General features: G+C 44.0%; 1 protein-coding gene and 1 pseudogene across 3 annotated transcripts; both read right to left on the reverse strand.

Annotated features, from left to right (window-relative positions):
- Positions 1-22,446: 22,446 nt before the first annotated feature.
- Positions 22,447-87,182, reverse strand: LOC139819645 (uncharacterized). Of its 3 annotated transcripts, none has more exons than XM_071789160.1 (9): positions 85,825-87,182; positions 43,491-43,545; positions 40,114-40,335; positions 32,853-33,187; positions 31,959-32,159; positions 31,532-31,678; positions 27,382-27,596; positions 26,704-26,879; positions 22,447-26,256 (listed from the first exon to the last, which is right to left on the reverse strand). In XM_071789160.1, exons 1-9 carry the CDS (start codon positions 85,867-85,869, stop codon positions 26,084-26,086), a joined length of 1,569 nt encoding a protein of 522 aa, XP_071645261.1. In that variant the 5' UTR covers positions 85,870-87,182; the 3' UTR covers positions 22,447-26,083. The 3 variants fall into 3 exon arrangements, with proteins under 3 accessions (XP_071645261.1, XP_071645260.1, XP_071645262.1); XM_071789159.1 differs by having other exon boundaries at positions 26,695-26,879; XM_071789161.1 differs by lacking the exon at positions 85,825-87,182 and adding an exon at positions 67,011-67,029 and having other exon boundaries at positions 26,695-26,879.
- Positions 87,183-90,855: 3,673 nt separating this feature from the next.
- Positions 90,856-92,230, reverse strand: LOC139819160 (uncharacterized; annotated as a pseudogene).
- Between the last annotated feature and the right edge of the window lie 51,590 nt (positions 92,231-143,820).

The following is a 143,820-nucleotide window of genomic DNA, read 5'->3' on the forward strand; positions in this document are numbered from 1 at the left end:
GTATTTGAGACAGTCGTTAGCACCTCGTATATCGCCGGTTCTGCTGTGGAACGATTTGCCAAGATGCGTTGCGTAATTGTCGTAATAAACGATTCTTATTATCATAGTAAGACGCTCAACAGACCGGGCGTGAAAGAAACGGTAATTACGCGCTTCCGCGATACGCGTTAGGCCGAAGCCATCGTTGCATCCGGAAACAACCGGCCGTGAGTCACTTATTCAACTAATAATTTATTTGCTCTCGATTAACCTTTCAAAAGTGGTGCGCGGTCTGTGAGACCGCACCAATAATTTTCATATAGATTACTTCGTGTACAGCAGTCTTTATAGCACATTAAAGCACAGAGTTAGTGCAGTGCATATCTATCTCTGCCGAATTTACTCTGATACAACATCACGCGTGCAAGCTTAATTATGATCAGATCACTCTTTAAAATATTATATGACATACTCGTAGTAATAACTACATTATAAATTTATTAAAAATTATAGTCTACTGAATATTCATCAGTTATGGTTAATAAAATTACATTGATGTACACTGATAAAAATCGATGCGAATTTACAGCCTTGGCCAAAATTATTAACGTCTATGAAGTTGGCCCCCCTTTTTCAAAAAAGTCTTGCGTGTTCTTCAGTTTCACGTCCCAGTCAACATCCCCAAATAGTTTTAAACATCCCGAAATAGGCAGAGACCTGGGATGGGCGCAAACACGTAAGTGGTTTAGTAACTCTTGTAATATCGAAGTGTTGACTCCTTCGTCAATTTCAGTGTCACAATAATTGCATTTGGCGAGTTCATTCCTTGTATCTCTATAATGGCTCCATAAATCGCTTCCATTAGCCGTTACTAAATGTGGTATATAGCCATTAATAAATATATGTATTCTTTTTACTTCTTTCGGAGTTATATATTAGTGGCATTATACTTACTTTCAAATTCTAACTTTTAATCTGTACGGATCGTAAAAGAGACGTTATGTTTCCATCGTAGAACCCGCGTCGCATAACGTCTAATTGTATTCGTCTTGTCTCCGCTCGCCCGAAGAGATGTACGCGTGAAAGACAGGCTCGAGCAGAAAGAGCGAAAGAGGGAAAGGAGGGAAAAAATGAAAGGAAGAACGGGCCGAAGAGGCGTAAATGCAAACTAATCGCGCCGTGATTGGCTCTATTCATGCGGTCGACGTTTGCGGTCCTTTCTTGATCCATTGATCGATGGATCGTGGGTTTGTCCGTCCAATATCTGACCGAACTCAATCCGTCTTTCCTTCTCGAGCCGCGCGCGTGCACGTCCTTGTTGGTACGCATGCACGCGCGCACGTACACGCGGGTCGACGCACCGCATTAGGTATGCGCTTCGGTCAACAAGAGACACGAGGGAGATCGCGCATTATAGGCTGCGGTGCCGTACTCGGTCGAGGCTCTTAAATCTCTGACGACGAGGCTTAAATCAATCACCGTAATTAACGTGCGCTTTGTACCGCTAGAGTATTCTTATTGCACGTGGCAGGATACGCCTATTCGCGCTTGCTCGTCGTGTCGGCTATACGGCGTGTCTATACCGTTCATCGCATTGATGTTAAGTCAAAAATATGGAAGGTGGGGTCCCGTTAATTAGTTCCGCTACCTACTCGTGAGCATTGTGCGAAATCACAAATATTTTTTTGCTCAATTTTTTATTAAAAATGAAAGTTAATCCGCCAACACACAATAATTAAAACCAGGAATCTTTATTGAATCGACGCAATTGGCGAGTAACAATGATGTTTAATCACGACGTTTTGACTCGGGGGTTTTGGGTCTTTCTCAAGTGTCTTGTAACAAAAAATTCGGTGACGCCGGAATTAGTTAGAATTCTAACAAAAATATAACAGAAATAATTAAATGTCCTACCTATAAACTGGCATGGAACTATAGCTCTCGCGTGAACATCTCAGAAATACGAGGATTTTGACCGAAAAAGTCATATGTTAAAAGCTATAAAAACCTCTCCATTAGTGGTTGTTAAAGAGTAAAATTAACAATTAAAAAGTATAGAGCGATGAGTAATTACATGTTCCGTGTCGTAGAGCGCCTTGATGTGAGTTTCATAACGTTAAGATGCGTAATATATAAATTCGGAATAGTTGAACGGAGCCACACCGCTGGAAGATGACGAACGGTCGGGAGCGAGCAAGCAACTGTCAAGATTAATAGATATACATTGTTATAAGGTTAAAAGAGTAAACATTGCGGGTTTATATACAAGGATTTAGGTTTTCGGTATTTTTTTGCAAGTTGATGGTATTTGCTTGATTTTTTATGTAAAACATTTTCGCTATTTCACGCTTCCTGACATTTTTTTCCTTATGCAGTATGTCTACGTTAGACCATTCAAAACCGTGCTGACAAGATACACGGTGTTCGCTAACCACTGAACGGCATCCGTCATCCTTCCTGATGTTGCTCCGGTGTTCCTTAATACGCGTTTGCAGATGTCTTTTCATCTGCCCGATGTATGACGCGTCGCTATTCTTGCAATTTATCCTATACACGATCTCAGTTTCGCGGTCCCTATTAAGTGTATCTTTTTCTTTTTTTATTATTACGTCTAGCTTCTTTGGGATGGTGTACACTGTATCGAGATCAACGCTATTTAATGTGAATCGTATATTTTCGCTGAGGCCCTTGACAAAGGGTATGGCCAAGTATCTTCGAGCGTCGAGATTTTCCGCGGCTTTGGCGGCACTCGTGGCACCTCCGTCAGTCCTATCATCCTTGTTAATTTATATTCGCAATAAGTTTATATATTTGTTACTCATCGCAAGATGAAAAAATTTTTTTTATTTATCCATTTTTTTACTTCCGCAATATCTAAACTGCTTTCTTTTGCAGTATTTTTCACTTCTTCACGGTCAAGAGGGCAAGAAGCGTTGTTTATAAAGTGCCGCCATAAAATCTTTTTTTGCCTTATCGTAATTGCCGCCGGTATTGCCATGGTATGTTTTTCGTGGAGAATATTGTCTCTCTGCCGCACACTTGGATGATTGGGCGGCGATGTCGCGCACAAATTGGTTGAGAATGTATCGATGAGTTTTTTGTCATTGTTGTCACGAGGGTACCGGAGTTGTTTTAATCTCGCATTAATTTGTCTGCAGATTAGATCGTCAGGGAAGGAATTGTTCAGTAGAATAGTTTTTACTGTCTCAATATTATTTCTGTGGAATCGTTTATCGGAAAGCAAGACCGCATGGTCAGTAAGGTAATTTATAGTGTTGATCTTATATTTCAATGGGTGGCTCGAAAAAAAGTTGATGTACCTTCCAGAGAAAGTGGATTTTACTCTAACGGCCGCTAATGGAGAGGTTTTTATAGCTTTTGACATTGTTACTCGCCAATTGCGTCGATTCAATAAAGATTCCTGGTTTTAATTTTTTATCCTTGAACATGGAATATTATTTTTTTATATAAAAATAAGAATCTCAGTTTTATATTGTTATTCTTTATCATATTCAGTTTTCAAGTTAGTCTTACTTATACGCTATTAATCTACGAACTACGTATATTTTGTAAAGATTGAGGCGATAAAGGTAACTTAGAATTATTATGTTATTAATGAATTCCATTGTGTTAAAGTTATTATTAGCTATTTAGAGACAAGTATGATACGCCGACTGGCAAAAATACGCGATTATTTTTTCGCGATATACTTGCAAGTATCTAAAATTTATAGCGTATCTCTCGTGCAGACATGGTGATTAACCTCTCGACCTAAAAGTAATACTGACGCGGCAAATAATTGGTCGCGCTCCGATAATTCCGAGACGCGGGTAACTTTATCGGCGATAAGTCGCTTATCGTAAAAATCCAAATTTCGATCGGCTCAATCGATCGACAACCCTGTTGAACCCATTGTCGGCACAACGCATGGCTTCTTGATTTTATAGCGACTATGCGAACATCAAACTGATTTTTTGCATACGATTTCGCACTTTGCTAGACCATTAGCGACGCTGGCTTACTGTTGCGCAAGCTTCAATTCAATTACAGTTGTACCAATGCACTGCTTACAACCGACATAACGTTTATTGCTTATGCCGGCGGACGATACGTGTAACTAATGGAAGACCGCCGCGGCGGGCAGAAATAATCAAATTTTATGTTCGTAACGGAAGAAAACGCTCGACGTTGGCGTCGTACGACCTGGGCGTCGGCGTAATTATCTCGAAAATTGGCGTGACAACGCTAACGCCGAAAGATTTTAATGAGACCATTATTTCGCCACACTTTCGCTTCTTCGGTACGGGGCACGCATGTACTTGCGTGTTCAAATAATAACTGTTATGCAATCAGGCCAGTTTTTATCGCGTCCTTGTAGCTGACGAGCAAATATACCCCGAGACTCATGGATCTTTAACTTCTTTGTAAATTAAATTGCGCTACGCTCGCTCATTATTTCACGCCGTACCATGGTGTGTTCAAGGTAACGCGAGCCATTATTGTTCGAGCGCTCGCGCTTCGAGTTCCACTTCCCTCCAGCGATCCAGTTCCCTCGCCCCCTCGCGCAGAACGGTTTTTTCAGACGGTCGAGAGAAAGAAAAAAGAAATCCTTCGCAACTCCGCTGATACTCATCATCGTATTTCACACGTGGTGCGGAGGAGGAAAAAAAGACCGTGCTGATTTTTCGCGAGTTAACAGCGGTCTGTCGCCTTTCGGGATAACTGTAATCCCTAGTCCATTCTTCGGGCGCATGAACCGTAACCGACAGTTGACAAGCTTATCAAATTGCACGCCTATTTGAGATTCTCATTACACGCATTACAATGGATGACGCGGTGATATCTATCATTATGCACACACACGATGGTCGAGGAAGGCCGGTCAGTGCTTTCATCGGGTAGCGTGTGCACGCGAAAACTCGGACCGAGAATCGCCAGCCCGTTGAATGATGATGCAATGAGAAGACGTTTGAAAATCGATTTGATAAACTAACATGAATGTAAATCAATGATCAAATCATTGCAAGTTGTTCTTAATCAAGGAAATATACTTTTTTATGTCTTTTTAGATAGATTAAGAAAATACACCTGTAACGAATTAATTATTAATAACTTACACAATGTACCTATAATCTACAAGAATAAATTATACATTTCTCATTCTGATATTACTACTGATGTTTGTGATATTACTATAAAAAGCATCTTTATAAAATTACAAATGGATTTCGTTTGTCTAATATCTGTGGTTTGTAATATCATTTTTCAAATAATTTTCTGCATAAACGATTGAAAAAATTCTGTATATATAAACGTAAAAAATTCGCGACAAATATATGTACAAAATTATGAAGTACACATTTAACGCGTTCAGCGTCTCGCATTGCCCGGTTAACATGGCTTCGCGCAGATCTCGCCGATATCACGCACAAGTATCTACATTTTCATATGCTGATTCTATCAAACGCAGCAGCGTTGGAATCTCATTAATTCCGCCGAGCTGGCCGTAGCACCTAAATAGTCGGAAAGCAGCGACCATGGCTGACAGCTTCGGTTGTTTATCCACCAGCTATTTCTGCCGAGGTATTTCCAAGGCTTGCTGTCTTGCTGATTCCGTTGGAGGTTGCACGGAAAAACTTATCATCGCGTGTCCCAACGTCAGAAAGATGTTCCCCTTTTTGATGTAAGCAGTAGGTACGTCAAGCCTGCTAAATGCAGTCACGTCTGGACTTGAGGCTTGCACCAGTAGATTGCCATCCACTGAAAGAGGCAAATACGAATTGATTTCTCAACAAAGTCAATAAATCTTATGCAAAAGTATGCAGTAGAGGAATTCATTTTGCAGCGGAGAAAGCGAGATAGTTCCAATCCTGAAGTATTTTTGTTCTTAACGCGTGTTTACATCGTCTCTTCTCTTTCAATTTCTCACCCGTTTCTGGACCCGTGTGCAAATAGGCTATCCCGATCGTGCACGTGTGGGTATATTCCGTGTATTCACGTGCATGGCCACGTGTGACGGGACGCTACGCCGGCGCAGATATATACGCGTGTATTTGTCCCGCTCGCGCGGTCTTAAACGGCATACACCACTGCTCTCAACAAAACAAGTGGTCTAGCCAGTCCACGAGCAAATTACCCACACTTATTTCTCGACCACGTACGTAAGCGAGCAGCCGGGACGTCTTCATCCCGACATCGGCGAGCTGCTGTTGCTGCAGCTGCAGCCGATGGAGCGCGCGGACGCACGCGCGCCGGCCTGTCCCGTTGCTCAGCCGGCCATGATTTTTCCGGTCTCACGCACGATCTCACCACACAAACAACGCCTCCATATGTTGTTTTCTCGCTGTTTTCTCCTTTCTCCTCTCATTCCACCGACCCCGCGTTTGAGCGAGGATGCGCACCGTGTCGATGATCACCGGTATATAGCGAAACGATACGGGCTCAACAATTTGTTTTTTTATCCTTTCACTCGAAAGTGCCTCTTCAAGATTATTTATGCGTGTTACTAGTTGTAGCAACGATTGGGTAGCGTACTTCTTTCCACGTTCCGTTCCGTCCCGTGCTAACGACAACAAGACTTTTTATGCCACCTTCGTGGCTCCATCGATAATTATCGACGCCACTTCTATACCCGTGACCTTTCATCGTTGTATCATTGTCGAACGATTGTAGATAATCTTCGTGTTGCTACGGAGAGTTCGAAATATCAACTTTTGTTGCACTTTTTTTTCCAAAAAATAATGGTAATTGATCAAAATTTTTGTAACAAATTTTTTCTTTATCCGCTGGGACGGTGCCTCCTTCGACTCTGACGAGTCGCGTCGTGAATCTGCATGACCCCTCTCAGGACGCTGACACGCGTGTTTTCGTTCACTCGCGAGTTAAACGATGAGTACTTTTTTAGTTACTAGGACGGTCAATCGAGGCAATTTCTCTACGCCGCGAAATTTGTCTTTAGGAAGCAAGTTAGATCTTATCCTCGCGCGGCGAGTGCATTCAGATCGTGGTCGTGTTCACGGATGACGCGTCAAGTCACTCCCACGAGTCCCGGTTTTAGTGATTTATCTACCTGCGATCCTGTTATTCCTTCAGTCGGCGATCTCGATAAATATCGCGATCAGCGCGATAAAGCGGCATCGTTTCGCGGCACAATACCGGCGTTCGCGCTCTCTTTGAACTGTCGCGTCGCCTAAGTGAGGTTCGCGCAACGGTGTCCACGCGAATAGCGTGCGAAACCACGACGGATTAATGGACCATTCCATTTTACTATAACTGAGTAATAACTGGAAACGAGACTTGTATATGCGCGCGTATGCTGATAAATTCCGAGTCGTGCGAATCGTCCACTACAAATTTGTACGACGTTTTAATCTTGAGCTTTACGGTAATACCAAAAGAGATACAAGATAACTGGATATTTACACGTTAAGTACCTAAGCGTTCACCGAGCGAAATTGATGATCGTCTTCTGGTTGTGACCGAGAGTGTTAATGGTGTTTTAGCGGCGAAATTAATTATTACACTTTACTGCGGTACGTGAGAAATTATACCATTTTGCGGGTTATTTTGCGTTTTGCAAACTTGGTGATTATTTGTATTGAACAATTCTGGCATTTTGTTAGAATTCTTTACTTCCTTCTTATACTTAGGCCGTTGTGCCTTGTAGCTCGTTTTAGTCATACGCATTAAGCTAAAATAACTGCGTAATTTTTCGTAACGTCGAACACAAGTCTCAACGTCGCGAAGTTTTTTTTTCGTGGCGGTTGCACGTGAGAACAACTTCTTTCGTTTGAGGGAAAAGAAGCCTTTCGGTGCGGCGCAGAAACGTGACCGTCGCCGAGGAGAATATTATCCCAGCCATGCTAGAAACGAGCCTCCACATTCCTCGCAATCAGTCCAGTGTGTATACCTGTTTCTGATTCTGACCCTCCAGAGGCTCACAATAGGTCTGTTGCCTGGCGTAACGTTGTAGTTGCTAGAGGCTTAGGTGGCTGCACCAACCACTGTTGGCTGGTAGGCCTGGAAGTTGTACGTGCGTACAAAATTGTCTAATTCCGCAACCGCTCCTGTCGCAGGGTTCGCAGCAGAGGCACCGGTCCCACCTGCATCTTCTTTTTCCGGTATACATTCTTCCCGTGACGGTTTCTTGATGACGCCACCTGCATCTTCTTTTTCCGGTATACATTCTTCCCGTGACGGTTTCTTGATGACGCCACCTGCATCTTCTTTTTCTTCTGGTTCTTCCCGTATACTTTCTTTTAACCATCTTTTTGCCATTGTAATATATCGTGATATTATATCGAGTTCCCTCGATGTCCACCGGGCGACTGCGAGTCCACCGTACTACGCGGATAAAACATTCGCCTGGGTTGGACCTGAATGCGTACAGACGACTGTTCGCTGAATCGATCCAATAGGCATCGTGAACATTGCCCATTTAAGGACCGGTCCACCACAAACTTGCCGTCGCGAAAGAACTCGCGGAAACAATGTATTCTGTTATCGTGACGTTTAAGTGTCCATAACTGTCGCGCGTTTGTTGGCCTGACAGTCTCGTCCGAACGAGATTCTTAAATTGTATATCTGGGCAGATTTAATCTTTCCAGTTTCGAAAATTGACTTACTTGAACCGGTATCGATAAAAGAAAATTTACGTATACCTACCTATATTCGTACATTTTCAGTGGAGAGTTATAAATTAGATTGTGAACTATTACGTTTGGCATATTAAATATATAAAAAATTTTCTTCAGACAGTAACTCTGATGCATTGTTGATATCTTCATTATTTATTATCATAGACATTGAAATATTCGTTAAATCTTGACGAAATCGTGAAACATGTGACGCGTTATTTTGATATACTTAGGTAAGATAGATTGAAAATTGTTTGTAGGTACGAAATTATTTTCTAGCGTCTCGCACGATACTTTCTTGGCTTATTTACTTTTGGTATCACTGGCGATAATTCGCATGTGCAACCAAGTATATCAATGCGCCTTTTCATACCGCTCATGAATTTCAATGCGCGTATCACGACTTTGCGATACAGTAAAATTGTAAAAAGGTATTTCATTTTGAAAATTTTTTTATTTAATTGTTTCTCCAATTCTTTTTTTAAACATCGTACCTTGTATGGTACGGAGGTACGTATACGCTTTGTATTTATATTATGGTCTGTTTTTAGCATTCCATTCCATTTTTAGTATCATTGAAGAGTCGTCTGCCTCAATTTCAGTTGTACATTTTTCAATTTTTCGGGAAATAATTGATTGAATCTCAAAGCATTATACATGAAGTAGGGGTAAAATTTCTCGAGGAGTGCTATAAAGTGTACTATTTTTTATTACCGATCTTTTTGGAAACCGGTTCCAAATGACTGAATGTCAAAGAATTGTACATAAAGTAGGGGTTGAATTTCCCGGGGAGTGCTATAAAGTACATAATTTTTTGTTGCTGATCTTTTGGTTATATGAATAACAAATATTTTTATTTAAAAAAATTAATTTATGGTATCGATCTACCTTATCAGCATCAGTACTCGGCGGCGTACTCGCATATGATACAAAATAAAAATCAAAGTGATCCGGTGGTGTAATAATGATTTTAAGATTGGTTGTATCATCGACTATTGTTCCCGTTTTTACGTTGCAATTTCCTTTGTCCAGCTCGGTGTCACTTATAGGAAAGAGACGTACGTGGTTGCTCTTCTGTACGATCAGGCATGTGATTTTAATATCCCCGCCGTCGTGAGTGACTGCAGCAGCCGCTCTTCTCATTGCTTCTATTTCATTATACATAATAGTTGGAAATTCGGTATCGCTAACGCCGTCTCTGAAAATTAATATAAATATGTAATTAATGCGTTAAAATATCTTATGTAATAAGATATAATGGTAGAGATTAAAAAAAAAAAAAGAAATTCAGATTTTACATTATTGAGTATCGTCAATACATACCGATAATAAACGATTCTCTTTGGATAATGTTCATTTTTTTCATGATAGACTTCCAGATGCCTTGATATTATTTTCTCAAGATTTAAAATTATTTCTTGATGGGGTTTTTGCAGTTCAAGTTCAACATTATACCGAAAGAACGATTTATTATTTATAAATATTCACATAAATATTTACATATATATTCACATAAAAAAAGCTGTTTAATATATATATATATATATATATATATATTATATGTAATATATATTAATATTTATGTATATATATATATATATATACAAATTAATTTCTTTTGTCTTTTATGGGTATTCTGATAGTCAGATCTAAATGTTGCCAATCTCAGTGTCATAAAGTTACAATCTTTACAATAATGTACAACTGATGAGCATTTTATCTTTTCGCAATTTGACGACTTAAATTGTTGCATATCATCCGATATATCTACCTGCACGGGTGTTTTTTCAGTATTCTCTAAAAGGGATTCCTGTTCATTTTGTACTGTTATAAGTGATGGCTTTGTGAATGGCATAGACATTCTATTGCAAGCATCAGGAAAATCAATTACAGCCGATACTGATGCTGATGACTGTGTTTTAATTTTGCTAACTTTATGTCCACAATGACAAATAGCGAATCCATCTTCTATATCCTTGTAGTGATATCCCTTTCCTTTCTGTTTTAATCTTATCCATTTTAAATTGCCAATATTCGTGGCGGCTAACATCCACATACGTAAACTCGCCCATGTAATGGGCATGATTGGGTTGGCCTAATATCAGTAAACCGCCGTCAGGGGAGTTCTCGTAATTTTGGTTGAGATAGATGCTAATAATTGGTTTGGACACCACGCCTTGACGAATCATATTTTCAAAGACAGTACGCGTCCCTAAGAGAGATGATTCGGAATAACCCATCCTCAGAACGCCGTCACATTGTGACTTGTCCCAAAATAGCGAATCCATCTTCTATATCCTTGTAGTGGTACCAAAAGTCGTCTGAATTCGCCATTATATCTGAGCGATGGCTAAGACCGGTGCGGTGGAAGGTGCGGTGGCGAGGTATGCCTCCTTCGACGACGTATGCCTCCTTGCCCAGGTTTAAGTCAAGTGATGGAACGGGCGATAATTTCTCGAAAGCTGTTTTTAAAGCTTATTTGACCCTGCATGGTGTTTGTACTCATAAAATCTCTTATTATTCTTGCCGAGATTTATTTACCGACTTCCTTTTCCGAGTATTTTGCACATTTTCTGTGGTTTCTCGATTTTGTGAATTTTGGCTTGTATTTGGCCCTGTATGGTGTCTGTATTACTCACCAAATTTCCTGTTATTCTTATTTTGTCTCGTCATCCTTGCATGGCTCCTTGCTCTTCGTACGGCAGAATCCGGGCATCTTGATGCCGCCGATCAGTATCTTCTCCTTCGGTTTCTGTTCCTTGGATTCGAGATCGGACGCAAGTGCGGCGCCGGTGTGCCTCGTATTCTCGGCGTTCAGCAACTTCTCTTTCTCCTCTTCGGCGATCTCCTTCTTGTCCATGCTTTTGTTCAAGTCAGTTGATATTGATTTTTACTTCACAGCTGATTTTATTTTGTCGTTTCCTGTACGTGTGTATTACGCTTGAGCGCATTTCATGAAACTCAACTGAACGTGACGATTAAAAACATGAAAAATATGGTAAAGGTAATAACTTGAAAGTTAAGGATGAGAGATGAAGAAATTTTGCGTTGTTTTAATCTCAGTAACATCTGTTAAATCATTATGTTATCGTGATCACAGGTCTCATTACATTGTACATTATGGCGGACAGGCTAATATGTATTAGAAATTAAAAATTTTACACGAAAAAATCATTTAATTCTTAAACACTATAAAAATAATTATAAATAATTATAAATGTTATTATTATTTTTAAATGTTGTTCTTGGACGATGAAAAAGGACAAAAAGATATTTTCAAAATTTGATTCTTTGATTGTGCACTTTATTTTTAAACATAATAACCTTTTTCATTCACAGATGCAAGATGCAACATGTTTGAATTTTGGTTGCTTAAATGGCGAGGAGTTGAACTTGATGCTCGAACATGATTACAATATTCCATTGTAATCATGTTCGATAACACTTTTTGTCGAGGACTCTGTTAAAAATTAAAAAATTAATAATAAAAATTAATGTTTGCTTAGATTAATATAAGCATCAATTAACGACTTGAAATTAAATTCCATTGAAAATTGAAAACTCCGGTTTGTTAGAGACAATGATATAGTTGCTCGTCTCGAATTGTCACGCGGTTAGCAACTAACTCTCGATTGCCGAAAGCAGGATGCGACGGTAGTTCTCGGCATCCGCGGGACGTGGGCAGGAGTCCAAGGCAAGTGGCATGCCGTAGCGCGCCGACTTTAAATCGTTGCCTCGATACCGAGTATGGCGCGGCGTATAAGTATATTATCTAGCTGTTCGAACAGGCTACACGCGGAATATGGAGCACTTTGCCCTGGTCATGGTAACGACTGGCCACTTAGCCTGGGTAACGACCGCTCCGACCGCTACGACCCGGAGCATCATCAAGCCGTCCGTCGGCTCGTACACTTCGTCGGTTGGTGACCTTTACGCCATGGGACCACGGTGTTCCATTTGCGCGGAGATTGAAATTCCATTCGCGCGGAGATTGCTGACGGTGACTCGGCGGAGCTTTCGCGAGAGCGCGCATGCAGAAGCCAAAAAGCATTAAACACTGTGACGGCTGACTAACGGTGGGATTTGCAATTCATCGGTTGCCTTAATCACGGATTAAATACATTTGCCTCGTACGCTCGCCGCATAATCCATACTCAGAATGAATTTCGCTCGCCAGGAAATGCAGTTGAATTAAATATCGAGTACTGGCCTAAGAATTTTCTGAGATAACTTTTTCTTGAATCTCTATTTATTGAATGATTTTATTAATGTACTTAATTTAAATATAACATGATACTGTGTCTGTATATCATAAGGTGCTCCATTGACGCATTATACCTTCTATAATTGTTATCTCAGCCATCTCCAAAAGGTTTTTTTTCTGACCTGTGGCTTTTCCATCAGGTCTAGCAAACCATTAATAGCAAAATATGTAATTCTTTTTAAATATAATACTAAATATAATAATTTAAATACTTACTCATTTTTCAAATTAAAATTTCAACATGCTCCGTCAGGGTTGAAGGTCTCTTTGCGTAATTGTTGTTTGCATAAATGCATAATTTGCATTTTGCCATTTCATTTAAAATAGTATAATAGTTTCGTACTTTATATGGCACTTGAGTTTTTACAGAGATCCTATGCTTTAACGTTAAATGTCGTAGCATTATTTCTCTTAATATTTGTGGCTCAGTTAACTCAATATTTGTGCAAAGCTTGCATGTTGCTAATTTATCTCGTATATCATTAAAATAATTCCACACATCGTCGGGGTTTGCCATTATATTATCCGTATTAAGGTTCCTAAAAGACATTGATATAAATATATTTTTTCACTGATAAAACATCACACGTTAATATTATAATTCGCGAGAGCGAGACACACGCGGAAGTGCGCTTGCAACAAAGAATCATTGAAATAATCAGTCCTTTCGTAACGGCGGAAGGATTCAGTAAGTCACTCAGTCAGTAGTCGGCCATTGAGGCGTGGGATTGGATCCCGAGAGGTGCAACGAGAGAGTTAATGAAAGCTCATTGCGCAACGCAACTTGTTAGAGAATGGCCAATTTAACTTTATGGTTCTAAAAGATTTTCGTACGCGCGTCTTTGGCACGAGTCCTTGCGAAGGAAAGTGTGACACTTTCTAGTGACACATCCCTTTATGGATACAATTCGCGTTTTGCAATCACTACTTACGCTCCCTAATTTAGAATTGTCCTCGAAACGAGATTAGTTCGTTCGAAAGGCGTGTCGAAAGCGGACGAATGACAAAAAGTTACCGGTTCGTTATCGTCATTGTTAATTATAAACGCTGAACGATTTCAACAGCGCAGTTGTCAGCTCGCGTACAAAAGCAGCATGTCGTCATAGTATTGACAGAGAGATTCATAAACATAGTGATGAATGCGATATCTCCTGATTAAAACGTCCGTCAAATTTTATTTTATTTGATCAACGTATAACGTAATTTTTTCTTATAGACTTAATCCGTACAGTAAGTTTATCCTATCGATAAATCAATTTTTTGTCGAATCGTTCGTTGGAAATATCTCCCCGGATCATACCGCTATAAATACTCTTCTGCGATAACGAGCGTGGATAACTCGACATTGTGCGGGATAAAAATCATACCAGTCCACTTGCGCGATAACTGACCGGCGTGGAGAAGATACGCGGAGATACACCGAGAAATTCTTTAACGACAAAGTTCTTCGTTCCTCGGGAGAGACTGGTCGTTCCCAGTCTTGCCCCGATCTGTCCAATAATTAATCGACTCAAGTATTGGTCTTGCAGATATAATTAGTGTCTGGTCCCTTCACTAGGTCTCAGAACTGTGTCTTCAGGTTCTTCATTTAAATTCTTTACTAAGTTTTGTATTCAATCGACCTAAAGGGGATCAATTTGATTCTTTTTGGATCATATCATAATATCTAAACTATTTTTACCGTCCCTGGCGCATACGATGTTAATTACCCTTATTAAAATTTTATCATAATAAATTCTGCCTCACGTTTCAACGTGCGGATTTTTATACAGAAACGTATTAATTGGTGTTCCCCTGCGAGGAATTCTTTAGGTAAAACTGGTCCTGTATGCGTGCGTATGATGGTAGAGATAATATCCCCTCGCATGTTTCTCGTTTAATCAACTCCAAACGTGGATTTCCATGTCATCTTGATACACCTTGCTTCGCAAGAGCGGACCCTCTAGTTATCTGTATCGCATAACGAGAATTTCGTCTCAATGCGAATATATGGGCAAGGGTGCAGCCGTGTGCGCAGCGCGGGTCAGGGGGCAGCACGTTTCTCTCATTATGTTCCTCGCCTCTTCGAAATCCTAACTGTACAGCGCGCTCACCCCGCCCAAGGAGTCGCCATCACCACCACCACCGCCGCCGCCGTACATGGAACGCAGGAACGTGGTCGATTATTTCGCCGAGTCCTCGATGAGGGAGCGTGCGAGAAGGTCGAACTCCGCCGCCGATGCGCGCGCTAAGGGTCTCCTCGAGAATCGGTCATCGTAATTTACGACGACGGAAACGGCCAGCGTCGCTTCGATCATTAAGCCCCGCCGATTTTCGTGAAACGTAAATTACGGTTTTTTGCGAAACAAAGGGAGAGAGAGAGAGAGAGGGAGAGGGGGAGGAGGAGATGGAGAGGGAAAGGAAGAGAGAGAGAGAGAGAAATAAATGCGTGTCAGAAATATACGCGAGTATGTATATCGGGGTAGAGGATTTTATTGCATTTGCGAATCGAACGCGTACTTTCGTCAGTGTGAAAAGAACATCTCGGTTTGAGGTTTTATATTTATATTATAATTAAAAATTTTTATTTTATTTGAATGGACTTTATGTATTTTCGTATTAAACTTAACTTACGGCTCCAGCTCATTATCGCATCGCATATGGGAATAACGTATATAGCAGAATGTCGGTTTCGACGCCGTGTTCTCTCGCGAAATAGCTGCGCTGGAACGAAATGGAAATTTGCAAATTGCCGGTCGTGAGGCGGGTTAACATGTATAGTCGGGAGATTCCCGAAGGAAACTCGAAATCACCTCTTTGCGTTCGTGAGTTCCGCAATCGGCTCTACTCTCCTCCCTCTCCCCCTTCTCTCTCTCTCTCTCTCTCTCTCTCTCTCTCTCTCTCTCTCTCTTTCTCTCTTTCTCTCTCTCTCTCTCTCTCTCTCTCTCTCTCTCTCTCTCTCTCTCTCTCTTTCGCGAAAGAGAAAGATGAGCGCACGAGATGTTAAAGACCGAGGCGATTCTTCCTCTCCCTCGTAGCGATGATCCACGAACGCGAGATGCATGTCGAGTAAGTACGTAACCCCGAGGTGCTTTCTTAGAACGTAGGGCTTATTAATCGGCGATAATGCACGGCAAGGTTGCCATGCGATAGCGCCGGAGTCACGCCATCTCGAGAAACGCCATCGCCGCTTGCTGTGCCTTCTAATATACGACATCCACTTTTCTGATATACGACTACGTTACGATGATAGAAAGTATATTTTGATATTTTTCCACGGCGGAACGTTGTGAATAACGCGTTATACCGATGCGTGGGCCGCAAGTTTCCGGCCGACTGGTTGTTTCAGGATAATTATTGAAAGGGAGGAGTATATTAATGTCACTTTTTTGGTTATATTCACGTTTTCTTCGCAATATTATTAGTTAATTACATCATGACAAGAATTTGATTGATTATCTTTTGAATTGAGCCATAAAATACGATGCTGACAGTGAAGTTAGAGCTTGAGCTTGCATAATATTGCCGTGTAATCATCCGGTTTGATCGCTCATGCTGATCTTATCGATATTTATGGATGGAGATTACACGCGATGATGAAAAAGTTAAGTCCGGTGGTCACCAGTTCGAAGGCGGCATTTTAATTGGCACGTACGAGTTGAGAGCTCGCTCGTAAGTTGTTGATCGTGATAATGACATTTGCTCGGGACGCTGGATCGGTTTGCGGAACCGATCCGGCCGTAATCCGTTAACAAAACCAACCTCAATTAAGTCGGAAACCGATAATGAGGTTCGCTGCGCGCCATCGAGACTGGCACTACGTACACGACTAGTTCGCCGCGACTTTATCTACTTTCACATTCCGCTGAGCGCGAAACGATTTGCCTCCGGTGCTTTATTAACGTACTTTAATTGCGAGTGCAACAACCCGCCATATTCGGCGACGATTAATCTCGTTTGTCGGCTCCGCGCGCATTTCCCGATGCCGATGTATCATTCCAAGCGTCAATACAATCTCAGTCGAGAAAAATCTTCTATCTTGACGCCGCTCATGATTGATCTGTAATTAATCTTCGGAGCAAAATTATAGCTTCGGAGTATTCCAATCAGCCAATCTCGCATATTAATTATCATTTATTTGAACAAGATGTTGCATCTAGATTCTATACTATAAGAAAATACAAAAATTGAAAAATCAATTTTTTTTATCTAGGTATACGTCCCCCCTTAATATGTTAATCGTAACAATAATGCGCTCTTTATTAATGACGCAGTTGGCGTAATTTGTTAGAAATTGAACATAAATTGGCTTTGCGACACCTACGATTAGAATGTCTTGCCCGCAAATTTGTATAGGCTACGATAAATAAGTGTCTGCGGCGCACGCTTTTTGTTGTAATCAGAAGCCGACAAATTTATTTTATATGGTGCCGGTTAGGCAGCGCCGTGCAAAGTTACAGTAGCCAGCTCATTAATCGTCCGTCGCAGTCGTAATAAGCCCTTAATCTTCTCGCCAATTCGCTACCTGCGAGTAACTGCTGTTCCAGAGGCGTCGTAAGCAAATCCCCGCGAATCTCAAATACCTATCCTGCGAATTTCTACGTCCTTACGTGAACGAGCGCGCACGAGGAAGAGCACTCGCGTGTCCCATCAGGAAACTAATCGCGGTAATTAATTCGTTTAATAAATAAAATCTATAGCGAACTTGCCGACGTGGCCGAGCTCGGGTGAGCGTGTTTTTAAGATCCTTCCCCGGGAGACAACGTGTTTATACGCAACCCACGAGGAGGACTCTTTCTTTTGCGGTCACTGATGTTTCCTTTTCTCGTGTTCACGAGGTTCTTGACCGCTGGTCCAGCGGCAAACTTCGCCGACGGACTTTTAATGATCTGTTAAAAGGATACGGAAGAGTCCGCAGCATTTCTTTTAATGATCGTTTAAAAAAACATATTAAAACAAATGTGAGTAAATGTCTATAGGAAGCAAATGTATATTATTACTTTAAAAAAATCATGTAATAGATTATAATAAAAAATATTTTAGCAGGGAACGTTATTTCTGATAAAAATTGAAAAGAATTCATTACGTTATTTTCTTAATTTGATACATCATTAATTAATGGTTGAATTATACATATATGTGCATAATTTATGAGGTACTTAACATCTGTCGCTCGGTCTGTCGTGCTAATCTGTCTGGTAATATTGTGCTGGACGCAGTTGTCAAAATTTGTCGTAGAATTGTTTTATACCTTAATTTTTTTATAGTAAAAAAAACGATCGATTTTTAGACGAAGCATATTAAGATAAACATTTTGTAAGATATGCGAATTTTTAAAATCAACAAAGACTAAATTTATTTAAAAGGAAATTTTAAAGAAGAAAAGATGATACCAAAAATATTAAGAAAATTTATTATACATAATCCTTTTATTTCTATAAATTCTTTGGTAATACTCTTCTCTTTTGATTGTATTTTTCAATCGCTTTCTCTTGCATTTCTGGCCAATTGTACACAGATTGAAAAATAGGGTACGCATAATTTGGTGAACACATTTTTACGGCAAATGACAAAGCTTCAATTTTATCGGCCCATCGGATTTTAATACATAATAGTAATAAGAAAAATCTGTAAAATATATAAACTTTACGTTAAGCAATGGTGTATTATTGAATGAAGATATGCATATTTATAATATTTACCGTATTTCCAGCATTGTGTCGTTATCAAAATTGTAAAAATTTATTATTTGTTTTAAATGTATCTTGTTTATAGGAACTGAATCCAAGTATCTTATGAACATCACTTTCTGTATGTCTGCATCCATTTGACTGGGCGGCAATGGATTTGCAGGTTCATATGCACGATAGGCCCAATTTTGTGCTAATCTCCAATAAGTTTGTTCCCATGAGGATTCTAGCGTATAAAATTTTTTTTCAACAAGTTTATCAGACTTTTCAAGTCTGTAATTATCTGTTTAACTTTACACCATCTAACATCTAAAAACAACATGGAAGTCTAATGCAAAATATATCAATAGAGACAAAACTGTATAGTAGTAATATGAAAAGTATGTTAATTACCTTCTTTTTGTCTGGAAAAGATTGATACAAATAAAGTATCAAGTCTGATAATGTTACTACCAATAAAATATTGTTTAAATAATATTTATTACTTTAAATTGAAAACTTATTTAAGAAATAATTAATCTTTTTAAACTAATTTCAATAAAGTTAGGCCCTTTGCATTTTCTTATATTTACATCAAATTTTTTTCAATGAGAAAACTTTAAATTAAATAAAATCTCGTACAAATATAAGACAGTTAGGTGCTTATTTAAAAAAAATAAATATAGAAATCTAAATAAAATTAGTTATGGTTTAGACAAAGTAATATATGTATAATATTTGCAATTTACATGCGTTAAGCTAGAATACATAAAATATACAATACGTTATTTGGATACTTTTTAAATATTATTTAAATACTTACAAACTGTTGGATTTGCATCATATCATTCTCTCAGGAGACGTTTTAAGTTAAATCAACATTTGTTTTATATATCTTATAGAAAACAACCACAGACCAAATCTAGTAGACAAAGCATTCTTTCCATGTTGAACTAGATTTACAAATGTTATTCATTATTACAAGTATTTCTCTTGCTCGATGTTATCTTCATGGAGCTTTCTATATCGACTCTTTATAATAAACTCTTTATAGATGTAAGGAATAAACCTATGATGCATCAACCTAGTGCCAATATAACAAAACTTTTGTGCTATTGATATAATAGACATATTATTGTAGACTACTTGCCAATGCTTTGCTATTGCTTTGATTGTAATACAATTCTTCTAACACTCATTGCAATGCTAGATAATAATTAAGTTTCTGGAAAGATTTAGAGAAACAAAGATTTTAGAAAAATGTAACATTTTATCCTCTCTTCTCTTGACGATCACATCTTCAGGTCTGTTTTTACCAGTGTGTTAAGATTATATCAATCTTATTGCAATTACACCATTAATGACAAACTAACATTTCATGGATAGGTATTGTACGATAATGATAATCTCAAATGCTGCGGAAGATATTTCTAGTTCTTTATTAGATAATTTATAAACTTCTCTGAATCAATTCAGTAATGATATATGAACTTTACATATTTATTATTAATGATGTAATTTTGTTTTTAACGAGTTACACGTACGTCACGAATATTTCGTGTATATTTTGTACCATAAATTTCCTTTTTTAAATATTTATTCTTTACATAGTTACTGTATTCCTTCGCGATCTCGGTTGTATTATCATTTTGCGTTTCGCTTTAAGAATCGGCCAACTTAACGAAATATTTGCAAATAACGAAATGGCATTCCCCCGAGCAGGACCATCCTGCGGGAGAGATGATCTCGGCGAGATATCCCGCTTATCCTACTTCGCTGAAACGCGTGAGAAAGAAATTATTGCTGCAGAGACATCCGTTATGGTCACGCGCACCACACCCGGTCCAACCGAGGACGACGAGTGTGTTACATACTATTTCGCGATTGGTACACGCGTGGAATACGTTAAGTAGATACGCACACATCTATCAGGCACGCGTATATCGGTGTAGGTCTTCTTTTACATTAGCGGCATTTGATAGCCGTAGAAAACACACTGACCCCGGTGCACTTGCACGACGGACCACATCTCTCTTTCTCTCTGTCTCTCTCTTCAGGGTTGAATATGCATAACGAGCAGCGTGTGAATGTTATTACTCGCTGCGACGCAATCATGTGTAAATTTTAAGACACGTCGCGCATGACGTTGCCTGAGAGCGGTTTAATTATACAAACTTGCAGGTTGCCCGTCCTAGTTCGGCAAAGTTACGAGGTCAATGGAGAACAAGGTCGAATTCTAAATAGCTAATTCTCTATTTTATAAAGTAGAGCATGCTTACTTATTATGCTATGTGTGTATTATACTAAAGAATTATGTATCAAGGAATATAACTGTAATATAAGAGAAATATGATGAAAAAATTTGAAGTAGGACAAAAACTTTTCATTTATCTTGGGTGGACTGTTTATAAAATTAAACGATCGGCATAAAAAAGAAAAAATCCTAACGCGTGCGCATACGAAATATGCATTTGTAAAGAAGCTGTACACATACGTATGTAGGTATATACTTGAGCTGCGAGTTCTCCTGAAACCTGCGAACCATTCGAATGCAAAGGCCTTCGTAAAGCCCGTGATGCATTGTCGGCCGATAGATGTTACTCCGGAGAGCCCGGCGGAGGAAGCGGTTTTACGATTCTCGGCGGGGAAACGAGCTCCCGCCGATATTCCTCGTCTCGAAACATTCGGGTCGATTTGCGCGCGTGCACGCACGTGGAAATTTGCGCTGCTCGGTGAGACGAACTTTTGGTCAAATACCATTTCTCGAAGACGATGGTGACCGAACATACGCCCAACGATCCGGTGTGTCCGGTACGAAACCATCGAAACTTGTTCGACGGATCGTGTTTGCGTGATCGCGCAGATTTTCACCCGTTGTTTGCCATGGACTCTGTTATTACGAGGCAAAGGAATAAAAACAAAAAAGTTATACATCAATTTTATTTAAATAGCAATCTCCATTAATAATAATAATTTCTTACTTGCTACTGATATTCGCGATAATCTTAAACATATGTAGATTGCCTCGAGTATCTTTGTCTTGTTGAATTTAAAAGTATTAGTGGAAAAGAGTTTGATCGAGAGATCGTTGAGGCGAGGCGTTTGTAACGACGCCGCGGCCTTCCAGCGTGATCTACGTTGCTCTGTCCGAGTAACCGGTGCCGTTTCGCAATTTTCTTGCATCAAAGATCGCGCTGGCCGTTCGTTTGACTTTCCATTGTGCGCCACATAAGACCACATTGCATTGCCGCTGATAATTTTTTAGATTTACATTACGAAATATGTCGATTAATTAGATGCAATATTTCGCTTATCACTTACTATATACTTTGGCGATATCTTTTACAATTTACATAAAAGAAGAAATTGCTGTTGTAAGGAAAATATATGTCTGGTGATAAAGTATCGTAATTAAGTTGGTTTTAAATGCCGATATTGCACATAACTTCTTTACGTATATTACGTAATTTCCTTATTTGGTGAAGTATGTAATAAAAACCAGCGTCCGCGTAAGATTTCTTGAAAAGGTGAATGAATAGGCGTAATAAGCTTTAAATCTTGCCACATTGTTGCGAGAGGGTAGAGTTTCATAATCCAGAGCCCAAGATCGTGATCTTGCACACCGATGCTCAATTCGACTTTCCATTTCGTCCGGTACGCATACACACATAATACATTATCGAGCCGATTACCCATCGCATTTAAAAACGCCGCGATTATGCATACGCCCCGATATTTATGGTTGTGCGGGCCATAGCTTTACGGGATTTTTTGGTCGACATTAATCATGCAGAAGAGGGACCAACGGTAAAAAAAACGGAGAGAAAGAAAAATACAATTTATCGAGTCGTAAATCTTGTCGGCACGTCGATGCAGGTAGGGCGTTGTGGACGATGAAGGAAAATAAGACTCCGTAGTATAAGTTGAATAATCGATTATATTTGGTAAAACATTTACAAGATAATAAGATTTTTTTTCATTTAACGTATGTTACATTTACAGGCAAGGCATCCTCAAGAACCGTACCAACTCTACAATAATCGTAGTAATGTGTAATGTTACTTATAAGAAAGTATGTACCATCAAATTATCGTTATCATTACTATTAATATTAATATTCTTTTACGGTATACTACTCTTAATATTTCTTTAGGAACAAATACATATTTTTTTTCTTTAATCAATATACATCGATTCGCGGCTATATATGAACAGTAGATCTGCACTTCCGCATAGGCGAATTAAGGTACACGACGGATACTTTTTTATCGAACGTAGGAAAAGAAAGAAGAACAGAGTGGTGTCGCACGTTTCTTCGGTCTCCATAAATTTCTCCTCTGTCTCGTCTCCTTCGTCTTTCCTTTTTACTCCGTATTTCAGATGTACGATAGGTCCAGGTTTTTTTTGGATCAGTCAAGTTGCAAAAAAGAGCAACAACTGTCGGTGACGGGATCAATTCGATTCTTATTTGGATTCGATTCCTATATTTGGTCGAAAATAATATTTACAATGAATCTCTTTCGACTAATTCTCATATGTCACGAATCCATAAATCCTGGGATTCGTCGAGGTATAATCGTATCAATTATTAGCAGAACGCGCAACAAACATTATTGGTCATCGGATTCGAGGGGGAGGGAGAAACATGTGGTACGCAAAACGGAGCTCGGCCCTCGCGATGTGTGTGGCTACAGAGATCTGAGGTGAATTACGTATAAATGTTACGATGCTAGTGGTAAGATATGAACTTGTCGATAACTGCTAATATCCATGAAGAAGTGTGATGATGCCTGCTCGAAACCAAAGGGACAGCGCGGAGAAAGGTGGGCGGGGGAATGGCTGAGCTGAGACTATTTATGTCGTACATGACAGAAGCATGATCGTGTGACGACGATTGACAATACACGGTAGAACAACGGTATCGCTAATAGACTATTGCACTGTGTGTCGATTAAAGAGACGAGTCCGTTTACTACGGGCGAGAAATTGCATACGTGGGGAGGGCGGCGTGTGTGTACCGTCTTGCAAGTATTTGGAGTTTCAAATGATTGAGGCGATAAGAATTAGTTCCAATTGACGAAACGCTTTATTCGGTCCTCTCTTCACTAAAGTGCCGCAAACATTATTATTGATTTCGAACGTTTCACGCGACGACGGGCGCGTTTCGCTGCGGCGACTTGCACGCAAACGGAAAAGGACTATTGTCGGTCAATAAAAGTCGTGATTCCCATGAAATCTTCGATGAGCGCATGTTGAATGATCACGCACACATGTACACATGCACACATTCTCTTTCTCTCTCTCACTCTTTCTCTCCTCCATTTTATCTCTTTAATGAAATTCTTTTCCTAGATTTTTCTTGTTCGCCCTTTTTCTCGTCTACTTTCCAGTTTGCTTTTCTTTCATTGGAATGTTCTGCGCTTGGAGTTCGACGGTGACAGCAATCAGCAATCGTTCGCATAAAGATATTTTGCACATTTGTATATATATTTATATATTTATATACTCTTCTTTGTATCTAATTACTTAAGCAACTTAATTTTCGCAATCTTTATATGCACTCCATTTATAATGCATATAAACTATGTACAAAACAACGACAAAGTAGACTTAACGAGCGGAAACTCCGTGGAAAATAACGTTGGAAAACAGAATAAACTATTCGTACTATCTCGCGTACTACCTTCTCGCGCGATTCTTCGATTCGCAATCAATAATATCAGTGACAGTGATAATCGTGATGGTAATAACGATGGTGATAATGATAATGATAATAATAGAAAATAATAATAATAATAATAATAATATATCGTAGCGATAATAATGTCAGTATTAACAGTAATAAGAAGAATAGTAGATAAACTCATAATCCGAAAACGTGTATATTTATCACGTGATCCACATGTAGTGGAGTTTATATCTATCTTCGTATGATTAATCGATGGAGAAAATGATTTCGCGCTTCCATGAAAGAAGTGTGTCGTTTGAAAGGAATAACGGAAAGAAGAAGAAGGAGAACGCGACCCTTAAGTGGTACTATACGTACATTACCCATAATAATTAGTGTTCTTTGGTAACACAGTGATGCGTCCGGAGACCACGAATACGGTTTTAACGTATTGTCTGATCGTGACAAGATGGTCCCGAAATTATACTCTCGATCACTACGCTCCTCCACTTCCAAAACTCTGGTCTAACTATATTACGACGACGTTGTACAGTTATCGTTAATTGATTAGCTAATTAATCTCCATTGACGAGGCCTCTGACGCGTCGCCAATAAAAAAAAGTCCATCTCGTCTTGCGTCCTACGTTATTATGTACACGTGTATCAATGCGCGAGCGCATTTTCTTTCTATATACACGTATGACCGTTGTAAAATCTTCATCTGTGATCCACCATTTGCCCCAAAAATGGCGAAAAGACTATAATTTTGATAATCTGTCTAAAATTCAAATTTTATCACGTCGTTTTTGTATTTCTTCAAATTGTTTCTTGATGTGTAAACGCCACTCTCGAAGTAAATGGCGCAATTCCGCCGCGCGAATTAATCGCGCTTTCTCACGCACGAGAGTAACTATTCTCATCATATATCATTTACGTCATATGTACATAACGACAACAAACAGATTAGCGAAATTACCGTTTCGTAAGAACACGCGACAAATTTTTTGTCGGTCGTCGGTCGAAACGGTTGAATAAACTTGTAGTAGATTTATGGAGCTCTCACGAACGGTTTTTCGAAGCTTACGAATCTGAGTAGGTAGGAAAAAATGCAAGCGCATCAACCGGCTGTGTAAAGAAGAAGTTCCGGGACGTTTTCATCCTCGTTAGAAAATACTAGCACACGCTTCCGAATGACTTATCGTCCGGAAGCTTCTTCCCTTTTCGACTTTCTTTCACTCGCGCACGCATCCTAGCTCGCCGCATCATCCTTTAAGCTTATCAGTAATTAAGTAAATATCTTTTTATGTACACCCTGTTCGAATAGTTTTCTTAATCCTAGAATTAGAAATATCGCGACGATGCGCATAATGAAATATGTAATTATTCATTATGTATATGGAACTCTTCTGTTTTTAACCGCTTTTAAACAATGTATGACGATAAACCCGCATAAATATCTAATTCAGTATGAATTTTTCGTCGCGACTATAGCCTCTCGACTTTCATCAGAAACAATCTTTTTACGAACATTATAAAGTAGCTCCAATCGATTTATGCCTAGAAATTTTCTCCAATTATTCTCAAACTTTGTTTCGCCAATTTTATAACGTTTCGATACTTAAACCTATAATCTTGCACTCGTCTTGTTGGATCGAATGCATTTAGTTCGCCCAAGCGGAGCGTTTTGCAGCAAAAGATAAGTTCGTGTGTAGAGCGATGGAGTTGCCGACAGAGCAGCGGTATAAACGAAGCCTTGAAGAAAGGAATCTACGCTGACTCTGACATTACTCTCGGTGCTCACACAGGCGCATCAATACTCGCGTTGCTTCCTCGCCGATCGTTGTGACTACGAGCCAAGTTGCCGAACGCTGGCCAAATAAACGTAGCTCTATGGTTGGTGGAGCAACAGTTGCTCCAGCTCGTCGGCGGATCTGAGCAGAAAGGCGGCTGATTCTCGATATCCACCTATCAGTTGTTTCACCGCGGTCAATTCCATCGAGTTCAGCTTGTGACTCAGCAGAGCAGGCTTTGGTGGGTTCTTCATGCTAAGGTCCGTCGGTCCTGTAAGGATAACGTCGATTCAAAATCAATTGCGCGCGACAATTTCGAAACGTTCTGTCAAGCATTATCAAAGCAAGCATGGTATGAAACGTTATGATGTTATGAAATAAAATTTCATGCAAACTCCATCGAAAAAAAGTATCATTAAAAAGTATCAAAGAATCTAATAACCGAAGCAATAACCGAATGACTCAAAAACATTATTACTCGCAAAAAACAGAGTAGGTATTGCAAACAGTTACTAAAACTAATTTATATATAATTATTAAAATGCCAATTAGATGCGAATAAAAATAATTGAAACTTAGATATAAAAATAATTCTAAAAAATTTTCAACTAAAACTGAATGAAGCTTTAATATTATATACATCCATGGCTATGCAAACGATTCAAAGAGTGCAATAAAGTCAACATATTACACCAATAACCAGTATTACTTTGTATACCGTTGCTTAGTAGACTCGACGTAAAACTTTGAGTCGGGTATAGCCCGGCTGAGAGGGTCGGCGGTACCGTTGTGGGCCCGGCACGCTGGAACGCTTGGCTGAAGTTGGGTCTGTACATCGTCGGTGCACCGCCACTGGCGACACCATTCACCGTCGAACTGACTATCGTCGATTGGCTGAAAAACAAAAAGACGCAATGAGAATGAGATGCGCGCTGGCGATAAAGGTCGCCGCCGATTAGCGCTTTACGTTCCGTTAAGGACGCGTAACCCGTTCGTCGAGAGGCGTCCGGTGAATTTTTGTGCCATGACCTGTGACCGAAGGCGAAGCCTTATCTAGAACTCGGTCGATTCGACGACGGGGGATTTTAGCGCCGATAATAATAATCGGTTACGGTAATTCACAGGCAGAAAGTAAGTTAATCGTAATCACGTCAAACGATATAATGGTAGATTTCTTTTGCAAAAAATGAGCAGTTAATAACAAATCGATACCGACGGAAGTCTCGATTGAGAGGAAAATTTATTTTTATGCTTTATATCAAATATCGGTTTGGCTCTGCCCGAGTGGTTAATTAAGAGACGTATAAGAGCGCGGCTCTGTGTGTGTGTGTGTATTACGTCAATTCGAAAAAAGCAGATTTCATCGGTTTTGTCGTAACTAGTTCATCATACTGACCTCATGAGACTCTTGTTGTCTGTTGTGAGCAGCTTTGACGCGGATGCGATCGAAAGCGGCGTGGAGGAAATAGTGTTGTTCGGTAAGTTTGCCAAACTGGTCAGAGGTGCCAGGGACGTTAACGATGCTGGTGGGGTGTCCTCCCTTTTACACGTGAGTGATTTAACCGGTGTGCTTGAGAAGTGCTGCTCCAAACCTGATCGAACGTCCGTTTGCTGCAATCAACATTATCGCGAGATAAAGCAAACTGTTACACCGTAATCGTAAATATTTTGTCTGTCCTGATTTTTAATTTGCGCACGTATTTAACAAACATATATCGGAGAGTACTTTCTTGTAACGCGTATAAGTTTTATTTTAAAGACGCAATTGAGACTTTAATTTCGTTTTTTGACAAATCGTTACATAATCGTTTATTAACGGAACGCCTTTGATTATTGAAACGCCTCTCTTCCTGTAGAAAGTGATAATTTTCATACATGTTTAAGTATTTTTTAATCCAACCCTCGTTAACGTCGGTGGAGAATGAATTTATTATTACGAATTTATTACGATTGTGATGTTACCTCACATCTTAGTATTTTTTAGGGCTAAGAATTTCGCATATTCTTTAGATACTTTTAAATCCGATTGATTTCAGTTATACGCCTATTTTCATATTAATATTCTTTCCTATAAAATCGCACGTTTTTAAACAACGATATAATCGAAAAATAAGATTTAAGAACTCTCAGGTCTATCTACAGAATATCAACAAACAATTGTTTGATGTTGCTACAATTACGTCGAGATATTGAAGAACGATGATAAAATAACACCGCGGCGAGCCCGCTATAATTGTACCTGTTGAATTTGATCGTGATCACGCACCAGCTTGTGAACTACCGGCAGATTTTTTTTCCTCATGGCTGACACGATCGGGAGTAACCAATCTTATGCAAGCACGTGACCTAATCAGCAAACAACACGGACACTATCGATCACCATACGAATTATCGATCATCAGCCGCGAGGATCGCCCCGACACGAGCTAATCGAGCCTCTATTATATCGTCTACCCGCGATCTTGTTATCAACGCGATCCCGATCATCGAGCACGATCGTATTCACCGCTATGAGCAACCGAGCGGAACAAAGTGCGCCGGGAGTTTCTTCACTTCGATTTCCTCTTCTGCTTCTTCTCTCAATCTTCTTCCACTTTTGCGTCCGCGCCCCACCCTGCCTACCAGCGACGTATCGATACGATAACAATAACGTCCGCGTTTACTCGTACGAGGTTCAGAGAAGCGAGGACGCATTCGTTCCCGGGGCCGGCGAGGGAAACGGAGAGAGGGGTGGAGCGAACGAGGAGGATGGGGAAAAAGCGGGTTGACACGAGGGAGGAACGTCAGGAATAAGAAGAGAGAACGTCCGGATGTGCCGGGACGAACGACGAGGCGTGAGTAAGCTCACGGGAGGAAATTAATTCGTGGAAAGAGAGGAAGAGAAGGATGGAAGATCAGGCATCAGAAAAGAAAGAGGAGTAGAGAAGAAGAGGAGGACCACGGTGAGAGCGTCGAGAGGTGGTGATGTGCGTTTCCATCACAGAAACGGATGACTTGCCCAACGAAGACACGTACAGAGGGTTGGCGAAGAGTAATAGTAGTAGTAGTAAGAGGAGGAGGAGGAGAGAATGCGAAGAAGAGCCGAGAGAGAGAGAGATCGTGAGGAGCGCGGGAAGAGGGCCCGGGTACGACGAGAGCACGGAGGAATGAAATCTTCGAGCGGCGTAGAACGGATGTAGGGAGGTGTTTTTATGAAAGGCCAGCAGTGTGCGTTGACGTCAATTATATAGGTGGCCACGAAGAGCAGATAGCCGCCTCTCGTCCGATGCGCACGAACCCCGGCATACGTATATGAGAGAGAGGTCTTCTCCTTAATGGGTTAGGTTTAGGTCGCCGGAGAGGTTATCGGGTCTCTCTCTGTTTCTCCGTCTCCTTCTCGGACAGGGATTTTCAAAGTAGATAAGTCGGAGGGGGGATCGCGAGCGTTTCAGTTTCTCGTTTGCGTGTGAGACGTGGTGAGGTGGAGAGAGGGAGAGCGATGGAGAGCAGCGGCGTGTGTTCGCCAACTGCGAGACCCGCGAAGGAATCAGCTGGGTGAAGAGAGGAAAAGGGGGGCAACGGGGAGAAGGAGGATTAGGTGCGCCAAGCAGCGCGGAATTGGATGGGCTCGGGCTACCGTCTTGCACCTATACGTCTCGTGCGCGAAATACCGAGGCGATCGGTTTACCGTTTACTCGCTTTTTCGCGCTATCTTTGTTAAGGTCAACGAACTCGGCGTGCAGGCTATATAGGTGACGAACATCAAGTTAATCGCGAGAAACGTGGTCGGAGATCGTTTCCATATCGCCGAATCGTTGAATGCTCTCACCCCGAGATTAGACGCGTGACGTCAACACGAGCGATTTGTATATACGCGCAGATTAACGCCGATCGCTTTTCTCGGTTAGGCGCGCCGGTGAATTTTTCAAGAATCAATCCGATCTCTCGAAATCTCTCGGCGGCAATTTTTCGGCGCGGCTCTTCGGAGGATACGAAACTGTCCGTTTCGCGTAGCTGACGTAACGTACCGTGAAATTTACGGATACGCGAGACTAATCGCGCGACGTCGTCGGCGTGTTCTCCTCGGTGCGTGAAAGCGCGCGCGCGTCAGTCGCGACGCGTAAAAGTCCACGGCCTTATTCTTTCTTTCCTTTTTCCGTCTCGCGCCGCTCTTTTACGCTGCTACTACTTCCAAGAATATTTTCAGTGTCTTCCGTCCCGCACGCGCAGCCGTTTTCACGAGGTCGAAGGCTGCTTATGCCGTCGGCCCTCCGTAGTGCGCGATCTGTGTTGTGCGCGAGTTGCATCAGAGTGGGAGAGGTGCGCGACCCGCGGGTTATCACTGACCTCTCTCGCGGTACCTATATCACAATCCTAGCTCTCCACGTATATCTCGTTGCCCGTTGGCGTTGCGCAGGAGCTCGTCAAATTTTCACACACGTTAATGCAGCGCGAGACTACGACGTTTGTTCGCAATCGAAAATCTCGTTTGCCCCCTTTCCGTTCTCATTTTTTTTCTACTTTTCAGATCACTTTTTTATTTTCTGTGACGTTTATCACATTCTATGGTTTCTACTCATTTATAATATTTTCATATTTTATTGTATTGTATTTTATTTTTTTATATCTTATTTTATTGAAATTCGCAGCTGTTAGAATAATAATTAGTAGATAATATTAAATAAATAACAAGTTAGAAAAGTGAAGTTGAGGTGTTTGTTTCAACAATAATGAAAAAGTGAAGACATAAAAAATCAAATGCGTAGAGTGGAATGTATGAACGCGTTAAGGGACAATTAGGTACAATCATAGTCCCTTTCACGCGAAGATGAGGGTCGATCGAAATGTCAACGAGTTGTCGGAGTTCATATTTGTACACGCGTTTGCTGCGTGATACGTATCACCGCCATATGTTTGTAGATAAAACCGATATTAGGCGAGCAAATAATGAAGATGATGCTTTTACGTGACTTAGAATTTTTACTAACTTGTTTATTTATTTAATATTTCGTTAGACTATCTTTTATTATTTGCTGCTTTTTGTATAGAAAATATTTATATAATCTTGAATGTTTTATTTTGACTTTGATACCGTAACAAGTAGCTGATCTATTTTTTCTTGTAATGGCAACTCTCTCACGCGGATTTATATTTATTGCCGTAAGTTATCGCTTTGCATATTTTAGTTCATGATTCATCACGCAAGCGCATCACGCAAACATCCGCGAGTTCTCATCTAAAAATCGCTTGATTAATGAATCCGGTCGTCGGCAAGAGCGTCCGAAGGTTGTGCACGTGTAGCATCTTAACGCCTCGGTCACGCGTGCGATATTTAGAAAAACACGTACTTCGCCAGGGACAATAAAATAAGGAGCTTTAAATTGATCGACGATATATGTGTACATTTCGGTGTCCGTGTCGCGTCGTCGTTTGCGTGCCAGAGACGCGAGAGAGTTGCGATACGTAATTAGCTAACGATGTCGAAATGCCTATTTGTCGGAACAACTTTGTCGCTCGCGATAAGTATGTCCTTCCTCTCTTTATTCGTATGCATGATTATTATTCACCGTTGCGGCCGGAAGAGTTGGCATGGGCTGCGACACCGGCTCCAGCCCGACTCTCATCCGTTTCGCGTTGTCACTCTCGTTTTCGCAGGCCGTTGCCAGAATCTGTTCGGCCTGCACCGAGGTCAAGTGCGCTGGTGTTGGTCTGGCCTAAAAAGAAATGCGTACGTCACATCTGCGATCGTTCGCCGGATACCGTACTTGACTCACGCCCCGAGAACGCTCAAGCTTTCATGAACAAAGTTTCAATTCAAGGTCGACGATTTTAATTGCTGAAATAGCAGACCCGGAAAATCTTGAAAAATTCACAAGTGACTGAAATTCATGTAATTGCGATTTTGAGTTTAAAAATGTGTCAAAACTTGCAAGAAAAAAACTTAGAAGCTAATTAGCTTGCTATCTTACGATTAAACGTGATAGAAAAACTTACGGCGTCCCAAGGGCCCTCCCTGCCGCGTTTGTTTCTCCGACAGCTCTTCAGGTACGTTCGGATCCTCTTCCTGGCCCTCTCGGCAAACTCGGGAAACTGTCTCGTGCAACTATCGATGATTGCCTGTATCTTCTCCTTCGGCTGCTTCGAAATCGGCACGATGCGATCCAAGTTCTCGTCGACGAACAGCCTCACGAACATCTGCCGCGAGACACGACGCCAACGGCCACGTTAGTGGAGTGAATTAAGCGAGAGTTGGTACGCGAGTCTCGCTAACCGCTCAAGGAATTAAGAATTTAGTGGCGGTGGGGGCGCAACACCGGGACTCTATTAAACTAATTGTAATTAATTAAGGAGCTAGCGCAACAGCGGCAACCGTTGGCGAAACTACGACCGCTTGGCTTTCACGCGCGGGGAAAACGGGCAAAAAAAGAGATATACGAGGGACGGAAAATAAGGGAGGGAAAACTCGGAGAGAGAAATGGCATGCCCTGTTCCCCCTACGAATCGGTTCTCTGGCGCAACCGTTCATAAAACTTTACGATAATTAGGGTTTTTCGGAAAGGTCCGACGCGCCGCCAATATGCTGACGGCCTTAACTTCTCCGCTCGAGCTCCGTTGCCGTTTTCTTCTGCTCTCGCGCACGACCCTTTCCCCGACCGAGGCGTGAACGACGATTTTCTTGCAACGACGGTTGCATAAAGCGACCAGTTAGACCGCAATTGCCCGTAATTCAATTACCGTTATGCATCTTCGGATAATAAGGGTCATGATTATCGCTAATTGTCGTTTAATTATTCTTGGAATTTTCAATTCGAGATATTTCGAGGTATATTCTTGAAGTTTTAAAGAACGAATTTTACGGAGCTGTGCAATGGAATTGCGTATGCTTACGTTGAACGCTTTGAGACGTTCCGGATCGTGGTGTCTCGGGTCCAGTCCCTCGTCCGCGTCTATATCGTCGTCGTCCTCGTCTTCCTTGTTGCCACTACTACTGGTCTCATCGTGGGCGCTTCCCGTTCCCTCGCCACCGGGCGGACTGGACTCGCGATCGCGATCCGACCGCGAGGGCGTTGCCGACGATGCTGGCGGCGGCGTTTTCTTGAAACCCATGGCGTAAGATGCCCACAAGGAAGCCATGTCCTCGCTGCCGACACCCGCCACGGCGCTCAGATTCGGAACCGTTCCCGCTGGCAAGTCCACCAATTCCGATGAACCGTTTCGAGAATCTGCGGATATATGAGCATTTTGTAATGGTTTTAACAAATACTCCCTGAAGTGTAAAGCCTAAATTTTTGTTATTCTCAACGAGACACGTATTCGTATAGGTGTAATTAACATTTTAATGACGGAAATGATAATAATTAATTATTATTATTTAAATGTCATTTATTGAAATGGATATTATTAGTATTATTAGCATCAATAATGATCATAATATGAACAATGGCATTTTTAATAATTACTACTAATTAATAACGCAAATTTGGTGATAGAAACACTTTGCATTCGCGATCGGTAATTATCTGGTAAAAGGGGAACCTTCCATCGGCATTGCCAGGAAAATAATAATGTTCTCGTTGAATGCCCGTCGTGCCGCGATGATTAGATCGCCGCCTCGCGCTGTTTCGATTTATGAATAGAGAACGTTGCGGTTGGAACAAAAGAAAGGAATATTTTTTTTCCCTTCCCACGCCGTGGCCAGGCGAGAAGCCGGTCATATGCGGCCGACTAGATACATGACTAGCAGCGAGAAAGAGAGAGAGAGAGAGGGGGGGAGAGGGCATGTGGGTGGTATTTATCCCGCGAATATAATAACGATAAACGTGGCGTACGTTCAGCTCGCGTGACGACACTGATTAGGGATGATCGACCAACAGAGGGTTAGCATTTCCTAAACGACTCCCTAGCCTTGTACCTGCGTGCGTGTTACTGCCGATATCAACTGTTGAATTTCGGTATGTGAAGTCGGTGAATACGATAACGGCCACAATCTTCTCTGACAAAAAGTCGCCAGGTCTTTTTGGAGCTATTTTTCGATCTTTAACGATATTTATAGATTGGACACCTGATAACGGTTACGTAATAAAGTCGGCGAAAGATTTGGGATAAATATAAAGTATTGATAGATAGCCAGAGAGTCAGGTAGTATAAATTGATTAACTTCACGCTGTCTTTGTTAAGTGACCCCACTTGACGACTATACTTCACTTTTTGGATCGCAGCCTCAATTACGATATATAAGTACAATAGTATCGATGCAATGCACGTATATATATCTTGACAACATAATTAAAGCTTATAACCTTGATTTCAAACTTCTTCTGATCGATACCTGTATGATTCCGTTATTCCAACTGGATTACAATTCACTTAGAATTAATTTCGCCATATTAAAATGCTTACGAAAGTCTTAAGAAATAAAAGTGATGTCAAGTCAACGTCTCTCGTGTTAGCAAATCTTCAAGGGCAAGATTGCGTTGAACTCTCTCTCTAGAAGGCAGAATAAACCTTAGCATGTCAATTGTGTCGACGACAGTAAGATTGGACCGTCATTCGGCTGTCTGTTGTGTAGACCGTGTTTCTTCTCTACAATAATAACGGCGACTTGTTCTCAAAACCCGTAATAAGCCCCGATAGCGTGTGCAAGGTGTTAAAAGGCGGTGCGGTCTTCTATCGTCACGATCCCAGGAGAGAATGTACGGTAAAGGTGCTTTCACGAGGAGGATGTCGACGGGGACAGGAACGAGTCGTGGCCGCCGAGAAACTTCACGTACGAAGAAGTGTAGGTATGGATTGTCTGCAGGGAGTGCCGCAGGGGGATCATAAAGAGGCTAGCGAGCCTCGCGGAGACCTCTTCCATCTGGGACTCTCCTTGGTTCCAATTAAAAAAAAGAGACAGGTTTGCGGCTGCCGTTTCGTACAATCATACGTCAACGACATGGACATCTATACAAAGCCATCCGGTTAAGTTCGCATTAATTTTTACACGCTACTCACATTACAATTCTCATAAATATATATTAGACTCGATATACGTATATACATTTCGATTCTTAAATATAAAATATGTATCAGGAAAGAAAATTCACTTATGTTTTCCAAAACGATCGATAGAAGGATGAGGTATTTTCTAAAGTTTTTTTTTATAATGACCGTAATATTAATTTTATTATTTCATTACTAATATCTAGATCGAAAACTGAACTATTTAGAAAAATGATGTAAAGTAATAATATTCTAGGACGAATGATAAGATACGGTTACGAAATGTGTTTGTTTTCTGATGACGCGGCTAGTCTGATCTGAACCGGGCGCGCACGTTCTTAGATCCTACTCCCTTCGCTGTGTGCGCGAAGTAATCTGCATTCTGGAATCGAATTCTTCCAAGCGTAGTTTCCAAGACGCCGTCGAGGCGAACGCGTTGCAAGGCAACGTCTTGGAACATTTGCATCGTCAAGGGGCAACTTTCCGCCGGGCGCTTCAGCTTCCCCCGCGCGAAGACGCAAAGTCTATCTGGGCACAGCTATCTCGGGTGCTCGAACGGGCGATCCTGATTCCACGAGTTGTTCAACGATCGCAACGCATCTTTCTAGGAGGATTCCGGTAGAACCAGTAACTGAACGCGCGAGCGGGCGACCTAGGAAACTGGACCCTCGTCCAGAAGACGTGCTGGCGGAGGCACCGTACGTTTCTTTCCTCTTTTCTCTGCCTCTCCCTCTCTCTCCTTCCCCGTCTTTCTCTTACTCCCGCGGTCCCACCGGTCCTGGAGGTTGCTGCACTTCGATTCTCACACGCACACGCATGCGGTATACGTGTAGTACCTACTCGCGGCTATACGGAAAAAAATCACGCGCGTACACAACGTGCATGGGTACATATGTGTGTGCGCGCAACGCTCTCTAGGAGGGTACGGCATCGCACGCAGCGAGAGAGGGTTCCCGGCCTGCGGCGAGCGTATGCCGGGTATCGCCGGAGAGTAGTCGGAGAAGGTAAGGGAACACACAGCACGCACATAAGCGAAGCTGGACGCACGGCTAGACTGCCCGCACGGGCTAGAAAGCCGGTTACCAATCCCAATCCCACACCATCTAGCACGCCGTTCCTGAGCTCGTCTCTTGGCCGCTGGCCTGAACCTGAAATGAGTCGACGGCGACGGCGTCGGCCCCGGCCCTGGCGCCCCACCCGGCAGTTCGTCTTCCTCCTGGTTCATTCCCTCGACCTCGCGTTCCCGCAAAGGGAAACTAATACCCCGGCCCCTACGACCACACCAGGCACTTCCTCTTTTTCTAGGCGGCTCGCTGTGTACGTGTACGCGTATGTATGTGCCTCGAGCGAGCCTAGCGCGCTACAAAATCCGCAGACAAGCCACGAACGCCCACGGTACTTCGGGCTAGGTATGAAACTGTCTACCGCTCGGGATGGTAACGTGCAATCGCGAGGATGGACGAAGACGTATTATCTTGTCCCTCATAAATGTCACTGACCATAGTAGGACGTTGATGGCATGTGCGTGTTCGCGTCGACGTGAAAGAGAATTCGGAAGTTCTCGGTTTGTGCTTTTAGATGATTATGCTTGACAATTAAATGATGCTTTCTCTGGAATATCTTAATTTACTTATTTAATCACTTATTTTTGTATTGTCGATTTAATTTCCAGTAATAATTCAATAATATTTTGATCTTTTTCATTTTATTTATAATTAATTTGTTACTTCAAAATCGGGTTCATAAATTTCTGAAATCTTTTAGATGACGATTCTCTTGAATTTTTATCGGTTTTCTTAATTTTGAATTTATTCATTTACTTTTCAGTACGAGGACAAATACAAGAGGTAATAATTGATATACAGATTCACGATTGTAGATCTTAAGTGCATTAATGATTTAAAGTTGAACATAGAATAGAACATTCATTATTATCTGAAAGAGCGATCTTTAAGGATAAATTAAGACAAATGTTATGTATGATTGTTCTGATGTATGATTCAGATCCGGAAGCTGTCATACTAAGACATTGTGATTTTGTGATATATCGCAAGCATAATCGCCGCGTGTGCGTCCGTTGGGGAAAGTTGCGTCCGTTATAAATTATAAATATTAACCCGACTCTACCGCGGAGTACATTAAAAAATGAGAAGCTAAAATGTCCTTGTGGTCATTTTTCCGGGTCTCTTTTTCTATCAAGATATTCAAGTAGATAAAGTAACTTTATCGAGCATTCGATTTGTAGCACGATCCAGAGATTTTTCAGATAAATATCGCTATTTCACGCAACTTACTTAAAAAAAGAATTATTTTCTATGTGGATATCAAAGATGATATTAATATAAAAATTCTTAAAATAAAAATAAATATATAATATGTATATAAAAATATATTTCAGAAATATATATTACTGAATATTAAGAAATTACTTCGAATTTATATTAGATCGAAGCGGGGCGTACGCAAAATTACAAACGCGGCCACGAATTCTTGGTTGAAAATGCAAATCCCGCAAGATTATCTCGGGAGATTGGGACTCGGATCGAATCGCCGACTCGCAACTCGCGATCGGCAAACTGACGATTCTTGTCGCTTTTCCCGCTGGTGATAGTGCGGCAGAAGAAGCGGTTGTATCTAGAAATTGATTTGCGAAACGCATATCTCCGAGGTGGACGGACTCCAGTGAGAGAAGTCCTCCGCACGAGATGTGGAATCTGCGCTGGTCATCACGTGGGAGGGAGGGAGGGAGGGAGGGTTGGTGCGACGAGAGAGAAGAGAGGTCTATCCCTTGTGCGGTGAACGTGTATGCGCATATACATATATGTGTATATAAATATAAATATATATATATACTCGTCTCTTCGGCCGATGGCTGGTTCATTACGCAATGACTACGTCCGAGATATAGAGGCCTGCTTCGAAACCAGTTTCAAATAGCTGCCAGGGAGGATAGGTGGAAGAGGCGTACTGCGGCGAAGGGGTACGGTGAATTATCCTTCCGCAACCTAACTGAACAACAGGCGAGTTCGGAGAGCATGCAGTACCGCGCGGAAACGTTCGGCGCTTTGGAAATCGGTGAGTGATTATCACTATATAGCGTTAAGAACGCACGCGACAATTAACGCGCGCATGTCTTTCATTGCCAAGGATATTTCACTATTTCATATAACATTAACAAAAAAGCGTTGAGTAATTGTGGAGTAATTGGGCAGTTTTTGAGTACAGCTATTTGCAGATCGCGAAACGTTAATTTTTTATATTTTACAATAGAAAGAATTTAATCTTTTCATTCCAGATGCGAATCCGTCAAATTCATAAAATTTTAATTAAAATCTAGTTCCACTAAGAGATGATTAGCTTTACAAAATTTTGGGCGGTCTTTAATTATGAGTTTAATTATTAGAAATATGCGCAATATATTCGTATATGTTTAATACTTTTACCATAATATAACTCTACTGGAAAATCGCAACGTTCCTTGCTCCTTGCATCGGAAAAGCGATAGCTTGGATAAGCATTAACAACGCGGCGCATAGGCTATAATTCAAAATCGTTTTAAGAGACCCCCCACTTGCGATATTGTAATAGTAGACTCTAATGGCCTTTCCGCGCGCCCACTCTGCGATTTTCGATATTCAACTTTCAATGTCCATCAGCCGACACAATTACCGCATTACATTTGTCGCTCCCATTCACCATAACTCGGCTCTATGTTCAACCAGGCCTCTCGAGCGCGAGGTATCAAAGTACGCGATGTCTTGGGCGCAGGTCTCCTTCTCTAGCTAATCGGAAATGCAACCGGTATTTTAATATTGTAATAATCTAGTCACTTTAGAGTTGTAGCAAATGAGAAGGCAGACAGAATTTCAAAAATATAAGAAATCGAATGATCGATTTAAAACGATCGAGTTTTACCGGACATTGCTTAGGCAAGATTACATTTTGCGATGGCGCAAAAAAATGCAAGTTTCTACGATGATTACGTAAGGATTAATGAACAAGCATGACGTACAACAATGCGCACCGCGTTCACATCGCAAACTCCGAGAGAGGTATTGATGCTCGAAGATAAAAGTTGCATTCCTCATCTCTCGCGTGCGGCTTTCCGCCCGCACTGATTCATCGCCGGCGGGGAAAAGCGCGAGGATTCACGGCGTGTCTCATCCCCGCGATTCACCCTGGCGCGGATTTCACAGGAACGCGTGGGTGTAGAACAGCGAGGAGAGAGACCGTTCGCGAATATACACGTAGGTAAATGAGACGCGCGTCGAATTTCTCTTTCTACGCCATGGGGTACGTCCTAGGTCGGCGATCCATTAGTCACGTCGCGCGCGACGACAAAACTTTACGAGCTAAATGGCCAGTACACCTTGGCCCCGCGAAACCTGCAATTCACTCCGCCGCGCCGAGCCGAGCCGAGCCGAGCCGCGCCGCGCCGCGCCGCGCGTCTCACGTGCAAGAAGGACGCAAAACTTGAGCATTAAAGCCTCCGGCCGCGCTTACGCCAGGCGGAGCAAGGTTCTTTTCATAAGTGGGATTTCGTCAGTCAGGGCGACATCAATGGGACGTTGGCGTACGTAACTTCGTTGAGTCCTTTCGTGACGAAGAAGAAAGAAAGAAAGAACGTCTAGACATCTTTCGTCCCGTAATGGATTCCGTTAAATGTCTCGCCTGTCGATTTCGCGAGGAAACTCTTTTTTTTGTATACTCCGTGACGTTTGCAATCACGGTACAAAGTTGTGGTCGAATTTGCACGTAATACCACCGACCTCGATTGATTCTCGTTCGTAGTCGTTGAAATTAGTTAATGACATTAAATCCTAGGATGTATGATTTTATAGTAACAATTTGTAAAAGCTAAAATAGGAAAAAAGACGATTTCGAGAGATTTGTTTTGAATATTGTAGAAAAAAAATTACCTAAAAGAATTAAAAATTGATCTAATACGGTCTTCAAGATTGCTGCCTAAAGAAAAAGTTTTCTTCTTTTTTAACGTACATTTTTCTCGCTAAAATCATAAGACTGCAAAAAGAGCTTGAAACATTGACAACACCATTTGTTCCTAATGTTTCGCGCGCAATTTGCGAATATATTTTTATGGCTTAGGAGGACATCACGACACCTTTCGAAAATACCGTATATGCCGCTCGGTGAAATAAAGTGTTACCTGTGAGTGTGGAGTTGTTAATGGTGTTGTTTGCCGTGGAAATGGCCGATTGGCTGGTGACTGGTGTGCCAACGGTGGTAGCTGTGGTAGTCGACGAGTTATTTGGCGAGAGAGCCGCGTTGGCAGCCTGGACCTGTGCCTGCGCCTGTACTTGTGCCTGAAGATTATAATTCCACGCAAGCAGCATCAACTTCAGCTTATCCGGGTCTTTCATGAGTGCGCCTGTCAAAATTAAAAGTGCCAATTGGCTTCAAACAAGTTAAGAAACCATTACGCAAAACGGATGAGAGTGCGCCGCGCGCGTGCACGGTGCGGAGGCTCACGTTAACTCGGGAACTCTCTCTCTTTCTCTCTCTCTCTCTCGCAAACGGGGAGTCCTTGCTCACACGAGATTGGAGTCATACGTCCGGACGCGATCTTATATCACGAACGAGTCGCGACATTCGTCATCCACCTCCGGTGTCCGACCTCGGTACGCCGGAGGCTATTATCACTTATCAGCTACCTGAGCTCGCGAGGCGAGCTCCGAGCGAGCGAGTCGCGCGGACGAATAAATTAAGCTTAACAAAACAACAACGTCGTCGACTCGATTTAATAACGCAACAGGTTTAATTACCCGAAACTGATAAATCGGCCGGCCGGCAGGCCGCGTAGCTCCGACCGTCGCAGCTGGCGGCGGACCGTTGTGCCGTTTACGATTATTAATCGATCGGGTAATTTACACGGGCTCCGACAAAAACCAAACCAACCCCGCGGGCCACGACGGATTAAGCCCCCGCGAGTAAGTGAATCTACGATTAACTCCCCGCCGAAGTATGCGCTGTTGATTTATCCTTGGACGCAATCGAGCCGGCCAACGGATGTCGGGTTATATTATTGATCAGCGTCGCGGTAGAATTCGACGGCGCGATTAACGACGTCCTGTCGACGCGATTCGCTCCGTGAGATATCCACCGGGGCCCGGCGAGATCTACGAGCCAGTCTTATGTTAGCATCGCACGCCTCGTGACTCGTCTCGATGCACCGACCGAACTGATGTCCTAGAGCGAGCGATGACGTATATGTCTTTTCGCGTACTCCGATCGAGCTCGCTTGCGCCGACCGCATGAGTAAACCGATGAGTAAACAACACGATTCGTGCAACGCAAACGAAAAATAAGGCGCCGACAGCGATAGTTCCTGAAATCGTGGCCAATACGACGAAGGCCGGTCGCATGCACGTTGGCGAACGACGAGCGGTAAGTAATGCATGACGCGATCATGTTTCCTGGCAATATTGACGTTGATCTTTGAAATACTTGAATTACAGTCAATCTAAACTGATTGCTCGAAGACTGATTTATAACAAATAAGATAATTTATCTTTATACATGTACAACATGTGTGAAATGAATAGTTATTGAAAAGATCAATAAACAAATACACATATTCACAGCTCGTAGCTTGTTTGCTTATCGCTTACAGTCGCGGCCTTACGCACGACTCTCGAGTATTATCCGAGATAGTAGGGCAATTAAAACATGCGAATCAGAAGGACAGTTATCTAACGAAAGAATCAAAGTGCAGTGTGCTAAACGCGTGACATTTAATCCGTGTGAATGAAAACTAGAGGGAGATTATGAGGTATATGGATAGAAAAGATATTTTATCACGAAGATCTTCTATCGCTACCGGAATCTTAAATGCCAAACTCAATGCCTACTATTCTTATTTTTTTTTCTACGACGATAGTTTATCGTTACCTCGTATGAATAAAGACCTGTTTCGTAGGTAGCGCGCTTTAACTAGGTGATTTCCAAATCGCTCTCAAGGAGGCTCGTCGTCATCCAGCGAAAGAAATTTGGTCACAGGCAAACTCATTGAAGTTCGGATCTGTGTACATGTATACGTGTCTGTATACATGTATGTGTCACGTATATTTCTTCTACGTGCTTCTCTCGCGAAATCATTAATCCTGGTTTCTTTTATTTTAATCTGACCGCACACTCTCTGTGCATGTAACGTATTATACACGTCCGTTCCTCTCCGAATGCCGAAGACGAACCGTTCCTGTGTGTCATGAAACCGTAATCAAATGTACGGTGCCGAGTAACGCGCTCGATACCACTAATTCATTATATCGATCCGTGCCACGCGAGCTGCCGCGAACGTACATTGGAATCGAACAGCCGATATTAACCCTTAGATTATTATGCCTTGATTTATTACCATCTGAGATCCTGCAAGGATTAACCGCGCGGAAAATATTCGAAGAATATCCGGTTTCAATAATTGTAAATGTAGCATTTTATCCACGGAAAAATTTATCTTTCCATTTAAATAATCCATTTAAATAATCTAACTTTCATTTTTTTTGCAACTTATTAATTCAGATTGAAATGTTTAATCACAAATTATCATTTACATCTTACCTACTTTACAATATATACCCAAGCATATAAAAATCAAAGAAAAACAGAAGTTTAAGTTCCTCTTATAAATTAACGGAAGATATCAACGTTCGTTCCGAAATTTGTTTGCGTAAAATTATCATTAAAGTACGTTGCGCACGAAATTCAGTTCTGTCAATTCAGCTTATTATAATAATGAATAACGACGGCAGCAACGACGGTGATGGACGAAGTGTACGAACGAGCTTACTATTAATTCGCGCAAATTCCGCGGGAACGACTGAAATAACGATGTTCCGCGTAGTTCCCCCGGCATACAACCGCATGTAATCGGACCGGAGAGTTCAAAGGGACAATCCGCAGATTTTCTAGCGTATCGCGCGGGCACGGTTCCGTTTGTTCATCCGAGCGGCGGAATTAGCGGTGACACACGACGGACGGGCGCTTCGGCCGCGCGATGACGAGAGCAGAGATTTATTAGCCGGCGAACAAACCGACGAGGAGAGAGAGAGAGAGAGAGAGAGAGAGAGAGAGGGGGGGGTGACAGAGGGAAAGAGAAAGGGCGAGGCGGAGAACCGGCCGCGCGTCGCGCCGGCAGCAGTCGGAGTGAGGTTTAAATCATTCAGGACACGGTTCAATAATGTAAAAACGTGCGGCGTTGTCGTAGAATTCGGGTCAGATTCCCAAAACGGTTGCGACCTGACCCCGCGACGACGCGAAGATACGAAAAAGACACGAGGGACGGTTCTTCCATACGAGAAACGCACTCGAAAAACGATAAAAACTCAGCTCACACATACGCATGCATGCACGCACGCACGCACGCGGCAAGTATACGCCTCTGCACCTTGTTTCGTAAGGACTACGATCTCGTAATCTTCAGCCGGGTGAAGGTTCGGCGGGGGACACCTCTCCGACACCGACTATGAGGGGCACGGCAAGGTTTATGCCACGGGATAGATATAGATAATGAAAGGTTTTGCTCACTTGGGTAGTGATCGTCCTCGGATATGTCGGTGGGCTCCGGGGTCGAGATGTTCTCCTGCAACAGATAGAAAGCCACCGTTAGGTACTGAAGCGTTTTCCATTCGTAGTCGTGCTATAGCGGTCCAACGGTTTCGCCCTAGGCTGCGCGGCTACGAAAGCGAACGGGACAAAACTCTCGGCGACGCGTTTAAAAGTTCGTGAAACTCATTTTCCGCAACTACCCGTTATGATAATACCGCGCGGACGCAGCCGCGGACGTGACCGCATCGTTACGCAGGGCCAGATGCTTCGCGGTCTTATTTAGTCTTGCTATGCAATGTCCATGACACTTTTGTAAAAATTTTCTTCAAATATTAACATGTTTGAGAGAATGTTTGAGCAAATTTGCCCTTGATTAAGCCAAAGTTTACGTAATAAGTGCCGAATATGTGACAACGAAAAAATTCGTACTTATTTTTGTCATGTAATCATTTAATCATTACATAATTATAAATTGAAACAAAGTATTTTATTAATTGAAGTCATTCATTAATGATTGTTTCCTTTTTAATTTATTAATAATATTCCTTAATCATTATTTACTTATACTTTACGCTATATTCGACCTTATATAAAAATAAAAAAATTCACTAGAATTCGTAAGTTCTTACCACATTGCGTCGCGTCATAAGACATACGGTCAAGAAGAAGCTATCGAAGGCTATCCGCGTTACCATACGCCCACAGGAAGACCGTGGACTTTATTGTCCCAGATCAAGAGCCGGCGGCGACTCGCGATTCGTCGAAACGCAAATTGCTTACGCCTCGGCGTTGAGCCGCGCGTTGCGAAGGTGACGCGCGTCGAGAATCTCAGATCAGTAGCGCGAATGAGCCTCTCAACCCTTTCACGATTAACGCGGTCAGTCTGTCTCCGGCTTAAGCACCGCGCCATATACGCGTGTACAAAGATCTTCTCTGAACATGGCCCGGCGAAATAGGATCGTCGACCAAGCGAGAAATGATGAACGCAGAAACGCAATTAACTCTATGTGGATTAGGAAATTATTAATTATCGCGCGTGTCAAAAAATGTTCTGACATAGCTTCCTTTCGCAATAACGCATAAATGTAGTAAGTGCATAGATAACAGTCATTATATTATAACGGATCGTTATAACGGAGAATTAACCCATCAAATAATCATCTTTTCCAATAAACTTCTACTTTTATTGCAGCAACGTTACGATAATACAATAAATTTTACTATATCAGATAGCATTTCCCAAAATGTAACTGTTACATTACTCCTAACGTCAAAGCGATTTTCTACACGGCTCGTTCTCAAAAAATCATCCTCTTTTTACGCCACTGGCCGAGATCGAGTGGTCAGGGTCGTTTTGAGGGAATAAGGCCGAGGTTCGTCGGACAGAGGATCAACCTCTATATGGTCGGGTCGTTTTTCATCGAAAAGAGCAGCGCGAAGCGTTCCTCGCGCTGCTCCGTGATATGGCATCGCCTCCCGCGCGCGCGGCTCTAATCGATCCTCGTAGTCGCGGCAAATCGTGGCGATCTTCCAGGCTCTAGCGGCGTGATTTTATCTCACTTTGATTGATTTTATCCCGACGAAATTAACGGGGTTTTCCCCCGTTGAAACGAACGGCCGGCCGGTCGGCCTGCCGGCAGTTTCGCAAGGCATGCACTACGTTAGCCTGTGCGATGCCTGGGCCGACTGGTTCGCGCTGTGTATTGCTGCAGCAGGCGCAAGCGGCGGCGCAGTCTCTCTCCTATCTGTGTCAGGTCTCGTGTTGCAACTTCAGAAGGTCGACCGGTATACAACGCGGAGAGCACGGCCAATTGATACCGGCCACAACTTTGTCCAGCGGGCTTGTAGGACATAGGCGTGCGAGAGCGCGTACGCGCCTGCATGTGTGTCGGTGTGCGCGCGGCGCCGTAAAAACTTTTGATGATGTAACTGAGAAATTCCGACGAGCCCGGCGGCGTTCGCGCTCACGTGGAAATCGCGAGAGGCAGTGTGAGGATGAGATCCAATCGCGACGAAATGTCGCGTCGCGCTTTTTTTTCAAGATGAATGGTCATCTTCTGCATGCGTGTGCGTGCGTGAAGGGGGAGGGGGAGGGGAAAGAAACGTTTGCGGAGGATATTCTACGATAAGAAAATATACTTTATACTGCACATTGACGGTTTTACAGTTACGTTAGAGCGCTATTGGATGTTGGAACGAGCAAAGCGCTTGGATAGCCCGAAACATCGCGAATTTTATTCACATCGCTTTTATTTATGTCAATATGATTTCGTTTATATATTAACAACGCATTAAACTTAAAATTGCTAATTATATAATTATAATTTACAAATTAGTGAATTTACTCATCTACATATATAAACAACTTTTTAATTTTTACGTACATTTCACTTGACATACATTAGTGAACTCATTTTTCATAATATGAATACCGAATATTTGGTCTCAATCTTTATTTCCACACTTTGCTTTAAGTATCAGCTATGTTTTTTTCGGGCAAAACGAATTGATGGGACGGTGCATTCAGAGAGGTCCATCGGTATATTAGAAGGCGGGCACAGAATCTATTTAATAATCGGTGGAATTTATTGGCTGGGCGTCTTGCTCCGCTTCTCTCTTTCTCACACTTTCCTCTCCCCTTCCCGCCCACTAGCTGCACCGTTGATTTCCAGCTACGCACTCGTAGAAGGTTATTTTAAGAATCTTTCATTAAGAATTTAATATAGCATGATTTTCGCGGACCCGGTCGCGGAAGTATCTATAGATATCTATCGATTATAATGAGTCCTCTTTCTTTATAATCCGAACCGAGTCGGATGAGAGGGGAGATAAAGATCCAGATAGGAAAGTACAAATAAAACTCGATATATAAACCTGAAGATAAAATAGAAATGTAAGTGGAAAATAAAACTTCTATCGCAATTTGATCTCAGTGGGAAAACCCCGACAGATTCTAGTGATCTAAGGCCCCGCCTTTGCGGATTTCAAGAATCGCCTCGCGATCAACCGTGCCGCGCGCTTGTCCCGGAGGTCTCGATCCCACCGCAGTCGATCTCGGCTCGGCCTGGTACACCGTCAAGGTGTTTGCCATTAAAGATAATCGTGGCGGGTTACCTTCTGGGAAGGAGTCGATCGGCGACGAACGGATTGAGCTCCGCAGCGGTATTCTAGTAATTGATACCGTCGATACGATCGTTACGAGTCACAATATCTGCGAATTGTTGCGTTTAATTTACGACAAGGACACGGAGGCGACAGGGCGATATAGGAAGTTGTGTGGAATTCACGGTACACGCGGAACTCTGTCGTCCGACAAACGGTACTGGAATAATACTTGAATGTGTTACGTTATCGTATACATCTCTTTGATGCATTATAAATCAGACTGATCTCTAAAATAGTTTACGAATGTACAGTTAATTAAAATAAGGATACATAGAACAAAAATAGAAATTTTGTTCAAAATATAGTTCAAAAGAGTGATGATTCATAAGTAAGATGATAGAATGTGAACGTCGAAATCTGAACGCATATCGGTATCATACTGATTTCATTTGCCGCGCCCAAGGACTCCGATGATGTCGCAGGTATTAATAAACAAAGATCCTCGGTCTTCCCGCTTCTCCCGCAGACCACGCGCTCTCTTTTTCTCTTTCTCGCTTCTTCTCTCCATCTCACCTACGCACGGGGGCCGCCCCACTTCCGGCGGATGTACCCTGATAAATGGGAATCTCGCCGCGCGCGCAACCGACCGGCCGTATATACACCTACGACGACTGCGGCGAATGAGAAACGATCCCGGCGTCTTCCAGGCATGAAGCACGAGGACAAAAGACAGAAGCGAGCGGAAGGAGCGGAGTATTAAAACGGAGCCGAGAGTAGTCGCGCCGTTTAAGACTCCCCTGGATGCGTCGAGCGTTAACGATTCTGCTGCTTCTCCGGCTTACGGCTACCTCATTGCGATCTCGAAGATGATCTCGGAGAGATGAGAATTCTGTTGCAACGTTTGTCACCGAGGTCACATCTCGTTAACACAACAACCGCGAACCGCGCCTCGATTCACGCGCACGCATTCACTCGCGGGAACGCGTGACGGTCGGGATAAGAAAAGAAGAACGGAGAATCTCCTCTTCCACTTAAAGCCCTCGGTGACTCCGGAACGATAAGTTCTCTCTCTTCCAAGGAGGGAAGAGACATGTTGAACCATGCAGAACAACATATGAAAGGGAATTGCCGCGGAGCAAGGGGAGGGAAAGAAGGGCAGCGGGGCATAAGAGAAGAGAGCCACGCTCTTCGCGAGCGCCATTCTCGGCGGGCAGCTACGGTTGGAACATTTGTTTAGTTGGCTGCAATTAAGCCACTTGGCGGCAATTGTTTGTCGCTCCGCACAGAATTCCGCTCCCACCGTGCAGCCGCCTCGGCTCCACGAGGAGATGCGATGTGGTACACGGTTACGCGCGCGTGTACAACGAGAGGAGACGACGAGGCCACCGCGGGCGGGAGCTGCGTTGTGTTGTACCAACTCGCCACCAACACAGCAATTCCAGATGATAAAAGCGAGCGAGTTGCCGGGGTTAGGGGTCAACCGGGACCAGTAGCCGGTGTCCGACCAATCAACGTCAACCGGCACCGCGCCGCGCCGCGCCGCGGCCGGACACCGCCGCGCCGCGAGATCGTTCGAGACGATTGTCTTTTGTCTTTCTGACAAGTGAAGATGCTGAATTACCCGTCGAAGCCGCGACTAATGAGAGATTCTCGAGTCAAAAAACCCAGCTTCTTTCGAGATTGTCACTTTGGAACAACGAGAACGAGTCTATCAGGCTCCGAGATTGTTTTTCTCGGTGACATTTCTGAAGTAATCCAATTTCCACAAGAATTTATAAATGCGACCATTCTTAACGTTATTCAATTAGGAAATATACATACGTATCAATAATTTTAAAATGAATTTAATTAAAAATATTAATTTTCATTAAATATTGATTACTAAGGTACTATTACATAAAATTTCAATGTAATGCGTATAGAATCGAGTAATAATTTTGTTTTCAATGAAAACACTGTTAATAATGATATAAAAAGACCGAAAGAAAACAAATCATTAGTCGATCGATTCCAATTTGCGCCGAGTTGTCATAATATTACAATCATTAGAAAAATTATTGAACAGATGATTTATCTGATTTATCCTTTTTTTTTAATGTAGGATTTCTGAGCTTGCAATAAGAAAATGTAATTCGTCACGAAACGTCTTTCGTAAGATAGATTCAGAAATATGAAATAACTCGTGATAAATCAAAAAATACTTAAAGCAATTAAACAACGCAATGGGAATAAAGAAAAGGTCAAGCTCGTCGAGGACCCGGAACACGGGACGGTCGCACCGACCGCGACGTAAAAGGAGGACCGAATTGGGCCCGTTAGGATGATTGCTCGCGCGGAGAACGCTCGCTCGAGTGGTCGATTTAGTTGCCTCTTCTGGGTAGCTCTTTGGATAATGGGGAAATGATTGTGGCCTACCGGTGATCTCTCTGCTATGTGTTTTAACCGGGGCAAAACACCTACCGGCCGTCGCGATTCGACCGCCTGTCGCCGATCCTTCTTCCCTCCCTCCTTTCAGTCTCTCTCTCTCTCTTCTCCCCTCGGCCAATTCGGTATACCGGGCGACTCTCAATTTCGACTCATTTGCCTACCAAATCTGGCGTCGCATAAATATACGTAGGCTCCTACGGTGAACGGGTCTCAAGGCCGCCGGCAATTACCGACGCTACGCCCTCGTTCAGTGCGCTTTTATTTTCCCTCCCCGGTGTACTTTTACCGTTTAATTCGCCCCACTGTCTTGTCTAAATTTTCTTAAATTTTTATTTCAAATCAATCGTCTTCTGCTCAAGTAATCGATCATAGAAAACCTGTTAGCAGGATAATGACTGGAATATTAAACGAGCTATAGTTTTCACGCTCGATACTCCGATGATCTTGGTTAACGCACGCAATGGGGATCTCCGTCGTCACAGTCTTCGTCGCCGTCGTCGTCGTCATTGGATTTTTCCCCTCGGTGGAAGCCAGTGATGCACACGTGTATGCGTGCGTATACAGTCCGACGACACACACGCCTCGGGAGTAATAGATGTGTTACACGGCCGAGGATTCAGAGAAACACGGACACGTATGGGGCGACACGTATGGGAGGGACGGGCGGACGGACAGACGAATGGGAGACTGTTACACCCAATTGTCCCTCGTTGCGCAGGGGTCAAGTAAGGTAGCCAACCGGCCACGCCGGATACCGTGGTCGCCTGTGACTCCGACGACGCTACTCCCAATCGTGCTGCATTTTAATTGTAACTTTCCGAATTCTCAAGTTACCGTGTGACAGAAGTTTTTGTGACGCCTAATCTTGATCGTGTTTATCGGTGAAGTAATTTTTATTCGCTAATACGCGGCGATTGTATCTGAAATGACTCCAGAGGTAGACTGGAAAAAATAAATAACATTTTTGATACTATTTATACAATTAAAAGAAATATATATATATACGAATAAAGTACGATAAATTAAATTACGAAATCATTTTCGGTATTTCTTTTTCTTCAAATAGATGATTTAAATTAAAAGAGGATTGCAATTTTTATATTTTTCTCCAAGCAGGAGTTATTTCTAAACGAGATCACAGAGAATAAATAATTCGTTCGCTTCTCATCGATTCACGTCCGCACTTTCACGTCGTCTTTGGACGGCGAAGCGCAACGAAGACTTGGCAAAGTGCACGTCTTTCCTGTCGACGCCACTGGATTCGTCCGCCGTCGCCGCCATCGTCATCGTCTTTTTATTTCTTCTTTTTTCGGGGGCGCACACGTGTGAGGTTATCCCGCTGACGGTGACCCCGTCGTCCTCCTACCGACGTCTCCTCCTCCTCCTTCTCCTCCTCCGCATTTGCTTTCCAGATCAGAAGAGCTCCTCCAACGATCGGCTCTCCGCCGGTCTCTCCCTGACGCAACCTGGACTTCGCCACTTTGGAAACGTACGCCGGTGAATGACGTCATGCGAACCTCTCTTCTTCTCTCTTCTTTTCCTTTCTCAGTCGACTTATATATCGGCGAATGTTTCTCGTCGAACTTACACTCTCGTGTAACCGCGCGATATCACGCGTATCCTTGGAGGACGAAAAATTAAACGAGGAATCTGTCCTTTCCTCGACACGTATCTCGATGCGATCTTTCGACAAACGCGAACACGACTCATCTCGACGAATTTCGCAACTTCTCTGAGACGCCGCGCCGTGCGCCGCAAGGACAATCATCTTGTTTTACGATGATGATGAATCTCGAGGTGTTGAGGTTTGACGTTTCTTGCGAACGCGTCAACTGTAACAATTCAATTTTGTTGTCCGGAATAAAACTAGGAGATTGTCTCTCGATCGCTCGCGTGATCCACTTTGGATCAATAATCGCGGATTAGCGATGACGTTTCGCGATAATGATTAATAGATTGACGAGACGAACGCGAGCTTGTTTTGTAAAATTTATCGGAGTTTTACGATAGAGTGCTGTTAGAGGTTCAACGAGGGCGTCTTTTCATCGTGTAAACTTTCATCCATGTGGCATGTTTCCGATATCCGAGAGATCTTCGCGGAACTTCATGCCCACGCAAGGCCAACGGTTGCAGTATTAAAAATGTGCAACTTACGACGCCTCTAATTGCTTTATCGCGGAAACGTGGAAATATAGCTATGGATTATTTGCAGAACAAGAAACGCGGATTTCATTGTCAAGAATTAATTACAAGTCCGCGATCGGTCTTTCGTCAAGGACGATCATCCGTCTCTCCGCACTGAAAAGAAGACACTCGTACGGAATGCGAATGCGTTAAACGTCGCGAAATTCATAACGGATCGAGCATGTGTCCCGTTGACACGGCATTCGATATCACCTGACGGTAGAACTGAAGCTGAAGAGGAACGCGTTGGTCGCGTACACGCGTGGTCCAAGCATCCCCCTCGTCGCGGAACGGGGAGAAAACAGGCGATAGGGTGAATAGGCGCGAGAAATAGGTGGGAAAAGAAGAGGATAGAGCGGCGCCCAGTTTCGAGCACGCGCCCTGCTCTATTTGGTTCTCCCGCATAGCATGCCGCTCCGATTCGTTCTCTCCAGTCGCGTTTTGCCCCGCGAGCAGAGAGCGTGCACTCTTCTTCTTGCACTCTGCTTGTCGTTGTCGTCGTTTTCGTCGTCGTCGTCGTCGTCGTCGTCGTAGTCGTCGTCATCGTTGTTTTCCTTCTTTTCATTAACATGCATGGTAAAAAACCGTACGCAGGAAAAACCGTACTCGCGCCGTCACTTTGCTCTTCCACGTTTGTGATATCACTAATTCGAGAGAATTACGAATCGAATTCTTCCGAGATTCCCATATTTGCCGAATCTCGCTAACATTGCGTATCGATTGCACCAATTTTTGCTAATATAATTTTTATCTTTCGAAACGCGGAGAGAAACTCGAATGAAAGATTTACGTTTCATGCTACGCTAAATGATTATAGTACGAAGATTGTAAAGATATTATCCTCTTTACAGGATTTAAACAATTATTTCTTTAATTTACAGAAATTACCAATTCAAAATCGATCGAACAATGTAACTCTCTTCTTTGTATCGAAAATTAGAAAGAAATATTTGAAACGCATTCGATATTTTTCTTGACAAACGAGTTTTAGTTATACTTTTACCTCGATTTGTACGAAGGTAATCCGCATGAATGGTTATCGCCACACATCGTGTAAGAAAACCGCGTTATTAAACCTACATATTTTTGCAGAGTTTCGCAAAGTTAATTCGCACGTGCAGCTTTGATCGAATACCTCCTTTCTCGCGTTCGATGCGTTTCCCTCTTCAACCCTTTCTCGTGTATTTTTCTCTCTTTTGTGAGTCAGAATGCGCGCGCACACACACATATATACCTATATATGTGCACACACATACATCTCATCTTCGTCTCCTTGCCACGATAACCGCCAGCGTTTTTGAACGGCTTCATTCCCATCACCGGAAGATAAACTCCTATAAAATCTCCCTGCTACGCCGGTTTAAGGCGCCTCACCCACCCACTGTCACGCTTCTCGCAGACTGCTGATATTATCCTCCGCTCTATCCGAATCCGTTCTCAGACGTGGGGGGAGGGGTGGTGGTGGTGGTGCATGCAGAACAGAGTTTTGCCTCTTTCCGTTTTGCTCAATTTTCACCGATGTTGTGGAACAAAAAAAATGCGGAGAGAAAACAAAAACGTGGGACGTAAAACGCGTGGATTTTGACTTGAAAGAATGACGACGGAAGTTAGATGGGTGACGCTGCGGAAAAGCGGGACGAACGGACCGATGTCGACGAAAGGGAGAAGAGAGAACGCATGGCGGAGCAAAAACGATCCCAGACGCTGACGCTTTCTGAACCAGTAAAAGTTTAAGCCTCCGTCGTAACTCGCAACCTGTTATGCTTCCGCGACACCGATCATTTCTCGCGAACTGCCCCGTGATCTCGCCGTTTATGCGACAGTTATCTCTCGGCGCGGCGGCGAAAAGAGCCTCTTCACATGGAGGCGTTGTAACGAGCGCTGACATAGCGCCCCGCCGCGTTTCCTATTTAGCGCGTTCGCCGCTTTGGAATGATTCGTTCGCTTCGCCGATTCGTCAACTCGTGGAATCGACGACGAGATTCGAGATGCCGCACGTCGCGAAGTATGAAAGCAAAATGCGATATTTCAAAACTAATGCATTTTTATGTTTTTTTTTAGCAACTATCAGTTTTTAAACGATATCGGTGCAGTAGGTAAATTAGTTTTAAAGTATAACAATATGCCCCCCCCCCCCAGACTCGCATCGGACAGAGACGGAAATTAAGCTTTTAATGAGTAATATTACTTAGGTGACCTTTCGAAAACGTATCCCACTTTTAAACAGACGATATCGAGGCTGAATAGCTTTATGAGATGCGGATCGTGCTAAATTTTCTTGTATCTACCTATATAGCAGTAGTATACTTTTAGATTCCGGCATCTGATTTCTAACGAGTAGGTATCTGGCATCACGATGTACTTGCAGGAAGTTTGCCCGGTATATATATCGGTAAGATCGAAAGTTCGACGCGGGTCGGCTCGTTGAGAGCAATTGGACGCCCGCATGGCCAAACGCATTAGCCGCTTGATTGGTATTCCAAAGATCCTCGGTGTGGGAGAGTCGAGGTAGTTTCGTCCTTCCTTCTCTCTTGCTTCTCCTCCCCCTTCCGTCGTTCTATCTCTCACGCGCACTCTCTCTCTCTTTCTCTCTCTGGAAGTATAGGATCTTCATCACGGTGCCTGTTACGAATAAGCTCTTAATTCCTTGTAGGGTTCTTGACTCCCACTTCTACCGTCTCTCTGATTCTGCTCTGCCCTACTCCCCCTCTCTTCCCCTCTCTGTTCTCCCCTCGCAGGACTCTTCTTCGCCAGTATCTTCTCCCTTTCTCAATCCGAGAGTTGTCGGTTCTCTCCCACTGCCGTCCAACCACTACTGCTTCTTCCAATGTACTACACCCTCCTCCCCCCTTTCCCTCCGGCCTCGCCTCGCGTCCGCGACCCACCCGCTCAACAACCGCCACCCCACCCTTGACGCCACTTTCTTGGCTTCTCTCACTCTCCTCGTGCTCTTCTCTCCTTCTGTTTTGCTCTTGTACAAAAGCCAACGTGGGCTGTATGCTCGTACAGATGTGCCCAGCGTTGGACTCGAACGTACGGAAAGCCGGAGCAAGGGAGAACTTCGTGCGGTATGATGTCTCGCTTCTCGCGCGCACTTCCTTAATTAAACGGTCCTCGTATATCCGTGAACCATGCTCGACGAACTGTCCTGTTGTATAATACAAGCAGATAATATCATGAAACAAGAACTGGTAGATCTTCGAATCTGCAAAATGGAATTTTATTTCCGAGAAACTTGTTCTTTCTTTTTATAAATTAGCAAGAACAGAGAAAAAATCTTTAGTCACATAAATTTTATCAGTGTTATTTTTATCTAAAATTTTTCTTGTAAGTCTGAATCATTAAATTATCTAACGAAAAGCTAAAAAAGAAGCTCTATTTATATTAAACGACTCGCAAAATAAGATTTCTACAATCTTTTTTCAGTTTTCCGATTCATCAGTATTAATTGATTCATTTATTTACCGCGGGCCCAGTGAAGCCAAATTCGATTTTCGCTCCATTGCTCGCGCTCGCGCGTGTCTCATTACGGTCGCTCGGTCGGATACCGTGTCCTCCCTTACAGAGCGAATAAGTAAAGCGAAGCGGAGAAGCGTGTATCGACCTCGAGCCGTAGGTGTGGGTTCGGTCCGAGAGTGGCCGGTCTGCTCACGCTTGGTAGCCTGGCGACTACGAGCCGCCTCTCTCGGGTTCCGTGCTCTCTTGGACGAGCCCTCAAAAAAATCCCCAATGCCAGGGGAAATGGGGGCAAGAGTGGCCCTGGAAGGAGGAGGAAGTGTAGCCGAACTAGAAGGGGACGGCGGGGGACTGAAAGGGGGAGAGTTATATACACGGGGTCTCTCCCACCGTCGTCGCCTCTCTTCTTCGTCTTCTTCTTCTACGTCTTCGTTTTCTTCTTTTTGTCTCTCTCTCTCTATCTTTTTCTCTCTTTCTCTTTCTGTTCTGCTCTTCCACAGCAGCGCTCTTTATCTCTTTTCAACCAGCCTCCGGTCGTATTCCATTTAGCAGGGGCGCCGTTGGAACCGACGAACCATCATAGAATACCTTACAGCGAACCAAGAGCGTAGCCGCCAGTGCTGTGGGAGAAATAAAAAGGATCCTCCTTTCCTCGCAGCATGCCAAAATAAAACGGCACTCTAGCTGCTTGCTTCTCTCTCTTTCTCTCCTTTCCTCCGATGGTTATACTCATTCTGGCCGTCCTGTTTGGTCTGTGACCGGAGAAAGAAAGAGAGCAAGTGAATGAGTGAGAGAATGTGAGAGAGGGAGAGAGATAAATAGAGAAAAAGAAAAAGAGAATAGAGGAAAGGGATTGAGAGGAGAACGATCAGGTGGGGGAATAGGGGGGGGGGGAGGGGCAGAGAAAAGAGACGGGTTCTTTATTGGTCTCTGGGAAACCGATCCCCCTCAAGGGCAATTAGCGAAGTACAAAACGGAGGTAGCTCTCTCGGTTTATGGATTGGACGGTGAGAGGCGATTGAGCCCCCTCCTCCCCCTTTCGGCCATATAGATCGCGTTCCGTAGTGTTCGGTCGAGTGAAAAGTGTCATGGATGGCTCAATCTCGCGGATTAATGTCGGTCAATAACAAGCGCCGCGCTAATGCGAGCGCCATTCAATCTAATTAGCGCACAGCGTAGAACGGTAGGCAGGCGGCTCTAGTAGCGCGAGAGCACGACAGGTGATTAGAAGTTATGCCGATGTGAATTACGGAGCGAGAAGCGGGTGTTCGCGAGTGTTTTAGACTCGATATCACGCTCGTAACATCACGCTGAGAAAACGCACAAGGCGATGAGTATGTACCGCTTCGTGTGTGAGAATTGCGGGGTTTTTCTTAACAAGGTCGAAACGATATTAGCAAGAGGACGAGAGACTTGCGCTTGATTCGACTCCCTGTTTCGAGATCCCTTTTCAAGATGTCTTTCACCACCGCCTCTTCCTCGCCTCGCCCTGGCCTGTCATTCGGACAACCAGCTCAAGGACAGTCACCTTCCGTCGAGAAATGTTACTGGAGCGTATGTGTCACGGTTGGAAAATGCGTCTGTCCTTTGCCATACGACTGACAATAATGCCTGATTTGTACCGGCTATCTTTATACACCTCGGAAATTCATGCTACAAGAAAACAAACATTTTGTACACTTTGTCGAGACAAAACTTATTAAAATTTTGAAAATATTAGATAAGTGTTGAAATTTTATCCTAAATGTTATAACTTTCAGATTACAAATACAAAATATTTCTTTTTCTTCCCTTTTTTACAGAATTTTGAATTATATATTATAATCGCGACGATTTTCAGATTAAAACGGAGATTGCTCAAGTAAACTATCGTGAACATTATTTATATTCACATTCGTTTATACTGTTTGTATTTAAAGAATTTGTCATCAATCGTATGTGAGGACAGTTACTGATAAATTCAAAAGTTTTAGTAACTTAAAGGATTTATAACATCAATACATATCTAGAAAAGGCTATTCAACAAATTTCTCGCGTTTTAATTAAAAACCAATTTTGTCGATCATTCGACTCGTATAGCCAGAAATTGGATTTGATACTACAGATCCCGTTTCGGACTTGTATATTGTTCTGAAACAGGTGGAATATTCCTGGAACGGATGTCAACATTTTTCATACAATTGTCTATTTTCCCTATGGAGAAGATTAATCCCATACATATGACACGCTTCATCTATACTTAGATCGTCGACTATCTCGGGAATACCGCTCGGACTACCTTTTCGTCGACGATAATTGAGAGTTCTTATTTCATCATTAGTGGCAGACCTTTCATCGCCTCGTTCCATAAATGTCACGATCATTTGATTTGACTCTTTTTTTCTTTTATAGAAACTACCGCACGCGTCAACACCTATTCTCATCCTCGTGAAATACTATCGAAACGTTGTTGCGCAAAGTCCTTCCGCACAAAGACACAGATTGCACGCGCAAGATCTTTGGCAAGATCACCACCAATTCACGACCCCGACGTTCGCTGGAAAGCGCGCGAGAGGAAAGATTGATGTCGATAGCCCCCTCTGATTAAACCTTCAGCGCCTGTATTCCCCCTTACTCTTTCTCTCTCTCTCTTTCTTTCTCTCGCTCTCAACTCGTATATTCTCCACCTTTTGCCTCATCCTTGCGGCGCACCCTAGCCTCCCCCCTGCTGTCCCACCGTTCCCTCCTTCCCTACCTACCCGAGCCTCTCGTCGAGATAGCCTCCTCGTGTGGCGTGTACGCGTCATCGCCAAGTATAATATTCCCTTGGCAGGCCAGCAGGCCTGGCTCGCTGGATCGTCGGATCTCACATGTGAGTACAGCCCGAGACCTGGAGGGGCCAGGCCCCCGCGTAACCACGTACACAGACCATGCCTACATATATATGCACACATATACACGCGCGCGCTCGGCCTCTAGATAGTGCGTTTCAACGCGACGGAGGTGCACGAAGCAGGCAGGCAGGCAGGCAAGCAGAGGAAGAGACAGGGGACGGCGACGAGGTCGGTTGGGGCGTTATTGAAACACTGGCTGGTTGCTTAGAGCACGTGGGACGTATGCATTTCCAGCGGATCGTCGTCGATAATTGTGGGCGATCGCACGATGCACCGAGCGGCTTTCGAGCGCCTTTCGCTTAACCGTTGCGAAGTCATGCTACCCGGAAGCGATCGCGGAGCTAATAATCTTTGCGTATTAATAGGTAGGCGTGATATCGAGATGAGACAACTGCCTGGATTAGTTCATGAACCTATGGCACGTACGCGTAAAATAGGGAGATGGATATTGCCCGGATTAATTATCGGACCTTTGTCGGGTGGAAATAAAGAGCTGTAGAAAGAGACGACTGGTGCGGGGGAGAGCAAATTGCATTGCTAAGGTCGACATTGGAGGCTAGGAGAATGTACATCCGCCTATGCCTTTGTGCAAACGCCGAACTCAAGAAACGTGTCTTCGTGTAATTACTAAAATTCTCCATTTTATGTTGTTATTCTAAATCTATTCTACTTTTACCCCTCATTATTTTCAAAAGAATCTTTTTTACGAGTACACTTGGAAATAATTGTCGGCCTGCGAATTTTATATATACATATATATGTACGTACAAATTATTTAAAAAATCATTAAAGATCTTGTCAAGGCAAATGTTTTCGACAGCGACGTATTTATTACGTCGCGTATTCCTATCTGAATAGCAAGAACACCTGCGTGGAATTAGCGCGCGGAGCTGAGTTATTAACGAGACTAAATATCCAATAAGAAAGTACGAGACGAAAGTTTCCTCGTTGGAGTTTCCTTGGCGCGTCTCCGCTCTTCGGCTTTAAGTCATTGACGAGATTCGAGCGATCTGTAATGAAAGCGGAACTCCGTAACGAAGTCCTACACATTCCTGGTTTAACGAACTATCTCCGAGCGTGCACGCGGGCGCACGCGCGGGAGAGTATTCAAGGTCGTCGTTACGGGGTGTTCGGTTTCCTGCGTATCCAGAAACTTTTAACGCGGCGTCGCTCGATCATAGAGAGAGAGAGAGAGAGAGAGAGAGAGAGAGAGAGAGGGAGAGAAGGTAGAGAGAGAGAGAGAGCGCTTTCGAATTATTGTGGTAGCTTGCACGACAGAAACGCGTGATGCCGAGACGACATAAATCGACGGTGAACAAAACGCATGAAAGCGATAAAACCGTAGAAATGACAACGCGTACAGCGTCCACCTACGCGTTGCAATACGCTCCCAGCCGGATACTATTCCTACCTACGAGTAATATGAATTGAAATTATCAGCAGCAACGCAGCCACCCTCGCGCGGCGAAATAAATCTTGTAGATTGTCCTGTTTAGAATTGGCAAGAAAAGGATATGTAAACATTTCTAGTTAATCATTTTAAATAGTAGAAAATGTGTAACAGATATCAATTTGAATGGTCGTAAAATAGACATCTCAGTGAAAAGGAATTCAAGGTAGCTTTATTGGCAATAAATACATATCCTGAAATTTGTTCGCGCGATTTGCGGTACAGCGTGTATTTTCGACTGTTGCGAAAATATGGAAATCGCGAGAAACGAATGAACCCATTGACAAATTCGAGACGTGAGTTATCGAGAAACGAGAGCTCCGCAATGATGTCGATAGTGCGTGTTCTGTCCCTCTCTCGTTGCTCCTATTAATTCTCCGCGTGTAAAAATGGAACCCGTGGCTTGGTCTGGACCCCCTCAGCGAAGAAACCCACCGATGCGTGACCCGCATCCGGTACCCGAGGTGTGCCGGAAAGAAATCGCGGTGGCGGCGGCGGCGGCGGCGGCGGCGGCGGACGAACGCGTCGCCGTTTATATTTAAACCGCCACGGACTCGTCGGAGTCGCCGTGTCGACTGATGCACCACGTAAGACGCGCACACGCTCTCGCACGGAACGGCCAGATAACCCACGTGACCTTTTCCTCCCCTTGCATCTCGTCGCCGCTATTACGCTGATGCGTCGGCGTGCAGCACGCGGTTGTCCCCGCTTGCGCCGCACCGCGCTTCGGTCGGCGAGAGTATCACGCGGACAAAAGGTAGGGGTGAAAGAGACGATTGACACAGGCCGGCAAGGAGGGACGCAGAGGGTGATGTGGTGATCCGCGCCGGGTCAGACAGAGAAAAAGAGATACGACGGGCAGGGGTGGCGCGGCGCCGGGCCGCGCCGCGCTAGCGATGGCTTTCGAGTGCACGCGTACGGATAAGGCTTGAACACAGGTCAGATAATTCATTCAAAAGGCGTTGATATTGCGCCTTCGAAAAAAGCTTAATGTTAAGATTCGAGGTATGAAGAACAAGTTATGTAAAAGAGAATAAAGAAAGTTTGAAGAATCCTCGGCCTCGGATAAATTAATAGGCGCATGTTAAGAAAACGCGTTGATATTTAAGCGGTGGCTGCCACCGATTAAATAGCCACATAAAGTAGTCCTCGAAAAAAGTACTGCATTAATCCAGTTTATGTTATCGATTCGCCTAGGCGTATCTCTTTTATCGTTATCTTATTGGAATAGCGACTAATGACGAACCGGTTTCGAATTAGAAGCTCGCTTCCCGAAGAAGCTGTATATAATGACTGGACATAAGACCAATCGCTTCCTAGAAACTGAAGGAATTAGTAGAAAATTAGAATAGCTTTCGAATCGGAAGAATTAGCGTCATTTTTTCAAAATCTTCTCGATATTATATTTTAAGTATCGCAGAACGAAGAATGTGCGAATCGTCTTTAAAATTCACAATCGTCCTGAAAAAAAACTATAGTAAACGTGCACAAGAGTAATTACCTTTCTATAGATCAGGGGAGAGAATTGACAGAGTAAGTTGAATCGAATGTTTGAGTTAACCAACTAGTTTGTAAGTTAGAGCTTTAAGTCTGTGAGTCTGCAAGTTTAAATCACGTTACTGCGTTAAAATTGCCCGCGAGTTTCGCAAAAATTTGCATTTCCAACAAATCGAGATACTGCAAACAAGCGTCGAATGGATACGCGATATCGTCGCCATCGCTAGTCGCGATTCGTACAATAAATCTACATAGTGTGCGAAGGGGCGAGGGAGGAGCGAGGGAATGACGCACGCGGGGTGAAGACCGAGCGAGGGGGAATCGACGTACGTGGAAGCCGAAACTCAATGAACCGCTATCGATTAGCTGCTCATTTCGCGTCGCGTTCGTGCGATGGACTCGTTAAACGATTCGGCCTTTCCTCCCCAACCCTTCCCGCCGGCCGCCTCCTCCTCCTCTTTCTCCTCCTCCTTCTCCTCCTCCTACATCAACACCAACACCAACACATCGCTGACACCCGTACCTCACTCCATGCTACTCTTTTTTTTTTCATTGCGCGCCACCACGCCGTCCTGCGGGGGTAGTAAAGCGAATCAGCGGGGTAGTAGGTCACTCGGGATTTTCGAAACGAAAGACGAGGATGCGTGCTCGTTCGAGTGTTTCACGGGGTGGAAGAAGGAGGCGAAGGAGGTGAAAGCAGATCGAACGGGAGATTTTATAGTCGTCGCTTCTTCTCGCCAATAACCGACCGATCTTGACAACGCACTCAGGAGAATATCAATGAGACTTTCGCTGGATTAAGTTGGATTTTATCAAATGCTGAATCCGAAAAGATCTCAGTTCACATCTAAGAAAAAAATGTTTGTTAGCTTATTAGATCAGTATATGTTAAAGTTTAGAGAGAAATATTTTTTTTTAGTATGCATTAATAAATATAATTTTCGAAAAAGCTGACAATATCTTTTAGATATTTTTAATTGAAACAATTAAGAGCTTTCGGCGCTTCGCTCTTCGGATTTCGTGCGAAGCAAAACTTCGACAAAGTATAACGATAGAATATAGAGGCGATGTTAATATTTCTTCAAGTAAAAGCACTTCTGAAAGTGCAGAAAGGAAAATATTTATTTGCGTGCATTCCGAAGTTGGAGCAGGTGGACGATAGCTCAAGCAAAATGCTCCTTCACTCTGCCATGCGACGTATGTAGCAAAAGGAAGACCTTGATCCGGGTCTTCCGTTTACAATAATACTTCTCAGTGGGGACAAGTTCGAGATCACATCGCGGGCGCACGCCCACGAGCGACGGAGACCGTCCGGCGGAACAGGAAATTTACGTAAATCGCGACTCGATTTAACGAGCGATCGTGTTCGATTTGGCGCGCGTCCAATCGTCGCCGGCGGCGCTTGGGGGAAGGCGACGCGGAGGAGCCAGCACAGCGAAGTTGCTCGTGGAAAAGGTAGCAGAAGGAACATGGAGAACGAGGAGGAGGAGGAGGAGGAGGAGAAACAGCGGGTGCGTGTCGAAAGGTGCGTTGTACTCAAACAAAGTAAGATATAATTAGACCGCGCGCACACTGTGCTCCCGCAGGAAAGCCCACGTGTGAAAGTCGCGCCTGGTACACCTCGGTCATCGCTAAAAAGATCTCCCGCGCCGATTTGTGTGCGCGCGAGCGCGAGAAAGAGACAGAGACCGGCAAAATAATTGACTTTTTAGGGGAGGCGTTCTCTCTGCGTCGCGTCGTGTCGCGTCGCGTCGCGTCTCTCCTGAAAACATCCCCGAAATAGAACATCGCGGTCTCCCGACAAAGCGAGTTGTCCTTTCCGAGTGATTTTCTCGTCGCTGATTTTTGTTCCTCAAAGAGAACAGCATGCCAGATTTGTGTAATGTTCTTTGTACATGTTGCGAAGGACATCATGGCAATGCTTGTCCGCTGACTGACATTTATTTACTGTAAATCTTTGCCGTAGAATTCAGTAACTTCGTTAGAAATATATATTTAAATCGCATTTTTCTCATTTATGAAAATAATTCAGACTCGAAGAAATTACCTTAACCTACCTTCGTTTTATCAAATCGATATTCCCTAAAATACGGATATCAATTTTACGCGTTCAGAATGTGTTTATGCGTTTTGCGATTAATGATGTATAGGTTTCAATTTTATCAGCGGTAGATTTCGCCAATAATTGATAGAAACAAATTAGACGCGGTTCTTTTTTACGTGCGAAAATAAATATGCCAATATCTTGTTACGTGAACGTTCGAACAGCTGTGTTGTATGCTGGCACCGATATGGTCTTTCCTTGAAATGGCTTGAACGCAAAAAGCTGGTATAACTGGCGAACGCGGAAAAAGATTCCGAGCGGAGACCATCGCAGACGCGCGGCGGCGCCTCGGCTGTATTCTGCAACCCCCGTAAATAATGGAGGCGATTAAGCGTAATATAGGGTACACACACAGGCTATGCGCCGTAATATGGTACCGAAAGGGTACGATGCTTCTGGTATCGCGTCCCCAACCCCTGTCATGAAAATAGCCCTTAGCGCCGAGAAGCGACGCGTGTGCCAACCTTTTGCGGGCATACAGCAAGAATATCGCAATATCGCAAGAAGTCATAGTGGCCTTAGAGAGCTGTGCGTAAAATTGCACCCAACGAATACTTCCTTCGAGCGATGGTGCGCTCGCTGATGGATCGCTCTCTGGCTTTGTTATTTTCCGACGGTCTCTCGTACATACAGAATTGTATACGCTAAATTTGATTTCAGTTTTGTTAAATTACTTTTATTCGTTTGTAGCAAATATCTAATTTTCGGAAGTGTAAAAATTAATAACGAGAATGTATACGTTCACCGACAAAATCGTATTATTTACTATTGGAGAGAGGTACTTTCTTACGGAATCCGAATGGAATTCGTCTTGTTACAGACAATTCACAATACAAGTTGCCGCGCTCGTAGTAGCGATCTCGTAGCGGAATTAGGTCTAAATCAGAGTTAAATGCATCGAGCACACTCGAGCATGTAGATAGGAAGCGCCTCGGTTTTTGTTTGCGCTTCGAGGAGACCGGCATCCGACCTCATTTCCACAGCGTACAGACCGCTCTCAGTCGGCTTCCGTTCTCGGATCATCGGTTTTGCCAAGAGATTCGCCTTTGTTGCCGGTCGAATGAGAGCCGCTGTCGTGTCGGGACTCATTGTCCGAGGTCTTGGCAACTTTAGGAGAGTGGGCGTTGCTGGCGATGGAGCGTCTGTCGGTAGTTCGTAGATTTCGTACGGTCATCGTCCGTGTACATGTGCGCACGTACGTACGCACGCACGTATAAGAGACATGCACAGCACCCGTGCAAATGCGCATTCGCACGTTGCGTCGTGTGCCGACGCGCGAACCCGTCACGGAGATACCTTAACGCGCATCTCGCACTTGAAACCTCCTCCTCTCCCCCCTCCCCCGTCCCTCGATTATACATGCGTGAATTCCCTGTGTGGAGTAATGTGCAATACGCGTTTGATTGTCTGTCAGAGCCGAGGTGTACGTGCTCGTGACGGTGCTCGTGTGTATCGTACACGTGCGCGTCGGCGTGTGTGAGACGCACACGAATGTACACATGCACGCGTACAAGGCTAACCTTATGTTTTATGCCACATGACGTACGGTTTGGCTTCGGGCCTCGTGCTACGTATCGATCTCCTCGCGTAGAATACCGTCGAGACCGAGTCGCTGTGTGAAGCTGGTCGAAACAAAAATTTCTACGGGTCACTTCGGAAATCGACAGCGAGAGGCACTTACGATATTACGACCGAGTGGGACGCGCTGAAACGCGCGTCTCAAACGCGTGATCTACGATTGACGCCGCGAAATATTTCGCAAGCTCGTAATTTCGTCGAACGACGAGAAATTTGAGTGTGCGATGAGTAGTGTATCATCATCCTAATCGAACGCAGGCGGCCTTACGTAAGAGGGCTCGCGTGGAAGGACTGGACGCGGTCAGCAAGCCTGATTTTTGCGGTCAGGTAATTTCACGTGGCGCGGTGGTGTTCCCCCCGCGTATGAAAAGCTGCGGTGAGGGGATTACGTAGCGTACTAAATTGCGAATGCGTTTTAACTGTATCCCTGCCGACAGCTTTTAACGCGTTAATTTTTTCGCGCATTGTATCCTAACTAATAGAGATTATATTCTATTTAATCGTGACCGGCGATGCAAGATGATATCCAATGATTCCCTGATGATTGAAGCCTCTCTCCGATATTTCGTGAAAAAACGTGCGTTATGAAATGTCTCGCACCTGTCACTCTTCTCTAATATTAAATTATCCGCAGATAAAAATATCGGTGTTTAAAAAAAATACTTTCACCTTTCTCACGAGTCCCCCCGCTCGTAAATCACGCTCGACTTGTGTATCTCATTCTCCGGCTTCACGTATACCTGGTTCGAAAACCGCTCAACTAGACGGATCCGCGCGTGATGCTAAATTGGTATATGCTTGAAAATCCCAATCGTCTAACACACAGTCGCGACATAAACGCTGAATGATGACACCCCACTATGTTAGTCGTACCTACACTTCTAACACACGTACAAATATAATGGTTTTATCGTGCGGAGCAATAATGGCTAACCAATGTACTCGAAAAATTTGTTTATGATATTTCGTAAAATTTCTTATGGACAATCTTGAAATAATCGTAATCAATTCTTGTGTTTGATTAATCGATTATTTAATATTTAATTAGTCAATTTATTAAAGAAATCGTATAAAAATGCCATATTTTGTGGTTTTATTTGAACTAATTTAAGTTTTAATTTAATTACTTAAGTCAAACTTATATTTAATAAGTTAATACTTTTAACAAAATATCAGAACAAAAATCGTCCTATAATAGTTCGATATATTTCAAAGCGGAATAGCTATGATTTAGATAAAATTAATTGATTTAAAGTATGGTTAGAACTATTGGAATCGACTAATAGTTAATAGCACGTTATCGCAGACCTTAAAGTCCCGTGATAGACATAACGACTAGCAGAACGCAAGGCGGAAGTCTAGCGGAAATCGAGATGACTAGCGGATGTTCCAAATTGTGGATGAAGTAGTGCTATTTCCTTCATAAATCACTGGCAGGTATAGTCGAGCAAAACACGCACAATCAGGAATTAACGATCACGCGAGTCATTGGGCCCTTCGGATATTAGCTCGGTTTCCTCTGCATCGTATATCATTTCGTCGCAATTATAATTAAACAAATATTCTTAAATTGATTAAATTATTTATTTCTCTACACTTTAACTTAACTGAAGAGAATTTGCAAATTAATCATGCTGAATCTAATCGGATTATGGATTATGTTTCTAGTGCAGAAACGTTAGATATCTTCTGGTCCTCTTCGTATACTTGTCGCTTCACACTTACTTCATTTGGACAACGACAAAATTTAGAATCGTAGGTTTCAATTAGCCGCGACCGGTGAGCGGTCAGTGTCTCCCGCTCTCGCAACGGCGCATCTCAAATACAGCAGCATGCATCAACGTCCAATGTCTACCCGGCCGTAGGGTTGCTGCATTCGCCAGCCCGCCCGGCGGCGGCGTGCGCATAGTACATAATCGAAATGCAAAGCAGTACGGGTGCGTCTCTAGATCGATGATATTAGGCGTGATAAGTTATCTCCGGTTCGCCCCGTAATAACGGCACCGCGGGAACGTGATTGATGCACTCGCGCTAGTAAGACACTGAGATCGTAGTTCGCACGGCAGCGTAATTAATCGCCGCTACCAGATTAAAACCCGCGGCTACGGGGGATGTCGATGATTTTGCTGAAACGCGGGGTGGGCGCGGAAAGGAGGGCGTAGCCGTGGAACAGTTAGGACCTTCGGGCACCATTTGATTGTGACTCTATGTATAATCGCGATACAATCTGCGATCGTTTGTCGTTACAGATGACTTTAGATTCGAATCGAAGTCGCTGGAAAAAAGGGCAATGGTTTTTACAGTTACTCCGAATAATCGACTCCAAATTTTATCGAATGATTACGAGCGAATGATTACCGCGATGGATAATAATGCGGGGAGCGAGGTTGCGGAGGGAGAGGCAGCGAATTATTATGCTACTTCCTCCTGGATAATTGAGTACCTGTTCGGTACTCCGCGCGAGACTTACGTGGATAGGTAGTAAAATTCAGCATAAAAATCCCCTTTCAAATCACGCCCTATGACCGTGCGCGCCGATATTACGGGGCATTACCATAACTACCGCTGCATTATGGCAATTTTCAATTTTGCCGCGCTCTCGATCGACCCTCCTAAATGACTTCACTGCTACTATACTATACGACGAAAGAAAAATTTGACGGACGCAAACACGATTCTGCGAAGAGGAAGAGATCGTCGGAAAATTCGCGTCCCGCGGTCGGGAAGAAAAATGATTAAACGTTAACGCATTATACGTTGAGATACGTCCGATTAAATCGTTTTTCTCGACTGTAGATAAACCAATGTTTTAAATTACTCGTTACCTTCGTTTAGGACCATAACGTGGAAACCGCGTATCTTTGCTTCTCGGAATTCGGACTTACCTGAAAAAGAAAAGAATACGCACGGGTTAAATTGCGAAAATTGATCAACGGCGGTGTACAATTCTTTTCGACGTGCAATTTTACGCGACCCTTTCAAGCAAGGCGCAACAAGAAGTTTATGCGGAGATCGACGTTTTTATGATCGATTAGATCGATTAGGTGAAGTGAAAGAGTAGAACGACTGTGCGGCGATTGGACACGGTGGTTTTATCGTGAGATCGAGCTCGCACGGTTGCATCCAAGTGTCTCTAGTAACGGTGCGGAGATCGACAGGATTCCTTCGCGAAAGTAACGGAAGAGAAGGGCGGTCTCGGAAAAGTCTCTCACTCGTTGGGTGTTCCCCTGGGGATGAAATTGTACAGTGTCTAGATACATCTTCCCTTCGTATCTCTCTTTTTCACCCGAATTTATGCGGAATTTCAAATTCGCATAAAAACATTTTTTGAAATTTACAACGACAAATTTGTTACGAAAAAAATACAACAACAGAATCGATATAAAATGTTTTAAATTCTTCTCTTTAATTTAAAAACACAATCCACGCGGAATATACGTGTATTTTGTATATTCTCTTTTATTTTCGCCAGTTTTCAAAGTATCATCGTTTAAAATCTAAAACTCGATATTAACACCCGATTGTGACTTCCGCTTTCGATTGCAAAACGCGCGCCGTTTTTAACATTTACATTTGCCCCCTTTATTTTTCCACCTTTTAATTAGCGTCATACACACCGCGCGCGATATCAAACCGGGCAAAGAGCGGTATTGCGCGGCACTCTCTTGTTTTTTTTTCTCTCATTCTTCCCACCCGTCATCCCGCATCTCTCGTCTCTCGTTTCCTCAAAGGACCAACCATCCGCCGACTTCCACTCCGACCTTATTTCCATGGTCGCCGTCGCGTCGCATCGTCTCGCGGGCTTCCTACGAGAGAAGAGACCGACTTCCAGGAACGTTACCTCTGACATTCGCGAAACGAAATGCACGATGCGTCGCCGGGAAAGAGATCGAGCCACTACCGCATCGAGCACCGGGGCCGCATCGTAAACTGGCTCTCGATGAGATTGCACCGCTGGTACTGCGCTATTGCGAAAATTCGCGGAGCGAAAAGTTTGCGCGCGCAAGGGAAAGAGTGAGACAGAGAGAAAGAGAGAACAAACTATTCGACGGACGCGTTTCGCGCGATGCATCTCGAAAATCATTTTTGAAAATCATTTTCGCAAACGGCGTTTTCATGCAGCCGCATGGATGCGGGCGCGGGCTTTTGTTACCACGGTTTGCAACGAACAATATTAATTCTCCCTGTACAAAGGGTGATATTTTACATTCTCTATTAATAAGCCGCGTTGGATTTCAATAATTTAACCTCGGTATGGCCAAATCCTACTATGTTATGCGTGTCGCTTGTGTAAAGTGATTTTTTTTTTACGAGAAAGATTATACAACAAAATGAACAAACGATAACTAAATTTATTAACACTGGATTTCTAAGAATGTTATCAATTGATATGAAGTAGATATGTCCGACTTCGTAACGTAAGTAAAAGTTCTTAAGTTGTAGATACATAAAGTTGCACAACTGTAATTACGAAAGTGTATCTATATATAGCAGATCCACTGACTATAAATATCGAATCTTAAAAAGTACTAATCCTTTTTGCGTCGTTGTAAAGAACAAGTAACTGTTTAGTATATAAATCTGTAACAATACATTTTTCTTTTGGCTTTAATTTCATTTAATTTACACATTTTGAAATTTTGTAAGACGGGATAGGTGAAATTTTTCAATGGATCGCACAATCGTACTCCTACGAGTTGAATTAAATTATATCTGTCACGAATTCCACTCGCGCCATTTACTTAGGATTATCGACGGGCAATTCGGTGACCCAGTAGCTTCAGTTTTCGATCATTAGGAACGAACGATGGACTCGATAATGTGCGCAACCCTTTCTATAACCCTCAGTTACTGCGCTAAATTACAGGCATACACATATACCCTCTTTTCGTCTTTCTCTCTCTCTCTCTCTCTCTCCCTCTCTGCGCGAATTACTCGCAATGAATAACCATTACTTAAGTGCAAACAATACCAGCGACCCAACCCAACGCGCACGCAACTGAGCGCGCAGTTTACACACGCGCATGCAAACACGGATGAAGCACAGGGAGGGAAAACAAATTCACTCGAGGAGGCACACCCGTCGAAACGACCTCGTACTCTGATGGTGCGCACGCAATCATTTTTCGATGCATTAAGATTTATTTTTAGATATATGTATAGGGTCCCAGATTCCCGGCCTAATTCAATGATGTTCTCTCATGTGCGAATTTAATGTCTGTTTTTTTTTTTTGGGAGGGGGAGAGCGATAGCAAGGGAAAATATTTATCTGTTGCAATTGTTATGTTTAATATAAATTCCTGGTTAAATCGCAAATTAAAATTCTGAAAAAATCAGCCAAGCTATGAATTGGGCGAACTTGGATACCCTCGCCGCACACGCATATATAATAACAGGAAAACTTCCGTAGGTGTCGGTTACACATCTAGATCGGGCGAGTGCTACTAAGAATTCAATTAACGGTAATTATACAGTGACCCAACCCTCGTTACTTTTCCCGGCGCTCTTTTCCCAACCCTTCGCGAACTCCCCCGCCCAACCCGTCAGACACGGTCGCAGCTGCAGGTGCATTCGCATGTGCAAAAGAGGGGAGGCAAGAGAGTCTCTGCCAGAAAGTTCGCGCGAAGTCCCATTTGGGGTGGTTGAAGCCCGACTAAGCTCCCTGCGTTCCTTTCATCCCTTTCGTCCCTCGTTTCTTTCAGACCATCTTCGAAACGGGGGTTTGCATTTATGCCCGACGGAGGGTCTTTAAGAATTGGACGTGGCGCTTGTGGGTGCACACCGACTGGCTAATTGTGTGTTTGGAGTTTTGGGGGGTTACGGCGAGGTTGAAACGGCGCTTCTATACCTGAGCCTAACAAATCCGACGTTAACCCTCGTCGTCTGTAGATGTTCCGAAATCTTCTTTCCTGCGCCAGCATGGTGCAATGAAAGGGCTGCAACACGGACTTTTCTGAGAACTTTGGCTGCATATTTAATCTCCTGGCACCTTTTCAAGAATACACCGTCCTTAAGTAGATGCCATGCGAGATAAATTTTGACTTTAAAAGGGCATTCTCAAAATTGTTCCACTGTCTCCATATTCGCTTAATTAAATTATAAGATCTAGTTAAAATTTAGTAAGATTGATGTATACAAGATACGATAAGACTTAATAGAAAATGAAATAAGCTCCAATAAGGTATTGATTCCCATTTTTGTTGAATTTTTGAAAGATGTATATCGGAGAAATTTATACAAGAACGGATATCATCGAATCAATTATAGATGTTTTCAAGTTATTGATGTTATATTAGGATCTGTAAGAGTAATGAAAATCAATTCAATGACATTTCCAGGATATAGCTATCATTTCGTCTTTTTGTAGATGAAATAAATTACATGTCACCAGTTTTAATGTGACAATTAATACATCATTACAATGATTTTCCAAGGCGTCGAAGTTTAAATTAGAAGAGCAGGAAACTGCTGCCTTTTTTACTGACGTTTTTTTTTGTTTTAGTTAAACAATTTTGGCGTATGCCCGTCAGTATACAGTTGAACGTACATATGTCGGATGAACGAGCAGTTATCGCCGGTAAATTTCGACGCGCGCGATATGTAATATCAATTAAAGCGTGCACCCATAACTATACTGCGCGAGGGGGAAACCCTTGTCGAAATACCGTAGTGAATATTTTCCAATTCTGTGCGCAGTTAGAGGGGAAAAAAATCACGAGAGAGGCGAAAAAACGGGACAAAGACAGAAAATCAGAAAAAGAGAGAGGGCGAGAGCGCATCCGTTTTTATTGAGTTTGCAAAAAACATATTCGTTTTCCGCGTACTTCCGTGAACACCTTCCGCTTTCCCCTTTTACCTCCCTTTTCTCTCTCTCTCTCTCTCTCTCTCTCTCTCTCTCTTTTTGTCTCTCTATTCTCTCTTCTGGCAGTGACGTTCTATCTACCGCACCATCCATGAGAAAGAGAGAGAAAGAGAAAGTTTTATCTTCCCAGTGGGGGAAGATAAAACAATTTGATAAATCGCTCGTGGCGCGAGGGGTTGCGTCGTCCCTTAGCCCCGTGTCATTGTGTACTGTGAGCTATATACACACGCTATACTCGTTCGGAAACTCGTCGCGGGTTAACCGTTAAAGCCGCGCGGCAACATACCATACCGTAGATAAGTGTTAGGTATCAACTTGTTGCATTAATTACAGCGGGAAGGCTATTAGCCATCGATTCGCGCGAGACCTCGCTTCTCCATGTAGTTACCTCTCTTCCACCATTCCTCGGCATCATTCCACGGTCGCGCGCGCATTGTTACACATACATACACGCGCAAATACGAATGCGAATACACGGATATCAGACACGGGGGCCGCGAGGATTCTCTTGGACTTCGTCGCATCACTCCGCGTTGCGGCGCAACGGCACTCAAGTGAGATGCACCGGAAAGTGCATACGATGATACGAAATGCATCCGCGATCAACACTGAACGATACACCAGGGATCGAGTCCTTCCGACGCAAACAGATCGAACGGTCATCTTCGTTGCCCATTCCATTCATGTGAAATGATCTATCAATCGTATTCGGTATTTCTATATGTGTGAGAAATAACTTACGAATATATATAAACATGTGTAAATTGAAAAACTACATATAAAAAGTATGAAAATATGTAAAGACAACTTGAAATTGTACAACTAATCGTCGCACCATAATTTATCAACCCGCTCTGTTTGACAGCATATTTGTATTGATTAATAATTTTACTTACTATATTTTGTGATTAATAATAACAGACAAGATATATCTCGGTAAGCGTTTCAGCGGAAAATCATCTTTCGCGAAGATCGCGCGCTCGTGCGCACCGAAAAATCCTGCTCGTTTTTACGCCGCGCGCGGTGTGTGTTCGCTTCGGATGCACTCTGAGCAAAAGGAAGGTGTTTGCAGGAGCGGATACGTGAACCGGAAGTGGTCGGTAACGCCGCGTCTGGCTGCCGGCAATTACGCGGACCCACACTGCTATCCCTATCAACTCGACAACGCGCGCGAGTGTGTAAATTCTCTTGTGTATTTAGGTCCCCGGTCTGGATCGAGCGCGCGTATGGGTGTATCTGTGCGCGCCAACACATCGGCCGGATGAAAAGAAAAAAAAATAATTCGCGCTTCCCTTTTCCTCTCTCCTCCTTCGTCCCAGTGGTCGACGGTCGGCTCACCTTGATAATGCGAGATATCACGCAAGTACACGAGTAAACGCGTGCACGCGTTTTATACGTGTCTCTTGCGTACGTGTGAGTACGGTAGGAGGGAAGTGAGTGAGGCCAGTGGGTATCCGTAACTAAACACTCGCTTCGTCTGCTCCCACACGCGCGGTCAGGCGTAGTGAAATTAATTATCCCGCGCGTTGCCATCTTCATGTTTGACACCACCGGCCTGCGCAGCGTTCCGCCTTCAAGAAGCATCCGCGGATGATCGACGGAATGTCGCGATGCGCCGTTGCGCCTTTCAAAATTACGGAATGGATCGTGTCGCGCCACAAAACAACGGACAAGTGTGATCCGTACTTTGCTCATCGCGCAAGTGCATGCAGTTGAGATATTTCCAGCAAAAAAAAAATCATGCGGGCACATCAAGGCTGTACGTGTTCGTGAGGATTTCTATAGACAGGTATTCCTAGGACGCGAACCAACTCTCTTCATTTCCCGAATGCCAGCATGGAACGTTGACAGGCCAACGTTTCATTACAAATGAGAAAGGGAACACCGATGTCCGTGGTATCATTAGCGCGATCGGAGTCGGCTTCCGCGAGTCGGGTTGTACCGACGTGTGCGCGCATATACGGTATCCAGTTACGCGAATAAATTCGAAAAGGTCGATATTTTGAAATGCCATCGCCAGGGGTTGACCGGGGGCTATTTTGAGTGTGCCGTACGTAGTTCCATGGAAAGAGAGAGGAGAGAGGGAGAAAGAGAGAGAGAAAGGAAAGGGGAGAGAGAGAGAGAGGAGGCAAGAGAGGAGAGAGGAGAGAGAGACAGAGGCCGAACACACCACCCGTCAATAATCCGCTGAATAAACTATCGTCCACCCGCCCACACGAGCCACCCACCCGTCCGCCACACAACTCCACTCAAGCGCCACGTACAGCCGAGGCATATATCACACACATGGGGTCTGCGCGTGCCTGTGTACAATCGCGGGTACCGTACACGCACATACGATACGGTACGTGTTAATATATGTACCGCAGAGGCCCGTCTGAACGGACATACGTGGAGCCCACGTGTGTGGGATGGCGCGGGGTGGTGTGGTGTGCTATGGTGACGGAAGGGAGGAAACCGTAAACTCGAACAGCGCGAGGTAGTCACGAGGAGAGAGAAGACCCGACGCGATGGCTACGAACGGTGGAATTCGGCATACAAGATAAGAAAGCATCACATTCGGCACAAAAGTGGATAGAGTTTATTCGAAACAAGTGGAAGCATTATATTAGTTTTGATAAATAATTAATAACGATACGATTCCATTTCTCGCTTTCAAAGAATTTGTATAGTGATTCAACCGTTTACTGTTAAATAATTTCAGTAGTATCAGGAATACAACAATTCTAACAAATCATCTTGCATGCACTGAGAAGATGTGCTTCTTGTTGTAAATAATATCTGTTTCGATAAGCTTCCTCTCTTGTTCGGGCTCGCTCGTCCTTCGCAGCCACGCTGGCGAGTCACCTATATACGAAGAGCGCGATGTATTATTGACACCGCAACCCCCAATGTAGCCTGCCACCGCCAACCCCTCTATGTGCGCTCCCTTGTTCGGAATCGGACAGGTATATGCGCACACATGCACACACGGAATACATATATATGCGTCTGGGCGTTAGTACCGGGTGGCAAGTTGCAAACTGCTCGGCCACCGTTTCTCGCCTCTCTTTCTCTCTCTCTCTCTCTCTCTCTCTCTTTCTCTCTCTCTCTCTCTCTCTCTCTCTCTAGGCCGCGGCATTTTTGCGCGCACGAACTGTCAGACGAAATGGACAATGTCGTATAAAGTGCGGTCATTATGCGTCGCGGCGTTTAACTCGCCGCGCATCGATTTTTCTTATCGGAACCGTCTCGCGAGCGGCGAGAAAAAGAAACTTTGTCTCTCTCTCGCGTTTAAAAGTCGTTCAAAAACTCGACGTATTTCCCCGCCGTTTCTCATCTTCAGCTCATAAATTAGTCATGTGGCGTTTTATCGCGTGACAACGATCGCGACTCCGATCACTTTGACTCCGGTTATCGATTACGGGAAAACTCGCTACTTTGCGAGATACTCTTTATTTTATTGCTGACTCAATGCTGATATATTTACATATGAAAACTACATATAAATGCTAAATTGCAAATAACGTCGGTAACATATTTTCTTGTCAATTACGAGGCTTGTGGTAGGTCTGAAATTTGGGAGCGCCTCAGACCCTTTTAGACGGTCTCGCGGCTAATTTGCCGAATCATCTCAGTTACCTCAGCTCGTCCGTTGCATCTCGAAGAGGCAGGAGCCAACCTCCCAAGGCTTACTCGCCGTATCTACGCGCATGAATAATGAAAATCCACGAGGCTAGGTATAATTACCTATCGGAGCGTCGCGCATCCGGTCTCGATTCAGACGATCGTCAATTTTCGGGGTAATCGGTAAATCCAGTTGACTGGGGTTCTGGATATTTTCAGGGACAGATTTAATTACACTGGGGAATCGCAGACCCGAAGTGGAGGGAAGTGCGGGAGGAAGGAGGGGAAAACCAGCGGGAGAAACGCCGAAGGAGAAGAGAATGACGAAGGCGGGAGGGTAAAGAGATGCCAGAGATCCCTGACTTCGTGCCTATCTTTGGATCGGCTCCGCCACCCTTAGCGACGAAGTACGTACCTATGTCGATTAGTCGGAATTAACTTCTAACGCGCGCGCACTCCACGCTCTCGCACACCCAAGAACCCTTCGCTTGGCCCAGGTCCGGGACCGCGGATTACTCGACGATAAACGAATTCGCCCGCCGTTAATTGACTTCGGGGAGGGTAATCACGAGTAAAACTTTCACATCGCCCGCGATCCGCGGGCGCGCTTGATTGGCAGCGCGGCGGAACGGAACGACTGGCGGAGAAGACTGGAAGAGGTATGAAATTTATAGGATCGCGTCTGGTTGTCCCGAGATGTGCGCGTCTCCGAGTTAAGGTCGGATGCATTTCGTTTCTCGCACGACGAAGATCGCACGTAAGGACAATTCGCGTATCTTATCCAAGCTATCTTCTTGGTTTTAAAGATAAAAATAATCGTATCACTCAGCGATAATTACGGTTAAAAATCATCGAGTTAAGATCATCAATTTTCTTATAAGACTTACGAATTGAGACGATCCAATTTTCATAATAAAACATTCTATTACGTCAAAAACTTCACAACGTTTATTATACTTATCGTGAACGCTAAAAAAATCTCGTTATATTCTTGTCCGAGAATTTCGGATATCGGCAATGTAATCTATGTCTCAATCGCTGATTGTCCATAAGCGTGAAACGAATAGATAATGGTACATTTTTTGATCTGGTATAACGAGTTAGTCCACCGTATCATCTCGCAAACATAATCGAACGTCATCGATGATTCAGATACTGTTGCCCGCCTTTGTCTACGAAGACAATTTTTCTGATTGTCATCCAGGTATTGTTCGACGACCATTTAGACCAGTAACATAGCGTGAATGTTTCTATTGATCCTCTCATCAGGTAACGGTAACGGATTGACCATTCAAAAAGCTAAAAAAAAAGCTGTTTTAAGAATTGTAACCATTATTTGCTCAAATATTTTAAGTTAGGTAAATTGGGAAGAATATAGCTTTTTGTCAACTTGTCAGTAAACTTTTTTATGAATGTCAGTTTCAAGTTATCAGGCTCAAAAACAAACTGACAAAGCTTAAAAAAGATTCAATTGAATCTAAATAACAATAGGAAGATAGTAAAATCATTCGCATTGTAAAACATTGTAAAACATTGTAAAACATTGTAAAAAAACCATTTTAAAACTTTTGATCGTTGAAATGAATATTTAAAAACTGCACTCTAAAATACCCAGAAAGATTGTTAAATCTTACAATATTTTAGATACTTTCACTCAGTACCTTCAATGCAGTCTTTTTCCTGTCCTAAACAATTTTTAGAGAAACTTTACACAAATATTGAGTTCAAAACTCAATTTTAGTTTAATCACTTTTCTACTATTAGAATGTTTGCAAACTTATGTTAAGAAGCTACATATCCAAGATGTATTAATTATTCTTTATAATCGCATTTTATTCTATAGAATAAAATTACATAATAGAAATCAAATATAAAACTTTTAAGTCTGTAGAAAATGTTAAAATAAATGTTTTCAGTGCATTTGCGCGAATAATTTATGAAATTTTGTTAAATTACATGCCAAAAATATCATTTTTTCTTTCTTCATAAATCTTTTAAAAGCATACGTGATCGACGAAGATGAAAATTATATATGCGATAAATTAAACATGTAAAATATAAAATAAATTTAAAATAAGCAAAAAAGAAGTATGATATCGCGTATGGAAGATTAAAGTTTTCTTAAGAAAAATAAGAAAATTCGTCTCCTAACATTTTCCGTCAAATTTCACATACCACACGACAGATTTATTTCAGACGTGTGAATTATCACGCGATCGCGAATAATTCACGGAACCACAGAGCGAAAAGACCAGACGCGCGTTTTGTCGCGGCAAATCGCGTTAGATGGATCGATATCGCGGCCAAAAGCAGACCGGATAGAGATCGTAAAGCGGCGCGTTATTAAGCGCGCGCGCGCGAGTCTGCGATACCGGATTCAAATCGCTCCGACCCGCACAGAAGTCGTTTGCGGGTTAAGCGAAATCGCGAAAGTACGTAATCGCACGCATAACGGAGGTAGTGTTCGCCGGTCGTCCGCACACGATACGCACACGTATGTCCGCCATGCACGCACGCACGTACGTATGCACCGACACTCGTTTCGCCGGGAGAGCACCGTAACGATAAAAAGCACACGAGCGCATCCGCGGCTTCTTCTCCTTTTTTATCGTCCCCTCTTCCTCGGGCTATCATTCGCCCCCCTTCTTTCTCTATCTCTTTTTCTTTCTTCGTCTGTCACTCTAACGATTGTATGTTGAAGAGCAGCGGGTATGCGCGCGCGCGCGCGTGCACTCCTCCGGTACGGTATGATCCGTGTGCCGGTTACAAAAAGAATACAGAACGTTGCATGTGGACGACGACGTCGCGGACGATGCGGTGTACCTTGACACGGATGGCTCCCTGAATCACCCGGCGGCTAGCAACAAACATCACCTCGCGCTATCAACACACGCCTACCGCCTAACACAGCGCGTGCATATTATACGTGCGTGCGTGCGTGCATGCGTGAGCGCTCGCTCGCTCGCTCGCGCTCACGCCCGTGCCCGTGTAAAGCGGTTGACGAACGGCCAGGCCAGCCGACGTCGATAAGCCCATCATCAGGCTGCCCGGCCTGCCGACGACGACTTGGTAGGAAATTCCATTTCCTCCGATTCGTGTCGCGGTACGTGATTCCCGGTTGGTTGGCTGGTCGGTCGGTCGGTCGGTTGGCGAGCGAGCGAGTAAGAGGACAATCCGGAGACATTGCCATCGTTGATTGCGCCGCTCTTTCCGTGATTTTAACGCGGTACATGGTACCTAATCAAGTTGCTGTCCTCACACATATGCGAATATAATTTCGAGGATCGATGAATTTAGAGAAGATTTATAGAACAATTACAGATTTTCCTAGGCGAAAATTTGATCGATCGATTATTGTATTACGCTTGATTTTATCTTACTGATCTAAATAACGCATTTCTGTAATTAAATGTGCAATTTCAAAAAGGTTACATCTTTGAAAATTAAAATTTTGCAGGAATGAAAAAAGAACTGATTTAATTTTAAACTATTGCACCCAGTGATACAAAACTTTTGCATTTTAGGGTCAAATTACAATAGAATATAAAATAAAAAATATTTTTAAGGTCTCTCTCATTATACGATTAGAGTACATATTAGTAAAAAAAACCTATAGTCCAAAAAAGGCCCTTTTCGAAATTGCATATTCAATTAAGAAATTTTAGTATGATGAATAGGTATATATCAGACGAAACGAAAATAGTTGGTAAGAATAGGTGAAGTATACGAAGAACGTGAAGGAGATATAAGGAGACTAATCAGAATCGAAGATAGCGCGTGATGAATTAGACATTACGACCGGTATTAATGAATTAAAATGAAAGATGAAGATGCTGGTTTCAAAAAAAGATTAATGAATTTTATTCATGATTCTGTGAGGCGTTGACACTGAAGAATAATAGTTAAATATGCGCCCTACTTTTAACTGAAGATCGTCGATAATTACAACAACGATCCAAGTCTCGGCACCTCAAGTCCATAATCCACGGTACAACAAACTGCCGCCGGAGTCCCTTTAGACTTATTCGCAGGGAGTAATAAAACCCGATGGTTTAAAAGGAATGAGAATTTGGCAAAACCAACCATCGGGCGTGTAAATTCGCCGTAATTTTATCGACCGCGTGGCCATAAATATTTTCTGTTGCGCCGTTCTCTTTCTCTCGCTGCGCCACACCGTTTCGGGGTCGGTAATATCGGACTGTTCTCTTGGCTCCGCGAAGGAAAAGATAAAAATAACCGTACAAAGAAAGCACGCTTGCACAGCGGGTGCTAGGGTGGGTATATGGCGATCTCGAGACGTGAGCAGAGAGAAATCTCTCTCCGTGGCCATGGAAGAGGAAGGACGTAGGGGCGTGGTTCCCAGCCCGAGTGCATTACCGTGGAATGCACTTTTGGAACATACCGCACACCATTTTCGGGATAAAGTCTCTCGTGTCTGAGAAAAGGGGCGAAGGTGAGACCCGTCGATGTTCAGGTACGGATTGTACCTTTTCATGGTTTAACAGAACTACAGCCGAACGAATAAACATTGAAAACGTAATCCTACTTATTTTATGAGATATACTATTGTAACAGGAAATGGAATATCTTTGGACGAAAGTATACAGAGATCGTTGATGATCGGAGCAAGTTTAAAGACAACGGAAAGAGTTCCTAATCGTTCCGACCGTTTTTTTACATTTTTGTGCTTGGAGTCGATTCCTTTACTTTCCGATGTAGACCCGTGAAATCTCCCAACAGGGGGAAGGTTTTGGAAAATGTGCGCGAAACGTGTTGCGGCGCATTCGAAAGACCCCAGGTCAGATATATTTGGAACGCGCTCTACACCGCCGGCCTTAAAACGGGGTGAGGTAGACACCTACCGTGGGGAAGCTAGAAACGGGGTGAGAGAAGAGCCAGTTCGCCTGCCTTCTTTCTTTTTCTTTCCTCGTACTTTTGCCGTCTCGCTCCATCTCCCGCTTTTCTTTCTCTCTCTCTCCCTCCCTGTCTCTCGTAACATTTTTCTCTCCCTTTTTATTTCTCTTCCATTTCCTTTCCAGTTCAGTATACCGAACGGGCACACCGGCGCACCCTTATTGTCGGTTCCAGGCACCAGCATACCTGATCTTATGGGAAATCCATACTAGCCCTTCACTTCGGTGGGAATACGAGGGCTCGCCTCGCGCGTACCCTTGGACGAACCTTCCTCTCCCTTTCCCTCCCCCCCTTTCTTTCTTGCGCCGACTCTACTCTGCCTGAGTCTGCAGTGAGACTACGATCGTGCCGGGACAACCATAACGAGGACATATTCTCGATGCAAAAAGCGCGGCGCCGTTCTGCCTTTCGTATTGCACCGCGAACGCGCTATAATGATGCTGCGATTAAGCAAGAGACATAATTCGGATTTCCATATCTTCCGCTCTCTTTCCTCAAGGGTGTAGTTACTTTGGAATAAAGTAACTCGTTACCTCGTTTCTAATATACAAAGAAGTCAACGAGACAATAAAAAGACGATACATTAAGAAAAGAATTTTGTATTGATGGAATTTTATATTTCAAAATAAGTTATTGATATTTATTGCCAATTATTGTGATCGATTATCTATGTTAGCGATATGTTTCTCTAAATTATAGTTTTTAATCATCATGTAGACGGAAAAGTAATTCTGTTAATCAAGATTAATGTTCGATGCAATCGATTATTTAGATATAAAAAATAATCCGCGAGATAGACAGACCTCTGGTAAACATATTGCATACTGCCTTTTACTTAATCGCCTCGATATACGAGTTTCAATTAATTGCAAAAAAAGTAGGGATGTCAGATATACATCCAGCTGCAGAGCGCAAAATCCCGAACGACCTTCGTAATTGGTAATTACCCTTGCTGATTTTGATGACGATTTATTATAACGCTACGTTTAATTGCGATATAATTGTGCGTTATATGAAAACACAATTTGTATTCCGTGGTGTCATTATTCGCCGATGACGTTGTACAATAGCAATAATAATTTCACCGAAACATCATCAAACTCGATGTCCTTTCTCATTAAAAATATTAAGATATTAAAAAAAAAAAAGAAATTGTTGAAGATCTTCTTTAAAAAAGCTATTAGAGACAGTACATGTATTCAAATGTACAATAACAATTATCAACACTTTGATATCAAATTTTTTTTTATAAGTGTAGGTTAATATAGAAATAAATTTAATCTTTTTCGTACAGAAATCGATTCCAAATGGTGAAATGGCGAAAGAGAGAGAGAGAGACATATATGTTACACAAATAGAATAGTCAGCGTATTGAGCATAAGCATATTGATCGTCTGAGGGTCCTCTTCGATCGACGAGATTACCGTTATGCATGAAAGCGCCTTACGTTCGTCGGGCCTTCGGGCCTTTACTGGCCTCGCTACATCCCGTAATTTAGTTCCTTAAGAGAGAGATCGCACGCCTCATTAGCACTAGCTCCCAAGATTCCACGTGCCTTCTCCCGCGAATGAATGAATTCAGGGATGATCGTCTACCTGGCATACATATCTAATCGCATAATATTATACGTCATAGGTATATATTGTCGCAGACTTGTGAAAAGGGATTTAACTAAAAAGAATAGGCGGCAACTCATTTTGCAAAGTTACGAATTCCCTGATTTTGGATATCGCGCGGAAAATTAATAATTACAATCGCAATATTTGTTCTCCCTTTTTTTATTTATGTGAAGGATAATAAAAGTGTTTATTTATTGCCAGTCTGTAGAGATGCGTAAATATATTATCGGTTATTTCGACGGCCAATTTTTCAGCTGTTCCGCTATAAAAAAAAAGCGTATTGATCAACATTCAAACGTCACGTATGACAAGCGCAGCGCCGATACGACACATGAATAATGACGATTGGGTGATCTCTGATTTTGCCCGATAAATATACATCGCCGGGTCCAAGAAGCGTTTAATTGAATAGCTACTATTCGACGCGAATTATAAACATGATTATTGCGGTGGCTCGTGTGGCGTTTCGTGCAGTTTCGCGGCCGCGAAACATGGAAATGGTCGAGCTAGATTAGCGCGCAAGGGACGAAGGATGCACTTATACTGATTAAAAAAAGAAAAAAGCAAAAATACTTGTCGCCGGAATGCTTTTAACGAATTAATGCCCCCGTCCCCACCGGCACTTTTGCGATACAATATTTACTTTTGCTCGGTAAGTCGTGTTTGCTCGCATGCGAGTGTGTGTGTGTGTGTGCGAACGGTCCTACGCTGCTTAAATTATTTGTCGTAATTTAATAAAATGAAAAATAAATACAAACAATGCGAGCTTTAATTGCGGCGTTAATTATCCGCGCTTACAGAAGCTCCTTCGCTGACTTAGGGAGCGTAAGCCATGGGGTTATTACGAATTTCCCGAAGATTATTCGCGGAAAGTGCGACTATTAATCAACTCTATCCGACTTCGTCACTGAGCACACATTTTCGAAAGTATGAAAATCCACGATTTATAGATATCATGTTCCCTTTCGCATGTTAATATCGCACATAACTTCCGATTATACGTACATTATTATATTTCGTGTATCTTGATATTGGAAGTAATTTGCACGATTATAAAATCCATTTTTTGTCACGTTTAAGTAAAAAAAATGCTCAACGTGAGTTAGAATGTTAAATTCATCAAACAGATCGATTTCGGAGAGAATGCAATTTGATCATTATGCGAACGTGACGATAAGATGCCGCCGTTGTCGTCGACGAAACGGAAACGTGTGCCACGACAGAAAGAAGAACGGCCTGCGTACCGGCCTAAAGAAAATAGAAACCGAAAGAAGGGAGAGAAAAAGGGAGAACGACGAGAGGGTAGGTAGAGAAACGGCAGGAAGAGATGCCGCTGCGGAAAAATATAACCTGTTGGACCACGAAAGAGCGAGAGCCACGTAGGTACGCGACGGAGAGAACGAGAGGCGCAAGAGAAGTCGGAGAGAAAGAGAGAACGGAGCCGTGAGATAGACGGAGATCTCGATAAAGCGAGACAGCCGTGATGAAGGAAGAAGGGGGAAAGACGAAGAGAGACGAGCAGGACGAAACGGATGAAACAGAGAGAAAGATAGAGAGAGGGTGAGAGGGAGATAAGAGAAGAAGGACGCGCGCAGACGTCCCGAACCTGCCTCAACTTCGACTCGACTTTCGCGGTTCGATTCCTGATCCGATCGATCTAGCTCGTCCGTGTGGTAGCGTAGTTAGTATTTACACTTTGCTTTCATTCCCCGGCATAATACCGTTAGTTGTATACTATTTTTCTGCATGCGCCTCGGCTCCTTCACGCCCACCTCCTCCTCTCGTAATTCACCGTTGAGGTTTAACGAGACAACGAACGCGCCTCAAGCAGCGAGAAGGACAACGTCTATTCTTCGTAATTCCGAAGGACGCAAATTCGTCACGCATTTCCCGTATTGTGCTTTCTTCGACACGTCATGGGGTGCACGATACTAAAGTTCTCTCTCTCTCTCTCTCTCTCTCTCTCTCTCTCTCTCTCTCTCTCCCCCCGTATTCTCTATGCGCATTCAAATATTCACATTCCACATTTCACGCTAACTTTGGTCTATAAACATTATTAGTGTAATATGAAGAATGCAACCTGTTGGACCTGTTTGGCATTTGATAGTACAAGAATCCTAGAAGGTTGCGACTTTCAGGAAATAAAGTTATATAACGCGCGCAAATATGTCTCGTCCGACGTTTCACTTTTTAATGCGTTCGCTCATTGATTAAAAAGTTATTGATATCGCGCACAATTCCGACATCACAAAGGGATGACTTTCTTTATCCGCCGGACACGAAAGTGACATTTGGCGTAAATATGAGGTGAAAATTGGACAGCATCACACATTTAACATAAATATACGCGATGAAAATGGAAACAGAGGCATCAGTAGCGACGTGAAAGGGAATATAATTCGGACGACGTTATTGGGAGCAATTTACACCGCGCCGAACACGTCGATCGATAAATTAACAAGACATATTCGATACGCGTTCGCATTTTTATCGGGCTCGCTTCTCGCGGAAACCGCGTTTCGACGGCTGTTGTATTATCACTCTGAAAATCGCATAGACGGATATTCGAAAAATTGTTAAGAGATGCGCTACCGTTGTAATTCGTTTCAGTGACGAACGCTCCGGGTCTCCCTTTTTGCGCCAATTTTACTTTTATCGACCGATAAACGCGCAGTTTTTAATCGCGCTCGCGATATGAACGAAGATTAACGGCGAGGAAGGATGACACGCGTGTTATGGATTTTTTTAACACTTCGATACTTTTGTATTATTGCCCGCTTTGCTTTTTTTTCAAATTTAATTTAATTGCGGTTTTTCTCTCTCTTGCGTGTATATTAAACTTACGGCGATAAACTGCATATTTACGAGAGATAGCACTGCATAAAATTGATATAAAAAAATCTATTTTGTTGACTCCTTTCTCGATCTTACCGCTGGATCTGTTATTATTATATTATATACATAATAAAACATTTTATGCGCGCGCGATTTTATGGTTTAAAATTGTCAGAATATTTTTTAAATTTTACATACATTTGTGGAACTGTACTGCTGGAAAAGAGATGTCAGTGTAAATCGCGTTTATGATTTTTTGGTAAGGTGAAGCTCGAATAACGCATCCAGCTGTTAATTGAAGACAACGACGCGAATGGGCGAGCACGTGCGTGAATCGAGAGAGTGCCTGTGCGCCGTCCGCGGGGATTATCTTTCACATAGATACGTTGGTCTAATCTGGCGCGGTTTCTGCGACGAGAAAAAAATAAAATGCACGGAGATAAGTGCGATCCGACCGAGTTCGTCATTGACGAGCGAAATTGCGCGATTCGCGCCGGACGTGTGTCATCGAGGTTCACGGATGATCGTCCGTCGATACTCGTGTAATGATTCCGAAGAAGTGGAAATTATTTACTTATGATACACTAGTGCGAACTTAAAGAGGCGATCGCTGACCTCTTCACGCGTGTGTCAAACGTGTGACGGCATTATCGACATGTACATAATTACTTTATTTTAGAATAATGAAAGCGATAAATATCAACAAGATCTCGAAAAATTCATAAATTATATGAAGAATTTAGTGCTTGCGGTCTAATAAATCTTATATTAAGCCGTCTTTATTTGTTTCTATTAATGTAATAAAACTCAAAATGCCTTTTAATTAATAAATAACAGATTCTTGGACGGATCTGCGAGAAATAAGGTTTCCGAATTCGATATTTTCAATAGTTATAACCGTAATTAGGTTAATTGTAGAATGCAAGCAAACATAACAGATCGGTAGTTGAAATATCCTCGCGTTAAGAATTATATTGACAATCGAACTGCCGTGTTACAACCAGAAAATTATTTTGTTTTTTCTTGAATACCCGCAAGGACCCGTTTGCATTGTTGCGCAAGTATAATTAGGCAAGCAGGCTAATATGAAAGTCCAGGAGAAGCAACCGACGTCCGCGGCACATTGCGAGTAATTTGGCGCGCGTGATGCCGAGGTCTGCGCGAAGCACGAACGGCACGAGAACAATTTTTCGAACTAGAGGCGCACTTCGCCCGCACCTCATCATGTCGTCGGCACCGCCGCCGCTGCGCTGGATTTACACAACTCTTTCAATTAAAACTTTTTCGCAGTTTATCTTCCCGCGCGCCGAAAAAAAATTAGGTTCCGCGCGCGCAGTAACGAGTTACGTTAACGGAGCGCGCCGCGTTCCGGCGAGCTTTTCGAGCTTTCGCTGGAAAAATTTATCGTCACGTTGAGCGGGAGATTCCGCGGGAGAGGACGGGAGAAAGAGTTGGGAATGCGTCCGTAAAATAAGTCGAGATGTCGTCAAGGTTAACGTGAAACCGAATTTTTACCTCTTACCTGCGAGCGCCTCTTTCACTCTCTTTTTATTGTATTCGCAGGGGACTTCAACCTTGAACCTCTGCCGCATTACGGGCGGTCCAAAGTTCTTTTCTATACCCATCCTATACCGAAAGAAGCATTTTCCGAGCTTGGAAAACTCATGGGACTGCCTCGTTCGTCACCGTTCACGGACGAAACGCGACATCGTGAACGAGTACCGATATATCACGTGGCGATATCAGCGTGCGCGATATACATGTGTGCGCGCGTCGTATGCACGAGTACGTGTACGGACTCACCTTGTGGTGCTGCATGATGGCAGTGGCCTTTCGCTTGGCGGACATATTCAGTTCTCCGGGGTGCCCTCTCTGCCCCCCTTCTCGGAGCGGGAAATATCTGCCTCGCCGGTCTCTATCCGACTGTCCGCCTCTGTCCTCCTGTCTCCTCCTGTCTCTCTGTCCTTCGCTCTTCCGTCTGTTTTTCCCTCCTACTGGCGAGCCATAAGCGTCCACCCAAAGGCACGGCGATGTTCACGAGGAACACAAAGGCAGGGGGAAAGCGGCGCAGGGGGTTGACAACGATAGACGAGCGCACGCGGTGATGAGTATGCTCTCCTTCTCTTTTTCTCTCTCTCGTTCCCCGCCCGTTCCCTCTTCGTTTTCCTCTTCTGTCTCCTTTCTTCGCTTCCGCTTAACAGCTTCCTCCGGCACGCCGGAGCGAGCGCGTAGGAAATGAGGTGTTCTTTCCGGAGCGACCGGCACGTCGCGAGTAAACTTTCTCGAAGCCGAGTTTCGTGTTTCGTTTTCTGTCCCTCTCTCTATCTTCCTTTATGTCGCGCGCGCGCGCGCGTCCGCGCACTCCGTCCCACCTTGCGCTCGTGAACTTTAAGCTTTCACCCCGCGCACACCGCACCGGTACACCGGCGGCGCCACGAAAGTTCCGCGACAAAACCTCCCGCGCAGTTGGTTGTTGCGGTAGCAGGTGTCGGCGCCGCGCGAGAAATTAAAATAGGCGCCGCGCGCAACCGGAATGACCGGAAGGAATATCCGTGCACTCTCCGAAACAAGTTTGTTTCTCCTTTTCTTCCACGTTATCCCGTGTTTTTTTTTTCACTGACCCTCCCTCACGCGTGTCTTCTCAGCTGTCTTTATCACCGCTTCTCTCCCTCTTCTGCGTTCACGTCACGACACGATAAACGTGCACAAGGAAATCTCCACGAAGTATATCAAACCGGTAAGACGGTTTCACAATCAGCTGGTTCGTTTGAACTCCGGAGCATTCCGATCGAACGGACGTCGATTGATCTTCCAACTTCGATCGACGAATCGTCTCTTGCGCACTAATTTTTTTTCCGTTCAGGAACACGGGATTCAAGTTCGCAACGGATAGTCCACGTTTTCGGAAGTTAGGACGACGCTCGTCTGTCGATCGTGAAAAAGAACCTAGTTCGAGGAGTTTCACACTAAGTATGGCCACAGCCTCTGCTTATTTCCCGAGAGATCGTCGGAAAAATGACCAGTGTTCACGCGATCGTTGCCTGCCTGCCACGCTCGTTTCCTGTGTCGTTCACAGCGAGAGATGGGAAAGCTCCGAGCTCGCTACTCCGCTTAACAGAACGTCCTCGCGTCATGAGCGCTCACGGCAAACTAGCAACTGGCGACGCGACGACGACGACCTCCTCCCCTTCTCGCACCGCAGCACCGCCGCCTCCACATGCTCCCCTCCTCGGTGTCCTCACCCCAGCTCCACGGTAGAGAGCCTCATACCGCTACCAACGCTTCACCCATACCCCACTCTCTCTCACTCGCCGTCAACTCAGCCTCCCTCCCACCTACCGTCGGTTCTCTCGCTCTCCCGCGCAACCCCTCATCCCAGTCCTCCGACGACCCGCACCGCTCTCTCACTCCCCAGCGGCCCTCTTCGAGCGCGTCAACCCCCCTCGGTTCCTCGTCCCCTCTTTCCTCACCATGGCCATCTCTCTCTCTCTCACTCCCTCCCTCTCTCTCTGTCTCTCTCTCTCTATCTCTATCTCTATCTCCGTCCCCCTTCCGCTCCCTCTCGTTTCTGCTTCTCTTGTCCCGGCGCCCTCGGCTCCCCCTCGACCCTCGACCCTCCCCACTCGGTTCGGTGCGGTGGCGGCGGCAGCGGCGGCGGCGGCGGTAAGGTAGGGTCTGTCACCGTCAGAACATCGAGGGGGCCGCTGGACGAGTAACTCGGAGGGGAAAGCGGGAGAGGGGGTGAGAGGATTCAAAGGGGCGTAAGGGGCCGCTGTCGGGCATCCGGCGGCGCAGGGGAAGAGAGGGGGTGAGGGACTGGGCGGCAGAGACCTTTCTGGACGGTGAGGGCAGGGCGGCGGGAGGGTAGTAGTACAGCGCAGAACGAGGGGCCAAGGGGCGCCAGCGCTCATCGGCCGAAGGGGCTTCCACGGGTGTGTTAGGCTTGTGCTTAGAAGGGTATGTGCTTTGCCCACCGCTTTGCTCCTCCAGCGTACATGTGCGGCACTCTGCTACGTGGACGTACAATATCTACGGTCTCTATCTCTCTCTCTCTTTGATCGGCCTTCGTCTATTTGAGTGTGTTGCTCTATCTGTATCTATATACCATTCTCTATATCTCTCTTTCTCTCACACACACGCACATACGTACACACATATACATTCATTCTCTCTCTCTCTCTCTCTCTCTCTCTCTCTCTCTCTCTCTCTTTTTCTCTTTCTGTCTCTCTGCCGTTCGTCGTCTTCTCCTCGTGCTGGACTCCGTTCTTTGCACCATGCTGTCACACCAGTATGCCACTACCGGCGATACGTAACGTTGCCGCGGCTTTGCCGCGGTACTTGAGAGACGTAAGTTATACGGCACCTCCGACGAGAATGGTTCCTCCCGCCTACCTGCTTACCTGCCTGTGCCTGCTTGCGTACGACCTGGACGAAAGAGGCACGCTGGACGGGTTTGCTTTTGCTCGATGCACATGCATTTTTAGGGGGAGCCTCTCTCCGCTTAAGCCTTCCGTATTATTAGCTCGTCGTCATCGTCGTCGTCGTCTTGCCACCTGGGTTAATACTAGCGTCGACGGTCTACGCGTAAATAACAGTAGTCTACGATGTCGAACGATGTATCCTCTTGCACGTAATCCGAGTAATCCTGAGCGATCGAAATCGTCGATTACTTCTTGTCGTTCGGCCGCTTGAGTTACAAGACATTGTGGTCCGCATCAATTTACACGTAGGTTATAAGTGCCGTCTTTATTGGTTAATATTTCCGCGGTACGTGCAGTCGAGGCGGATATTTGAGTGGTGGGATATCGCGTCGATCTTCAGACATATATTTTTCCTCGCTTTTACTTGTATTTTTATCTCCCCGCTTAAGCCTCCCGTGTTATTAACCGATCGTCGCGCTGCCAACCCGGATTAATACTCCATTTACAGCTAGGTCGAACGCGTGAAGTCCAATAATTATAATATCGAGGCGAACAGCGATTGTCGGACACGCCATCGTCTTTGCATAATTACCATTTCAATCTGGCGATTCGATCCGATCCGATCCACACGGTGAACGCATTATTAAAATCTGGTTCACGAAACGTTGTCGAACGTAACGGAATATCCGCATGTCCGATTGACTTTCTTGATCATCGAGTTTCGTTTCTGTTACCGTATACGTACGTTTTTGATGCGTCATTCGTAAACGAACGACGAGACGACCCACACATTTACGATGGTACGTGAAAGGATTCGCGCAAACTTGCAGAACTGATAATTCTCCAACGAGATCGCGATTTCCCTTTGCTGTAAATCTGAGACATGACCGCAGTCAGTGAATCGTATGCAGCGGTCTTATCGGGTCAAGTACGAGCAAAGCTATGGAAAATCTGCGTCCTGAGGGACGCGTACGTAAAATCACTACGTCAACCTTGATATTCCAAATGATCGAATATCCTCGCAATATCCTCCTAAAATATTGTTTGTCCGAGAAAAATAGAATAGTCACGTGGTAGTCATATCAGCAAAAATTCATACGAATCGTAAGGAAATTGTAAGTTATTTGAAACATTGACTGTAATAACGATCTAATATTTTATAAATTTTCAAAGTTAAACTATGCATATAACGCTTTAATATTAATTTGCAAAAAAAATACCGCGAAAGATCTGAAGTTTCGGAAAATATGACAATTGCGAAACCTCGTAATTTCAGAGCCGCATCGTTGGAATTATCTATGCGGTGGGCATACGAGGACAAACCGACGAACGGCGAGCGCGATGCAGGAGTGACCTCGTAAAAGGCTCTGTAGAATAGTCTTAGGGGAAGTGGCCAAGTTATCGGGCCAGCGTCGTAAAATACTTTTTCTCTCGACTTTATGACGGTTATACCCCGTGCACAGACGTCCTCGGGGCTCCACCTGTCCGCTCGACTTCCTTCAAAAAGGCGATCTTTTTATTGGCTGGTCCGTACTTTATTTACGACATCTTCTGCACGAATCGTTTCTCTCTCTCTCTCTTTCCTCTCTCCCTTTCCCCTCTCTAGCCTCTGGAAAACGAAGGAAACTCCAGTCGCGATAAAGCGCGAACTCGTTGGGATTAATAACGTTTTCAACAATGTCGTATGGAATGCGCACGGTAAATAAATGAATGGATGAATATATGAATGCATGCGCAGACACGCCCACGCTCTCGCTCTATGTCGCCGACAAAGGAAGTTACCGGCATGTCAATTGAAAAGTCGAAAGCGTAGGAAGAAAAAGCACGAGCTCTTCTCTCTCTTCCCGGTATAGACCCTAAAGGGATTATTTCTAATTCCTTCACGTCAATGGGACGAACGTTTGTCCCTCTCCTCCCCCCCTCCCCCTTATCGCACGGTAGTACGCGATAACGATCTAAGCAACAGTTTGCTTCGACGGGGAGAGGAAACTTCGGGACACAAGAAGCGTAAAAAAGCTTAAAACTTTCCGGCGAAAGTTCGATCTTTCCGATTCAATCCGACGCGAGATGATCCGTGTCCTACCTGCGAGAGATATTCGTAATCGTCTCGTTATCATTATCATCCTCATTATCGCTCTTGTAAACGTATCTCTCTCGTCAACGTCATCAATCTACCGAAGGATATCGCGTGAATTCCGTGAACCGAGAAGCGTTTACTAACTTAATTCATTACGAAAACTTTTCGCAACAAAATAAGTTGAGTTTGTCTTCTTCCTTTTCATGTCACGATACCATATTATCGGTTTGATTAGCAGCTCATTAATACCTTTCAATACCTTTAACTTTTTGACTTATAAATTAAAAATCTTGTCTATGCGACCGCATTTAGCGCAAAGTGCGCGGCGTGACTATTAGCCGAGTCGAACGAATGAGAAAGAATGTGTTTCTCTCCACCTACGCGAACGCATAAACGCACATACACGTATAGAGAACGTCATCTCAGCGAGTGAACAAAGTCCACTTTGGCATTAGACACCCTTGGTTTCTGAAGCCTCAGGCGGTAATCCCCCTACCCTTTGCCGTGGCACCCCTATAGATCTCTCTAGCCGAGCCACCCTCTCACTCCCTCGTGGCAAGACCCTTTCTACCTCTCCCCCTGACTACCCCCGCCCTTTTCTCGGCCTCCCGCATCGCCTTCGCTACCTTCACCCTAACCCACCGTCTCTCTTCGTCTCTTTCTCTCTTTCTCTCTCTCCTTCTCTCTTACTGTTACAGTCCGTTCCCTCCTCCGCGTCTATGTTTCTCGTTCCCTAGAGCAGCCCCTGCTTGCCTGCCGGTTTTTCTCTTCTCCTCCCCTGGCCCTCGTCATTCCTTACCGTCGGCAGTCGCCCTCGCCCGTTGGTACTCTACCGACCCGGCCGCCTCGTTCCCCCTATCTTCCCCCACATCCGTCCCTCGTACCCGCACACCCTTACAAAAAACTCAAGTCCAGTGTGGGCGCAACGGGGGGTTTCTCCCTTCGTTTCCTTTTACCCTCTTCCCATCATTCCTCCTTTACCTCTCTCTTAACCTTTTCCCGTCCCTCCCCCTTGCCCCCGCTGTGCCTGTTACCCTCTTCTATCCGCGTCCGTGCTCTTCTGTCTCTCTTGCGAGCCGTGCTATACCTTCGTTTCGTTCGTTCCGAGTTCTGTTGCTCTGTCTCACTTCATCGTGCACCTGAAAATCGCCTCTCGCTCCCACATCCGAGCACTAGTGATTCTCAACCATTGCTCGAACGCAGATGACTCCGTGACTGTGCGTTTTTCGAAGGTCTGGAAAAGTCATCCTTTGTGTTAAATCGATTTCCTTAATTTTCTTCAATTTCCTTTCGCTCGGATCGTCACCAAAAGCGAATTTTAATCACGTTAAATGTTATTGTTCCTCTCACATATTGGTAGCTACATTATAGTTACTGTGCTTCCGAACTTTGTCTCAATTTCCTCCTTTATTATTTGGACATCGTACAACAATAATTTATTCCTGATAAAATTTGCATAAACGCAGTTACTACTCAAAAAATAATAAAATTAATATAATCACGTATTTATATGCTCATCGGTGCCGCAAAGAATTTCACATGACGCATTCCGCGTTTCTCGTGCCGCGCATTGCTCAGATTCGAATCATTCGCCGCCTCCTGGCCCCGAGAAGTCGCGATGCAACATCGCGATAGACGACGGCGTAATGCCGACACGGCGAATCCGAAACTGCATCGCGTAGTTCGGTAGTCCCGCTGCCTCACTTTGCATCGATCCCCCCCGGTATAGTCCGCGCTCGTCGCTCGTCGATAATATTCGTAACGGGATATACCGGTACGTATAACGCCGACTAAACATATTACGCGCTGAGGTGTACCGTTAAGACGCGCACAGGATATAATCAGATAATCCCATTACGGTCGCCACAGCCTGAAAAGTGAGCGCGTGAATTGCCGTAGGAACTGATTTTACGGCAACCGAAGGGGGGGAAAAAACGTTGAAATCACCGTGAACTGCAACTCGGTCGCTTTTGAGTTCGGTGGATTTGATTCACGCGCGATTTTACTATTCATTACTTTCTGATAGAACAATGTTCGCATCGCGAAACTAGATCCAAACTGCTTAATTAGGATTAGCTTCATTTTCGATGCTCCTGCAATTTTTCCCGATTTTTTTTTAAGGGACAGTTTTGAATGTTAATAAAAATTTATTATACCACTTGTCTAAAAACACATGAAAATAATGAAATGTGAGTTCTTCTATGAGATTAATTAGGATAACGTGGATTTATCTATAGCTTCAGCAATTGAATTAAACGAACGAGACTTGTTCGGACTCCCTTGTTCAGCAGAGGATGCGTAGCCGCTGCGGATCGCGCTCGGCGAAGATCAAGCTGCTCCAGTTACGCGGGAAGAAAAATATCGGCAACAAGATATTCCTCTTGCCCGGTCGGCGCGCGTGATAGGGGAGAATGAAGAATCGCTGTTCCGGCGTTATCAAGTATTTTCGCAGGCGCATTCATATTTCGCCTTACGCATGCTCGATCGCTTAATGGTGTTCCTCTGTAGAAACACTTTTTCGATCACGTTCCCAATCGCAGGATGTATCCACGCGAGCGGTCACCGAGTAATCGCGCACGGCGATTAATCAATAACGTCACACATAGACTCCTCCGATGTGACATTCGTGAAGTATCCTACCAGAGGCGCCGCATGAGTCTACCGAATTTCGTAAGCCAGCCCCTATTCACCCAACTTGCGACACAGAATATCCATACACGTATGATCGAAGTTTCTAGGACACCGTGTTCGAGAAACAGGCTATTAGGTTCGATAAAATATCATTCCACGTGTTTCGACCGTGTACTTTACCCACAAGTACAATCTGCAGACTGGATAGCATATTTTTTCTGTATACCACTTTATAATTATCTTAAGATTGATTTCATTTAGTTTATTTAATAATTTGTTTAACTAAGATTTTTTGTACGCTGTAGATTTATAAATTTTTTAATAAATATGATTCTATTATCGGAATATTATTCAACTATAAAAAATATCGGAGCTCAGGTCCGATTCTAAACTCTTTGAAGATCGCGGCGCGTGATTTTTAGAAAGCGTCTTGATAAAAAGCCGAATATTGTTTCGAATTATAATTTAATAATGAACTGAGAAATATAACTCAAGTATTTAAATTATAGAATTGCGCCACGAACACTTAAATGGGTTAAGTTTACATAAAATGAAAAGAAAGAGGAAGCGAGATGCACATGTGCCGTAATCACGATTTATAACAAGTAGCTCGATCAAGGCTACAAACAACAGAGTGCCTTCTGTCCCTTGTTCGAGTTAATTTTCTCGCTTTCTTATTACTTTCGTCTAGCTGCAAACTACGGAATAAGTGCACCGTACTTTTCATCCCTGTAACACTTTGCCGACGCGAGAATGCAAAATTGTGCCGCTGTGCGTGACCGTGCACGCGTACCGGATGGGGAAAAACCATCGTCGCGGCGAAGCTTTCCAGGTGCAAGATTTCCAGAGGAGAGAATATGTCGGTTACCTCGCATTCCCCAGACCCTACGTGTATGTGTGTGTGTGTGTGTGTGTGTGTGTGTGTGTGTGTGTGTGTGTGTGTGTGTACAACGACCGCGGGCGCGGCGGCGGGAGTGGGTGCGCACGGACGTGTGCACCATAGCGGCGCGCAAGCGGAGCCGAGGAAAGAAACTTTAGCTCTCTCCTCTGGGCATCACACATGGTGGCCACGTTGCCGTCTCTTCTCCGGTGCGCCTGTGTGTGCGACGCGACGCGAGATGCTCCCTCGCCTCCTCTTCTTCTTCACCACTAATGCATTCCCCGGCGTTAATACGCCGAAGAGGGCTCGCACCGCGAGCCACTCTCCGCAGCGTGTGTAAAGACGTAACTCAGGCCCCCATACTTCGCCGCTTTTCTTCCTCGTCGCCGTCGTCTTCATGGTCGTGGCCCCCACTGCGTGGCCGGAGACTCCCTTTTAACATTATCGGTGAGGAACGGAGCCGCGACGCACTCTCGAGATATGATCTTCAGGTGATATTACGTTATTATTATTTTATTGCCAAAAGGATACACAGAATTATAAAAAGTTGCTTAAACACTTTAAATATGAAAAAGAGTAAAATATATACTTTTTACTAAACAAATTTATGTATACTTTTAACTAAATTAATTTAAACTAACGTAATATAAATTTTACACAAAATGAATTTGAAATTTTGTGTAAAAAGTACTAAAAAGTAAATACGTAATATATCTTTAAATTCGCGTATTAAATTCGTAATATATCTTTTTTTATATTGTGTCGTATATGCACAGATAAAAATTTGTTTTTAGTGTAACATTTTAATGTTATGTCCATTTTGTTAAAAGTTGGTTGCTAAGTCAAAAAATAAAAATTCCATAATTTTATTAAAAATCAATGTCTGTATTTTCAAAATCAATATATAAAACAATAAAAAAGGCCTCAATATGTAACATCATAATTAGGTGCGTTCGGCATTCTCTGGCGAAAATGAAAAGTTTCACATTCGGCTCACCTTCCCGTACTGTGTCTCATGTCTTTCATAGACGCTTTTACGTATGTAGAGACACTATACTGATACAAGGAGCTTTCCATTTAGGCCCGGTTGCACCAACGTCTCATAACATTTAACCTTAAAAACTTAACTCACTTTTCGTCTTTTTCTAAGGGGACAGTTAGAAAGACACGAAGAATGAGTTAAGCTAAGGTTAAATATTATATGCGACGTTGGTCGCTGGTTTGAAGTGCACTTCTCAATCAGGAGTTCTCGCACGACCAAAAAAAGAGAGTCTCTCTATATTTTATATTAACTGATGGTCACGCGAGTAATATAGCAGGGTTATTTTGGGAAGAAAGTTCAAAGTTTTGAAATTTTAAGAGACACGATTGTATATTTCCACTTTTTTTTGGTTTAAACTTTATGAATTCGGACGAACGATGTACACGAATGCATTCGATAAAACTCTTTTTGACTGTACTGAAATATGTATAGCGCAAGGAGGAGGAACGGGAGGAAAGGATGATTTTCAAAACACCGTTAACATATATATACGCGTATACACAACGAAGCGTATTCGCGCAACGATCGTTGCACCGCGCATTAATATGCGAAAGCGTGCACGGCGCAAAATGACGGCTAATAATGCATGGCACGGTTATGCGAGAGTTAATTAATGACTGGCAAATACAAAAGATTCGCAAATACAAAGGATAAATATCGTATTTTCCCTCGATCGCGACTTAATTCTTTCCATTTTTTTTTTCAGACTTTGTGTATCAACGGTAAAAGTAATTATTTACCAAAGTGGCGTACAAGCTTCACTACGAGTTTTACATTATAGAGCTCACAGGCCTATCTTTCCTATCCTGAAATTGCAGGGATTAATTTCGTGAGATTACATTTGCGTGCACGGTATTTCGAAACGATATTCTGCTTTTTATCATCAAAACGGTTTCTAAAAATCGCGCGCCGCGATCTTCGAGGAGGTTTAAGATCAAACCCGAGTTCCGCGTGGCTCTCGTCTAATTAATATCCAGCGTAGGATTGGCCGAGACGAATAGCTAACGAGCGGATGAGACGCGCATGTCACAAAGTCACCCGGTAAACGGCGAAACTCATCGCGGAAGCATCCCCGAGGAGGTGCGAACTTTCGTCGCAGTTCGCGAGCGAGTATCTGATCTAATGGGGGATTTGACGTAAGGGGCAATTTGATGCATCGTCGGATTCATTACTCGTCTGGAGAGACATAGTTTTGTTGTCGCGTCTGTCCGGTATCATGCGTACCGTGACCATCTTGTCGGTTCTCCACTTACGGAGAACGTGCCCTGAAAATTTGTAGGATTGCCGTGTGAAATGCGGTAAGCGTTCAAATCACACGTATAAAGAATACCGCGAAATTCAGGAGAGCTGTTGCCAAGAAATTTCACTCTCCTACTCTAACTGGAAACGAGACGAAGGATAGTTTAATTTAACAGTATTACGCTGAATCATTGACGCGTAGATGTCATAATTATGAAACGATTATTATAAAAGACAATCTCATAAAACAGTTATAAAGATTAATTTAGACTGGCAAGGATAAAAAAAAATGTAACTTGATTTTCATCGATTATTCTCGGAATTAAACGAAGAGGGGAAAAAAACATCAGAAGAACAGAAACTCTTCTTTCCCGCGGATTCCGAAGGAGCACGATCGTCGTCCGGTTTCGCGCACCGACGCGACGCAACGCGACGCGACGCCGCGTACAAATAACAGCACGCTCGTTGTACCCGTTGTTCCCAATTAGGCGGCGGGCGAATCAGCTATTCATGAGAGCCGGATAAATCTGGATCCGACGATTCCGCGGGCTAGGCGCTCCGCGATCATCGCGACGCCTGTTTGTGTTACGCGGCCGTGGCCAATGATAGGGTGGCGGCGCAGCGCGGCGCGGCGCGACGGCGGAAGAGGAGGGCACGGGTGATCGGTTTCGCGTTCGGTTCGATCGCGCCGACATGAATTATTTACATGGGTTTTGCGATATCGCGCTCGCTCCCGCGCTGCGTGACGCCGGCGTTGTCCGTCGCGTTAGCTCTATAATTAATATCTCGTAATTTGGATAGTCAAAGCACGACGGCAGAATGTGTTACATGAGCATCGTTCGCGTTCTGCGCTAAAATATCGCTAAAAGCGCGATCGCGCTCGTTAATGCTTAATATGTATGAAAGCAATCATACGGTTTCGTTTTTTTTTTTTTAATTATATTATATATTAGAAATATGTTTTATATATTCTAATCTTTTATACCTTACCTTAATATTTTACTATCTATTTTTTGTAATTACAACAGAACATTTCTCTATAAAAATGCATGAAAATTAATGCCGTAGTCTCATATAAAAAAAGTAATTTAATCATTGATAGATTAAAACAATTATTACTCTCGCAATTTTAAGAGATTCAAATCTATTTGAATATGTATTACATGAACATGGAAAATATCGCAAATGCGAATTTAATTACGATCCGTACTTCTCCATACTGTTAAGTATAGAAATTTCGTTAAGTAGCAATTCGTTGTTTTGCTACTTCGTGTCTCTGTCGTGAATTTTCTAGGACAATTATACTTTAAGGATCATTTAAAGTCCGTTTACTTTTTACACGGGGACCGGTCGATACCCGGTGAGCCAATACTCGCCACGTAATACGATAGTTCATTAGTCGACGCCCTGAAAACTCCGCGCTCGAAATGACGACGGCGGTTTCCACAAATAATTCTTTCTAAATGCGCGTATAAGATAGTAACTGAAATTATCTCTCCGCTTTTCCACGGACTCGTAACCCGCGGTAATATCGAAATAGCCGAGCCGCTCCGTGGCAGTCGCGCGAATAGATCGACCCTTTTCGCAAACGGACCAACCCAGGACATCGAACTTACGTCACTCGGCCGTTCCCTAGAAAATCCATAGGAACCTTCTATAATTCACGTCGCCGCGATGCTCCGACGGAAATGTTCCGCCGGCGAGGAAACACTAATGCCATTTCGAAATCGCAGGCAAATAATTTCGGGATCGGTGAACTGCGGCGAAACGTGGATCAAATTATAGTTTGAAAAATCATATCTGAAAAGATTTGAATCTTTAATTCAATGCGAAAGAATGATGAGAAAAATGTGGAGGGAGAATTAGAGCTTTCGGGGAGCGTGGAATGAGTTATCGATATCTCATTAAGCATGCTCATTCGTTGCTGTTTTATAACGATGCTCTATAAAGAGTAGAACATTTAGCTATTTAGCATAACTAACGTACGCTCGTTTAGTCTTTTCTTATTAACAGCTGCATCCGTTAAACGTATTACGCGCTATTAGGCTCTTATGATTTATTAACGAACCGTGATGTCACATTTCTTATTCTATATTCCAGAAACTGTCAATCGAGGAATACTTTCGTTTTCTCCCGGGACACCGTATATAATTACGGATGCGTGCGTATCGCACGCACACGGGTTCACGTACCTCGCCTATCATCGGCACCGGTGAGGTGGGTGCCACCCACTTCAGGATCTACCTACTCGGCCGAGGCACGGTCGCCCTTTGCGTTAAAGGGGGAACCGAGTGCACCGGCCGCACGATCACGTGCATTCACGTATGATCCCTATATACGTGCGCGCATGCACACGTATGCGACGGGCTTGAGTATGATCCCGTACATGGAGCTCGTATGCTCGCAGCGTAGTGCATCCCGGGTTACTGGGAATGCACTCCCCGGATACGTCGTAAACGCACGTATACAGGGTGTTTCGATGCGAACGCCCACAAGGTCTCTTTAGTGTTCCGCCCATTAATCCTTCGAGGGCATGACATCCGTGGTGGTTCGGTCGGCCTTCGATTAAGGACACGAGGTGGACGCTTATCTGCAAAATGTCCCGGTTTCGTCGTTTAATTTCAAGATTATTAGATTTGCGATGAAAAAAAAACTGACGACAGTTAGCTCTCAGATAAATCTTCGCAAAATTTTTAGATTTTAAAATTAAGAGTAATCAACGTTCGAGTATTTCCGTCTTCAAATTAAGAATTAAGCGCACTTGATATGCACTATCGTCATCTTTATTAAGACCTATTCTTCCAGATACTGCGAATTTTTCCGGCGACTGCAAAGACTTCGTCGTCTCACGCAGCATGACACGTCTTCCTTAACTAAGGATGTATCTAGGATAACAGCTGTAAGATATACCGAGACTTTCTAAAGCAAACGGTATCGATTGAAGGGTTTCAAGCAGAGAGTTTCTAACCCACTTTTTGAAAACTTCAGCAAATGAATTCTAAAGCTTTAAGACAATTAAAATTTTATATCAACTTTAAAATATTAATTTTCTCAGGTTCTTTGAAATAAATTAGGTCATTATAAGATTGAATCTTTTATCTCCTCCCGAATCCTTATCCATAGATTACACTTATCACGAGGAAACCATCGACATCTCACGAGGGCGTGAATACGTTCCAATTTTGTTGCAGGATTTGGAACAGCCTGTCCGCTAATATCTAGCAAATTCGTATACATGTTCACGCACGCGTGCAATCGCATGTCGAGGAGAAAGAGAGAACGAGAGGAGGAGGAGGAGGAAAAGGAAGAGGAGGAGGAAGGTCGCGCGTACAGGAGTTGAGCTCGCGTACCGTTGCCAACGCGATAAAACCAATCACCGAAATAACCGCAGACCACCTCAGCCGGCTTCCCATCACGGACACGTGGCCTCACACGCGCACACTTATACACATATACGTGTATGTACATGTATGAGCGACATCATAGCTCGTGCCGATATGACGACGAGAGAGGCTCAATACCTATATTCATATCCATCTCGACCTCTTGTTTCGTCATCGTCTCTCTCGGTTATCGATTACAGATCTACAAAGCTGTATCATATTCATGCATTTAAAAATCAAGACAAAGTGCATGTGTATGTGTGTGTATGTAAAAAGAGACTTTTCAATATAAAATTATATATTGTTATTTAAATTAAATATTATCATATTATCATTAAATTAATAAAAAATTAGAAACAGTTTTTATATAAAAATGAGCATCTTTATCTCAAAACACGAAAGATTTCTATTTAAGATCTAAAGCTCCAAAAACTACTGAAAATAAAAAGGGACTATAATGTGCCCAAAGTAAGATTTTAGGGGAGAAATGTCTTTTCGAGTAATATATTTATTTGCGTGATTAAAAAATATCAATATATAGGTGCAATAAAATAAATAGCATCGATTTAAACATTTTCTAGGATTATTAATGAACAGCGACTCTCTACCTCTTCGACATCCCTCTCAGCCTGGATATCCGTTGGTCCCCTCCGTTTCCTCCTCCCCTCCCCGTACATACTGTGCACACGCATATATCTACGTATGGGAGCTGGAGGCGTGCGTACCTTCGAGTGCTGCGGCTGGCCGACGGTACCGCTAAAGGTTTAATTAGCGAATCGGTTAATCGGATACGTGACTATTAGCGTGAAATCCATGGCGCGAGGACGACCACGAAAAAAGCCCTCTATCCTCGCATGTAGAAACGTGACTCGTCCGTACCTAGGTATGAAAAAAAGTCTTCGACGACTGCAAGATTACCGATATGTATTGTCCGATATGTTGCTTCATAATGTACGTTGCTATAACATTACGATGATTGCAATAGCTCGTCTAGAATTATGGTGAATCACAAAATGTATTGCTTTGAAGGGTCGCAATCATGAGTTCTTAATCTTTTACTACAGGGGTAACGATAGGATCATAAGTTATTAATACCTGAGAGTAGGTACACGGAGGGAATTTTTTGTTATATTTTACCCTTAAATTCACTACAAACTTGTGACAACTTGGTAACCAAGGAATTTTTGAAATATACAAAAGACATTTTACAAACAACGTGATAAAAATTACCAAGCAGATTGGTAAATTTTGAAAAATTATTGAAATTTTCTAGATATATTTTAGTAAAATTAATCAAACATATTTTATATTTCAATGTAATAGATATTAATACTTTTTATTATGGTAGATATTAATCAGAATAGCTCGCATAAAATTCTTGGTGGATACATGTTGTCCCACAACTACATGATTTCAGGGTAAATTCTAAGAGAAAATTCTCTCCGTGTAATACTCGAGTAACAGAATTGTATAATTTCTCTCGATACATCGCGGAATCATCGACGGGTCTGCAATGTTTTTTTGTTTTTTTTTTTTTTTCATCAAAAAAGCGCACGACCGGTACTGGAATTTTATTTTCCGATCACAGATAGAACTACAACACCGTTGGACTCATTGACCGACATTTTTCCCGCGTGTATCCGTTGGTAAACCGGTATTTAAGAGAGCGTTGGGCGCGTAACAGCGACAATTTATGCGCCCGCTCGGGTTTATACGTTTATACGTTATATGCGGTGGTCGGGGGCGGCGGCGGCGGCGGAATGAAATAAAAAGAGGGAACAAGAAAAAACGAGAGAGGAACGAGAATAAAGGGGATGACCGTTGGACGCGTTTCGCGGCGCTGCCTCTAACTGCCGCGTAAACTCGCCCCGAAATCTTAAAATAGCCGCAACCAATTTATGCGTCCGGCCGTTGCACCCTTTTACGCTACGACTTTATCATCTCCCTTCGTTCTCCTAATTAAAGAATCGCTCGAAATTACCCTCGCTGATGCGATTTTAAGTTCGATGTTCGCGCTTCTGAAGATTATATCTAATTTAATTTCTCAAATTTTGTCCAATTTAGCAGAAATAAATATTTTCTGGCAATTTAATTTTGAAATTCACCTTTTATATAAAAATTTTGTAAAAAAAATTCGACACACAATACATTGAATTTTGTAGTCACTAAATACATTTGGAATGATTATAACGGTCGCTGAACGTGACACGTATTTATGATCAACGAACACGTCCGTGGAACTGAGATGCAATCTACATAGTAGTGTTTTAACGTTCGCGCGATTATCACGCGTTCGTTGCGAATCGTAGCAATGCCAGTTACCGCGGGACCTCGCCGCGAAAGCAAAGGTTCTCGCCGGCGCTGTTTTATAATGCATCGCGTTTCCGCGGCGAAAAGTTTCCGCTGGAAACCCACTGCCACCGCCGCGCAGCCGAGCATCGCGGCGCAACTTTGCGAAAACGCCCGTCCGTGTGGTAAAATTTATGCCCGGTCTCGTTACGATGTTGCTCAAACGCGCGCGGTTCCTCGTAATTGTGCGTTTGGCGGCGAAAATGGAGAGGCGGAAGTTTCGCTGCGGCGAAATACCGTCGCGATAGAGACTCGCGGAAATTTTCGCGGCACTGATATTTCCGCCACCGCGCTAATTGTTAATTATCTTCATCCCGACGCGGCGCTTTCGGATTCCCGATCCTAAGAGATACGCGCAAAATACCTTTCTTTTCGTTAAGTTGTGTTTTGCGAGTAATTGTTGATTTTTATTTTGTTCTTGCTAATCTCGGGAACAACATTGTTCACTGTACCGATTTTGAAGAATGTACATTGTTTTTAAATACAATAATACACAGCTATCAACATATAATACATACGTTTATTGTATACCTTTCATAAATTTATAGGTTTTAAAATATATATATTTATATAATATATTTTTGTATCTTTCGATTTCTCTAAAATTATTTAATTGCTTTATTTTGTCTTAAACACACTGCGCCGTATTCAATACGAAACGTTTGTTATGGAGAGCTAAGATAGCGAGACAGGTATCTTTTACTTTGTAACCATCTACCTAAGAAAGCATTATTTTCTCAAATCAGATAAAGGTATAACTAGTAAGATCAAAAGACATGGTAGTGTCTCGTGCCAAGTGTACGCGCTCACGACACGGGTAGCGAGACATAAGATATTAAGAAATATGTGTTTTTTCTGATGCTTCGTAAAATATCTAAAGTCAAGATGATTAATACTCTTGGCGCACATAGATATTCCGTACACGCATACACACGCGCACAGTGGCGAGTGAATATTTGTGCTTATTAGTTGGCTATATTAAATCTGGAGAAAATGATAGAATACGTATATAACGTTGAAAATTGATAGATTGTTGTTACGTCCGCGAGTATCTCAAAGACGGATAAGTTCCTACACTGGGATATGGAAATTAAATCGGGATTTCTCCTGGAGGGACCGTATTATATCGCAACGTGTACATCACTATCAAATTTAATTTTATACGTGCCAGTACGTTACTGGCCGGGGCTAAGAGAAAAATCTCGCTCTCGCGTTCTCGACGCCTCAATTATCGTTAGCGCGAGCGCGACGTCCGGTAATGCAAGTTACGTTATCATACCTTATTACACGAATGTAGCATAATGCATTACCGCGTCCGTTAGCGCTCCGCTCGCCATCGCCTCTTCTTCGCATGCAGATGGAACAAAGTGCGTAAGGTGGAGGCGAAAGCGTGTGGAGTTATCGCTCGCGCATGTAAGACGATATTCGCGGCTCGCGATGAAAAGCTTCGTTCGTTATGCATATTTCCGTAAATGAACATATTAATTTAGAGAGGGTGATAATTAGGGGAAAAAACGAAAACTCTTCCTGAAAAAAATTACGCAAATTATTTAATCGCGTTAGAAAGTAGCAAGCTACTAATTTGACGTGGCTTGGAATTATCTCTTCCAAAAATAATTTAAAAAATTCCCTTACGCTCTTAATTTATATCTCTCTTGCCCAGTATGTTTATGTATGTCCATGAAGAGCTTTGTTTATCGGATATTGAAAATAAACAAGATAAAAAGGCGACCGCGGATGGTCGTTCCTTTCTTAGACGTGAATAGTACGGTGAGATAACGATTTGTAATACTAAACCCTATGCAGGTACTTTAACCCAAAACTTGTCCCTAATCGTTTCGCTCCCCCTATCTCGTCCCCGCCAGCGACCCCAGCCCCGACGATAACCCAGTCATAGGGAGCCACAGGGTGTTCTTTTTATTACGCGCCGAACGGGCACCGACGAAATCATTGTGCCACGAAAAGTATCTCGTCGTAAAGTAATTTCTAAGTATCGTCGTAAAGTAATTGTACACGCAGTATACAAACTGTCTGTATTTATCGCGTTACGAATAACGCTTTTTAAAAATGTCTTTAGTACACCACGTGTCTCCTCCTAAATTAATCCGGAGATTTGACTCCACCACGACGTACAAGCCGACGAATGGCCGAATAATATATTTGTTATAATAATCTAGGGGCCGCGCGCAACCACGAAAGATTTAGGTTCGCAGAGAACAAAACGAATACCTTAGACTTGGAAAAGTTCAATTCTTCAATGGCTATCCTTTGTCGGCGATCTCGCCTTGACGCATCGCGGACATTTGTATCGGGATTATTTATCGTTCGCGATCTTTCTTCAAGTTACGTCCGAGAATATTTTTGCCCCCTCTGGCCGGTATTATATATTATGTCCCCGGCGCGCAAAAGTGACACGCGGGAAGAAAACGGCACCGTATTATTTTCTACGGGGAAAAGTCACGTAAGAGCCGGGAGGATCCTTCGACTTCCAGCAAAAAAAAAGGGTAGAGGATGAGCAGGCGAACGAAGGGGGAAGGATGAGGGCGGAAAGGCTCGCGTTCTATCCGGGGCCGAGTCTTTCTCCTTCGGAGCTCTCACGACCAGGCAGGGCTACTCCAGTTTCGAGGTTATCCCTAGATAGGGAAAAAATGTCTCGGCCACGGCAGCTGGGTAAAATCGTATCTCCTCCCCCGTCCGCGCGTCTGCCCCCCCCCCCGTTCCCTCTTTTCCCCGGATGAGAAGGGATCGTCCTCGTTGTCGGAGAGTATTGGCCGCCACGAGCAAAAACCTTGGAGCCGCATGTACGTGAGAGCACGTGTGTATAGCGTGCACAGTTCCCTCCGTCTCTACGTATCGGGGGAGAACGAGAAAGAGGGTTGGGGTGGGTTGTGAGAGAGGAGAGAAAGCGAGAGAAAGGTGGAAACCGTGGATGGGAGAGAAGAGAGAGGAGATCCAGAGTGAAAGAGAGACTCATAGGGAGCCGGCCGGGGTGGGCGGGAGGAGGGAAAGAGTAGAGGCGATAGGGGGAGAGGAGAGAAGGAGGCAACAGAGGAGAGAATTGGAGGGAGACGGGAAGCTCTGTGCGACTCGTTCCAGCGCACACAAGCCATCCTATATTACGGAGTCTCTCACCCTCTATCCTGCCGCACCCTTCCTCCCGCACCACCGTCCCCCGAGCCCTCGAGATGAAACCCAACTTCTCTCTGCTACCTCGACTCTCACCCTCCTCGCCACCCTTGAAGCCTCTCACTCTCCCCCCTTCCCCTCCCTCCTCTCACTCCGTTTCAACCGCCCCCGCGCTTGCCTGCACCGTGCCCTTCCGCTCTCTTCCCGCCCGTCACTCTTCGCTATACCCTATGTCGGAGAGTAAGGGAGTCCTTTGGGGTTGAATCGAGCGAGCGGTGAGGGGACGTCGGTGAGGAGGTAGAAGGACACGGCCGAGAGAGGAACGTATCCGCGAAGCGTTGTATGTATCGCCGTCGCTATGTGCACGGCGTACTCGGTATATGTACCGGTACATGTGCACGTGTCGTGCGCTCTGCGCTTACGTATATCTGTATGTGTGTGCGTGCGTGCATGTGTGTGTGTGTGTGTGTGTGCACGTGTATATGTGTGTGAAGAGGTGAACGCCGCCGCTGGGCGATATTAATTTCTCTGCGAGGGCTTTCGTCCACCTCTAACTTCCCACACCGCTCGCGACTGTATGGAACGTCCCCCGCGAACCAACCCCCTTAGACCACCCACCCACCGCCCGCCGTGCGCCCCCGCGAGAGAACCGAGTCCGAGTTGTGACTTTCGGCGGTCATTTCAAACCACCCGCCTCCCGTTTCTATCCTCCCTTTGCTCGTCCTCCGTTCCTTTCACATCTGTCCGAGCCTCGTCCGCCCTGGGCGTACCCTATGTCCTTTGCAGAGTCTATCTTGCGCCTAGGTGAAAGCTAGTCACGTATCTAGGACTCGCAAACGATAATGAAGATAAGTAAAATTAATTCTATTAATAACAACAATATCTTTTATGTTTATCTTGGATGTCTTTTTATTAATCTTTTTAATTTATCGCGTGGGGTCAATATGCCTTTAAACGAAATTCCTTGTTATCTATAATTCTCTTTATTTTACGTATACTCCCCTTTCTGAATTTGAAGCGGGATAAGATATATTTTCGAATGTTGGAGAGAAAAAGAGAGAACAAAAAGCCTGTGTGCATAAAGTGAAAGTAAAACCAAACTTATCACGCGACTAATTAGGAGACGTGTGTAAATAACGTTAGTTTTATCTGCGGTATGGGATATTCCGAAAACAAGTCCTGCTTTTCTTTCTTCTACCGGAAATCCATCTCTGCGCATGTGTACGGCTTTCCATCGTTCAACCGTCAAGCGAGTGAACAAATATGTCTTCCGTTTCTCTCAGAAACTGCGGGATTTTGTGATAGTACAACATACGTTGTGCAACTCGTTCGAATAATGGAGCTGTTATATTCCTGGAAAAGTCGCAAGCCAAAAGGCACCCCCTTTTCATGATACATCAGAGTACGGCGCGATATGTTGTATCGCGTGTGTCTGTGTACCGTTGACACAAAAAGAGCATTTACACATATACATATATCTTGTTCGAAATAATATTATGGGATGCAAAAAGGTATTATTGCTAAGTGTTCCTGCGAATCGTTCTCATTTGTTCTAATATATCGAATGAAATGCGTATATTGCAGCAACGTGTCTTTCCTTTGTGCAAATTTATGTCAAAGGAATTGGGGTGTGCTAATACTCTTTTGTATTTTCCGAAAGAATTACGTCGAGCATCGCTTTTTCCCTTCCGTGAAAATCACGAGATTTTAACGGGACTCGGTTAATCATATTTCTCTCTTCCTCTCTCTCTCTCTCTCTCCCTCCCTCCCCGTTTAGAATCACGCGCGTGTTATCGCCCGGCATCGAACGGCGCCACAAAGGATTGCAAAGTTGCGACCGGCGATGTTGCGGCGCGGTGCAACGATACCTGCGCGTTGCCTTTTATTTCATAGATCGCTAGTTACGGCCCGCGGCATTTGCGTGAATTTAATTAAACAAACAGAGTTACGTGCTTACGGCTACGTTTTGCAAACAGAAACCTCTGGGAATCGTATCCTCACCTCGGTAACCGGAGGCTAACTATAGGATGAGGTCAATCTTGCAATGCGGCCCCCGAAATAGAGCCGGATCGATTGAAACGGATTTGAATATGAACCGTGTTAACGCCGATTGCCATGAAAATAGAATGTTAACGCTGTGCATGTGATTAATGGATTGAGATCCATCGGGCGATAGCGGCTAGACATGACTTTTTTACGATGTCAGATCGATTTTATCGCTGTAAGGATATTTCTTTAATTCAAAGCAAGGATCGAGGGTAAAACACAATTCCGCCGGCGAGAGATATTATAAATATATCAAAATATATCTATTATTTCTATATTTTATCTGTGAATCTGTACTGAGAACTAGCATCTTCGCGCATGCAGCAATGACAATTTTATTCCGAGTTTTATTCCTAAAGTTATACTAATAGAATTTTACAGTTTGCGATAATAAATAGTAAGCACTAATCAAATATTCGGAAGTGTGAAGCGCATCAAGGAAAATCTGTAGCCGATTCGCATATCTATTACTTTGATCGTTCTACCACACGGATGTGTTCCAGTAAATATAACTTTGACACGAGACCGGATATTTGTTTCGCCCTCCACTTAAATGATATATTCATCGCGTGCGTCCGGCGGCGACGTGAAAAATACCACCAAAAACAGATCAACCGGATTTAGACCCTTTATATACCCTGGCGCAGCACAGGGCAAACGGGAGCGCGTTTTAAAGTTGCACGCCGCACTTAACGTAAATCAATCCGCCGTCAATCCAGCGCGCGAATCTGCGGTATAACGGAGGAAATTAAATTATTCTTCTATTTAATATGAGCGAGTGCATTCGTCGCTCCGGCGGCGCGAATAACGATTTTCACCGAAGTGGAGGAGGAATGGAAAGAAACAGCGTCGCTCTCGTCGTCGTCGTTATCGTCATCCGTGTCCTCGTGAGACGACAGACCGGCGGAAAATTGAATTATAGCTGACAGATGAGGAGCAAGATTACGGACTCGGCCAAGTAGCGAGCGCGTCTTGTCGCGCAAAAGTCGAAAAGTGGAGCGTTCGTCTTCTCTCGCAAGGATCTTCTTCGCGCGAGGTCCTGCTTGGTATGGACCGCCGACTCCGGGAATTCTTTGTGATCTCGTTGAAGGCGATCGCGCGGTCCATCCCTCCGGGTCGCAGGGTGAGGGGAGAAGGGGAGGATCGTCGGGAGTCTAAAACCCATGTTATAGCCACCCTCATCGCGCGCATAAATCACAATAGAGGCGGAAAGTGGCGTGGAGAACTTCTCAAGCAGGGATATGTTCTCAGTGTAGCTCTCCTTCGTCTGTCTCGGAGCCGCCTCCTCCTCCCCTTCCCCTCGTTCACGTTTCTTGGTCCTTGCCAGTACTTCCAGCCTCTTCTACCTTTCTTTCTCTCTCTATTTCTCCTCGCATCTTTCCCAGTTAGTTATCCTTCTTAACTCCTCCCCCCTCCCTCTCCGTACGACTTTCTCGCTTAAGTTCTGGCGAAACAGTGACATCAAGCTGGAACAGTCACTTGATTTATCATGGCGTTTTATACCGCGTCAGGTACAGGCGAACATCGAAACAGCAATTTAAATGCGATCGCGCGAAAAGCGGAAGGTAATTAAGGCGTCATCCAAATGCGGCGCCCGAAAGAAACGTAAGAAAGCCGTAGTTTCTAGGTGTAAGTTTCGCAGCCGCCGATTTTGCGTTGCGCGCGTGAGGGAAATGGAAAATTTTACGAGAGCCCTTCGTGGAAAATTTTCTGTCTCCCGTAGAGATAAGCCGCTGTACGTTAACGGATTTAATACAATGCAATACACGTGTTTGTGATGGACGTATACGTACACGCGCGTTGTGCACCTGTATATATGTATATATACGTTTATCTCTATATAGCGTGTGGAGCTTATATAGATCCAGGAGCGGAGTATGTGTGTACACACGTACGTTGGACCTGCACATCGACATATATACGTATATATATATATATATATATATATATATATATATATATATATATATATATATATATATATAGAAACGGCGGAGGACGGGACGAGCAGAGGGGACAAATATAGGGGTGGAAAGACCGAACGTCGTCCTTTATACCTTAGGTGGTCCCCGTGGATCCTAGCTGAGTCCTCCTTTCGTATCTTTACTCCCATTTCATCTCCTGCCACCCCACCGACCCCTCAGGCTACCCTTATTCTCTACGCTAGCCTTTGCCGCGCTCTCTTCTCGGATCGAGTCTCTTAGGTTGGGTTCCTGTTCTCTTCCTCCCTTCTCTTCCCCCGTCCCTCTTGCCTTTTCTCCCTGACCATTCCTCCGAATCGCCCGAAGCAAAAAACCTTCCAGTCTTCCATGAAGGGGTAGGAACGTCGACGAAGGGAAGTGTCACACCGCCGCTGGTTGAAGGTAGACAGTTATCTTTCATAGAAAGAGAGAGAGAAAAAAGAAGAGAGGGTTTGGCCATGATTTTTGTCGCCATTCTGAGAATCAATAAAACTTTACGACGCCTTTATGGAGTCTTACGGTTTGATTAACCGAAATTAAAATAATATCGATAAAATATACTTGTACAAAGTGTCGTCTAATATATTCACTGCTAAAAGTAGCAACATTGGAAATTGTAATAAGAGTAGAAGTTAGAAATATACTTGTTTCTAAAAATGAGTTTGTGAATGTTCTAAAAGGGATCTAAAAAGGAAGTATAATTTATAACAAATTAATGATAGAGAATATCTGATTCAATAAGTAAAATAAAATGACGATCTTCACGTTAATACCAATTCAGATATTCTTAATATTCTTATGTTGAATGCAATAATAAGACTATATATATAATAATAAGACTTTTACATACTAAATCTCGATCTTAATATTTAAAATAAAAAATTTTAGAATCGTTATTGATTACAATATTTTTCATTGTGAAAAAAATTCGGAGATCTTCAACATTATTCTCTTAAAACTCTCTCATTCATGTTTCTGAACAGTGCGAAGAAGACGCGTTTGAAAATACAACAAGGATCGATATTTTTTGACAAGTCGATCCCATCATGCTTCTCTGAAAATCAAATCCGAGTCATTACGGTGAGTTCTCTTCGCATTCTACAACTCATAACATTTTTTTCATTTAAACAAGCTTTATCTTTTTTCTTTTTTTTTTTACGAATCATCATTTCCTTTAATATTTTAACGATAAGCACTCTATGATAAAATTTATCTGACATATAGCGGTATAAATTTAATTAATGACTAATAATGAATCAATAATGAATCAGTGGGAAAGTATGCAATACTTTATTGAATATATAATTTACACTAAATATTTTAATAAAATAATTAAAAATATAAAAAGAAAAAAGGACAATAATAGCAATATTTAAAGATAAAAAAATGTAATCTCTCTCTCCTTCTCCTCTCTTTGAATTATTTATAAATATATGTAGTTATGGAAAAATACATTTTGATTCGATCAGCAAAAGCGTACATTTTATCTCAAATTTTATTCGGATAGATTGCGCACCGAGGCGTTACGCGCATCCCCCCTGACGATTTCCCTTGACGTGGAAAATATCCGACAACAATGTGACACGTAATCATTCGTTGACGATTTGTTCTTATACAATTAATTTCATAAATCAATGGAAAGAGAACACATCGATCGTGCATGTAGAATTTTGTAATTTTGTTTTGGCGGACAGCGAGCCTGGTTTTTGGTCAGTATCGTCCCCGAAACTTCGCCGGCTTCGCGCCGCTACATGACTAATTTTGAGAATGTAAGAAGCAAGAACAATGAGATCAGCCAAGCACAATGCTAGATGACCGAGCGGTGGTTTCTTCCAAGTAACACGTTGGGATTAAACGTTTCCTTTGTTCGTTTAGAACCCGAGTCGTCTGTCCAGTTGGTCTTATACCCCTTTGTCCTCTAGTGTCTTTTTGCAAAGAGCCCTCTCCTTCCAACCTTACTGTCCTTCTCTCTCGTTCCTCCTCTCTTTCCGCCAGCGTCTCTTTTTGTTGGCCTCTCTTACTTTCGCTCCGTCTCCGTCTCTCTCTTTCTCGCTCCTATTTTCCACCGTCTTCCTCCCAAGGCGGACCCTTAGGTAATGCCATCGTGGCTGCCACCCTGGACACCACCGAGTCCCCCACAATTCCGATCTCCACCCTTCGTAGACCGAAACTCGCATCCCGGCTTTCATCCAACTAACGCGTACCCCTCGCTCGTCTCTCCGCTCTCGCTCTCTCTTACCGCATTCTCCGTACCCTGTTACTATCAACCTCCTCCACCTTCTCCTCCCCTCCTCGCCCCAGCGGGAATGGTGGTACAACGTCGGGGCGCTGCGCGGAGGGGCGCTTGGGCGGAAGGGTAAGTTTCTTGTTAGGGTCCAGACTCACTGGCGACTCCTAAGTTGCTGTAGGCATGTGCTTCGTGGGGGCAACCGAGAAGCAGGGGAGAAGGAAGGAGCCGAGGAGTGCGCCGTGAGAGGGAGAGAAAGGGGAAGAGAGTCGAATAGTTGTCGGGACACGGGAGAGAACGGATGCGAGGGAGAGGTAGCGAAGGGTGCAAACAACCGTGGCTTGGACAAACAAACCGATAGACCCGAAACCACGTCGTGATGCGGATTGTTTGAAGATTAAATCAGCCTCGAAACTACGACCGAGTTCGGCCACGTAAGCCGAGCAATGGACACTCGGACGACAAGGACGACATCTCCGGAAAAGGTCTCCAGCCGGTGGAGATTTACCTGATCCGTCACCGTAAACTGCCAATTGCTTCTAATGCCCGGTGTTGTGACCCGACGGACGAAATCAGGACGACTTGATAAATGGTAGTTCGGTGTAGGGAATAGGGTGCACAGCGAGCATCGTAAAACCGACTAATCGGCGCGCCGACAAATCGCAATATATCACGCGTCTCGTCGTACGACGCGTGATAATCCAATGGTTTTAAAAACATGTGTTATTGCATCGATTTCATAAAACAGAAGAATATTGCTTAAGATGTAATATTTTTCCGATTTAAATGCAAAATTGAATTTCGAGAATCAGTACTTTTCCTCATTAAAATTAATAATATAATATTTAGAAAATTATAATTCTTTAATTTTCAAAATACAAGGTTCATATGTTTTAAAATGTATACGCACATATATAACAAAGCTTAAAATTAGTATAATTATAATTATAAAGTATAATTATTTTAAAATATATTTAATTTACATCATTATGAATGAAATATTACGTGAACAAACATATTATCTAACGATGTTAGGTTTTTAATTGTAATCACAAATGTGGCACATTTTTCGAAACTAATGTTTCAGCATTTCTCTAAACAATTATAAAGCAGTTGTAACTTTTGCGCCATCACCCTTTAACTTTGAAGTTTTCAAAAATCCAAATTGCCTCTCATTAATAGTAAATATTAATCGATCGGCGGCGGCACCAGGGCTATTCCTCGCGACCGCATCTCGCAGTCGGTTACGGTGTTGCGGAACACCGTAATAGCGAAGGTAGATGGAAAAATCGATTGTTTCTACGGTGAAACGGCGCCGCGAACCCTGAACTCGGCCAGCAGTCGCACAGCCGCGGATCGAAAGTCCGTTCGATCGCCCGGCCGCGCCGCGCCGCTCGGCTCCGTCGTTCGCACGGCCTAGACTCCTACGGCGCGGTGCGAGAGCGAGGTGAATGTTCTTCGCTCACCGGCTCACTGCGGTCGGCGAGTACGTATACGGCCGGACATTATTTAATAATGCATTACTACGTGCATTAACGCGCGCGATACAGGCGGCCATACGTACAGCCGCCTAGGCACATCCTCGTGCTCGCCCACGAGCGCGCGCGCGCGCTATCGCACGTGTGTTTCATGTCCGCGTGTGCACGCGTGTGTGCATGCCTGCGTACGGTACGGCGAGGGCGCCTCCTATATCCCTGTACACCTTTCAACGTGGTGACGAGCAAAAGAGGGGTAGCTATGGGGCACCAACCCCGTTCCCTCCTCACCCCCTTCGTCTCCACCGTTCTCGCTCTCTCTCTCCCTCTTTTGTCTCTCTGTCTTTCTCCCGTCCGCTCTTCTGTCGTGTGGTGTGCCGCTTCACATACACATATTCACGCATACATCCGCAGATGCACTCCCACACACTCGTGGGCCGACACACGCATATGGTACGCGTTTCTAGTGGGCTGTATATTTCAGGACTGCGGGCATAGTTACAGTGCACCGTGCAATATGCACGCTGTGGAGGGTGCGGACTGTAGCGTTCGAAGCCTCCGAGTGCAACGTGCTAGGGCGCAGGTAGAGAGAGACAGAGAAAGAGAGAAATGGTGGATACGGAGAGGATGACCGTTTCCGAGAAGGGGGAGAGGGTGGGTTTAGAGCGAGGTGCAGTGGACAGCGTGGTGGACTAACTGGGGCTCGTGTTACGGGGCCGCACATCAGCGAACTTAGCGTACCTATATGCCTGCCAGCAGAGAAACCCGGCGGGGTGCAAGGGCGACGAGGGAGAAAGGGACGAGGCGAGCGAGATAGGACGGCGAAGACGAGAGAGAGTGAGGGTAGACAAAGGTCGCACGCACACACACGTAGGAGGAACGGGAACAGTAGGGAGAGGGAGTACACTCTAACCAAAATGTTAATTATTTAACTAGCAGGTAGCTCGGCTAACGAGTCGGCTATACGGACCAGAGAGCCACGGTGCGTCCGCACGGATCACACACTCGGAAACGGCGGCGGTGAAGCTTTGGCCGCATCCAATTACCGGCACCGGAAAAGAAGCAGGTCTGGAAAAAAGAAAGAAGAGAAAAAGAATTGCTTATAGAACCCACGAAAATGATATTCTCGCTTCATTTTGTCCGGCTCCTTCGTGTTCAAATTTCGAGAGAAAGATATTCTAAGAGAGCATTCGTCTCATTCGTTGAAGATAAAAACATGATCTAAATTAAGATCTCCGTAGATGCAAATTAAGTAAACCAGTGCGAATGAACAACCTGCTTCAATAAGTGCGGACGACGCCGTTTGGTCTGGATATTTAAGATAAAACTTCATAATGCGTAAAAGAGCATGTAGTTTTGAAACGCTCGGTATTTTTAAAATAAACGGTTATATTGTTTTTTTTTGCCTGCTATAAGCAAAAAAAGAAAAAAGGGAGAGAGAGAGAGAGAGAAACAAACGCATACGCTGCCTTCAATTTACGCCGGGATCAGCGAGGGTCGGCGATGCGATTATTTATTGGCGCGTTAACGGACGGTAAGCCGCACGATCGGCACTTCAATCGCGGTCTTTGTCATAAAAAAATCACGTGATAACATGTATATCAACTCACGATGCTGTGGATAAATAATACGATAACATGATTGTCTCGTTCAGCGATGCCGCCCCGTGGCGCTCTTCAGCCTGCCAGCCAGAACCCCCTCTTCCCATCCCGTTCTTCCGTGTGCCTGACTGCCGCCGCTGCCAGCTTGTGAAGCGTTACTGTGACTAGAGAGAAGGCGGGAGAGTGGGAGGCAATGAGGGAGAGAGGAGAGAGAAGCAGCTATCCCCTTGAGCGAAAATGGGGTAAATCGAGATAAGGGCCGTGAAATTAGTGCGTGGACGATTTTATTAGAGCGTCGGCGTGTAATGAAGATTTTATGAGCGCCGCTCAATTATTGGTTATTTAACATCTCCGCGCGCTCCTCCTTATGGAAGAGAGAGAGAGAGAGAGAGAGAGAGAGAGGCAGAGATGACGGGGAAGGAATCGGGAGGGTGAGTCGAGCCCTCGATCCTCGTGCCGGATTCATAATTGTTTTGCGCCATCGAGAGAAGGAGAGAGGCAGGGAAAGAGGGAGAGAGAGAGAGAGAGAGAGAGAGAGAGAGAGAGAGAGAAAACGTATCCGAACCCTCGTCGATAGGATCTCTCCCGATACCGCCGAATACCTAATTACCACGAGGCGCGCGATCGCCATTCATCAGATAGCGCCAATCGGTCCTTATGGAAATTAGAGAGGTGAACCGAAACATACACACTGCACATCCCACCAATCCTTCGTCCCCACACCAATTCCGGATCTCTCCATGTTACTGACCCTCTTATGAAACGAGAGAAAATTAAGGAAATTATAAATTCATTCCAATCCGCGAAAAACGTTCCTATAATGGGCCAGTCCCTAAAAGTTTAACGACCCCCTTATAAAAAACAATATTAATTGGAACTGTTATACGGCTTGCAGATATATGCTGGATACCATAGAAATTAATGGAATTTAATAAGTTGATAAAGCAATTAAGAATAGATATAATAATATATAGATAAAATGTCTTAATAAAGTAAGTAGAGACACGAAATCTTTATTATATTTATTAGTAACATTATAATTATTTGTAAAGTTCACACAACATCATTTTCGAAAGTACCACACGATAAAGAATATTATTAACAGCGGAAGGCTTTATATATATGTTTTTAAATTTTGAAGATTCTGTTGTGTAAAAGAGAAGGTATTCCAATTTACTATCCTTAAAGTAAGACACCGCCTTAGACGGAGTTGCAATATTTTCCAACCCCCTGAGGGTTAATACTCTGTCGGCGGAAAGTTCTCGCCGGAAGTTGCGGATTCTTAAAGATCTGGCCGCGAGTATCGACTGTGCGACCTAGTCGAATCCTCGATGCTGTCGACCGCGCTCTCCGGGTATCCGGCCTCATCGTGCCAGCCGATGTCCTTGAAAGTATCCGAGCAAAAGTTGACTCGTTGGTAAGCGAGAGAAAGAGAAATATACATATATATGGATAAAAAATATATGTATGTAATTTTCTTGTGTTTTTTTTTTTGTATTGTTGAATGAATTATTCGTATATCTTAAATATGTTACATTACTAAGATTAAGTTTTGTGTAATATTTGTTAATCTATATGCGCAATTATTGAAACAATTATTATTAGAATCGGCGTAAATCGCATTTTCCAACTTATCCAAACATTGCGTTATGGTAGAAATGATTAATGCCTGATGAAAGCCGATCGAGAATCGGCTGTAGAAGTGAGATGGGTAAGGTGACAAGTGAGATGGATAAGACTGTAATATATTATATCTATCGTGTATTATATGTATTTATATGCATATATGTATTATATGTATATATGTGCAAATATATACAATTTTATAATTTATATTACCTGATTCTCAATTTTGAAGAAGCGTCTTTTAATTTAACATTTATTTTTAATGTAACATTTAATAATGTCATGTCAATTGTATCAAGAAAGTTTCAGTCAAAAAATAAAAATTTAGAAACGTAATTTCAGTACCCGTATATTGAAAATCAATGTCTGAAACAATGGACAAAAAGGCCTCAATATGTAGCATCATAATTGATACGATAACATCCTATCATACATTAAATACATTTTGGTTACTAATTACATATAATGCAATTTAATAAAAAATGTTATATATAAAAAAGTATATATTTAAAAAAATTAGCAAAGAATAATTACTCACCAAATCTCCTGTTATTCTTGCCGAGATTCATTTACTAACTTTCTTTTCCGAGTACCTTGCACATTTTCTGTGCTTTCTTGATTTTGTGATTTTTGGCTTGTATTTGGCTCTGTATGGTGCATGTCTGTATTAAATTAGAAGAAATAATTATTTTATCTTTTGTTTTGCAGAAAAATTTAATGTGTACTTATTGATCTTGCTGGATCGCTGTCAGATGATAATCATAGTGATACCGTGATATGTAAGTATATGTATATATACTTATTTATGTATATATGTATATGTGTACAGCCACACACACATACATATATATATATGAATGTGTGATATCAAGTGTGTGTATATATATACACTTGCTTTGCTCTCCAGTACCGGAAACAGCTCCATCCCGAGCTCAACCAACGCTATGGTAGCCAACATGGCGAATGTAGCAGTGCTCATATTTTCCGGACGGATCGCTTTGTCACCGCTGCCGCCACCGCGAACGGTCGACCTTGCGAACTTTATCGGCCGTATGCAACGGTTAGAGCGGGAGCTGGATGCATATGCATTGCCCGCCGCCGCTGTTGTATTCCGGTGTTAAAGGTCCGTCCGAAGAACAACGTGTCACCGCTACCGAAAGATCGACGTGGAGGTCGTGTCGTATCGCGTTTCTCTTCCGTTCTCCAAGCATTGTCCAACTTTACATGTCACTTTTCATGTGTCGGGAAAAATCGATGCGTTTTTCATTTTAAAAAGCAGCTAAAATAACGTTTTTTAAATAAAAAAATCTCCAAAGCGTAGGATTCTACTCATATCAACGACGCTCGCGCTTTTCGATTTATTTTAATCTGTATTTCTTAATAGCGTTTGTTGTTTGACCACATCTTGAGCCACTGCATTTAGAGATGCAATGCGAAACCTTGATCTGATTTCAAAATTGCGCTTCGTTATGTTCGAGTTCGCGCTGTATCTGTCGAGGACGAAACGCGCGGAAGAGACGCCAGTATATCGATTTCGCATGCAACAGATACACGATATATTAATTATAATCTTATTTCGCGTCACGTGAGCGTATTAGCCACCACGAGCTCTCTCTCCCAGCGGGTCCATTTTCGCTCGCGTCAACAATCCGATTAAGATCGAAAAGTTGAATTGCGATGACCCAATTCGTACGACAAAGCGCGCGCGCCCTTTTTAATCCGGCCGAGAGAGCGGCCGACGACATTGCGAAGATATTTCGTATATATGCGAAACGTGTGTGCGGCAATGTACGTCCTTTCTCGTAAACGAACGAGCCGGCTAATGTGTACGGCACACGCTATACGTGGGTGTGACAGCGTAGTTATAATAACGCACAGTCCTTCGTGGTACGACGTATGCCTTCGAGTGCTTAATAATGAAGAAATTAATAAAAAGCCGGAGCAGCGAGGCGTTTTGTTGGCAAACGCTTGACAGCGGCAACCTACTCGTTATCCAAATAGCAAGCATGGCACGTAGAGCCAAAAAATTTCTAAGAAATATCTAAATAATTAAATCGTTCTTTAAGAGGGAATTATGATTCATACAAAGTGTAGAAATTTAGAACTTGAAAATTTCTTAAAATTAAATTAAAAATGTTTTTTTACAAAGAAAGTTCTACTATCTTGCAATAGATAGATTCAAATTCTCGTTTTTCTCTCAATTTGAGGCACTTGATTCAAAAAGACAAAATATTTACTGAATATGTGTATTTCAATCACGAACATACGCTTGCAATACTCAATGCTGCAAATAAAATGGTAATTGAATTTTTCAGGAAGGCTCGACAGTTGAAGAAGGGTTCTCTCGAAAAAAAAAACAAGTTTTGGATTATTGCCTTTTGAAGTTCAAGTGTGAGAAACGTTTGCAACGATACGCGAATGCGATGAAAACGATATTGGAGAATTACATATCTTGTTGAATAGAAAAACGCGAATCGCCCCGTTTTACATCCCATAAAAGTAAAAGTGCTTCATATACAAGAAAGGCACTGAAGGCACGAAATTCTAATAGAAGGTTAGTAGAAGCAATCTGCAATCGTATAATGCTGTTATAAGTGGAAGCACTCGACACAAGCCTGCGCGTACACGCATTTATTTGCCTACATACGCACGTGCGTGTGTACGCATGCATTTCGACACGGTATAACGTGCAGGATTGGTAGGTGCGTCGTAGGAAGGTTAGTGAGCGAGTATTTGGGACTTGCAGACTTGAAGATAGGTACTTTCCGCCTCCGGTGGAAACTGACGGCAAAGGGAGAGCTTTGCGAGAAGAAATTGTCGGCGGAAGGTACCCGGGCTACACGAAGATAGCGATGGCTACGAACCTTTCGGGAAGATATCATTAAATTTCCGGAGCCCGTCCTAGTTCGCCGTTCTACCTTCGTCCTAGCGTATCCTGGTCCATTCAGCGGCGTCGCAGGCGACGTCATATCGATCGCTAACGTGACGATCTATTTCTGTAATGGCTGGATAGAATTGCAGAATTTCGAGGTAATAAAATACTAAGAGTATATAAATACTTTCTCAGCTTTCTTTGGAGAATACTACATTAAGGAATAATTTTAGAAACTATTCTCTCTAAAAATTACATTAAATGTTTAAAAGATATTCTTTAACTTTTTTCAGTTGATGATAGTCACTTTAGTCACTTATTGTTAGTCTAATATTGATGTGAAACTTCGATTTTTTTAGAATTTGAATACCTACTATATTTGAAATATATCGTCTACATATATACTTGGATTATTTGGCACAATTAGAAATTGCGGTCATTTCGATTTACTATATATTGTAATTGCTTTTGCACCCTAAACAATGTTGCCAGTGAATTAAGAACATCTTATTTCGAGGGATCTTCCTGGACAACGGAGCTCCTCCGGAAAGGTTCGTCCCTTGTACGCGTTTGGAATAGGATCTTACCTCTCGCCTGAGACGGGAACCAGGATAAACGGGAACAGGGAGGGTCTCTCATTCGAGTTGCAGGGTCGTTCCCTGCAAAGGTGGAGCAAAGGAGAAGCTTTCGCCTTCGACCCCAACCGAGGCAAAGAGGAGAGGGCGAAGAGGGGGGAAGGAAGAAGGGAGCTGAGGGATCCGGAGGGTTGAGAGAACGAACAACCCTCAGGATTCGACCTGGACCGACGACGACCCTTCTGCGAAATATCCTCTGGACTGAGGCTGTCTGCAGCCATACACAGCCCTCGTTGGTGTAAGGATGTGCGCGCGCGCGTACACACACACACATACAGAGTAGCATACACGATCTACACTTACGAATGTTACGTACTTTACCCGGCTGTCTCTGCCGTTGCTGTAACTCTACACTCCCACCTATACATATACACACACGAGCACGCGCGCGCACGCACGTGATAGAACAGCCGTACGTGTGCGGGCGTGTAAAGTTGGCGAAATCGTTTGTTCCATTCTTTGTGCACGTACGAGTGCACCCCGGCAACTTTGTGTACGCGCATAATAGTCCTCTATGATTCGTTTATTACGCAAAGATACACCGCGCGCCTCCTTCATATACACGTACTAGCCGGATTTTTCTTTCGCGTTGCGCTCAAAGGATCTTGCGCGCACATCGCAGGTCATTATGTACTTTGCGGATTTTCGCGACGATTACGTTGATTTTTTCATATATAGTTGTTATTTCCGTTATACTTCTTTGGCGTATCGATTAGTATAATGCGGTTACAAATGATTCTCGATGATAATAGAAATTATTTTATTAACATTCCTTCACTTTTAATTAGAGAGAAAAATGCCAATTACGGTCCGGATTAGATCTTGATATCTTGATAACTTAATAATATTGTGTGAATTTTATGTACTTCTTCCGAACTCAGTAAACTGCAGCGCGCCGATTTTTTGTCTTTAAAGTAAGCTCCTAGTTGGAACCGTAATTGATTGTACATCATAGCGGTCGTATTTTACTTATTAGAATTATATTTAATTTAATTTTTCAGTATAAATTATTATTAATATTGTTTTGCAAATTTAACGTTAATTTTATTATTGTTACATCATTAACCGGAATCATTAACAGACTTGCTTATAATTTTATCTTGTTAACTTTACAGTCGTTAAATGCTGACTTGCGCAGAGTATTCTAGCATGTGCCATCAACTTTAAGTACAAACTTTCTCTATTTCTTAAAATCAAATATATCAATATATAATAATTTTTGTGTCGCAGTGTAAAAAGCTGTAATATCAAGTTTCTTTAATAATTTCAAGACATCTTACGACAACCCCCAAGTTTCGACATTAAAAAGATTAAGCCTCGCATAAACTCTCTCATCATTCTTCTCACGTGCCCGCTGATGCAAAGTACACAACTCCCCGACGCCCGCTTTACGCCGCCGCGGCGCCGTTACCGCTCCCCTCTGGTGCCGAGTAATCCACGCGAACTCTGTAGATCCCAATAGTTAAAAACCGTTTCGCGCGCGCGGGCGTAACTCCGCCGTCGTCGGAGTTTCGCGGCTCTCTTCCGCGCGCGTTTTTATATTTTCTTTCTATCCTCTCTCTCCTCGTTCCCACCCTTCGCCGTCCCCTTGAACCTTCGCGCGGGTACGTGGATCTCGGATTTAGCGGGCAGGTGGAGGCAACCGAAGCCCGCAGCAATCGTACCACGGAATTATTTAGAACAGTGGATAGTAGCCACGTTGTAGTTAGGTTGGCTGCGGTGCCCAGGACTACCACCCCATATCCACCCTACCTTTGCCGTCCCACACCACGAGCGGACCCCGATGTTCAACCACCCTACTCACCCTTCCTCCCCCGCCTCTCTACTCCCCCTCGCCACTCTACTCCTCCTCGCCTCCGGTCCCCGGCCACCCTTCTGCCCCCGTGCCAGCCAACCATCCAGCCTCTCCTGTCCCCTTTTGCCCTTCACCAACCACCGAGTGTACTCCACCTCCAGCCCGGCTTAGTTCAAAGCAGCCCAGCACAACCCGCCACCCGACTCTCCCTCCCTCTCCGCACCCTTTTACCGCTCCCTCGCCCACTCGCTCTCTAGCCACCCACCTACCCGCCACCCCCTAGCAGTAGCTCGACGTACCCTTGCGTGCTTGCCTGCCTGCCTGCCCGCCCGCCTGCCTGCTTGCCTGCCTGCCTGCCTGCCTGCCTGCCTGCCTTGCCTGCCTGCCTGCCTGCCTGCCTGCCTGCCTACCTGCCTGCCTGCCTGCCTGCCAGCCATTCACCTAACCCAACCACCCCATCTACCACCCACTTTCTCTCTCTCTCTCTCTCTCTCTGTCTCTCTTCCAACTACGCTACCACCAACCACCCACACTCTGTGCTCCCCTTCCGACCCATCCCCTCGACGCGCACCAGCCCTGCCTGCTACGCCGCAACCACCCCCGAACAGAAAACACAGCTGAGCCAACGTGCTCTCGGGCTGAAATGCCTTCCACCTTTCAGAGGGAAGAGTGTCTTGCTGCTTCGCTCTCCCGCACACCCACCTTCCGCCCACTTCACATTTCCCATTCCACTCCCCTACCGCCTTTCCCGTCATCCTATCTCCTTTTCGTTCCTCGTTCTCGACCTTCCTTCTGCCGTTGACGTCCTGGCTCTCTCGCTCTCTTCGTGCGATACGTAAAATACATAACTGACAAAATAATTTAAGGTACGATTGTAACCGCGAACTGTCCTTTCTTTTGTTTTCACTGGACCTCCATTGGTTTGCGCTCTCCCCCTACAATGACTCGCGAATATATAAAGTGGATGGATACCTGTCCACCGCGAGCATGGCAAGTTAGTTCGCGAATATTTTAGCGAGTACATTCTCCGTAACGGTCTCGCGTCGCGCGTGGTTGTCCCCCTTTCCTCTTCGTCCTGCATCCTTTAGTCGAGAAACAAGTCCGACCGTATGCAGACACAACGCTACACGGCGGTATAACTCACCCGCCGCTCCCAAGTGGCGTTTATTTCGATGGTTAGTGCCTCTTTCGTCGTTTGTCGTGTCTGCATTCCGTTCGCGGGGTAATTTCGTTTACAGCGATTAAGTCTTTCGCGCGTTTTTGATAATGCAATTCTGACATGTTGATAATTATAATGATTAATCGTAAAGTTGTTTGATTATTGATAAAAATAAACTTCGACAATTACACTATTTAAAAAAAAACGAATGTAGGTAATCGTTTCCTATAGTTTTTTTTTGCGCTATGTACAATCTCGTTTATAAAGTTGTTTTATTACGTTACAATTGTGAGAAATTTGCAATTAAAGTTGCAAAAAAAGAACTATTTTAGTGTATTTTGGCACAAGATATTTAAAATTAATATAGAGTCCATTGCATAAAATTTGCTACTTACATAGATCATTACAATAGATCCTATATTAATTATAAATATCTTTTTAATACGTTCCATGCCGCATAGATCATCGATGACCCACGCTAAGACTTTCCGTTCCGGCTGTTTAATATTTTGCCTTTTTGAGTATTAATAAGTAATTTTATAATAAGTTTTAATATTAAATATTTAATAAAAATATTTGCTTTGTTTTGTATTGCATTTTGTACATTAGGCCTTTTTCTTTATAATATCTATTTTTTTTGTAATTATTGTGGAATACAATTTACTTTACAATTATAATAAACATCCTGCGTGAATGGTGACCTACGCGGCGATGACTTACGCGGCGTAGAAGACAAATCACATAAAATTAGTCCGGCACGGAATGTCTTAACCGTAATCGACACAACAATTTTGTTAAGGGCTGAAAGTAGGCTAAAAACGTAATATATAATTTTGATTGCAATAAAACTTCTCCAACAGGTCACATATTATCATAGTTATGATGTCAAAAAACTTTAAAATAGTCTTTTTGCAAATTTAACCGCAAATATCTAAAAATTGCGACGTGATAGAGCAATTTAATAAATAAGATTCAGTCCAGAAAAATAGGAAATAATTATCTCATTCGTGTGCTAAAAAAAAATCATTTTTTGTTAAACAGTGTTATATGTATATTTCGTTGTAATTTATATGACGACTTTCTTTCTCTTAACATTATAACTTTTGTAAATTTTAAATTGAAAATTTTAAATTGAAGAAAAGAAATGTTATGTAGGAATGAAATATTTGATCTTTTATATCTGTAACTGAACTTGCAAAATGGAATTGCCTTGTTCTCAAGACATCGACATTATGATTTCGCGTTGGACTTCTCGCAATTCGAAACTCGCAGTCGATTATCGTATCGTGACTTACAGATTCTCTACATACATACGAACAGACTATAATACGTATAGGAATACGATTCTTTATATAATCGCGCGAACGTTCGAACGATTAGTCCATTTATTTCCTTCCACGCTTTGTTCGCGTATTCGAGCGACTCATTAATAAGCTGACGTTTTGTTTTGTATCCCTTTGTCGTCGAAACAATTAATTCGCACACAATCAAGGCGATATTTTTAAATTGTCTGCGTTAAATTTGCGTTTCGCTCATACAGTATCGCTGCAAATTTTAGTTCGTTAATTCCATCTGCAGAATCGCTGCAGAATTTCAATGATCTTTTGACACTAACATTGGGCGAGAGGAATTAGTGATCAATTAATAAATAATTGATCTAACTGACAATGCTAAATACGTACTTAGCTTAGGATACTGGCGATCGATACACCTGACTATCTTAAAACCTATGTCACATAGGTGTAGTCTGTCAAGTGTGTTATTCTGTTCTATAACTTCCTCGCAAGAATAATAAATTAAATATTATAAATTACAAATTATGTCTTTTTTGAAATCTTAAATAAAAATGTATTTAAACAACGTAAATTGTAAAACAATTTAATAAAACTATGTCGACGGTTTGATAACGAAACTATTGTCAATTTATAAAAGAGACAAATGGCCGGGACAAATGTTGACTATTTGATATTTGAAGTTAATAATTTTGACCATCTCCAATAGTGTTCAAACACTAAAGTGTTAAACGTAACTATTAAAACTTGATAAATATTTCTGAACGAAAGTATTTCAGCATTTTAATAGTCCGGAGCTCAAGTTTCCATTAATGAGCAGTTGTTGATTCCAATTAACCGCAAGATTAAGCATACACTTAGTGAAAGAGGCATCAATCGCGTGTATACGTCTCGCGTCCTCAATTATCCTCTAAAACCTACATGCGTAGGAACGCGTGTGGCCGGCCAAAGCGCTGAAGCGAACATATGCGAGACTACTCACCACCCCCTTTGCGCCAACCCTCTGGGGGCCGTCTATTCCGCACGTACTTACGCAACTGGTACCCGATACCAGTGTGCATGTCTCAGAGAATACCTGTCTCCGTAAAGCGGGTATTCCGTGTACACGTCCCTACCTGCTAGCAGAGCCCCGCCTTGCGAGCCACCCCCTCACAGGGGTGTAAGACAGAGAGAGCAAGAGAGAGAGTTTATACCGTCCTCTCTCTTCCTCTTCACCCTTCCCTCTTCCCCTGCCCCTCCTCCCTCACCCTATCTCTTCAAGTATGTGTACACACGCGTGCGAAATCGCACGACCCTCGCCGTGCGTGTATCAGAGGGGACCGTGAGCGAGAGAGCGAGCGAACGGTTGAGGGATAGAGGGGTGGAAGAGAGAGAGAGAGAGAGAGAGAGGGCGGGGGAGAGAGGTACAATATTCTCTATGTATTAGCTACATATCCGGCACATAGGGTAGCCCCGAGTACATGGAGGTGATGTTTGTAAGGTGTAATACATAGGTGCGACGTACATAGGAGCGCGAGCGCGTTCCACCCATACATGCATGCACGCATACGCGCGCGCGCATGTACACATACATGCACACACATACTGAACCACGCGGACACATCCGCAGACGTCGTCCCTGTGCGGAGCGTTCTGCGGGGGTGGTTGAGCGGGAAGAGCGCGGAGCGGGCGGGTGCGGTGGTCGAGGTAGCGAGGAATGGGAGAGGATGGGCAGAGGGTCCCAACGCGGCTGACACACAAATAACCGAGCCACCTCTTCTCTCTGACTCACCCTCTCCCTCCCCCGTCGCAACCGTCCCCCGGAGTCTCTATCCACCCACTCGTCCACCCACTCCCGCACTAGCAACCAGCCAGCCCGTCGACCACCCGAACACCCACCCTCCAACGCCTGTCCACCCCTACCCACACTCTCGCGACCGACCCATCGCCACCCACCGACCGACCAACCGACCGACCGCCCGGAGCCACCCTTAACCAGCGTTAGGTACAGCTGAATTACGCACTCCGATGCGAATGCGGAACCAACGGGCAAACGCACGCCAGCAAGCAGGCGCAGAGAATTATGGGAAAATAAGCCGAAATTTTCTGCTTTCCACCACGACGAGCTAGCCGCGTCCAACGAATTCTGTCCGATGTCCGCGGGATGTGTCTGCGGCCGAAAAATTGTACGGAGGCAAAAAAACGATGAAAAACCGACAACGACTCGGAAAATTACGCCAGAATACATTGATTTTTTCCTTCTTTTTGTCAATGGCGATTAGACGAGAAATGGATGATCTTATACCTTGCAAATCTTGTTAGATGCTAGTAGTAGTACGGACGTGATGGCTCGAATTCACCGTGATCCACAGTGATATGTACGAGAGAGACGCTCGCGAAGAGAGATGGAAAACGCATGACGAGGGGAGAAAGTTCGCGCGTTTCGATTTCCTGTACGCAGAGGGAAAAGTCGGACACATGTGAGTGGTACGAGAATCGACCGTTGATACCAGTGTAATGGAAGACATACTGGACTTACAAGTTAAATCAGGATTTTCCCAATTTTAGAAAGTAGCCGCGTGGAACTAAATCATGGATCTTTAATAGTCGTCAATATAAAAAAAGAAAAAATTACACAAACGACAAGTAAAATAAAAATTATACACGATGCATATATTTTTATCATAAATTGTACAAATTGTACACTTGTCCGTGCAGTTTTACATACTTTTTTCATGGTGTCCAAAATGCATAAAAATTTTTTTTCCGAATGCAGATATATTGCAAAGAATAATAATACTGATGTTATCTCAAATAAAATTTGCTTGCACTTTTTAATTTTGTCATTGAGATATAATAATCGCACAAAGATGTTGACAAATTAGAAAGACAGCAACAAGCGATAGACGCTGATCAAATGTTTGTATAGAAAAATGGACTCCGAACTCATTAGAAGATGAGAATGTAACCGAGAGAAAATATGTGATGCTCTTCACATACTCCGTATATTCAATCTCCACTTGCAAGCACGAAGCAACCGTACATTAGAGTCGTATACGTAATTAAGTTTTCTCTTAGGTTAATTGGGGTTTCGCCTTGTGTACGAGAATATCTTAACTGCTCGCGATTTAGAAATCACTCTAGATACAGATTTACGGAATTTTCCACGCGAATGATCGAAAAATATTGTGATTCAAACTTTTTTTTGAAATATTCTTTTTACTATCACGCAACATGAAGCGGGACAAAGAGAGAGAGAGAGCATGGCAAAAAATTTCTGGCCCTGGTATCGCAGGGATTGTTATCGCAAAAAAGCTACGAGTGATAACGCGCCGAACAACCGCGTGTACGCAGCATAGCGTGCAAATCGCGTACGCGCAACGGACGTAAATAGTTATCAGCATTTTGCGAACAAGCCTAATGCATCCGCGCGATGTGCGGTAACGGTACGCTCGCGGGCCACCGGTACGAGCACTCGCGGCGTCGGCCTGTGATCTCTTTGTGGAGAAAAAGGTCACTCCGCTTTCTGTGTCCGCAACGCGGGGCTCCCGGTCTTGTCGATTTTACATCTATCTCACGACCCTTTTTTTTCATCAAGACTCCACCGCCGATTCGGGGAGCGAATCGGACACGGAAGAAGGGCAAGAGAAGGAGAGACGGAGAATCGCGCGATATCACGCACCAGGTATTCCTCTCCGCTATGAAATCAGCCTCGCATCGCGGAAATCCACCCACCGTCACCCCATCCCCGGGCCAGCCATCCAAACCACCCACCGGAGGCAGGGGGGCAGAGCCGGAGGGGCAAAAGGGGAGAGAGAGAGAGAGAGAGAGAGAGAGAGAGAGAGAGAGGTGCGGGTGACACGGCCGGGTGGCGGGAAGGGGGGGAATGAGGGTGGATTCCGCATGGATTTCGCACGTTTCAATGGAACAAGGCACGCTGATGTCAACCTACCTGCGTTGGTTGGGTTCAACGCACCTCTAAAGCAACCACACCTCTACCCACCCTTGCGGAACGTTCACCACCTTCCCCTCTATTTTACCCTCTCGACCCACCTCCGACCTACGCCACCTTCTCCCCCTCGCTGTTCCCCATCCTTCCCCCCTGCTCTCCCCCCGCGCGCTCTCGCCGACCTCCATCCCGAACCCTCTAACCACTCTACCGGTCGACCCTATCTACGTACGTAGCCGCGCTCGCTCGTACATACGCTCCCTATATGTGCCCCATGTACCTCGTTTACATACATCTGGCACATAGACCGAGGTATGGTATCAAAATGGACGCAACCTACGCCAGTGGGCACGGCGCTAGATACGGACGCACGCACGCACACGCGTGCACGCACGCACGCACGCACACACATACATGCACGCACCCGCGTGGTGCTCGCGCGGCTACGACAAACCGCATTCACATACATGTACGCGCGGTTATAGCACTCCGTTATAATGGTAGGGACTATCACGGGAAACGTGACCACGTTGCGTGTATATGTGCGTATATGCGGTGTCACGCATCTTCGTGTGTCGTGTCTTTGCTCGCTCGCTCGCGTGCGCACGTGTCTTATGTACGGAGCGCCCCGTCGTCGTTGTCGTCGTCGTCGTCGTCGTCTTTGCACGGCGATACACATACGTTGGGGCACGAGATACGTGTACACGCGGGCTGCTGCGTATCGCCTCGGTTGAATGTAGACCCGGTGCGGAATTGGGGCCTCGGCTACACGAGAACACGGCTACGCGCCGATAATCACAGGTAGCGATTCATCGCCGTGGAATCGGTCCCCCCCTCCCCCCTCGTCCGTTCTCTGTTCGAGACACGGGACGTCCTAAAGGGACTTTGAGATATGGTCACGGTTAGTTGAACAGCCAATACAGGCTGGGCGCAGAGCTGCGGACACCGACCTGTATCGCTCGTCAAACGCATTTCTCCATCCGTGCCACGGTGCTCATTAACTTCCGTGCTGTTAAAGACGAAAAACTACTTTTTATCTCATTACAGATCCAAGTCGCACGACAGTCGAAAGAGCATGATGCTGTACAAATGGATGAGATTACTAAGATTATATAATAAAATGACAATTTATATATATAAATGCTACGAATAGGATATGTAATTGACGGTGTTTAAATAGAGTACAATAATCGAAATAAATGTGATAACCGCATGCAATAATAGACGGCTCGTACAGAGATGTATTTTACCTACTCTTATAATACATTTCGATCAAATCGAAATATAAATTCAGATTAATATAGGTTTCGATCGTCGAGAAGAAATTATAATGGACAAGAAGAAATTATAATGGAAATACAATAATTAACACGGGATTTATTCCTGTATTAGTTATATCATCCAAAAATGAATTTACCGCAGTTACACCGGCTTCAATCTCTATATGAATTATGCAGGAATTTTTCGAGGCTGAAATAACTTTCGTGTCTGAAATAATTTTCATTGAACCCGCGCGCTGGCGATTCTTGCTGAAAAAATACTCGACGCGCCCTTTCGCAACGTAATTATGTTAACGACTGGCGAATAGATGCCACGTAATCGTAACCTTTCGGATTATTCCGTCACCTCCTGATGAATACATAATGTTCCTGTAATCGCGATCGTCCTGGAATCCTCTCTCGGAACGCGCTCGCGACGCATTGCGGTACCTCGCGAGCTCCAGCTCGTGCAGTCCCTCGCGAGACCCTCGAATTTTTAGTCCGCGCAAACATTAAATATTCGCAGTCGCGGCCCGGTCCGGCCACGCCATACCACGCCACGCCGTGCCACGCCATGCCGTTGTGCGGATTTATTTGGGAATATTCGCGCGCGTGGATCGCGCTGCATCGCGCGGTTCTTCTCTCTTGCCGCGCGCGTGTGCGTGCATACGTGCATAGGGCATACGAATGCATGGATGCATGGATATGGATGCATAGATGCGTGCATGCGCCCCCCGCGCGCGCGCGCGCGCGGGCGCACGGCCGCAGATACTGCACAATGTTATTTAAAATTTCGACCATTCATATTTCACCGACGCGACCGTCGGTACAGGTCGCGCAAATATTGACGGTCGCCGAGCGTGTATCGGCAACCAAGCCGGCGCGCACGGCCGGATACTTTCGTAAATATTTAAAGGACCACCCGGGTGGGTAATTAATCGGCTCTCAATGGAGCGTTAAAACAATCGCGGGATCGGCAGCGGCGAACGGGAGGGTGGGTGAGGCGAGAACCCTCTTCGCGCTTACGGAGGACAAAAGCGCAGCACGGACAGCGTGCGCGGCCGGGGATGACGAAATTTTCGGAAGAGTCGTTTCAATCAGAAACCTAATATTCTTTTCCAATTTCGAGCCAATCGATCCGGCGGTCTGCTGGAAATTCCCTTTGCTCCCGGTCCCCATCCCGCACACGCATTCCCATACATACGATAAACCGATACAGCGCGCGGCCCGCTTTCTCTCCCCCTCTTCCCACGTGAGACCGCACACATTCCAACGTAAAACGTAACTAATTACCAATACCGTTATTGTATGAGTAACGACCGCACACTGTCGTCCAACCCCCCGTGTGTCTCTCGCGTTTTACATCTCGGCCGAGAAAGGAGGAGTGACGGCGCGCGGATACCCGCGCGGAATGACCAGCGTCTTCTTATCTTTTGCGAGGGAAGAGGGAGAGGAGAGGAAAAAGGAATTATTATTTGATTTAGATTCGAATATGTAACGCCGAGGTCGAGGGATGTAATTTCATGTGAATTTGGAAACAGCGCTACAACGTGGCATTGTGCAGAATAATCGATTACAGGAAGCGGCGTGTAGTCGCGCGTATATATGTATATCGCAGAAACAGTACAAATCCAATATTTTATTATTCCGTAAATTTAATGATTACATCGCGAATGGATTTTTAACATTCAAATTTAATTAAGTCGGGCATTTAACGTGGCTACTTTACCCGCACAGAGTGATTAACCGGTGGTTGGAAAAGGCTTGGCTCTACTATCGGAAGTAATTAAATTACCCTACATCGGAATTCGTAATGCTTAATTAAAAGTTGTAAAAAATCTTGATAGAGAGGGGAAAAAAGAGGATGGGATTAACGCAAAAGACTTTTGTGGTTCGATTGCGCTCGGCGAAAATAATCCAAGATTCGTCCTACTTTTATCACGACACGTTCTATATCTCGCCATCTCGACGACACCTTTGCACTAGGTAAGTCGACCCAACTTCCTTCTCTCGGCAGCAAGGGTTCCGTTAATCTAGGTTCCGTGGGGTGAAACGGCGGTGTGCGCGGGACGGGGGGTGGCGGGCGGGACGGGACGGAAGGGAAACGTTGACGGAGGGGCGGACAGAACGACGAGGGAACTGGAAGGACCAAAAGAGACTACGAGGGTAGAACCGAGAAGATGGCCGAGGGAGAAAGAGCGGGCAAAGTGGAAAAGGGACGAACGGAGAGGAACGGCTGCGGAATGGGATGAGAGACGCTTGCGCGGGGGCGGGTGAAAGGGGTTTCGCACAGCACTGGGGACTCTTGATAAAGGTGGGGTTGGTAGATCCGTTGATGAAGGTTCAGGCTAGAGGGTTACTCTCCGCTCTTCTACCCTGATGGCTCCGAGAAGGCGGAGGCGGCGGACGAACCGACAACCAGGGGGAGAGGGTGGGGAACGAGAAGCGACTCCGGAGGTAGGAAGGCGGGTTTGCGAGGGTGTGGGTCCGGTGCGGTCCAAGAAGCACTGATTCATCCCCGGAGTTATGCCCCGGACGGTCAAGGAAGATATACAACGCCGATGTATTTTCGCGGCGTCTCGCTCTTAGAGCTCCTACGGCTCTTTTCTTCGTCCACGGCGGGAGAGCACAAAGAACGGTCAGAAGGATGAAGATGGAAACAGCGGGGGTACGGGGGGGAGCGGGTGAATCGGAGCCACCGTCGATAACGAGAGGAGCGAAACGCCTGGGGAATTGAACACGGGTGACAGGGGGAATGGAGAGGAGAAAAAGAGAGACCGAAAGTGTCGAAATTAATAAGGGGCCACCGTCGCTGTTAGCAGTAACAATGTGACGTTTTTCTCGAATTGCGTGCTTATTGTCCTGACGTTTCCCGCAGCGTGGGAATCAATTATTTTCACGTTGCGGGGCCAGCGGGGCCAATTTGAAAGATTTGCGAATGGTCAAGTTAAGAAAAATATCGTCGACGTTTGTAGAGGGAACTTCTTTTCGCGCAACGATCGCCCTAAAATTCCTCTATCAATTTTTTAATCGTTTTTGCCTCCTTTTGCCGTCTTTGCCGTCTTCACTTTTTACCTTTTTCTTCTAGCTCCTTATTGGTCATTAGCGTCAAAACTGAAAATTTAAGAAACGAATTAGTACCAATGTAGATAATGGAAACTTTGGCGAGCAAACCAGAGAGAGAGATAAATGCAAAACAAAGCGACATACAGTACATATATACAATTAAAGATTCTTTTGTTTTTGACGGGAAAGTTAATATTAGCGTGTTATAAATTATATTGTACTACTTGTACAAATTATTATTATACTTACTCGTACTTGCGCAACAAGAACATAAATGCAATATAAAACGTCGGGAAATTAAGATTTAGGATTACTGAAATTATTTTTTCCGTAAAATAATTCTCAAAAATAAGTTTGAGTGCATTTAAAAATGATTAAAAAAACTCCAGTCGTCTTAAGATGTAACTTAAGATACTATCGCATGCTGATAAATAATGCGCGTCGAATTTTGTTAATATTATCAAGGTTCAATACGATTTTCTACGTTTGTGGAGGTTTCGTGGAAACGGTTGTTTTGCACAGCGATGTAGGTACTTCTCGGAGAAACCAGCGCAGAGAAGTAGGAGGACCATGAGAACATCTCATCTCAAACTAAAACCATAGCGAATCTCGAAGGGGCTCGCCGGGCTGTAGGATCGTAACGACGGGGTGTTTGGATGACAAAGAGCACCGACGGAGTTTCAGAACACCGCATCGCTCTGACCTGCTACTGCTAGTCCAGGAAAGTGTATATAAGTCGTAATACTAGTAGCAGCCAATTAGAACGCTATGTAATAGCGAGCACAAAGCTTAAGCTATATAAAGAGAAATATGTCATGGGCAAAAAGATAGATGCTAAGACTATTTTTTTATAATATAAAAAATATAATTTCTACTGTCATAAAAAATTGCACATATTTTTTCCAGATATTGCATGTCATTTCTTCAATGATACTAATAGATACTAATAATAGCACATACAAATTTAATGAAAAGTGTAACAATAAATCAGGCTAAATAATTTTGTTTTTCCCTTTAAAAAGTATCTTTATCAGTAATAAAATTCTTATGCATTTATCATAATTTTATTAAAGAGGTAACTATGCTTTTTAATTTGTGAATACTGACTGATCTGGCTTATTAGAATATTTCACGTTATGCTTCGTTTTTTCTGTTAATCTTATTAATATACTTTATATTTCTTCAATATTGTTACGGACTTGGCAGAATAAAATGCAAAATTTTCAACGTATAGAAAAATATGCTTTAAAATAACAAATGTTGGCTGAATCGACTTTATCGAAACGATGCAACGAGTGCGATATCGTTGCTCCGCTGTATCGTCGCGCGTTACAGCAGATAAGTACATATAGATAAGAACTTGCCGTACTTATACGTAGTTTCTCATGTCTATCGGAGTACTCGGAGGAACAAGTGGACGTTTGCGAGCCGTCATTTCGATCTTACACGAATTCTCGGATTACCGTAGTTCGACAATGGGGTCGGGCAGGCGGCGAAACAGGATGGGTTACCTCATCCGCGTAATGGAAAAGTAAATAACCCCAACCGTTATACGGGGGAAGGGGATGAGGTGGGAAGGTACGGCAGGTTTCTTGGCGGCGTAGATGTTAGTTTGGACAGAAGCACGACAAGAGGGGAGAGGGAAGGGCAAGCGGGACGGCGGGGAGGAAGGGTGGCAGATAGGGCGCGATCATCCGTGGTTCGTGGGCCGTGGTTCGTAGTCAAAGAGAGCGGTGGGAGGTAATAAGGGTAAACTACTCTCGTTCCATTACGCGCGCTATCAAGGTCCGCGCGAAGCGTTTATTAATAACCAAGGAAGCTAATCTCTCCGTCTCGCTCGCGCGCCCTTCGTCCAACGGCCTCGCCGAGCTCCGTGTGCCTTGTCCCTCTTTCTCTTTTCGACCGACGGCGGCGTCTCGGCAGGGACCACCATCTATTCGGCACGCTCGAAATTCCACTCCGAATTCTGCTTCTTGAACGTGTGTGCGTTACGGTTATATCTGTCGCTACCCTTAGCCGCCTCTCGGGCGCCTTTCCTCCCCCGAATAGTCGCCCCTCGAGATGGTCGCCTGAGGGGCGTAGCGGGAGCGGGAGGAAGGCTGGATATCTCGGGCGTCCTGTCCGTAATATCCCTAGTTCTCCTGCTTCCACCTAACTCACTCCACCCACCCTCCTGCCCGCCGTCCTCTCCCCCCCTCCCCGTAGCCCCATTTACTCGCAGCGAGCCAGCCCACGTTCACCCCCCGGGGGCCAGAGAGTTAGGAGGGTTGCCTGGCGCCCTTCTACCACCCCCGCGTTCGCCCCTATGCCCCTCGCCTCTTTCTCACCCCTTGGACGCCACACAAAGTGCGGACGGTTAGGGGCTGATGGTTTGAGGGGGTGGTTGGTCGGTCGGTTGGGTCAGGATGGAAACGGACCGCGAGCTTACGGATACCGATTGTATGAACTTGCGCGTATATATATATATATACGTGTGCATACATGTGTGTGCGCGTGCGTGTCTGTATGCATGTTTCGTATGCGTGTGCGTGTGCGTGTGCGTTTATAGGCAAACGCAAGTTTCCCATGTTGGGCAATGATCCTGTACCTGCCGGTGGTGTAAATGTAACCAGGAATGCGTAGTGAAGGTACCCTTTGTCACCGGGTAAACGACTAAATTGTACGTCCTACTGCCGGAGAGAGACTGCTGATATACAATATTGCTAATGTCCGGCACAGATCGCATCTTGCGTTAGGGATAATGAGGGAGACCCGCGCATGTAGAGCCTGGCGGTCGTCGGTGGTGGCCGGTTAGTTACGGCCGAGCACTTATTACGATCGTAAACTGCTTTGATCTCCCGCGTCGCGCTGGGATTTTTACGACGAGACGCGGGCGAGAGCGGGGTCGTTAGCGAGGAGTTACAAGGCATCACGGAATTATTAATTACGCATCGTCTGCCGCGTCGGATCGTCAAGTTAATCCACGCAAATCTGCCGTTTGCATTCAAAGAATTGAAATTTTTTACTAGAAAGAAATGATAAGAGAGAGAGATAGAACGGAAAAGTCTAAAGCGCTAAACTAGGACATTGTACGAAGATTATAACAGTTCGGAGAATATGAAATGATTTGTATAATTGTCTTGTATCGCAAGATTATGTATCGATAGAGTGCACACGTATTTAAAAGATAAATATGAAAGAAAGCCGTTACATGGAGTTAATGTCTGATTTTAGGACTAAAAAATACAAGATAAGAATATTAAATTGCTTTTTTCTTGTCTATACATAAGAAACTCAATATTTTACGAATATTAATAAATTATGTAAAACTATAATAGTGATTGCAAATTATCTTACTCGAGTATGACAAGCGACTTCGTTTGGTGTACTCGGGTAGGAAAGTGATTCGGAAAAGTTCCAAATCATATTATCTTATCTATATCTTGATATTTCAGTGTTAAGGTCTATTTTGTTCATTTACAATTATCTGATATCAACGGGTTCCCACGCATCATAAATAGTCAGTGAAAATTTTATGCTTTACCACGTGGAGTATTTCACGATGGATTATCGTCTGATCTAATTTACTTTCTCCCTCGTAGCGGCTGTTTCGAGTAAGCACAAAGATAACTGAAAGAAGAGAAAAAAAAAGGACAGAAAGTGAGCGTAGGAGTACAATAATGCGAAACGATTGTGTATACACGTATATACTCGCCGTGAATATACACGCATTCAATTTATTATTATTTTGTATAATCCAATATATTATTCTGCGATTTATGGATAATAAAATCATCGACGATTTCCGCTTGAAATTAAATGTTCTTTTTTTTTACAAAATTTACCGTTGAAATGTGTAAATAGTAGCGTAACGTGACTCAATAAATATTCCGCAATTGTAACAATTACAATCTCTTTTTCTTTTTCTATTTTCTTTTGCGCGATATCATTTTTGGACTTTCGCATGTTAATAATCCTTCTCCCGTCCCATGTCAACTTCGAAGATACGGATCTTAGGGTCGACAATAGTAGGATATATCTCGTTTTGCCCTTGTCTCAGAACGACGTTGACGAGTAAGTCCATCCGCAAGTATCCAATATCAGCAATTCCGAAGATGCATCCGTCATCGGCGGGAAAGGATCTAATCGTCCTTCGTCGACTCCCTCGTTTCCGGCTGCGCAGCAGTCGAGCCTGCGTGCGCGAGGGGATTACGGATAAAAGTCGAGAAGGGTTCCGGGGCGATACAAACCCCGCCATTTTTCCGTCCGTCCCTCTCTCGCTTCTCCCCCTTCCCCCCCACCCCGCCCTCGCGCCGCGAGTTTCGCCTGAAAACACAGTCGGTCGAATGCGTTTCAATCCGCACGACTATTGGATGGTAACTGGATTGGTCCGTCCGAATTCGATGATTAACCGCGTTGTCTAAATATCAATGACTTTACCCGGGCGAGCTGTGGCGCGAGGGGCGAGGGGCGCGGGGGCGCACAAAAACGATGACTGCGGAAAATCATTTACAGCGTTTCCGATGGGCGGCGGCGCACCGCGGGGAATAAATCGCGTGCACGGTAAAATTGTAATTTCGCCACAGAGAAAATAAAAACACACCGCCCGCGCCTGGCCGCGCGAATTACGCGCTTCAATTTTGAACATCATATATTTCATTTCGCCGCAGCAAGTTGCGTTTTTGGCCTCGCCCATTGTGTGTGCCCTAAAACGGCCGGCACGAATTTACAAACCGATACGTGCCGCCGCATATTTTCGCTTCCGAAAAAAATACGAATCCCTGATGTTCGATGCGCGCGGTACACGGTTATATTTTTCAAAATAAAGAATAAATATATATAAAATGAAAAATAAAAGGAGAGAATATATCGCGAATTATTCGAAATTTCGTGCAGACACGAGAATGGAAAGGGCGTTACGGATTTGTAAAACAAAAACTAAAAGGTGAAGAAGAGAACTACAGTAAATGAAGACTTTTCTCCTTTATCTCCTTTCTTGAGAACTCGACTTCAAACTATCTATAGAATTTGTGATTATAAGGATACTCTGGCGGTGGTTCTGCCGCATCCTTCGCGTGCTCCTCTCAGGAGCGCTGTTTTTTTATACCACCATCGGATTATCTCTCTCACGCGAACGCGTAGATCTCCGACGGTAGAATCTCGAGGCGCGTTCCGGATGTTCGCGTATACGCGTCCGCTCGCATATCCGATATCGGTAATTCCTCCACGGCGGAGAGTTTCTCGGGTCACCCTTGTCCATAAAGCGCGCGCCTCTCATCTCTCCATAGTGAAGGAAGGCTCGGGGGGTGGAGGAGGGTGGGCGATTAAGAGGTAGAATCGATGGAACGGGAAAGGCAGAAACAGACGAGATGTGCGCGTACGAACGATAGAACGGTAGATTCGCAAAGAGGAGGAGAAACAGATAGAAAGATAGATAGAGAGAAAGGAGAGAATGGAGGAGAGAGAGAAAGAGAGAGAGAGAGAGAGAGAGAGAGAGAGAGAGGAACGAGGAGGCAGAGAATGAGTGGCGCACCCCCTCGTACCGATCCATACGCACCCCAATATCGCCCCCAGGCTGTGCAATCACGGCATACAGAGAATGGGATGAGTCCCATCCGAAGAGGATGGGTTGGATGGTCGGATAGTGCGGCACGGCGAGGAAGAGGAAGGGGGAGCACAAGGGGCGGATGGGTGCAACCGGAGCTGAGCGAGCCGCCCCCGATCCCCGTCGCTGCCGCCGCCACCGCCGCCGCCAATTGTGCGTCGTTGACAGGCCTGCATCGGGGGAAAACTTATTGTTGCGCGCGGAAAACCAAAGAGAACGTTCCCTCGGGGGACGCGAGCGCCAAAGTTACGGATTAAACGCTCCCCGCGATGATGATGGGAGGTGGGAGGGTGAGTGAACGCGCGAAACTCCATCTCGCCCTTCCTGCGATGTGTGCTAACTCTTCCTTGTTTCCTCGCCTCCTTGTTTCTTCTCGTTCCCGTTCCTTCGAGGATCGAACGGAAAAAGATCAGATTCTCTCTTCCCCTCTCTCTCTCTCTCTCTCTCTCTCTCTCTCTCTCTCTCTCTCTCTCTCTCTCTCTTTCTGTCTCTCTTTCTCTCTCCCCTTTCTCGGCCGGAAACTTGACGTGCGAGATTCATCCCCTTCGTAGTGATGGATCGTTAAGCGATATTCCGCCGGCAAGAAACAACGGCGGAATGTCAAAGGACGACGATGCCCGTTCGGCTTCTTTTTTTAAAAGAGAGACTTGTCGACGAAAGAACGGCCAAAGATAGAAACATTGCATATCGAAAATACGCGAGTGAAATCGGACATAAATAAGGATCGATGAATATTTAAATCAATGGTTACCGTCTCGCATTATATTCTTTTTACGTAAATACCCTTCCATCGGATGTTATTTTTGCGAGCACGTAAGTTATAATCATCAAAAATAGAATAATCGCATATTATAATCAAGCTGGCACATTTTCACAGACTCTTATCAGACTTATCATATATATACTTTATTGATTCCCCTCAGGGTTACAAGGCCTCTTACAAATAATCTTATTCTATCTTATCAGACTTATCAAACTTATCAAACTTATTTTTAAAATTTGTTTCCTTAGGAATAGCGTGACACGATATTGGTCTGTGTATTTAGTGCAACTGCAAGAAATGAAGCGTTAGTGTCCGGTTAGAAAAAAATCACTACTTGTCCTTCATATGCGTGCGTCGGAATGTGCCTCCGTGAAGGAATGCGGGAAGAGAGGAAGAACTGAATGAAATTGACTACGTCGATGCGCGTAGGCGGACCGTAAGTACTTCGAGCGGATTTATAGCGCGGAATACTTTGCGGTTTTACGAGAGTGGAGAATAAGAATGGGCGTTGCGGATATAGTGTTGCCGCGATGCATTTTTGAATATTTGATCTATCTTCGTTGCCATCACACTTCGAGTCCTGGACGCACGGACGACGAGTTGTGATTGTGTACGTACATTTTACAGCATCCCGAATCACCGATGCACAATGTTTGTACTTCGTTGAACATTTAAAATCTCTCAAGGTTACTGCTCGACTGCCACTACGGACAGCGTTATCCAATCTCGCATACATAATTAAATTTATTTCTTATCTTCCTTTTTTATTTGTGAAACATGTCAAAGATGATCGTGGAAGTGGAAACTTTTACATGATTAAATCGATATCTTTAAGGAAAAACAGATTGCCTACAAATTGAAATTTTTATAGCCAGAATAAAAATAATATAATTAAATTTCTAGCGATATTTTGAGTTTTATAATAAAAATGCAATTGTTTGAAAGGAAAAGATACGCTTACGAATTTGCCGTCTCGTTTACTTTGCTTTCGCATTGCATACTAATTATTACAAATCGAGTTTCTTTGTATGAATCGTTTCGCTTTTATTGCCCGAGAGCGCTGCGAACTTTCGCGCTCTCGTACGTGTATCGACCTATCCGACGAAGGGTGCGCTACCAGGGAGGGGTGCGAGCGCAGTCCTTCCTCTGAGGGGTGGCGATGGCCATCGCGGCGCTCCTAGGAACGCATTGCATTCTACACGGCGTACAACGTTGCAATCACGTTAGCGATAATGGCCGTTGTGAATGAGGCTTAATGTCGAGAGGCTGCCGGTAGCTATTGTGCCGCTAGAAATTTATCTCTCGATTCGAACAATTTCCCCGCGAAGTGAGAATAAAAAAAAAATAAAAGGAAAAGGGAAAAAAACTAGAGCGCCGGTCAATTGAATTTCCACGCGTGCTGCGTGGAAAGTGAGAAGCGGCATCCTGGTCGATTTAAAAATATCAGACGCGCGCGTACGATAAATTCCCTGTATTATTAAACACTCACCCACGCCGGCAGATGCAAACGGGATCATGCGACACGTACTATCCCTAACAAAGATCACTATAGAGCTACCTGCTAACACTGTATTATATTTCAGCCACTCTTAATTTTCGAACTTGAACTTGATTTTTGCGCTGCAAAAGCTCAATGAAAGCAATTACGAAGATATAATTAACAATCCTCTTTTATCGTGGCTCTTAGCATAAAAAAGAAATGTAGATTTCAAAAAACTGAAAATCAATAAAAGTACGCTGTACGTTTCCATTTAATGTTCAACGTTTAGCGTGCAATATCAAAGTCACGATAAAAGAGGATTGTTAATCGCATTTTCGTCGAAGAAAATTTACATTTAGTTTTCGAAGAATCCACGGTTAGGAAAAAAATATGCTGATGGTATAACATCACTTGTATCTATTAAAATATTCGATCGTAATTATAATACGAATTCTTCGAAACGACTTAATGCGCTGATCTCTTTTTAATTAAGCTGAATACGGCACCAATTTTTGATGGGGAGAGATCACAAGGAGACAGAGAGAGAAGAGGAAAAAAAGGAGAAACTGTAACGCGGCCAACGGCGGAGAAACACGAAAGCTTCGGTAGTCAACCCTTTACCTTAATGGTAGGCATCTGTTTTTCCACCGCGAGCCACCACCATTAACGGAACTCCCGCCAGGTTCGCGCGCGCGTTCCAACCTTCCTTTAATTAAAATTAAAAGACGGCAAACGCCGGATTCCCGGCGTCATTTTCATCCCCCGCCCCGCCGCCGCTTTGAGACCAACGCTTCCATCCCCCTCGCCCCCCGCCCAAGCCCATCCTCGTCGTCGTCCCGTTCTCCACCCAAACCACCACCATCACCACCACCACCACCACCACCACCACCATCATTCGCCGATTTATATTCATAATTACGGCGCGCCCATACCCTCCGGTTTCACCTGGCACCCCATGGCGGCTGAACGTGGAAGAGATTATTAGCTGACGATGGAATCAAAATGGCAGGGAAAGTCGCGCGATGTACTGCGCCCGCCATTACAAGCGTTCTTTAAGCCCTCTAATCATAATTCTCTGACGTCATTGTGCCCCTAAAGATTATCTATGATGTCGCGCATTTTGTCACGTATTCGTGTTCGGCTAAAAGAACGAATCTTTATGTCCTTGATGAATTACTCCATTCTTGAATAAATAACACACATGAGAAAGATTTAATTTAGAGATGTGATTTCGTGACAAGAATTTATAAACTGTACTAATAAGGATCCTTGTTATTCAGAAGTAAATCGTACTTTTCTCTACGAATTTATGAAGTTATATCACTGCCCGGATTTGCCTTTTCGTTGCAATACTTGCGATCGAAGGATACGCGTCTTTATACAGAATGCACGCGAGATCCATTTGCGCATTTTAAAGTGGACGGAAAGTGAAACTATCGGACCGAATAATAAATCGCATCGGAACGGATGGTGCAGCCCCGCGAGATTTTATGATAACGGTGCCGACGTTATAAAACGAGGTGATGAAAACGGAGTTATGACTGTTAGATTGTTACGACGGGCTATATAAGAGTGGCGCGTATATACAGCATACACACATAAACGCCGCACCCATACAGACAGCATACGTCGAAGGCGCCACGCAACCCCTTCTTCCCTTCGCGATCCTCTAATTATTAATGGACGATAAATTTCCGCTTTAATCGTGATATCCTCGCTGCAACGGTCAGGCGACAGAGGGGTCGATAAAGACCGAGATCTGTGCCAACTGTATCAGCTAGGTCGGATGAATCTGTAATCGGGTCTGTCGTAATTGGCTAAACGTCGATTGCTCTCGAAGGTATTGGGGTAAACGCCCAGTGATTGACTAACAAGAACAATGGTGAGAAATCATAGGGGCTGCGTGTTAAAATTAAAATAAGGATGTCCCTCTCAGTTTCAGTCCCGATAAAACGTGCACCGTATATCGGAAAAGCAAAAATTCAGTACAGATCGTGTGAAAAGCAGACTGATAAAATAACGAAGGTGATGATAATCGCAAAGTTCGCAAAATTTTAATTCTAATTTCCCGCAGTTCTAATCTGATGTACCAGTACTTTCTAATTTTAACTGAGAATATAGAAGTTCGATTTCATGGAGAAAGAAGGAGAGAAATTTCAGTAAATTCGTCTTTATAAAAGTGGTAGAGTGGCCCACGGCGAAACACGTTTCTAAGTTTTTTGTATGATGCGAACGATTTAAAGGTGCGATCGCAGACAATAATTTCGTTCCGCTACTCTCCGCGGACAAGAATCTGCTCATGTCGGGAGTTACTTTGAACGATCGTACGTACACCGGGACGAATCTACCCTTTGGCTCTGATATTGCGGCGCATCCCACGCGCACATGCACACGTGTGCATGTCGCACATACATTCGCACACAGAAATGATCTGAATTACACCGACTCGCGCGCCTGCGAATCCATCCACGTTCACGTCGGGGCGTACCGGGTGTACGGGACCAACTGGGGCGAACTGCTGGTTCGATTTCGCAAAAAGGGCTCCCCGACGGTTTCGCGCTGACGTCACAGGCGCCGATGATCCGATAGTTCCATTACGGACCAAAATTCCTGGGACCGGCTGCGACTCGTCGAAACGCGTCGCGCGACGCGGTCGGATTGTTTATACTCGCAATTGTGACGCACCGTAATTGCCGAGAAATGTTGTCCTGTTTTTTAAAAATCCATTCACGCGTCGTCTATTTGTCCCGCGCGGTGGATTAAATTTGGCGGCATTATACCTCAGAAACAAGAAGTAATTGTGTCTTTCATTTTACTCGCGCGAATCGAGACAGACCACTTATGCGACGTGTAACGTAAATCCGGGTAAAATTTGAGAGTTCATCGTTCCCGAAATGCGAATATTCGCGACGCATTTCATGATCGTTACAGTCCGCTTTTATTAATCGTATTTTCTTGTTCCGCGATCGATTTGATAGCAGGAAATTCACTGCGTCGCTATGTCGCCGCTTCATCATTGAAAACCATTAAAGCGGGTCGTCTGTGCAGTTTTTAAATTACACGTGCATGCGATAACCAGATCGATGGGGCGAGCTTCTGGCTGCGAGACACTATTATCGAGCGTCATCAAAATATTTCAGGTCAGCGTTGTGTTCTCGCTGTAACGAGCCATCATGCGTCACCGGGGCGTGTCATGAGAATTTTCACTGTTAACGAGTCATTGTAATAATTTCTCACCTGGCTGATTGATGCGCATATGCGAATAAAAATTCTCAAAACAAAACAAAATAAAAAAAGGAGAGAAGAAGGGGGGAAAAGGGTGCGCGCGTATAAACACGGCGCGAGTCGTTTATCGCTGATTCTTGTTGGACACTTTTTTTTCTAGTTGCCATCGATTATCGGTGCCGATGCGTCAAGCCATCATCGCACATCGACGCGGCGCATAGTCCGGGTAATAAAATACAAGTGAGGTTGTAGCGACATTGCGCAATTTTGTTGCGGCAGCTTTTTCCAGGCTGATTCTGTGTCAAGCGCTGGCGCGTGATAACGCATTGCGCCGGGCATTACAAACAATGGAGCCGCGGACGAATACGTGCGACCGGCTAATCTGAATATATGCGAAAATAAATCTAGGACGTGCAATAGTCACATTATTCGTCCATTCCCGAGATACTCAAGAGCGGATTTTCGAACAAGGGCGGTTTGCGTTCGTGCCGGCGGCGGAGCGCAAATTTTAGGGTCGAAATAAAATTTACCGTCGCCAACAGGCACGTACGCGCTACTTTATATATCTGAGAGAGAAAGCAAGCCTTATATTCCCACCGTGATATTTGTATTAGGATTTATGATTTAACGTAATCTATCGAGATATCAAAGATATAT

This window comes from Temnothorax longispinosus, chromosome 9 (assembly GCF_030848805.1).
Source record: "Temnothorax longispinosus isolate EJ_2023e chromosome 9, Tlon_JGU_v1, whole genome shotgun sequence".
NCBI classification, from domain to species: Eukaryota; Metazoa; Arthropoda; class Insecta; order Hymenoptera; family Formicidae; genus Temnothorax; species Temnothorax longispinosus.

Coding starts and splice junctions, on each gene's coding strand:
- LOC139819645 (XM_071789159.1), bottom strand. CDS start 85,869: ATGTCCGCCAAGCGAAAGGCCACTGCCATCATGCAGCACCACAAG. Junction 33,188..40,113: donor TAACAACTCCACACTCACAG/GTAACACTTTAT, acceptor ATATATCCGCAG/ATTCTCGAAACGGTTCATCG. Junction 26,257..26,694: donor ACTAAGCAACGGTATACAAA/GTAATACTGGTT, acceptor TTATCCTTACAG/GACCGACGGACCTTAGCATG.